Source organism: Miniopterus natalensis, chromosome 11, assembly GCF_054644295.1.
Source record: "Miniopterus natalensis isolate mMinNat1 chromosome 11, mMinNat1.hap1, whole genome shotgun sequence".
Taxonomy (NCBI): domain Eukaryota; kingdom Metazoa; phylum Chordata; class Mammalia; order Chiroptera; family Miniopteridae; genus Miniopterus; species Miniopterus natalensis.
In genome coordinates, this window is record NC_142091.1 from 71,851,511 (window position 1) to 71,963,943 (window position 112,433).

At 51.8% G+C, this 112,433-nt stretch overlaps 9 protein-coding genes and 9 non-coding genes across 23 annotated transcripts; 3 read left to right on the plus strand and 15 right to left on the minus strand.

Annotated features, from left to right (window-relative positions):
- Positions 1-1,699: 1,699 nt before the first annotated feature.
- On the plus strand, positions 1,700-12,965 carry TAF6L (TATA-box binding protein associated factor 6 like). 2 transcript variants are annotated; one of them, XM_087821927.1, is made up of 12 exons: positions 1,700-1,958; positions 2,482-2,541; positions 4,341-4,500; positions 4,928-5,014; positions 5,665-5,815; positions 5,971-6,021; positions 6,476-6,570; positions 7,962-8,036; positions 8,178-8,398; positions 8,750-8,882; positions 11,965-12,093; positions 12,198-12,965. In XM_087821927.1, exons 2-12 carry the CDS (start codon positions 2,534-2,536, stop codon positions 12,963-12,965), a joined length of 1,878 nt encoding a protein of 625 aa, XP_087678053.1. In that variant the 5' UTR covers positions 1,700-1,958; positions 2,482-2,533. The 2 variants fall into 2 exon arrangements, with proteins under 2 accessions (XP_087678053.1, XP_016071825.2); XM_016216339.2 differs by lacking the exon at positions 1,700-1,958 and having other exon boundaries at positions 2,127-2,541.
- A 75-nt stretch (positions 12,966-13,040) lies between these two features.
- On the plus strand, positions 13,041-15,902 carry TMEM179B (transmembrane protein 179B). The gene is made up of 5 exons (XM_087821929.1): positions 13,041-13,194; positions 14,040-14,227; positions 14,312-14,446; positions 14,617-14,695; positions 14,898-15,902. Exons 1-5 carry the CDS (start codon positions 13,099-13,101, stop codon positions 15,057-15,059), a joined length of 660 nt encoding a protein of 219 aa, XP_087678055.1. The 5' UTR covers positions 13,041-13,098; the 3' UTR covers positions 15,060-15,902.
- TMEM223 (transmembrane protein 223) lies at positions 14,174-17,108 on the minus strand. The gene is made up of 2 exons (XM_016216376.2): positions 16,614-17,108; positions 14,174-16,168 (listed from the first exon to the last, which is right to left on the minus strand). Exons 1-2 carry the CDS (start codon positions 16,927-16,929, stop codon positions 15,876-15,878), a joined length of 609 nt encoding a protein of 202 aa, XP_016071862.2. The 5' UTR covers positions 16,930-17,108; the 3' UTR covers positions 14,174-15,875.
- An 81-nt stretch (positions 17,109-17,189) lies between these two features.
- On the minus strand, positions 17,190-26,925 carry NXF1 (nuclear RNA export factor 1). 2 transcript variants are annotated; one of them, XM_087821928.1, is made up of 21 exons: positions 26,772-26,925; positions 25,041-25,224; positions 24,672-24,825; positions 24,221-24,304; positions 24,028-24,132; positions 23,831-23,911; positions 23,643-23,712; positions 23,427-23,515; positions 23,219-23,326; positions 22,933-23,042; positions 21,087-21,123; positions 20,729-20,797; positions 20,593-20,648; positions 20,356-20,463; positions 20,182-20,240; positions 19,968-20,083; positions 19,810-19,852; positions 19,345-19,417; positions 18,612-18,794; positions 17,651-17,711; positions 17,190-17,542 (listed from the first exon to the last, which is right to left on the minus strand). In XM_087821928.1, the coding sequence occupies exons 1-21, from the start codon at positions 26,797-26,799 to the stop codon at positions 17,504-17,506; spliced, it is 1,857 nt and encodes a 618-aa protein (XP_087678054.1). In that variant the 5' UTR covers positions 26,800-26,925; the 3' UTR covers positions 17,190-17,503. The 2 variants fall into 2 exon arrangements, with proteins under 2 accessions (XP_087678054.1, XP_016071861.2); XM_016216375.2 differs by lacking the exon at positions 26,772-26,925 and having other exon boundaries at positions 25,041-26,052.
- A 1,425-nt stretch (positions 26,926-28,350) lies between these two features.
- On the minus strand, positions 28,351-43,474 carry STX5 (syntaxin 5). Its single transcript, XM_016216377.2, has 10 exons — positions 42,908-43,474; positions 41,812-41,882; positions 41,588-41,643; positions 41,399-41,469; positions 38,009-38,125; positions 37,868-37,924; positions 37,605-37,686; positions 37,035-37,141; positions 36,756-36,877; positions 28,351-29,094 (listed from the first exon to the last, which is right to left on the minus strand). Exons 1-10 carry the CDS (start codon positions 43,130-43,132, stop codon positions 28,935-28,937), a joined length of 1,068 nt encoding a protein of 355 aa, XP_016071863.1. The 5' UTR covers positions 43,133-43,474; the 3' UTR covers positions 28,351-28,934.
- Positions 43,475-44,238: 764 nt separating this feature from the next.
- Positions 44,239-44,638, minus strand: TEX54 (testis expressed 54). The gene is made up of 2 exons (XM_087821932.1): positions 44,560-44,638; positions 44,239-44,444 (listed from the first exon to the last, which is right to left on the minus strand). Exons 1-2 carry the CDS (start codon positions 44,636-44,638, stop codon positions 44,239-44,241), a joined length of 285 nt encoding a protein of 94 aa, XP_087678058.1.
- A 125-nt stretch (positions 44,639-44,763) lies between these two features.
- WDR74 (WD repeat domain 74) lies at positions 44,764-51,516 on the minus strand. 3 transcript variants are annotated; one of them, XM_016216343.2, is made up of 12 exons: positions 49,840-51,516; positions 49,580-49,731; positions 49,392-49,498; positions 49,190-49,311; positions 47,644-47,719; positions 47,359-47,505; positions 47,090-47,191; positions 46,053-46,153; positions 45,911-45,966; positions 45,478-45,623; positions 45,333-45,389; positions 44,764-45,004 (listed from the first exon to the last, which is right to left on the minus strand). In XM_016216343.2, exons 2-12 carry the CDS (start codon positions 49,641-49,643, stop codon positions 44,825-44,827), a joined length of 1,158 nt encoding a protein of 385 aa, XP_016071829.2. In that variant the 5' UTR covers positions 49,644-49,731; positions 49,840-51,516; the 3' UTR covers positions 44,764-44,824. The 3 variants fall into 3 exon arrangements, with proteins under 3 accessions (XP_016071829.2, XP_087678056.1, XP_087678057.1); XM_087821930.1 differs by having other exon boundaries at positions 44,765-45,004; positions 49,280-49,311; XM_087821931.1 differs by lacking the exons at positions 49,190-49,311; positions 49,392-49,498; positions 49,580-49,731; positions 49,840-51,516 and having other exon boundaries at positions 44,766-45,004; positions 47,594-48,254.
- LOC148092094 (U2 spliceosomal RNA) lies at positions 51,042-51,232 on the minus strand. Its single transcript, XR_015715368.1, has one exon. It is a non-coding gene; the product is annotated as a U2 spliceosomal RNA (small nuclear RNA).
- Positions 51,517-55,772: 4,256 nt separating the features above from the next.
- LOC148092095 (small nucleolar RNA SNORD22) lies at positions 55,773-55,898 on the minus strand. Its single transcript, XR_015715373.1, has one exon. It is a non-coding gene; the product is annotated as a small nucleolar RNA SNORD22 (small nucleolar RNA).
- Positions 55,899-56,186: 288 nt separating this feature from the next.
- LOC148092096 (small nucleolar RNA SNORD31) lies at positions 56,187-56,255 on the minus strand. The gene has a single exon (XR_015715371.1). It is a non-coding gene; the product is annotated as a small nucleolar RNA SNORD31 (small nucleolar RNA).
- Positions 56,256-56,442: 187 nt separating this feature from the next.
- On the minus strand, positions 56,443-56,512 carry LOC148092097 (small nucleolar RNA SNORD30). The gene has a single exon (XR_015715376.1). It is a non-coding gene; the product is annotated as a small nucleolar RNA SNORD30 (small nucleolar RNA).
- A 174-nt stretch (positions 56,513-56,686) lies between these two features.
- LOC148092098 (small nucleolar RNA SNORD29) lies at positions 56,687-56,753 on the minus strand. The gene has a single exon (XR_015715380.1). It is a non-coding gene; the product is annotated as a small nucleolar RNA SNORD29 (small nucleolar RNA).
- A 200-nt stretch (positions 56,754-56,953) lies between these two features.
- On the minus strand, positions 56,954-57,081 carry LOC148092099 (small nucleolar RNA SNORD22). The gene has a single exon (XR_015715375.1). It is a non-coding gene; the product is annotated as a small nucleolar RNA SNORD22 (small nucleolar RNA).
- A 366-nt stretch (positions 57,082-57,447) lies between these two features.
- Positions 57,448-57,522, minus strand: LOC148092100 (small nucleolar RNA SNORD28). The gene has a single exon (XR_015715381.1). It is a non-coding gene; the product is annotated as a small nucleolar RNA SNORD28 (small nucleolar RNA).
- Positions 57,523-57,822: 300 nt separating this feature from the next.
- LOC148092101 (small nucleolar RNA SNORD27) lies at positions 57,823-57,894 on the minus strand. Its single transcript, XR_015715372.1, has one exon. It is a non-coding gene; the product is annotated as a small nucleolar RNA SNORD27 (small nucleolar RNA).
- Positions 57,895-58,185: 291 nt separating this feature from the next.
- LOC148092102 (small nucleolar RNA SNORD26) lies at positions 58,186-58,255 on the minus strand. Its single transcript, XR_015715377.1, has one exon. It is a non-coding gene; the product is annotated as a small nucleolar RNA SNORD26 (small nucleolar RNA).
- Positions 58,256-59,071: 816 nt separating this feature from the next.
- SLC3A2 (solute carrier family 3 member 2) lies at positions 59,072-72,535 on the plus strand. 2 transcript variants are annotated; one of them, XM_087821934.1, is made up of 10 exons: positions 59,072-59,296; positions 66,918-67,352; positions 67,717-67,890; positions 68,467-68,561; positions 70,069-70,137; positions 70,232-70,290; positions 70,447-70,627; positions 70,737-70,880; positions 71,830-71,913; positions 72,028-72,535. In XM_087821934.1, exons 1-10 carry the CDS (start codon positions 59,122-59,124, stop codon positions 72,388-72,390), a joined length of 1,779 nt encoding a protein of 592 aa, XP_087678060.1. In that variant the 5' UTR covers positions 59,072-59,121; the 3' UTR covers positions 72,391-72,535. The 2 variants fall into 2 exon arrangements, with proteins under 2 accessions (XP_087678060.1, XP_087678061.1); XM_087821935.1 differs by having other exon boundaries at positions 59,072-59,233.
- A 16,127-nt stretch (positions 72,536-88,662) lies between these two features.
- On the minus strand, positions 88,663-90,091 carry CHRM1 (cholinergic receptor muscarinic 1). Its single transcript, XM_016216351.2, has one exon. The coding sequence runs from the start codon at positions 90,043-90,045 to the stop codon at positions 88,663-88,665; it is 1,383 nt and encodes a 460-aa protein (XP_016071837.1). The 5' UTR covers positions 90,046-90,091.
- Between the last annotated feature and the right edge of the window lie 22,342 nt (positions 90,092-112,433).

The window sequence follows — 112,433 nt, forward strand, 5'->3', positions numbered from 1 at the left end:
TAACAGGCCTTAGGTCACACAGCTAGTGAGTAGTGCAGTTTCCTATAACTACTGCTTTCCCTGGCCCCTGCCTCCACTCAGGTTGAGGGCAAGTGAGCCCCAGACAGCTTGCATAGAGTTTCACAACATCCCACAGGACCCTGGGCCTTCCTCCTTTGATTGTCTCATGCCTCCAAGGTTGCCAATGGCTGTCCAGACCAATGATATCTTAGCAAGGACATGTGCCAGCAGCCCAGATTCCGCTGGGCTGAGATCAGACTCAGGACCTCAGTCCTTCCCTTTGTGCATAGGTGGACACACACTCCAGTGTTCAAGCACAGTCCTGAAACTATTTCAAGTGCCTTTCTGAATATGACAGGAGGAAACAGCAGGGTCACAGTCTCCTTAGGTGGTGTTGCCATAGCAACCCCACTCACATCCATCTGGCCTTCCCACCTCTGATCTCAGAGGATCTTTCCTAGAGGCAGGAGCATCTACCCTGAGAGGAAGGAAGACTGAGGATGTTCCTCATGTGTGCTGCCCTGCGGAAAGCTCCGCTGTATAAAGTTGCCCAGGCAAATTACTGCATCTGGATGAACATAAAGGAATTAATTTAATGTCTGCCTCATGATGTGTGAGTGAAAGAAGGTTCAACCACCAACTCTGCAAAGTGCTTTCACAAACATCTCACTTAATCTAGAGTAACTCTGAGCGGGTATTATTATCCATTTTGTAGATGGGGGGGAAGTGTGATTAAGTAATTTGCCCAAAAGCAGTGTTAGAATTTGAACCCAGGCTGGTCTGACTCCAAATACCATCATTTATTCAAGAAGCCCACTTGCTTCTCAATTGAAAATTGCCCAAGTTTGGGGAAATGTGTGCGTGGAACGCGGTCCAGGTCTGAGAGGTAGGTGAGGGCTTACATTTGGCTTATTCGATGGGAATGGGGAAGATTCGAGGCACGGTGCCAGGATGAGCACAGCCCTGGAGTCTGGAGCTTGCACGTGGGTTTGGCCCAGTCAGGTGACCCTTCTGGCCTCAGAGAATACCTACCGGGAGCCTCATCTATTGGTTCAGGAAGGGTAAGTGGCAGGCGACGCTGGAGAGGTAAGTTGAGCTCCACCAAGCGGGCAGGAAAACTAAGCCAGACACCAGTCTAAAGCTTTGCTACAGTCGCATAAATGCAAGTGCTTGGAAACTCAGAAGCAGACAAGGACAAGGGAATGGGGACGCTTTCCTTGAGAACGTGCTTATTAAAATGTACACCAGCCCGGCAGGGGCTCAGCGGTTGAGCGTCACCTAGGATCCAGGAGATCGCGGTTGGATTCCCCGTAGGGGCCCACGCCCAGGTTTCCAGCTGGATCCTCGGTCCGGGGGTGCAGCAGGCAGCCAATCACTAATGACTCTCATCATTTATGTTCCAACTCACTTTCCCCCCTCTCCCTTCCTCTCTGAAATCAATAAAGATATATTTAAAAACAAACAACCGTATACAAAACCCTACACACCTACTCCCCAAACTCCGAAGAGCTGTTGCTTTAAGAAAGGAGACTCTTTAGCGTCACGTGACCCCCCTGCGCCGGTGTTTCACAGTGACCAATCACAGTGCTGGAAGGCTCCTGGAGGGCGGGAACTTCGCAAGGTGCTCGCCCATAGGCTGTGCTCGTGGAGTGCGGGCCGATAGCTGAGAGAGGGAATAAGTGGAGCGGGCTGAGAGGGAGCCGCTGCTGTCGCTGTCGCCGCCGTCACCTTCGCCTGCCGGAGCCCTCAGGTGAGCAGGCCCTTCAGGGCCCAAGGACTCCCGGGCCTGAGCACTCGAACCCGCCTGAGAGCCCGCCTCGCTGGGGCCCGCCTCTCGCTGACCACGTGACTCAAGTTCGGTAACCCTTGACCTCCTGCACCGCACCGCACCCCGCCGCCTGAGGATCTGTGATGCGCAGAGCTGGGTGGCAGGATGCGCCGCGCCGAGGCCGGTAGAGGTCAGTTCCCACGCCTCCCCACCTGTCTGGCTAGCGGCTGAGGATGCTGAGGGGAGGTTGAGGAGCCAGGGATCTTGGTCCGAGGCCCGACTTTGTGGGTCTTGATGTGGGCACATAATAGGGAAACCCCCTCCGCGCCTTCTCGGGCAGGCTTCATGCTCCCATTGTACAGGTGGGGAAACCAACTTGACCGTCCATTGGTGGGCTTCCAACGCCAGGTCTTGGCGCTGGGAATCCAGGCCTTGTTTCCCACACAGCCGGCCACTCCTGATGATTGGGAGCAAGAGTTTAAGTCCGCGCTCCGTACGCGGTGCTCGCTGGGTGATCTTGGACAAGTCATTTAACATTTACCTCTCTGAGCTGAGCTTTGATTTCCTGGGCTGTGGCATAGACACGATACTTACATAATACCCATCTCATTGTTAACGGGGGTAAATGAGGCATAAGCCTATAAACACTTAGCTCAGTGCCTCAGGCATGGCATGTGCTTAGAAGAATAGCTATTCTTTATTCACTTTTTCAGCGAGTGTTTATTGAGGGCGTATTATGTGCTGACACCGTGCTCGACGCTGGGGATGCAAAGGTGAGCAAACAAGCATGATCCTTGCTGGCACGGAGCTTACAATCTAGTGGGGAGGTAGGTGTTAATCAAAAAGTTACACAACTACTTTGAAGGCAAAGTACTGGGACATTGTGGGGGTCTGAGAAGACTTCCCTGAGCTAGTGACATTTGAATTGCGATCTGAAGTAGCTAGGCATTACTAGACAAAGGGATGGGGAAGTGGCCAGAGGAGGTGGAGGAGAGCCTTTCAAAGGGGAAACAGTGTGTGGTCATCCTAAAATAAGGTGTTTTTGAGGAAACTAAGAGGCCATGGGCAGGAATACAGAACATGAGAGAGAGTGGGAAGAGGTGTAGCCGAAGTAGGTGCACATGCAGGGCCTTGGAGCCATGGTATAGGTTTGTTATTTGTTCCAAAGGCAATGGGGAGCCATTGGAAGAAATGTTGTGGGGAGGCCAGGTAGGGTGCCCATTGGATTTAGGGACCTGGAGGCCATGCTGACCCAGTGAATTTTACCAGAGAGAAGAAGCGGGGCAGTACCTGGGTGGGTCTCCATGGAACTCAGCATTGCTTCCCGTGGGGCTGATGCCTCACTTTGGTCCATGGGCACCTTACTTCTAATCGTGTTGTGTATTGTTGGAGTCAGTCACAGCTGCTGGTTTTTTTGTTGTTTTTTTTAAAAAATATATCTTTATTGATTTCAGAGAGAGGAAGGGAGAGGGAGAGAGAGATAGAAACATCAATGTTGAGAGAGTCATTGATCGGCTGCCTCCTGCACGCCCCCAGCTGGGGATCGAGCCCGCAACCTGGGCATGTGCCCTGACTGGGAATCAAACCTTGATCTCCTGGATCCTAGGTCGATGCTCAACCGCTGAGCCACGCCGGCGGGGCCCAGCTGCAGTTTTTTTGTTGAGTTCTCATTTTACTATATCCTGTGAATGGAGGAGCAGGTTTGTACTTTTAGGCCTCACAGCCAAATTGAGGAAGACCAGACACATGGGCAGAAACCTAACTATAAAAAGCCTGACAGTCCCAGATGGCATATGGGGCAGGAAGACCTCAAAGGAGAGTCTGGATTTACCTTAGCAAAGAGGAAGGTGTAGGGGCTTTGGAGTAGACGGGGCGACAGACCAGCCTGGGCACTGGTGATGGGACATAGGCAGGCTGGAAGATACCAGGCCTGACTTTACTGGGAGGAGGGATCAGCTTGAACTGGGGCGATTCGGGACCAAAAGCAGAATGTAACGTTGGGGAGTTTGGGCTGTCCTTTTATAAGCAGTGGGGAAGTATTAAAGACTTGAGCAAGGGAATGTCAGGTAAAGTAGTGTTTTCATCAAGATTTAGTAGATAGTGCTTGTAGCAAGAATCAGAAGGAAGAAGGCAGGAAGTTTTTGTTTGTAATGAACAGTGGTAATGTCTTCCATTTGTGTAGTGTACTGGTTCCTGACTTTCTCATACATCATCTCATTCTATTCTCATAGCAACCCTGTGGGTTGAGGAGGGCAAGGATTATTACCTTGATTTACAATTTAGGACACCAGCTGTTTAGACTGATGAAGGTCTTGGCCAAATTCATGTAGGAAGTGGTAGGGCAGGGCTGGGACCCAGTTCTGTGGATCCCAAGGCCAGGCACTGGCTCAGGCATCACTGTTGTCTGCCTTCTGGCCCAGCGGAAGTCTTGTTCTAAGTCTCACAGTTTCCTCACCCGTATGCTGGGGATTCTGGAGCAGGAGCTGCAAGGCTGGTTGAGAGGGGCTTGAGTCAGGCTCCTGGGCTCTCAGGGGGTTAGGTGGCTTTTTAAACCTTCCCTCCCCACTCCCAGCTCTACCGGGGCCATGTCAGAACGAGAAGAGCGGCGGTTTGTGGAGATCCCTCGGGAGTCAGTCCGACTTATGGCAGAGAGCACGGGCCTGGAGCTGAGCGATGAGGTGGCGGCCCTGCTCGCAGAGGATGTGTGCTACCGTCTCAGAGAGGCCACCCAGGTACGAACCCTCGCTCCCAGTGTCCCCCAGCTTTCCTTGGCTACCCCTTCCCACAGGGGTTTATTCACCAGACGTATCAGGCACCTACTCCGTGCTTTGAGGGAATACAGTGGAGGTGGTGCTGGGGCTTCGCTTCTAACCAACTAGGCTTCTGGCACACAAAGCACTTGCTGGCCATCTTCTCATGTGTTCCTCACAACAGCCCCACCGGGAGCCCAGGTGGGTTCACATTCACATCCTGTGTGTGAGAAACCAAGGCCCAGAGAGGGACTGTGACATTGGGTGTTGTCTGCGTAAGAGCGGAGCTGGAATGCAGGTGTTCTGATTGCTGGTCTGGTGTCACTTGTGCCTCCTCCCCAGGCTGCCTCTCACTGGGGGCCCTGCACACCCTGCCCCCTGTCCCCTGACTCTGTTTCTTCCCTCCCAGAATAGCTCTCAGTTCATGAAACACACCAAAAGGCGGAAGCTGACTGTGGAAGATTTCAACAGGGCCCTCAGATGGAGCAGCGTGGAGGTGAGTGGGGTGCAGGTTGCAGAGGGCTCAGCTGGCATGACCCAACCTCCGTGCCAAGCTCAGGGCTAGCTAGCAGTGCAGCAAGACATGAAGACAACGGCACACACGAGGAAAGCTCGCACAACCACAGGGTAGGGGCTGGGCTCAGGCCCCTAAGGTCTATGAGTTCAGAAAAGAGGGAGAGGGGACCACGGGGGGCAGGAGGTCAGGGAGGGCTTCTTGGAAGTAACGGGACTTGAACTGGGCCTTGAAGGAAGGCTGGGTTAGACTATGCTGGGGGGAAAGAGAGGGCATCCTGGGCGAGGGAGGAGCCTGAGAGCAGCATCGGTGTTAGAATGTCCTGCATAGTTGTTCTGGGCCAGGTCATGTTTAGTAGTGTTTTCAAAGTTAGGTGAGTGTGAGGAGGATCACCCAGTAGCCTATGGGGTGGGACTCAGAGCCCCTATGGATCTGGGAGGAAGAACATGTTCTGCATCTTGACCCAGTGAAACTGGATGCTTCAGCCAAGTTCCCAGCTGTGGGCCTAAAGCCCCAGGCATCCCCCCTTTTCTCAGGGCTTCTGGACTTCCCACAGATGAAGCTCCCTGCCCTGGTTGGGAGGGCACCCCCCCCCCCGGATTCAGCTGGCTCTCCAATCTCTCTTTGCTCAGGCTGTGTGTGGTTATGGATCCCAGGAGGTGCTGCCTCTGCGCCCCGCCAGGGAGGGTGAGCTCTACTTTCCTGAAGACCGAGAGGTGAACCTGGTGGAGCTGGCCCTGGCCACCAACATCCCCAAAGGCTGTCCCGAGACGGCTGTGAGAGGTAAATGCTGGAGTCCATCATAGGGTGGGGACAAAAGCTAGGTTGTCAGAGGAGTGGTGATGGGCTGGCTGGTGGATGGGGCACAACTCAGAGGGGTGTGTGGTGCGACAAGGGGCAAAACCCCAGGCTAAGCCGTCTCTTTGCTCTGGTTCTAGTTCATGTCTCCTACCTAGATGGCAAAGGGAACCTGGCACCTCAAGGATCGGGTAAGGCGTACTGTGGGGAACGGGCCCCCTGGTTGAAGCTTCCTTCCTTAGCAGCTGGTGCCTCTACACCCGAGCCTTCATCCAACGAGTATATCAACACCCTGTTCTGAGTGGGCACTGGTCCCTGCCCAGAGGGCTCATAACTGGAGATAGGAGCACAGACCTCAAACAAATCATGATGCCATGTGTTGGATGTTGGCTCGGAAGTCTGGGCAGCCTGCTGGGGTCCCTGAGGGGGTGTGCCTTACTCCCAGGGTCTGGTAGAGGACCGGTGGGAGGCAGCGTACAAGCACAGAGGTGTGGAGAGCTTGCAAGGTCAGGCCGCTCAGAGGGCTGGTGGCTCTGTGCTCTGGAAGTCCTGCCTGAACAGGCTCCTTGGGGGCGTGTGGGGATGGTGGTTGTCGGGGAGGGCTGGGCTCTCTACCCTGCCCACCTCCTGCCCATTGTCTCACAGTGCCCAGCGCTGTGTCTTCACTGACCGATGACCTTCTCAAGTACTACCAGCAAGTGACTCGGGCTGTACTGGGGGACGATCCACAGCTGATGAAGGTGAGTGACTGGGCCCCAATTTGGGACACAAAAGTCCAGCTTTCAAATTCTCACGAGATTCTTTCAGGTGCTACTTCCTGTCCTCTCCACACTGTTCTCGGGGGCGGGGGGTGTGCGCTCTGAGGCTGGTCTTCCTCCAGTGCTGACTCCCCTTCCTGCTCAGGCAGAAACCCTGCTTCCCAGGGAGATGCGCAGCTCAGCAGGGCCCTTTGGGAGCCCCCCACACCTCAGTTCCAGAGCCCACTCTCGGAGTGTCTGTTGGCCTGGGGCTAAGAGGAGCATCGACATTGCAACTTCCCTTTGCCTGGACTTGATGTGGGGAGAAGAGGAAGTAGAGGGAGCCAGGTTGGCGTGGGCAGGCCTGCTTGAGACCTGCTTTCTGGTTCTTGAGTCCCCAGGCCTCATTCCAGTGCCTGCTGCTTTAGCCTCTGGGGCTCCCAAGGCCCTGCTGAGAAGTGCCCTTGCCAGTCCTCTTCTGTCTAGTCAGATGAGGGCTAGTTTGGTGGTCTGCTCAACCATGTGGCCTCTGTTTTAGGGTTTTACAGCCTCCACGTCTTCACATGTCTAGCTGCTGTTGTTTTTCCCTTGAAAATTAAGGATGTTGCTACCATACATTCCTGCCTTAGAAGCTTGGCTCCTGTTCCCCGGGCACAGGGCAGGGGCTGGCTGGGGTCCTGGGAGCTGAGTGCCTTCCTCACTAGCCTGTTGTCTGCTTTCACAGAGGTTAAGCTTTGGGTCTTTATCCAGAGGCGTTTGGAGGGCCCAGGTGGCGGAGGTGCTGGGCTAAGATGATTTTACTCATGTACTTACTCTAATATATTTTTTCTGCTTACAAAAGTAATGCCAGCATGTTTATTACAGAAGTACTGTAATATAAAAACGTGCAAAGTAGAAAGCCTCCTATAGAACCACCCTCACCCTTTTTTCTATGAATAAGCAATTATTGCTCTAGTATAAACCAAAGTGGTATTAGCAAAACACCTGGTTTTAGAATAACTGCTTTTCTCAGTTAAAAATATATTAGATTTGATTTTGGGTGGTGGGCACACAATGGATCATAGATGATATATCATAGGATTATACACTTGAAACCTATATAATTTTTATTAACCAGTGTCACCCCAATTAATTTAATTGAAATGAAATGAAAAAATTATGTTAGGCATTTAGGTTGTGTTCAACTTTTTATTATTACATACAGTGCTGTGTGTGGGTATGTGTGTGAGTGGGTATCTTTTATAGTGGGTTAAATTTATAGAAGTTGAATTGCTGAATCAAAGAGTAAGACATGTAAAAGTTGAATACACAAGTGCTAAACTGTACTTTAAAAAAACAGTCGATGTCTACCTGGGGCTGGTGGATCCAGTGCAGTGTGGCCCCTTCCTTTTCAGATTGCTCTCCAGGACCTGCAGACCAACTCCAAGATCGCAGCACTCCTGCCTTACTTTGTTTATGTGGTCAGTGGGGTAAGTGACCAGGCTTAGGCAGGGGAGAATGTTTTGTGTGGAGGAGACCCAACAGCACGTAGGGCTCATGGAAAGTGCCATCAGAATGGCAGGCTCCTGTGCACCCTTGTGTCCCCCTAAGGTACCCTCTTCTACCAACAGGTGAAATCTGTAAGCCATGATTTGGAGCAGCTGCATCGGCTCTTGCAAGTGGCACGGAGCCTGGTTCGGAACCCACACCTCTGCCTGGGGCCCTATGTCCGCTCTCTGGTGGGCAGTGTCCTCTACTGCGTCCTGGAGCCCCTGGCTGCCTCCATCAACCCCCTGAATGACCACTGGACTCTGCGGGATGGTGCTGCCCTCCTTCTCAGCCACATCTTTTGGTAGCCACATCTTCTGGGGCCTAGAGCTGAACAAAGGGTGGGGCAGCTGCAGAGCTGAGTGGGTTGGGTGGGGAAGGGAGATGGGGTTAAAATTCTGGCTTCGAGGCCATATCTTGAGAGGTCGGAAGCCTCTTCCCTTAGAGCTTCCCAGTCAGTGTACTGGGATGCTACAGATGGATGACAAATAACACCAAGGGTTTGGTCTCCAACCTTCATGTCCCGGGCCAGTCACCCCTAGCCACCTCATGCACTTACCCCGGTGCCATACCAGTGGTATTTGCTGTGTGCTGACTTGAATCATATTGGGCAGCACTGTGCCTCGTCCCCTCTCACTGCATGTTGCTCCCACAGGACTCATGGGGACCTTGTAAGTGGCCTCTACCAGCAGATCCTGCTCTCGCTTCAGAAGGTCTTGGCAGACCCTGTGCGGCCTCTCTGCTCTCACTATGGGGCTGTGGTGGGGCTTCATGCCCTTGGCTGGAAGGTGAGGACCCTGGCCTGGCTCACAGAGCCATTAAGAGCTCCCATTTGTAATCAGGACAATAGTATATGTGTGTCTTACCATAAAAATGGCATATGCTTGCTGCTGCTGTGTACTGAGTTCTTGCCTTAGGCCAGTCTCAGTGATAGCCTTTTTCTTTCTTTTTTATGCTTATGTCCCAGTTTATTAGATACTTCTATTTTTTTCCTATTTGTAAGTTTTTTTTTCAATACATTTTTAAAAAATCCTCACTTGAGGGCATTTTCGTTGATTTTTAGAGAGAGGGGAAGGGAGAGAGAGAAACATTGATTGGTTGCCTCCCGTACACTCCCTGACTGGGGATTGAGCCTGGAACCTAGGTATACGCTCTGACTGGGAATTGAACCCATGGCCTTTCCATGTACAGGACAACATTCCAACCAACTGAGCCACACTGGTGGGCTAGGGCTTATTTATTTATTTATGAATTTATTGGGGTGATATTGGTTAATTGACTTGCTGTATATAAAGTCTTATCCTTTCAAAAGTCCAGCATGGCAGATATTAATATACCATTTCATAAATTCCTGCCCATTCTTTTTTATCATGTTAAGGAACTGTCCAATTCCTCTTGTACTGAGTATATTTTAAACAGGAATAGATAATCGAGGTTGTCAATACCTTTTTAGCATCTGTAGAGAGTATCAAATGATTATTCACCTTCGTTCTGATAATTAGACAGGTTATATGAATGAGTTTTTCTGATGAACCACTGTTGCCTACCTGGAATAAATTCTTTTTGCTGCTATTGAGATTTTTACTGGAATTACACTGAATCTGTTAGATCGATCAGCTTTGGAGAGAATTGACATCATTAATGGTATTAATTCCTTCTGTCCACAAATATGTCACATCTCCCTTTTTTAGGTCTTTCATTCTTTCAAGATCCTTTTATAATTTTCCCTGAAGAGAACTTATATATACTTTGTTCAATTTAGTCCTAGATTCCTGCTATTTTTTTTTTTTTCTTAATATGTCTTTATTGATTTCAGAGAGGGGAAGGGAGAGGGGGAGAGAGATAGAAACATCAATGATGAGAGAGTTATTGATTGCCTGCCTCCTGCATGCCCCCAACTGGGGATTGAGTCCACAACCCGGGCATGTGCCCTGACCGGGAATCAAACCATGATCTCCTGGATCCTAGGTCGATGCTCAGTCGCTGAGCCACACCAGCCAGGCCTTGCTATTCTTTGATGCTATTGTAATGGTGTCTTCTTTTCATGGTATTTCTTATTGGTGTGTAGAAACAATTGACTTGTGTATTGATTCAGCTACTTTACTAAACTATTTGTCTGTGGGTTCTTTGGGGTTTTGAATGTAGATCGTATGTGCAAATAATGAGAGCTTTATTTCATCTTTTCTAAACCTAATGCCTTTAATTTCTTTTATTATTTCATTGCTAGGACCACTACTACCATTTTACCAAAGATAATGGGCAACTTTGTCTCATTTCCAGTTTTAAAATAAGTGCTAATAACCTTTCCAATTTAGGCTGATGTTTACTTTGTGTGTTTATAGACAACCTTTCTTAGATTAAGAAAGTTATATTCTTATTTTTATCATTAATTGGGTTTTCTGCTTTATCTTAATGTGATTAATTGTAGATAGAGGTGTGACCTCCCCCATTTTAAAATTTTACTTGCATATTTAAAAATTGTGCATTCCAATAATTAAAATCATTTGAACAACAACAAAAAGGCACTCTGAGTAAACTGCATTTTATAGCCTGCAGGACACCTTGGACCAGCTTGGTTTTACTCTAAATTTCACTGTCGTCTTATCCAGCTTCTTCCTTCACCAACATGCAAGTTCTTTTCCTTCCCTGCCAGCCAGACAGGCAGATGGGAGAGGCAGGTGCAGCCTTTGTTGTCAGTAGTTCTTTTCTTTTGAAAGCAGTGGATTTTTCTCTTGCATTTGTCTTCAATTTCCACTTAATCGAATTTCTCAATCTCAGCCATGTCGGGTTTGTCAGACACGGTTGCAGTGCCCACATGAGAGGAGTCCAATCTGCTCAGTGGCTGCCATGGAGTGCCAGGCGGGGCTGAGATTTTCTAATAGTAAACCATCTTTACGTTTCTAGGATAAACTCACTGTGGTCATGGTATAGTCTTTAAAAAGGTCCAAAAGTTTATTGAAATGTAATGCATTTTCTATATACTGATGTGTTTACTAAAATTTTAAAGGACTTATTTATATTCATGAGTGAAATTAATCATGTTTTCTCTCATATGCTGTCCTTGTTTGGTTTTAGGGTCAGGTTATATTGGCTTTATAGCATGGGGGCAGTGTTTCTTTTTTATTTTTGGTTTAATAAAATTGAGGTGCTCTTCCTTGAATGTCTGTAGACTTTGTAAATTTTGGCATGGTGTTTTATTTGTGGTTAGATTTTTAACTACCATAGTTATAGAATTATTTAAGCTTTCATGTATCTTGAGTCTACAGCAAGTCGTATTTTTCTAGGAACTTGTCAGTTTTGTCAGCATTTTCAAATCCTCAGGCTATGGATAACTAACCAAAGGCTCTTATCCATCAAAGTCCAACAAAAACCTAACCTCCTCTGTGAAGTCTTAATTGCTTTCCCCAAATTAACCCCAGGATTTAAAATTATATTAACAGAGTCCAGGGCTCTGATCTATTGTTTTTGTCATTTGAACTTGAACCGAGTCCCGGTTTATATCTAGGTGAGGACAGTCCTTGCCTATTGATTGTGCAGGGTAGCAGTTGGCAAAGTAAACTGTTGTTAGCATTGAGCATCACTTCTACCGTCTTAGCCCTTACCTCAGTGATACGGCACATGCCACTTACAGTGGGTCACTTTCTATTATTTGTCTGTCTTTGTCCCCATCTGTATTCCCAGTGCTTAGTGAAGGCCTGGGCATACAATAGATTCCAAATAAATGTTGGCTGAATGTGCCAAGCAGGGAATTTAGCAGGATTGAGCCCTATCCAGTATCAGAGAGAAAAGTAGGCCTTTCATGGGAAAGGGTACTTGAGAGACAGTAAGCAATAAAGAGGCCCTCACTGCATCCCTTTCTCTCCCTTCCAGGCAGTAGAACGAGTCCTGTACCCACACCTGTCCACCTACTGGACAAATCTGCAAGCTGTGCTGGATGACTACTCAGTATCTAATGCCCAGGTTAAGGCGGATGGGCACAAAGTCTATGGAGCCATTCTGGTGAGTGCCGCCCCTCCATGCACGAGCTCAGCAGGCTTACTTGGGAATACTTGGTGGGCCAGGTTCCTCCTCGCTCTTGTATCCTGATCCGTGCGCTCCTACAGGTGGCTGTGGAGCGGCTGCTGAAGATGAAGGCCCAGGCGGCAGAGCCCAAGGGTGGCCCGGGCGGCAGGGGCTGCCGGCGCTCGGATGACCTGCCCTGGGACAGCCTCGTCCTGCAGGAGTCTCCTTCCGCGGGCAGCGCGGAGCCCGGCTTCGGGGCTGGCCTCCCGTTGCCGCCAGGAGGCGCGGGGCCGTCGGAACCTTCCCCTTCGGTGACCCTAGCGGACGTCTACCGGGAGCTCTACGCCTTCTTCGGTGACAGCTTGGCCACCCGCTTCGGCACGGGTCAGCCCGCGCCCACGACGCCCCGGCCGCCCGGGGACAAGAAGGAGCCGGCCGCGGCCCCAGACTCGGTGCGGAAGATGCCGCAGCTGACGGCCAACGCCATGGTCAGCCCGCAGGGCGACGAGAGCCCCCGGGGCAGCGGCCCCCCATCGGCCTCCGCGCCCGCCGCCGCCGACAACAGGCCGCTGCCGCGCATGCACCGGGCGCGGGGGACGCCCCGGCAGCAGGGCCCGGGCGCCGGCACCCGCGACGTCTTCCAGAAGAGCCGTTTCGCCCCGCGCGGCGCCCCGCACTTCCGTTTCATCATCGCCGGGCGGCAGGCCGGGAGGCGGTGCCGCGGGCGCCTCTTCCAGACCGCCTTCCCCGCGCCCTACGGGCCCAGCCCGGCCTCCCGCTACGTGCAGAAGCTGCCCATGATCGGCCGCACCGGCCGCCCGGCCCGCCGCTGGGCGCTCTCGGACTACTCGCTGTACCTGCCGCTCTGAGGCGGCGCGCCCCCCCTTAAATAAACCCCGCACCCGCGCCCCGCACGGACGTCTCCGCGCTCGTGGTCGCGCCGGATGAGGCGGGGCTTGGGCGGTTGCTCCCGCGGCCGCGCTTCCTGGAGGCCGGGGAGCCATGGCGCTGCCCTGCCTGCAGCGCGTCGAGCTCGTGCTGTTCGCCGCCGCCTTTCTGTGCGGGGCCTTGGCGGCCGCGACGCTGACCCGGACCCAGGTGCGGCTGCGGGGCGGGCCGCCGTGGGGTCGGCCGGGTAGGCGGGGGGCGGGCCGCTCCCAGCTCGGAGCCGGCTGCTGAAGTCGGCCCGGCGCCGCTGCTCGGGCGGGGCTGGCGCGGCGGGCGCGGGGCTGAGGCGGCGGCGGCGATGTATCGGCGCTAAACGCACTCTGCGACTCCTCCCAGATCAGTTATTCTTTCGTTGGAGGGACACGTCTCCAGGAGCGTCTTGCAGCACCAGACAGCCCGACCTGGTGGCTCCTGCTGCATAACCTTGCCCTGGTTCTGAAACAAGTCTCCAAGGCCCTGCCGCCCTCCTCAAATCAGACCCGATTGTGCTGAGCTAGTGGAGTAGTGGAGCATAGAGTCGTGGAATGAACGAGTTACCACATGATTGCAAACACTGTGTGGTAAATGACACGTGATGTAGGAAATGCTTACGTAAAACAGAAGCCAGTGGTTTACACTGAGTGTTTACCCCAGCCTCGTTAACAAACAGGCTCATTTAACCCCTAAAAAGTAGGCACTAGTTTCAAGTTAGAAAACTTCAGAGATAGTTTTAGATCACACAAGTTCTGGTTTTACTCTAGGATTTCTGCACAGAGGGGAGACCAGAACTTGTGAGGTATCTCTTAAGTTCAGTTTTATAACCACTGCCTATTTCCGATCTTTCTAGCCATGCAGGTTTGATTTCCCCAGCAGGCCCTCTAGTGGTCCAGAAGCAGGAACTGACTGCAGATAACTTCCTAATGTGCCCCTGGCCTAGATTATCCCTAACACCTGCCGTGAACCCGCATCCACAGGCACTAACCTAAAATCTAGGACTGAGCAGCTTCTCTCCACAGGGCTCCTTCAGTGGCAGCTGTCCCCTGTATGGTGTGGCCGCCCTGAATCGCTCCTCCCTGGCCTTATCCCGAGGCTCAGCCCCCTCCCTCTGCTACTTTGTGGCTGGGGCCTCTGGCCTCCTGGCCCTCTACTGTCTCCTGCTTCTGCTCTTCTGGGTCTACAGCAGCTGCATCGAGGACTCCCAAAGGTGACTGCCCCATTCCAAGGGTTAGGGGCCAAGGTGGGAGGAGTCCCACGGCAATCACAAGGCTTGTTTTCTCCCTCCTCATAGAGGCCGGATAGGGCTCCGCATTGCACTGGCTATCTCAGGTATAGCCATCTTCCTGGTCTTAGTGTCCGCCTGTGTCCTTCGATTTGGCACCAGTTCTCTCTGCAACTCCATCATCTCTCAGAACACTACAATTAGGTAATGGGAAAGGGTGGAACCCTGACCCCACAGGGCTAACTTCCCCCTGCAGATGGGGACCAATAACTCCTTTTATCCCCATCAATTGTTTTCATCTCAAAGGGCACTCAGGCACAAGAGTGTTTGGGTTACATCACCCCTTTCTCACAACTGTCTTTTTGACCTCACAGCTGCTCTGAAGCTCAGAAAATTCCATGGACACCCCCTGGAACCGCTTTGCATTTTTACTCCAATCTACACAATGCTGAAGTGAGGCCCTGGGATATGAAAGTCTGAGTGGAGATCCAGGAATACAGATTCATAGAAACATCTGTAGTTTTAAGGGTACTGGCCAGCGAGAGGCTGAGAGGAGCTGAAGGGCTTGTCAGCCTGTAGCAAAGTTGAGTGGTGTGCGGGTGGAACTGGATTGAGATGACTGCACTCCTCACACTCCTGTTCCTGTCTCCCACAGAATTCTTCTTGGGTCAATCTGGTATTGTGGTGTGTGGTCCTGGTGCTTCAGGTTGTGCAGTTGAAGTCTGAAGCCACCCCATACCGGCTTCTGGAGAGGGGAGACCCTGAATGGAGCTCTGAAACAGATGTTCTAGTTGGGCCACGCCTTTCCCATTCTTGAAGAGTAACCAGAGTGCTTCCTGCAGCCAGTGACTCCCTGCCCAAGTGCCTCTAACCCTCTTGCCGCCACTCAGCCTGTTTATGCTGAGAGCCTGTTCTCCCTCCAAGAGGGAAACATGACAGGCACCCTCCACCTCTCTTCTTACAGCTTTTTGTACCAAAATATTACATTACTTTCTTCCTTCATCTTGGTACTGAGTTCTTAGTGTTAGGTGGGTGGGAGGAGAGAGTAAAGGCTAAATAATAGATCAAAATGTAGCCTGGCTGGGCGTGGCTTAGTACAGAAGTTGAGCATTGACCTAGGATCCAGGAGATTGTGGTTGGATTCCCGGTCAGGGCACATGCTCGGGTTGTGGGCTTAACCACTAGTCAGGCATGCAGGAGGCAGCCAGTAAATAATGACCCATCCTTGATGTTTCAATTCTCTCTCCCTCAAAAAAAAAAAAGTAGAGGTCATTCAGGTGCCTGTCCTTGGAATGACTGCTTTTATTTGCTGTCATGAATCTTGGGCCCCCTTATATTACTCTGGTTGTCACCCCATCCCTAAGATCAGTTTTGCTTTTTAATTCTCACCTGAGGATGTTTTTATTGATTTTAGAAAGGGTGAGGAAGAGATACATCAGTTGCCTCCGGTATTCACCCCAATGGGGGATGGAACCGAGCCCACTGCCTGTTCATGTGTCCTGACTGGGAATGGAGCCTGCGACCTTCTGGAGTACAGGACAACGCTCCAACCAACTGGGCCACACTGGCCAAGGGCCTTAAGGTTCAATTTTTATTCCCCTCTGGGAGGGGTGAGTGTCCAGAGGTGGTTTTTTTACAAGCTACGGTAGGCACCCACAGTGTTGTCAAAGAGTTTTGTGTTGGGGAAATGTCCAGCCTTGTCCAAGAGGAAGTAGAAACGTCGGCCTTTGACTTTTAGAGGCAGCATGGCAGGGACTTCACCCCGGTGGGCCATGCAGGATACTTGGTTCAAGGGAACAGTGAATTGAGCACCCAAGCCAAAGGGGGCATGAGTGGTGAGGGTCACCTGCTTCCCTCCAGCCTGTAGCATCACTGAACGCACAGAACGGAGGGAGAAAAGAAGACCAGCAGCAAGTACCAGGGTACCTGCAGGGAAGAGCAGATTGGGGTGAGGGGTTTTCACTGGCGAGCTAAGCAGCACCCTCCTAGTGCCCCCTGAATAAAAGAAATGATTGTGATGGTAGTGACATTTACTGAGCTGCTCTTACACCCCAGATCCTTGTTACTCATTCTTCCCAGCAACCTTAAAAGATGTCCGACCCCACTCTAATGACGAGAAAACAGGCCCAGGGCTGAAGTAACTTGCTCAAGGTCGCACAGTGAGTGGCAGACAGCCTAGGCCCGTCAGAGGGCTTGGAGCTTGGGACTTCCATCTCCAGTGTCCCTCACTTCGGGGGGGGGGGGGAGGGCGGGGGGCTGCCCACCCCTCCTGCTCACCCTGGCAGGGGCCCGTCACTCTCTTGGCCTAAGCAGGGGGGGTCGCGCCCAGCCACCACAAATCCCCTTGGTGGGAAGACAGCCCACGCCTTACCGATGGCGCCGCAGCCGACCGCCAGGCCGTAGCGCCAGAGCGCAGCGCGCACGTCCAAGCGGCGGCGGTCAGGGACCTCTGCATCCGTAGGCTGCACGGGGACCGGGGGTAGGGCCAAGGCTGCCACGGCCAGGGAGGCCCAGAAGACGCCCTGGCCAGCGCAGAACAGCCCAAGAACTGTGAAAAAGCGGCCCCGCTCGTGCTCGAAGAGCAGCACGTCCCGCGGCGGGGTCACCTGGTGCAGGGCTCGGCGCACCGGAAGGTCCCGCAGGGCCACCAGCAGCCGCGCCAGCCACAGTCGCCTGGGTGCCGCCATGGAAGCAGAAAGCGCAGCGTCACTTCCGGGGCGGGACTTCCTGTCGGCGGGCGGCCTCCAGTCTCTCCAATGGGTGTCAAGAGACCGCAGCCTGTCCCACGCCGCTTTCCCGCCTCACCTAACCTAACCAACTGAACCTAACCTAACCAGTCTAACCTAACGTAACCAACCGAACCTAACCTAACCAGTCTAACCTAACCTAACCAATCTAACCTAACTGTGGAGACCGGGCCAAACAATGCAGCACACAGGACACAAAATACAGTATCACTCTTTATCTTAAAAAGTAGGGGGACCGGGGATCCTGGGGGTAAGTACACAAAGCACCTCAGTCCTTCGAGTAGTTTAGTGTCAGTTCTACAGAGGAACCTTTGGCTTCCTGGCACCAGTGAGGCTCAATCTTCTGAAAAGTCTTCCAGAAGGCAGGTGAGGAGAGGGATCCAGCAGCCTCCCTCCTCCGTCACAGTCACAGGGTGGCCTCAGGCCAGGCCGGAGAGGAAGAGACGGCTACCATGGCAAGACATCAATATCCGGGGGCTATTTACAGGGGGCTGCTTCTGGGACTGACTAGGGATCACTTCATGAACGCCACCTCTGGGATTTCACCCTTGGCCTGAGAGAAAAATGAAAGGTCATTAGAGCCAGGTTCCCCCTACCCATTACTCAACCCTCTTGAAGGCCCAAAGATATGTCTTTTTGCCATTGTGTTCTCAAACTTTACCTTCAGATGAGTAAAGGCCTGGGCAGATCTGGTGTAGTCCCAGTTGTTGTCCTGAAGGCACCTGGAGTGGGGAAGAACAGGCACGTCCATTAGAACCAGTCACACTGATCACTAAATACCACTTCAAAACCCATTCTATACACACACTTGCCCAAGTCCCCAACAATTATATACATTTTTGCACAATTAATACAAATGAAAAATTAGTAAAAATCCACATTTACTGTCGGCCTATCGAACACAAAGGAATACGTATTAAATAGCTATCAAGAAGACTACACCCTGGCTGGTGTGGCTCGGCTGGTTGGAGCATCATCCTGTACACCGAAGGATGGCGAGTTCAATTCCCAGTCAGGGCACATACCCGGGATTTGGGCTCGATCCCCCACTGGGGCACGTACAGGAGGCAACTGATCCATATCTCTCTCTCACATCGATGTTTGTCTCTCTGAAATCAATTAAAAAAAGATGACTAAGGTGACTTATAGGAGAAGATGTTCATGGGGTAAGTAAAAAAAGTAAGTTGCAGAACAGTATATATAAAGGAACTTCATTTTGGCTTTAAATTTTGTTACACTAATTTAAAGACTTTTTATTGATTTTTAGAGAGAGGAAGGGAGGGAGGAAGAGAGAAACATTGATAAGAGAGAAACATCAACAAATTAGCTGCCTCCTGCACGCCCCCACTGGGGATCAAGGCCGCAACCCAGGCATGTGACCTGATTGGGAATCGAACCGGGATCTCCTGGATCATAGGTCAATGCTCAACAGCTAAGCCACGCTGGCTGGGCAAACCAGCAACCTCTTGGTGCATGGGACAATGCTCACCAACTGAGCCACACTGGCCAGGGCTTTTTTTTAAGCGATAAAAATACTTTGGGTTTTAAAATTTCAGGAGCTCTCTCATTCACTACCAGCCCTACTTCAGTTTACCCCATTGGTACACATGACCAGCACTCACTTCTGGGACCACTCGAGGTTCATGCCAGACTGCGTAGAGAATGCCTGCAGCATTTCCTGCTGCTCTGGGGAGAGGGTGGGCACTGGGCTGGAGGAGGGTGTGGGCGCAGGCATGGCGAAAGCTCTTTGGATCTCCTCAGGGCTGGCATTCCGCACAAACAGCTCGTCATTTACAATGCACAGCCTTGGGGACAAAAAGTACTTTAGATAGTTGAACAAACACAGATAATCTCATCCTCCCAACATCATTCCTATTCTCATTGACACTTCACTCTGGATCTACAATACCTATAAGGTCCCCTCCCACTCTAAGTTATTACCTTTTTTTTTTTTAGGTATTACCTTTTATCGTTTTATTGACATAGACTTTCCCATGGACTCCACAGATGGAATCGTCTACCAAACACAACAGAATTGTACCTTCTGCCCTGAACCACAGACAGTTCTTATCTCCCATTTATCTTCACAACCGATTCAGGAAGTGAATAGTTACACCAATGTTCAGATGAGGAAACTGGCCCTTAGCAGAGTGGTAGAGCTAGACTGAAAAACCCAGCCAGTCCAACTCTGGAGCCAAGCTGCTCACCACTATGTGAGCTGCCTCCTTTGATTCCCCCTTACCTTCCTGAAATTCTGAAAATACCCTGAGGACTAACTCCACCCCCACCCTCCCCAATTCCCACAGCACTGGCCATGGACGGACTAGAAGCCCATGTGACAAACCAAACACTTACCCTGAATTGCTGGCTGGAACAGCGACAAACGTCCGCGTGAAGGCTCGCAAAGAATCCCGAGACTTTCCATCCACTGCAGTGATAACAATGGTGATGACCCCTGAGAGCCGCTCATACTCTATAAGTCACTCCACAGCACCACTAGGAGATGGCTGTTACTAACCCCCTTTTGCACATAAGGAATCTGAGGCTCAGAAGTAATGTAAATTGCCCACAGATACAGAGGACCAAGGTTGGGATAGAAGCCCAGACCTGCCTCACTCCAAAGGCTGTGTCCTAATCCTCAGGCTTTTCCCATATCCCAGCCAGGAAAGATAGGTGGAGAGGATGGGCCAAATGAAGATGGCTTGGGGGCAGAACACAAGGTCAGGGAAAAGGAAGAGAGGTAGCTGGGAAGCTGGGAGAGCTCCGAAAGACTAGCTGGGGAAAGAACTGCTCTGCAAACGGGACTCCAAAGACACTCACCTTCCTTGAAGACTCCATTGACAGAAAAACACAGCAATGTGTTCTGAAAGAGAAGCAGCACAGTGACCATGCAGGCTCCCAGCCAGAGCCCGAGTCCCCCTGGCCCTGAACTGCCCCTTCCCCAAGTCCAGGCTGTCAGGGAAGAAAAAAGTGCTTACTGTTTGGGCACTTATGTCGACCACGAAGGAATTGATGTCGTGCTGAGTCTTGGGCAGCTCATTGAGGAAGGCGACGACATTGAGCCGTGTGTGCTTCAGCAGCCGGAACCGCAGGGCTGTGGGTGGAGCAGAAGCCAAGGTTAGGAGCTGCCCTGTGCTCCCGAGCCTCGTGGCCGACTCCTTCCCATCCTGTTCTGGTCTACCACACACTTACTGGGGTCTTTAAGTTTCTTCACGTTCCTGCTGTCTTTGAAGTACTCGCCTAAGTTGCTTCTGGGGAATAAGAGGGAAAGGAGATGGTGGTCAGAGCCACGGGGACGCTAAGCAGTGCCGGCCGGTACCTGCTGAGCAGCCCTGGTCGTGGGCAGGTCTGGGCTGTGATGCTCACCGGGCGGGGTTCTGGGGGGTGAAAGGGATGCTCAGGGAGCAGCAGGCTCCATCGTGGTATGCGTCCAGGAGCCGCTGCCGGTTTCCAGAGTCATAAATTGCATAGTACCTGTGGGGAAAACAAAAGGGAAGGTCTGTGCTCCTCAGTCCGGATCCACAAAGGGACCCAGTAGCTCTCAAGAGTGAGCTGTGCTGGGGCTGCCTGCCTCTCCCCCGCCTCAGGGCCCTGGCTACTTACTGCTGCAAGAAGTGCAGGACCAGGTGCTTCAGGGTCTCTGTTCCAAAGTAGCTTCCCTAGCATCAAACAGCTATTAGGACCATGTGACCAAGACTCTCCTCCCAACACAAGTCCTAACTCTGTCCCCCTTTCTCACCTTGCAGGGCGGTAACGTTGTGGGGGTTTCAACATCAAAGGCAATTGGTGGGGGTAACTCATGGCCATCCTGCCGAAAGGAAGTGACAGTTGATAGTGTAAAATAGAGAAAGGCTGGATGAGTAATAAAATGCAAAAACTAAGCGTAGGGGGACAGAGGTCAAGTGTGAAAGAGACACAGATCCTGACAGATGCCACTTTGTCAAGAGGCATTTTTCCCAGAAGGAGGATTATAGTCTTTGCTGGATTTTCAAGGGGCTCCATGCCCCCAAATTAATGGTCACACAAACACATGTTAGGCAAAACCTTGGTAAGATGCTACGCTTGTTAGAAGAGCATGAAGAAAGTCATGAACTTACCAAGCGTAATAATTTGGGAAATCGTTCACGAATGGCGCTGTCAAGAACGGGACAGAAGTGAGTGATGCTTCAGAGCCACCGTGCCTCCTCACTGCTCTAGGAGCAAATACACCAACACCCGAGGGACAGCCCATCCCACCTTAGTCATTCTCTCCCTCCTCCCAGCCTCTGAGCTCCGAGAAGCATGGCCCCTCCCCACCTCACCTGGGCACCCAGCAATGACTACCTTGAAGGCTGACTCTCTTCTCTGCCTGACCCCCAGCGCCACAGAGCAGCACTCTCAGCCCAGGCTTTAAGCCCAGGCCCTCCTTTCCCTCCCTGCCCCCCTTACCTTCTACCTACTCACCTGTGCAGCCCCGGGAGGAGGGAATGGGGTGGGAGCCCAGAGGCTCTGCTGCCTCAACAGGTATCCATCAGTTCTGCCAGGTCTGGCTGTGGCCAAGACCAGAACACACCACAGGGATGGCACAGGATGTTGGGGCAGGGAGATGAGCAAGGCGGGAATCAGGAAGAGGGGAGGCCAAGAAAGGAGCGAGGGAAAGAAAAGGAGAAGGGAAAGAGAGAAAGGCAGGATGGAGCAGGGCCAGGGGAAAGGGGGACAGAGGAGTAGAGAGGAGGAGGAAAGAGAAAGCGGAAGGACTACAAGGCAAGGAAGCATTCAGAAAAAAGGGTGAGCAAAGGGAAGAAGGCGGTACCCTGACACAGCCCTTTCCTTCAGCTGCCCTTTCCCTGTGGTCCAAGGTAGAAATGGGACACAAATCCTTGTTACAGCAAGAGGGCAGCTGCTGTTAGCCAGGTCTGTCTGCTACCTGGGTCCCGATCTGAGCTGGGCGTGGGAAGCAAAGCAGCCATGGGGGCAGGAGACCTCCCTCTGAAGGGGTGAGGGTTCAGGCCCCTGCAAAGTTGGGGGGGTGAGGGTCTGTGCCCCACCTCTGTTGGCCCCCAAGTTCTCTCCTGATGGCCCCTCTGCGACTGTGCCTGTCTTAGGTTGTTCCTTCCCTGAGGAATCTTACCCGTCTCTGGCTAACCAGCCATCCTCCGGGGCCAAGCAGGGTGATGTGAGGTGTGCGAGTGAGGAAGGGGCACACCCTCCGCAAGAGGTTCAGTTCTGTCTCCTGAGTAGCCTATGCCCCCGTGGCCTCCACGCCCAGCACCCGCCTTGGGATCCCCTCGCCTGCTGGCGGGGCCCCGGCTCTGGTCACATGTCTTGGGGAACCCAGGTTTCTTCTCCAGGGAGGGCCCAGCTCACACCACTGGGCGAGAGACAGATCCATGGCACTGGCCACCACGAGGCCTCAACCTCAGCATGAGCAGAAAGCCCAGGCAACAGCTGTGGGCAAATGGATTGTGAGAGGACGGTCGGTCCCTCTTGGCAAAAGGGCAAGAGGGGCTAATATAGCACAAAGGAGGACTGGCCTAACAGCATGTAGTCCCAGGGAGAGGGCTTTCTCAGCCCAGTATGTCAGGCTCTTGGCACAAGACAACTCCATGTATGGGGCACATACAAGACACCCCCAGTCATGGTAGAAAAGGGGGGGTGCCCTTCCTGGAACAATAGGGTAGGGAGATTCTAGAAAAGGCTGTGTTCAGGAAAGAAGGAGAAAAGCCACAGAACCAGTGAGCAAGTAGTCAGGTTAAAAAAAAAAAAAAAAAAAAGGAAAGGCGACATGGGGCAAAGCTAGGACATATGGAAAGATGAAGGGAGGCACATGTGATCCTCCCCAAGGACAGGTGGTTCCAGCTCAGGGCTGCACATCTCCTGCAGACGGGCACTGGTCAGGGTGCACTAACTCAGCCTCCCAGGGGGTGAAGGTCCCCAGGAGGGGAGACAGAGACTACAACTGACCTGATGTAGGTGGATTGGTCTCGGAAGGTGTCGCACAGGGGGTTTTCTTCGAGCCATAGCTCTTCTAGCTTCAGCCCCTTTACCTTGTCCAATTCCCGCTCAGATTTCAACTGCAAAGGAGAAAAGGAAGGAAAAGAGACCCCAATAAAGAGAGCCAGCTAGATGCCCACACCTCAACCCTGAACCTCATCTCTGAAACTCCTTCCTTTGCCTCTTGCCACCACTGGCAAGTCCTCTTCACCCTCTGTCCACCCCAACCACAGCACATTCAGGTCTCAGTCCTCACCTCGTTTCTGGAGAGGTTTAGGATCTTTAGGTTGGGTGCTTTCTGCACAATGCTGGACATGTCATCCAGTCTATACAGCTTGTTACTGCTCAAATTCAAGGACAACAGCTGTGGGGAGAGGAAGCATCAGCAGGGAGGGGATCAGAGACAAATCCGCCTCCCAACGCCATCCTATCTGTCTCACCCAACAACGGGGCGATGGCCTCACCTCAGGAATGTTGTCCTCAATGATTTGTAGGGTAGCTGCCATACAGCTTCTACGATTCAGGACGACATCAATGTTTTGGGCCACCAAATCTTCAGGAAGAAAAGGGAAGTGTGAGAGGGTCTGCCTAGGCCAGCATTAGTACCAAACCATTCTTGAACCTCCCCGCCTGAAAGATCCTGCTGTCGCCACCTATCTGTGAATTGCTGCCAACAATACCTGGGTCTAAACGGAGGCCTTTGAGGTCAAGTGCTTGTTGGGAGCCATCGTATCGTTTGCTCATGATCAGCTACAGAGGAAGAAAAAGGCTTTAGTGGTTACTGGGGTTGTGTATTTGAGGGGAGGGGCGTGGGGATATGAGAGCTGCTAGGACTGGGGTGGAAACACGTGACTTGAGCCTGCCTCACCTTTAGTTGCTCTACTTGCTCTGGCTTCAGTTCATTCTGTACAGTAAGGGGTGGAGGAGAGGAGTTGATGATGATAGATATCTGCAGAGCAGAAATAAAGAAGGGTGAACTCTAGGGAAGCCTAAGCCCCAGGACCAAGACCCAGGTCCCTGAGTACCAGTCCCTGCCTCCAGCCAAGCCAGGCCCTTTATACACACCCTTCGGTTCTCTTGATCCAAAATCTTATAGTTGACAGCCTTCAATGCAGAGGCAGTACTGGCATCCTCAACAAAAAACTGGGCCCGTGTGTTTTCATAGTGAAACTGCAGGAGAAAACAAGAGCAGTAGACTTCGAACCCAGAGCCCCTGGCCCATCTGGCCCCTCTGCCAGCCATTCAGGCCTTATCTTACCTCAATGGGGGTGAAAGGGACACTGCATTTGCTCTGAATCATACTCAGGAGCCATGACTTGTCATATTTCCTGCCATAAGGAATCTACATGAGAGAAACAGAAGAGAACAGCATGTAACTAAGGCAAAACAGCAGATACAACCTAGTGCTCTTTCATATAGTCTGCCAAGCTTTAAAAGATTCTAAAGAAAACACCAGTTTCCACTTCCCAACCAGGTATCACGTTTCCCTTTAAATGACCTCTCCTTTCCTCCCAATCCTACAGGTTCCTTCTACTTCTTCTCTGAACCTGCCCTCAGGTGTTCTAAGATATTGATCCTTAGGAGAAAGGATGGATACCTGACTGTGGCATAAACAGCTGAGAAGACTGATTTATGGTTGAAGAGTAAACACCTTCACTCTGAACCCAGCCCCCCACTCCTCCTGCACCATCTACTTCCAAGATACTCACTGTAATCTTAAACCAGTTCTTCGAGGTCCCGTCCTGGCTGGTGCCAGCCCCTCCTCTCTGTGGAGGAACTCTGTCTCTCCGCACAGTAACATGAATTCGGTCTCGATCATGCCAATTATCACCCCGACGGTTGGGTCGCGCAGCATAGGGGTTGCTGAGGAGAAGCAGAGAATGATACATCCATAGATGCTAGGGATGTCTTCTCAAAGACCTTGCTGCACTCTTATCTGGGCTACAACGAAAACTGTTCAACCATTAAGTGGGTCCTGGCATTTCTCTCTGGTAGGCAAGAAGAGAAATGCCATGGAGTAAGAGGGCTATATAAATGAATACGTCACTGAAGTCAAACCAGAACAACCAGATACTTACTATCGAACTCGGGGAACGTCCTGGGCATCACTCATTGCCACATCTCTGTCATCATCCTCAAGGCGGGAAGACCGAATGCCAGTACCTCCTCTGCCAGACCTACGGTTCCCCTCACCACACTTCCACCGGAAAGGACCCCGGCCTTTCTTTCTCCTTTGAGGGAAACTAACTCGATCATCATGCTCTGGAGTTGGAAACAGAATACAAATTAGAAGGCACATCGCTGGTCTAACTGCTTCTGCTGTGACAGTCTCCCGCCAGCACCCTGCTGGATGAGGTACACACTAACTACATCGGCCACACTCCATGCAAACTCCTCCGCCTGTCCAGAGAAAGAGCCCTCTCTGTGGGATGGCAGCATCAGGGGAAAACCACTGGGAAACTGCAGGGCTTTTGAAAAATTAAACAGAAACTGGAGTCCCAGAGAAGAGAAACAGAATGTGGAAGTGAGTGATCCAAAAGTGGAACTGGACACAACTCAGACCCTCTGAAGGTTACCTGAAATCTGCTTTCACGCAGCCTCCCAAATCTACTTAACCCACTCAATACTTGGGATGATGACCTCTCCCCCATCCCCTCAAACCAACCAATCACAATGATTACAAGAGCCTTCCGTAAATTGCTTCTTGTGCCTATACAGCACAAATGTCAGTTACAAATATGATCAATTTAAGGACTTTAAAGGCCTTTTAAGGACTTTAAACTGCCACTCTGAAGCTTTGAGGGTGAGCTCTTTGTTTCTTTGGCCAGAAATGTCTTCTAACTCAGAAGACAAATCCTAGATTCAGGATCTAGTGGCAGCTAGGGTGCTAACCAAGGGTCCTCAAATACTCTCCAGGAACATGACCCTCTGAATCCTGGTGTGTAGGAACGGCTTCCTAAAAAAAAGGTCCATGACTCCCAAAAAAGGGTCTGTCTAACGCAAACAATGGATTTCAAGAAATGACCCTAGAAAAAAAGAATACATGAACAGAAGGCATAGCTAACTTTCACTGAGAACTTTCTCCAGTGCCAGGCACTATGATACTCCACGCACTTTCTATGAATGATCTCATTTTCTCACACACACACACACACACACACACACACACACACACACACACACAAACACACACACACACAGGACGCAAACTTAGGAGGTAGATACTGTTTCTACCTGCACTAAGAGGGTGGAAAATGAGGCCTGAGAGCTTAACTCACTCAAGCTTGGTGTAGCCAACACAGGATTTAAACCTCGGCTGTCGTGTGCTCCAAACCACTACCCTGGACCCAGCGCAGTGTTTGGTCTGGCATCGAGTTGGCGTAAGTCTAAAACATTTACCAAAGTCAAAGCCGCAGGAAGTGGGGCAAGACCGACTGGACGCGACAGATAATAGGGCACAGGTAGCCCATGAGCAGGGCACTGACTCACATTAAAAAGAGTCTGGCCGCCACACTGAAATGACAGGGATCCGCCACCCACAAAGTTCAAAGGCATCTCGTCGCCCCGCCGCCGAGCCACCCGCTGCGAAGCGCAGCTCCTCGCAACGCCAGAACCCCGCAGTCAACAACTCGGGCGCCCACCCTCGAGTGCGGCGGGGCCGCCCGGGCCGCCTCGCCCCGGCCCGCGCCGCCACCGTTCCCCGCGGACGTGGGCTCCTCGCGGCCTCCCGCCCCGGGGCTGCGGCCTAGGCCGGCGCCGCCCACCCGGCCCCAGATCGCCCCGCTCCCCGGCCCGGGGCCAGCACTTACCGTTGTAGGACTTCCCCCCGTCCGCCATGGCACAGCGAGAAGCGGGACGGGCTCAGGCGCGGGCCGCAACGCCACCAAACGTCAGAATGCCCGGCTCCTCCAGGTCGCAGCGCTCCTACGCCCGGCGCCGCCGCATTTATGAGGCCGGGCGCGCGGCGCGCGGTCGACGTCCCCAGGTGGTGGGTGGTGCGCCAGGAGGGCCCGGCCCACTGCGCGTGCGCGCAGGCCGGCGGCGGGGCGGGGCGGGGGCGGGGCTCTGCGCTGCCGCCGGCCCGAGGCTGCCGAGCGCGCGCCGCGCCGCTCTGCGCGCCGCCTGCTTCCCTCCGCCCGCGGCGGCGCCGGCACCTCCCGGGGGATCGCTGGAGCAGAGGGAAGGCTACAGTAGCCCAGGACTCCGAAAGGAACGGGAAGTGGGGCCCATACGAAGGGCTCCCTAGGAATGGGAGACCCAGGCGTCGGAGCGGGAGCGACCGCTTCCAGACCCCTAGAGGGAAGCAGCCAGTTTTTGTTTCAGCTCAGCCCTCTCAGCTGCAGATTTGGATCTATGTTTAGCTTTTCCCCATAAAATGAATTGCCAAGAAATAGAGAACTAGTCGTAAGCTCTCAGAGAGAGCAGGGACCTTAACCAATTCATGGCTTGTTTCTTTAGCACCTGGCTCAGTACCATGCTTGGCACATAGCAGGAACTCAACAAATATTTGTGAAATAAGCAAATTTCTTGTCTATGCATCCCCGCCACGAAGCCTTGCAGTCAAACGACTGACTTGTCAGGCTTTAGTGAGCACCTGTCTTCAGACACCCACCCACCACAGATGTGCTGTGCTAGGCCCACATGGTGTGTCAACTGGGTAGTGAAGATTCCAGCAAGACCACTTGCTGAACAGAGGCCCAGGGGAAAGGAAATATGGAAGTGCCAGGGCTAGAAAAGACCTGGGCTCTCCTAGGCCCTGCAGAGTATTAGGGCCAAGCCAGCGCATGGTGATTGTTTCTATAGCTTGAGCTTCCTTTTTGTTGACATGGGAGGACTTCAGTGACCTCACAATGATGTGGTTGTGGGTCCCGGTCGGGAGTGACAAAGAATATTCACCTCCCTGGAGGGTGGGTATTCCAGGCAGGTCTCTCACTTTCCTGTGACTGGCTTGGAGTTAGTTGGTAAGGGGCTTGGAGGGACCAAGACCCTCAGCTGGAGCTGGGGACAAATTCTTCACTTCACTTTTGACTCCTGGCAGCAGACAGAGCTCCTGCTTCATCCAGCTCAAGGAAAAATTGGGACCAACCAGTTAGAGGATGCAGATGAAACAGGTCCAAATACTGCTGGAGATGGTCCTGGAAGTTGCCACCAATCAGGGATGCACTCTGAGGTCCTGCTGGCCCCTTTGAAGGGAAGTTGCCATGCTAATGAAGTGCTGCTGCCCTTGGTTGTCCTGCCTAGGAGGCCACTGTGCACAGAGCCCAAAGCCTGGCCCCTCAGAGCCATTGGCCCAACCCTTTCAGTTCTTGAACTGGACAATGGGCTCACTCCACTTGTTGCCTAGGCCCTTCGACGCTCCCACCCAGAAATGACAACATGGCTAGTGAGGCTGACAGTCTTGCTGTAATTGGGAGAAAAAGGCTGCAGCGCATTTGGCAGACTGAGTCACCAGCAGCCAAAATTGGGGTTGTACAGGCCGCCGAGGTGCTCAGGGCCCCTGCCTCACATAGTGAGGAGGAAGAATAAAGAGGTCAAGTTCTAACCCAGATGGGAAAGTTGGTCCCTGGGGCAGTTTCACTTCCTCTCCTCTCAGGATGTGAGGAAGGGCATCATCTCCCCTTGCTGCCGAAGTTTCTTTGGGAAGAGGCTGGGAAGGGTTTATAAAAATCTCCTAGTGGAGACAACCTCCCCCACCTACCCCCCAGGTGGCTGCTGCTCCTTTCCAGCCACTTCACAGCAGTGTCCAGATCCAGAACCGTGTGTGTTTCATGGGCCTGAGGGTGGTGAGGGGAGGACAGGGTGGCCAGCCAGAGGCAAAGGGTGGGGGATCAGGGGCAGTGGCCATTCTTAGCAGTTCCAGGAAAACAGGGCCTTTCTCTCAAGCACCCTGCACAGGCTCAATGGCAGCACTGGCCACCTGCCCTCCCAGGTAGGTTCTAAACCCCCACGGAGTGCCTCAGAGTGGAGAGGGTTCAGGCAAGGAAGACCACAAAGATGATGAAGAAGACAATGAGGATGAGGAAGATTTTGACCATGAGCCACCGGTTGGAGGTAACCGACTGAAAGTACTTGAGGATCTCTGAATGGGCGGCCTCAACATCCAGCTGGGCTCCCATCACGTTCTCATCGATCCTGGGGATAGGCAGGGAGGAGAGGAAACAGGACACTGGATTAGAAAGAATGCAACTGAAGCATATTTACTGACATGGGCAGAACGTCACAGTCGTGCTAGTAAAAGTGTTTAGGTGTGTCTTTCCCTTCCCCCCTCTCCCCGCCCCCAGGCACATTACCTCTGCCTTTCTCTCTCCTAAGCTCCAAGGGTCCTTCTGCCTTATAACTTGTTTCCTGAGCCTACGCAGCTCAGCTGGCTCACATCTACTACCTCTGTAACTTTCTAAATAAACTTTCTCCTATAATTTGAAACAAACAAACAAAGTATTTATATACAATATGATCCCATTCTTGTGTGTATATATTTGTGTATAGAAAAAGCTCTAGAAGGGTAATATAAACAAGTCTTGGTTCTTGTTAGAAAAATCAGTTCTGCAACTTATTAGCTGATGACCCTAAGCCAGTCATTTAACCTCAAATCTCATTTTCTTCAACTGAAAAGGAAAAATGAGGGATAACACAAAACTACCTCTCTGGTTGTCAGTCTTACCTGAGTTAACAAACATAAAGTGCTCAACCTGTACTAAGAACCCCCAAATATTAACTGTTATAATATTTCCTCATCAGTAATTTAAAAAAAATTTTTTTGAATTTATTGGAGTGACACTGGTTAATAAAATTATGTAAGTTTCAGGTGTACAATTCTATAATACATCATCTGTATCTTGTATTGTGTGTTCACCAGCCAAAGTTAAGTCAGTATTTATTGAATTTTGTCTAATAAATATGTATTGCATTTGTAATGGGGGAAAAGTTCACAGACCATTCCAGTCAGGAAATCCTGTATTTGCAGTCCTAAAAAACAAATACAAACCTGGGTCTTTGCAAAGGTAGTCCCTGGGAGCAGAGACTTTTCCAAGCTGTGAGGATAGAAAAGTTGGTGGAGCCAGGCAATCCAGCTAGAAAGTGAGAGGAAAGGCTAGGCAGTGGCTGCAAGCCCGAGGTCCTGCGTCATGAGGACTGTGAGCCAATCTCTGTCCAAGTGCGGGAGCCTGGACTGTACCTGATTCCCTATTTATGTTGCAGAAGCTAAAGTATCAGGTTTCCTAGCTTTTGACTGTAATGACATTTCTCAGTGTGGGTGCATTTGTCACCTCCTAGCCAGTAAAGCTCACACTGGCTTTGCTTAACAAAAATGGAAAAATAATAAATGCAATCTAGCATATAAAAGATTTTAAGTGAGAGTTCATGCATGAAAGTAATAGAAGGGAACACGGGTGGTGAAAAAACTACAAATCACTGGGATACTGAGAGGAACGAGCGAGTAGGGGAGTTAGGAAACGAAAATGAAAGGGGCAGAAAACAATGGCTTGAGAAGGAGAGGGCTGGCAGAAAGGGAAAAGGGAAAAGTCTACGTGAGGGGCACAGAAGCACGTCACAGAGAGAGAGCTGTAGGGCAGGGAGTCAAGCACTAGGAAGCCTGAGTCTCGCTAACAAAGGATAAATGACGAAACTGTTGAGGGAGGCACGGAGCCCAGAGGACTGGAAGGGGAGTGAAGTCGGGAACAACGAAAAACAGGAGGTTGAACCGAGAAAGACAGGGAGCCGAGAACTGGAAGGGTTATGGGACCGTGATGAGATGTGGGATTTTAGTTTTCAAGTTTGTTTCCTCAAAACTTGACACTGACTGAGGGTAACTGGGTTATGTTCAAGAGGGTACAAAAACTGCCCTTATGCTGCTGGTATGGCCAAACTCAGTAATAAAGAGTATCGATGGTAATGGAGTATAACACACTGAATATAAAAAAGAAATTACTATTATCCATAGTGATTTTAGAGAGAGAAAGCTCCTCGCCCTGGCCTCGTAGCTCAGTTGGTTAGGGCGTTGTCCCGATACACCAAGGTTGTGGGTTTCATCCCTGGTAGGTTACATATAAGAATTAACCAATGATGCATGAATAAGTGGAACAACGGACCTGGCCGGTGTGGCTCAGTTGGTTGGGGAGTCATCCTGTATACCAAATGGTGGTGGGCTCCATTCCCGGTCAGGGCACATAACTAGGTTTCGGGTTCAAGCCCTGGTCAGGGAGCACGTGGGAGGCAGCTAATCAATGTTTCTCTCACTCTCTCTCCCCTCCTCTCTCTAAAAAATTAAACACAATAAATGGAACAACAAATCGATGTTTCTCTCCCCTCTTCCATTCCTCTCTCTCTCTCAAATCACTTTAAAAAAAATAAAGAGACAGCTCCTTCTTTCCAGAAGAATGCCAGCTAATAAATACAGAACTAAGAGAAATAAAAAATTACCATTTGCTGTACACAATCTCACATGAGTCACGCAAGGAACAAACATCATAGGGCTGAGAAACTGGACATTTGCATGGACTCAAAGTATCACTCCACGGATGACTTAGTCTGACTGTCATCACCTTAAACAAGTGACCAAACCTGCCATAACCAATAAGCGGATAAGCTCATCAAGTGCTGATGGATATGATTGCCTATATATAGCCAGCCAAAAATATTTAACCTAAATCTAATCAAGAGGAAACACTGGACAAGTACATATGCAGGACTTTCTACAAGAGACACGGGCCTCTTAAAAAAAAAAGTCAATGACACAAAAAACAAAGCAGAAGGAAAACTAAAGAGACATAAATGCAATGTGTGAATGTTGCCCGGGCCTTAAAAATTTAGAAGAAAAGCTAAAAGCATTTTTAGAACAGTTGGGGAAATCTGAGTATGGACTGAATACTGGATAGTTGGAAAATGGTTAGTTTGCTCAGGTGTGATAACGGTATCGTGGCTGTTCAGGGCAACACCTCTTCTTGGAGGATGGATGCTTTAGTATTTGGGGATAAAATGTCATCATGTTTTCACTTACTTTCAAATGATTCAGAACAAAAGAGAGCAAGAACAAGAGGGATCAAAGGTGATAAAATGTTAACAGTTGGCAGATCCAGGTGAAAGGAATATAGTTGGTTCCTTGTTATCCTCCCAACTTTTCTGTAGCTTGAAATTTTTTATTTACAACTGGGGTGGGGTGGGGGGATGACTAACATTAGATCAGAAATTTGCATACCTTAGAAAAAATAAGAATCACCTGTTGAGCATCTCAAAAATGCAAATTCTTAGGTTTTACCTCTAGAGATTCTAGGGTGGAGCCAAGGAATCTACATACTGAACTTTGGAATCAATCAGTAGTTTCTGAAGACAGTGCACAAATGCAGATCCACGGGCATCCAGAAAACAAACAGAAGAATGTATCTATTTTTTAAATTCATCCTTTCAAAATTTTAATTTCTTGTGCATGTGGCTGCCCACAAGTTTTCTCTCCTTTGTTATTTCCCTTATAGACTTCATTCTACTGTAAAATTCCTTCTGAGCCATTTATCTGAAAGGGATGGCACTATTCCAATCAATCCAGCCTTTAATCAAATGTAACACCTTAGGGTCCTTCACTTGCACTTTTCTCAAGGACATTCCACTCACATCTATGGAATCAGAATCTTCAGGTTCAAGGCCAGGAACCTGTTTTCTATACCTTGCCCAATTAAATAAGTGAGGCTGCTGATGGGTCATGGAGGGAAACCTGCTTTATACAAATGTAGGTGGTTACCCAGTTTCACATGATCATGGTAAAAGTGCTCTGCTAGATACTGTGGGTATGTTAATGATACATAATGTAACCCCTGTAACAAAAAAGCAAAGACATAGAGAGCTAAAATACCAACAGACAAATTTAAATGAAATTCTAAATAAAAATTCAATCGCTCAAAAGACATTAAAGGAGGAACATAGGAACAAATAACAAAAGGGAAAAACAGCAAATAGTAAAATGGTAGGCCTAAATGCAACCTTAATAAAAATTACATTAAATGTTAATGAACTAAACACTCCAATTAAATTTGCAGCTCTCATCTCAGTTGGCCTAAAAGCAAAATCTGTCATAGCTGATCCCTCTTTTTTAATCTCATTTTCTTTTCCTGGCTCCTAGGACACCGTATCCATTTACTTTTTCCTCCTATCTTACCAGCTGTGCTCCTATTCAGTTTCCCCGGGACTAAGACTGAAGTTCAGAGGAGGACTCAGTGCTTGATTCTCCTCTTTACACACACTCCTTACCCAGCCGCACAGTCCAATTCTGCCTACTCTTGGCCAAGACCTGTCTCATAAACTGCATAGCCCAGCCAGGTGTGGCTCAGCGGTTGAGCGTTGAACTAGGATCCAGGAGATTGGGGTTCAATTCCCAGTCAGGGCACGTGCCCGGGTTGCAGACTGCAGCCAATCAATGACTCTCTCATCATTGATGTTTCTATCTCTCTCTCCCTTTCCCTTCCTCTTTCTGAAATCAATAAAGATATATTTTTAAAAAACCAAAAAACCCAAAAAACTGCATATAGCCACCCGCCTGCTCACTCTCTCCACTTAGATATCTAACTACCCGCTTCTTGTTGGAAGTGTCCAACAGTGAGCAATTTATTTTCCTCCTAAAACTTCGAGTAACCAGCCCTATTTCTAGGGAAGGCCATGAATCTCTTTAGTTGCTTGTATCCAAAGCCTGGAGTTATCATGATAAACTTTTTTCTCTCATACCCTACATTTAGTTCATCAAGTAATTGATCCTGTTGGTCCTGTCTTCAAAACACATTCAGCCCTGGCCGGTGTGCCTCAGCCATTACAGCAACGGCCCACACACCAAATGGTCTTGGGTTCGATTCCTGGTCAAGGGCACATACCTAGGTTGTAGGTTTGCTCCCCAGGGGTTTGAGTAGGAGGCAACCAATTGATGTGTCTCTCTCACATCGATGTTTCTCTCCCCCCCCCTAAAAAAATATATATGTATATGTGTATGTATCTATGTATACATATATATGTATGTGTATAATCCAACTATTTATTAGTCACCACCTTGGTCACCTCTTGCTAGATTACTGCAAAAACCTCGTCACCTATCTCCCTGCTTCTATCCTAGGCCTCTACGATCTGTTCTGACTACAGCAACTGAATGATCCTTTTAAAATAGAAATCAGATAATGTAACCTTTAGTCCAAACCCTGCAACAACTCATGTCATTCAGAGTAAAAGCCAAAGCCTCACATGGCTTTAAAAGGCCCCACATGATGTGGCTCCTCATTTCCCCTCTGATCTTACCTGTGTTACTCTCCTCCTCACTTATCCCCAGCTGCAGTGGCCTCTTTGCTGTCCTTTAACTCATCACATATACTTCTGTGAAAACGCCTTCACATCGGTTCTTCCCTCGGCCTGGTATACTTCCCCAGTTATCTTCATGGCAAACTCCCTTACATTCTCCCAATCTTGATTAAATGTCACCTTTTTATTTATTTTTAAAAATATGTCTTTGATCTCAGAGAGAGGAAGGGAGAGAGAATAGAAACATCAATGACGAGTCACTGATCTGCTGCCTCCTGCACATCTCCCACTGGGGATCAAGCTTGCAACCCCGGCAGGTGCCCTGACCAGGAATCGAACTGTGATCTCCTGGATCATAGGTCAATGCTCAACCTCTGAGCCATGCTGGTGGGGCTAAATGACACCTTCTTAATGGGGTCACCCTTAATCATTCTATTTAAAATTACAACTCATGCCTGATCCCGGTAGCTCTGTTGGTTAGGCGTTGTACTGATACACCAAGGTTGCAAGTTTGATCCCTGGTCAGGGTACATACAAGAGTCAACCAATGGCTGTAACTGGTTTGGCTCAGTGGTTAGAGCGTCGGCCTTGGGATTGAAGGGTCCCAGGTTCGATTCCGGCCAAGGGCATGTACCTTGGCTACAGGCATGATCCCTCAGCCTCCGTTGGGCTGTGTGCGGGAGGCAACCAATCACTGTGTCTCTCTCACACTGATGTTTCTTTCTTCTCTCCTTTTTCTCTCCCTCATTCTCTGAAAAGCAATGGAAAAAAATATCCTCAGGTGAGGATTAAAAAAAATCAACCAGTGAATGAACAAATACGTAGAACAAATAGATATCTTTCTCTCCCTCTCAAAAAAAAAAAAATTGCAACTTGCCCCTTTAAAACTAGCACTCCAAATTAGTTTACTAGCACTCCAGATTAGTTTATCTTACTTTTTTTTTTGAGAGGGAGAGAGAAAGGAAGAGGGAGAGAGAAACATCGATGGGCTGCCTCCTGCATGCCCCCTACTGGGGACTGAGCCTGCAATCTGGGCATGTGCCCTGACTAGGAACTAAACTGATGACCTCTTGGTTCATGGAAATGTTCAACCAATTGAGCCACACCAGCCAGGCTATCTTACTCTACTTTTTTTCTCCTCTACTTTTATTTGTAGCATTTATCACTGGGCAAAAATATATACTGGTCCACTTACTTACTACGTGTATTTTTAATAATCGATCTACCCTACTAGGCTATAAGTTCTACAAGGACAGGGATCTTTATCTATTTTGTCCAAGGCTGTATCTGTATCTCTATAACCCAGTCATTTTCAACCTTTTTCATTTTGCAGCACACATAAACCAATACTAAAATTCTGTGGCACAACAAAAAAATCTATTTTTTGCCAATCCGATAAAAAAATAGGTATAATTTTGATTCATTTACAGTGAATGGCTATGTTGTGTTGGCTGTTATTTTTTTATTTGGCAATCTAAGGGAAAAGAGGTCAGTGTCCCTGACTAGTCAGGTATTGCATGTTTTAAAAATTCTTGCAGCACATGGGTTGAAAATTGCTGCCATAACACAATGAATGAATGCTAAGTGCCAAAGAGGAGAGGAGCGGAGCTGATAAAACGCCTCTTACAGCAGCAGGTGGCACCAGAGGAGCAGAGAGGCCTTCCTATGGGTGGGCTGTGCCTACCTCCCTTGGCCTCATTCTGTACCTCTCTGTCTCTGCTCACTACTTCCTAGCCATACTGGTCTTCTTGATTCTTGAATACATCAAAAATGTCCCATCTCAGAGCCTTTGCACTAGCTGTCCACACTGCCTAGAATACTCTCTCTTTTTTGTATGGTTGGATCCCTCTTGTCATTCACGTCTCTGCTTCAATCAACATCATGGTCTTCCTCACCTATAGTAAGTCACTTTCTTTGTTTTTTTAAAATATGTCTTTTATTGACGTCAGAGAGAGGAAAGTAGAGGGAGAGAAAGAGAGAGAAACATCAGTGATGAGAGAGTCATTGATCGGCTGCCTCCTACACACCCCCTACTGGGGATCGAGCCCACAATCCGGGCATGTGCCCTGACCGGGAATCGAACCACCATCTCCTGGATCATAGGTCAGTGCTCAACTGCTGAGCCACACTGGCCAGGCTAGTCAGTCACTTTCTTTTTTTAAGTCAGTCACTTTCTTAACACATCATTCTACTGTAACTCTCTATATAGTCCTTTCACTGCCTAAAAATTTGTCAATTCTTTTTAACAGAATATGCATATGAATTCCATATATGTATTACAGACCTTAAGCTCTGTGACATAGAGACTTTGCTGTTCTACTCATTTCTTCTACCCAGGACCTAGAACAGTGCCTGACATGGAACAGGTGCTCAATAAACACATGTTGAATTCATGAAGGCAGGTGAACTGGGCCCTGTGGGTGGGCAGGATTCACTGTACTCTTCCAAAGGGCTGTTCCTGGGGACCTTTAGAATGCCAACCACCTACAAGGAAGAGAAAGCTCCTCTGAAGTGAGAAAGAGTCTCACCTCTGAATGGTTTCTTCCTGTTCCTTAACCATGTGTGCCAACTGCTGGAAGATGGAGCCCAGTTCAACAATTGTGGACTCGATGTTCTGCATGGTGTCTGCCCGGCTCTGGATGTAGGAATCCTTCAGAGGAGAGAGAGTGCATATGAGCACTGGGAGCTGTTTTAGGGTATGGTCTGCCTCTTTAGGATCCTCCTAGCTTGCCATTTCACCCATGGCACATTCCAAACACTTGGTTGTGGCCCACAGAGAACAGAGGGGCAGCTTAGAACCTGGGTACCTGCTCGTCAATGAGCTGTAGCTGCTGGCTGGTCCGAGAGTCCATCATGTCGATAGCTACATCCCCAGAGGCACGGGACTCTGCCCCCAAAACTACAGCACCACCCCCTGGAGAAAGAAAGAAGACATGGCACTTTTTTATTGGTTAAAAGTAGCTTCAAAACCCACAGGCTTTGGATTTGAATCCCACTTACTAGCCTTGTGACCCTGGGCAAGTCATTTAACCCCTTTTGAGCCTCAGATTCCTCACCTGTAAAACAGGGGATAATAATAGTTTTCTCAACAGGTGGTTGTGAAAATTATATAAGAGAATGTGAATAAAGTGAGTGCACAAAAAATATTAGTAACTGTTATTCTTCTGAACATGACTGAATTCATCCCCAGCAGTGAGAATGTGGGAGACTAACGGTGGATCCTGAATGCCAGCAACCAGGCTGACCTTTGAGAGATAAAGCCTAGCAGCTTCCTTGCCCCTTCATTCTCCGACCGAACCCCTGCCCTTAAAATATGCCATCACATCCAGAGTAACTAAGCCTTACCCCTCAGGACTCCTATGTGGCCTGTGACTTACCCAGGTGGTTGGGGGCAAGGGGCAGGGCCGACACGGGTGCTCGGGAGAACTGCTCCCGCCGGCTCCTTTGCTGCTTCAGGTTCTGGGGTTGGGGAAGAAATGCAAAGGTCCTGAGGCCTCTGAAAAGCAGGCATGTTAAAAAGATCCCTCCTGTCAGCCCATGACCCTATGCCCTCCCCTTACCCTTCTACCAGTCTCTTTTCCATTACTCTCTTGGACCCTCACCCCCAGATTCCTATCCCTCCTACACAGATTCTACTCACCTCTGTCCTCACTTCTAAAACTGACTTGAAGTCATTGGACATGGAGGCCAGCTTTGACTAGAAGAAAAAGAGAGAGGGTCAGCAAAGGAAGACAATACCTTATTCCCTTTTATCTCCCCGTCTCCCACACCCAGGTCCCACCTGCAGGGAGACCACAATGGTGTTGGAATGGGTTTGCAGGTGCCGGCCACTCTGGCTGCCCTTGGCCTTCACAAAATCTTGAAGCTGGGCAATTTGTTTGTTGAGGCTATTAATGTCCTGGTGAAAGAGCCAACAGAAAAACAGTATCAGCCAAGGAGTCCTCAGCCAGCATCTCTCCCACATGCACATCTCTGGCAGGGAGGGCAGAGTGGGAGTTACTAGCGGTTACTACTCAGACCAAAAGGGCCTGCTGGGATTTTCCGAGCTCTACAGTTTGCTCAGGTTCTGTCCCTGCAGAGGAGAAACAAAGAGATGAGACATGGCCTCATCCATTTGTAAATAAATGACTTGTTTACCTCCTCCACCCTACTGCCCTACTCCACACCAGGAGGCTAAGTTCATGGTCACAGGACAACTTAAAAGGCCGAAATCTTGAACCCAGAACATGTTGACCAACAAAGCACCTGGTGCAGGCAACATGGTTTTCCAGAAGCACCAATGAATTCCTTTTGAAAATAATCACCATGCCCTGGCCGGGTAGCTCAGTTGGTTAGAGCATCATCCTGATATGCCAAGGTTGTGGGTTTGATCCCCAGTCAGGGCACATACAAGCATCAACCAATGAATGCAAAAATAAGCGGAACAACAAATCGATGTTTCTCCCTTCCTCTAAAATTAAAAACACACACTATTACTGAAAGAATGAAAGTTCTGACTTGTTCAAGGTCACACACAATGAGTAGCATAGCCAGGCTTTCTACACTAGACCAATGCCTCATCCACTCCCCAACCCAGCCTGCCAAGGGCCACACTAGACAAAGGAGCTGAAGGAGGCTGCCAGAGAACAGCAGAGAAAAAGAGTGGCTTAGGGCAGCCAGCCAGGGAGGAATCAGAGGAAGAGGAAAAGGGGGAAGGGAAAGAGGCCTAGAATAGTGAGTTTAATAAATAGGTAGCCCGGCTCAGCGGTTGAGCATCAACCTAGGATCAAGGAGATCGAAGGGCACATGCCTGGGTTTCGGGCTCGATCCCCAGTGGGGGGAGTGCAGGAGGCAGCCAATCAATGACTCATCATTGATGTTTCTACCTCTCCCTCTCACTTCCTCTCTCTGAAATCAATAAAGATATATACATTAAAAAAAAAAAAAAAAAAAAGGCTTTGCGAAAAACTAGATTAGACAACTAGATTCTATCACTCCTATAGTCTCCCCAGTTAGTATGCCCCCTAATAGTATCCCAGCCCCAACCATTCTCTTGAGACTCCTGGACGATTTCCACTAAAAACTGGTCTGTCCTTTTGGAAAGTCGATGCGGCCCTCCTTACAGTTATGTGTCCAAAACTACATAGCAGGTTTTTTCCCCATAATATCTCCTCTCCCAGAGCTTTGGGTATAAGGTAAAGGAACTTTTTGTTCTAAATCCTCACCCAAGGATATTTTTTCCATTGCTTTTCAGAAAGAGTGGAAAGGGGAGGGGGAGAGAGAGAAACATAGATGTAAGAGACACACATCGATTGGTTGCCTCCTGCAGGCGCCCCAACTGGGGCAGGGGACCAAGCCTGCAGCTGATGTGCCCTTGGTGAGAATTGAACCTGGGACCCTTCAGTCCAAGGGCCGAAGATTCAACCACTGAGCTAAACCAGCAAGGGCCACAATGATCTTTACAACCAGCCACCAATCTACCTTTAAAGCCTCATCTCCTGTCAATTACTCGTTCAGTCAACAAGTATCGAGTACCTACCAAATACCAGACACTGTTACAGGCATTTGGGATACATCTGTGAACAAGCAGAAAGAAAGAAAAATTCTCTGCTCTTGGGGAACTTACTTTTCTTTTCATTTTTGAGGGGGAATGAGGAAGGTGGGAGGGAACAGAGGCAAACAATAAACACAATAAGTTAATTATACAAAACGTTAGAATGTATCAAGTGAGATAAAAATAAACAGCCCTGGCCTACGGGTAGCTCAGTTGCTTAGTGCACCATCCTGATACTCCAAGGTGTGGGCTTGATCCCCGGTCAGAGCACACACAAGATTGAACCAATGATGCACAAGTAAGGGGGACAATGCGCTGTTTCTCTCTCTCTCCTCCCTCCTCCTTCCCCTCTAAAATCAATCAAATTTAAAAAAAAATTTTTTTATAAATGTTTTTATTAATTTTTTGGAGAAGGGTAGAGAGATAGAAATGTTGACAAGAGAGAAATGTTATCAATCGGCCGCCTCTTGCACGCCCCCCCCCCCCCCCCCCCCCCCCCCCCGGGGATGAGCCTGAAACCTGGGCATGTGCCCTGGCCAGGAATCAAACCGGTTGACCTCTTGGTTCCTGGGTCGATGCTCAACCACTGAGCAACACCAGCTGGGCAATAAAAAAATTTTTTAAAACCACAAACAACAGAGCAAGTTAAGGGAGGTCAGTTTTGGTGTCTGGATTTATTAAACAGTACAGTCAGGTTAGGTCTCCATGAGCAGCTGACATCTAAGCAAAGACTTGAGCTTTCCCTTTTAGAAGTCATACCTCTGCACGGACTGTTTTCTCTGTCTGGAATGTTCCTGTTCCTCAAGGGCTCTCTACAAGCCTTGAAACCAGCTCAGATTTGACCTCCTCTAAAAAATCTTTCCCAGTGTTCTGGACTATCTCATTCATCTTTTTTTAAAAAATTTTTTGATTGATTGATTGATTTCAGAGAGAGGAAGGGAGAGGGAGAGCTAGAAACATCAATGATGAGACAGAAACATCGATTGGCTGCCCCTGCATGTCCCCCAGTGGGGATTGAGCCCACAACCCGTGCACATGCCCTGACTAGAATTGAACCATGACCTCCAGGCTCATGGGTCGAGCTCAACCACTGAGCCATACCGGCCAGGCTTTTTGTTGTTAATCCCACTCAAGGATATTTTTTTCATTGATTTTTTAGAGAGAGAGTGGGAGAGGAGAAACACTGATGTGAAAGACACATCGATGGTTGCCTCCTGCATGCACCCCGACCGGGGACAGGCATCAAGCCTGCAACAGAGGTAGGTGTCCCTGACTAGAATTGAACCTGAGACCCTTCAGTCCACTGGCCAATGCTCTAACCACTGAGCCAAACCAGCCAGGGCTCATTCATCTTTTTGTAGTATCTTTTCTGTACATTCACCTCCTACTCATGTTACGGGGCTGGATACCTCTTCTAGACAATGAACTCTTGAAGGCAAAATCTTGCCTCATGTTTGTGAGACAAGTGCTCGGCACAGTGCTTTGTACACAGCTGATCAATCAATATCTAATGTCTCAATAGATGAGCAAGATATTTGGGGCTGACTCCAGAAACTTGCTCTGGGCCTCCATGGGAATGGGAAATGATGAAAGTGATCTGACTGGAAATCTGGGCTCTCTTGATAGCTAGTAGCTCACCTGTTTGATGATATAAGTTAGCTCCTCAATTTCCACTGCTTTGTCGTCAAAGAGGGACTTGCGCTTTGCCACTGCAGAGATAAACAAGAAGCCATGACGGGTTACATCAAAGACAAGGCTCAGGGAGAACAGTTCCTCCACCCTCTTTGGTTCACGGACCCATTTCTGAAACACCCCAAGAACACTCACAGATTGTCAGCTTCTCCAGCTTGGCAAATGTGTTGCTGAGGTCCTTCCCAATGTGCCTGCAAGCAAGCATTAGTGAGAACACTGTGGGAAAGAGCAGGAGACAGCCTATTCCCACATTAGCTCCAGCAAAATCCATTCCAGCCATCACAGCCAAGGCCACCAAAGGCAAGCCTACTTCTCCTCAGACACTGTATCAGCCCACCACATAACTTCTCTCAACTCACTTGGCCATGAGGGTGAATTCACTGCGCTGCCGAACAGCACGAAGAGCAGGTTTATTTGCCTGTATTCCATTCTGAAAAGCAATGTTGAAAGAGGTGAAACTCTAGTTCCCCCCTCATTACCAGCTTTCACTGTTCTCAAGTGCCCACTAAACTCTCTTTTTAGTACTGATGGTGTTCCCCATCAGAGGCTCTAATTTTACTAGTAGTAGCAGCCGTAGTAGTAGTAGCAGTTTAGAACACAGGTTTGAAGACAAGTAGACCTGGGTTCAAATCTTGATTCCATCACTTAGTAGCTGGGGTGTATAGGGCAAGTTATTTAAACCATTCTGAATCTCTATTTACTCTTCTATAAAATGAAGACAATCCACACACCTCCTTATTGTTGTTGCTAAGATTAGATGACATAAAGGTTATAAAGTATTTCAGCCAAATAGCTGGTATACTGTAAAAGGCTAAATAAATAGCTTGTATTCTATTTTTCCAATCAGGGAATCAAAGAGGATAACTGGAAAGCTCTTGGAGATCGTATAGAAGAGCAGTTGTTAACAAGTGCTGAGCAGTAGAAATATTTGAAATTACAGTCACTCAGGCCTCACTAAGGTTCAAGTCTGGGTCAAGACAAGGGAATGCAGTTTTTAAAAAAGTATTCCAAATTGATTTTGATAAAAATTAATTATCTAGAAAACTTCCTTCATTTTACAAAGTTATAAAAACTGAGGCCCAGCTAACTTCCCTGTGGTCACAGAGCAAGCTTGGGTAGAACTATATCAGAACTAAAATTTAAAGTGGTTGTCTATGGGCTAAAGTCTCTTTCCAGAACCTGTTCCTTACCCAAACCAAATATATCACCGTCACCTCTTACCCTGACATATTCCTTCAGGAATAGCAGCAACCCTACCCTCCAGGCTCCTCGCCCAAAAAAAGTTTGCTTCTAGGTAGCTAGCTCATCTCTTAATAGATCCTACCGCCCCCTCCAAGCCTGATCGAGAACTGATCAGGTTCCCCACAAGAATTACTTCAATCAACAGTGCTGGAACACAGCCTCTCCCAGATCTGAGTAACGCCCGCCCCTGCCTTTCCCACTCCTGGTCCTTACCTGACGGCTCTGCAGGGATTTGCAGGCAGACAGGAACTCCTGGGTCCGATCCCGGCAGGACATGGTGTCGGGAGGGGGAGGGACCAGGGCCACTGGGGGGGGCAGAGGGGCGATGTCGCTGCTGCTGCTGCCAGCAGTTGCAGGGGACAGGACCTGTGTCTTTGAGAGACCCAGGTAGACACCCTGATCCGTGTTCTTAGACCCGTAGCGTTTCCGCGGGATCATTGAGACGCATAACCTCGGACTGTTGTGGAGGGGAGAGTGTCATTCTCCAGGCCTCTTCCCCACAGATTCCCCCCAACCAGCGAATTCTTGGGCCCCAAAGCCACCCGCAGATCCTGGGGCCGGCCAGCAGCGGGCAGGGCCCCACTCCCTCTCCGGCCTAAGCCGTTCCTCTCCTCACTCTTCTAACTTGGCTCGGGCAGCCAGAGCGCGCGGGTCGGGGGCCCTGAAGCAGAGACAGGGCCAAAGGCAGGTCCCGTGGCCCCGAAGCTCCAGCCTGGCCTGTGCAACTGCCCCAGGCCCCAACTGGGCCCTCCTGGATCCACGGCTTCCTTCCACTCCTCAGGGAGAAATGGTAACGGACCTTCCGAGGGGGGACACACTTCGGTGGGCGGAGGGGGGGGGGGGGATACCTCTGGGTGTTTATTTGAAACAGGAAGTCCCACCCCCTCTCAAGCCCCGCCTTCCATGGGACTGCAACTACTGATTAGCTAATGCCGACGTCTTTCTCACTAGAGGCTTTCCTGATTGGACACCGAGGTATTCGTTCACCGCGAGCCGGGCCAGCAGGACTTGTTCGCTCGCCCCTGGTTCCCTTCCCCCCCGCCCGTCGTCGCCCCCGGAAAGCCGCTGCCCCAAGCTGACACGGCGGCCAGACCACTCTCAGAGCAAGTCCTACCTCCTCTCCGCCGCCTGCCGCCGCCGCCACCGCCACAATCTTCTGGGTCGTCACCGCCTACTCCCCGGGCGCGGAAGCCTCCGAAACCGGACTAAAGACTAGAAGCCGCCACGTCACCCACACGTAACCCCACCCCCGGTGGCTAAGGGCGGTGCCACGCCTTTTGGAGCCCGGCAACCCGAGGGACACGCCCCCTCACCCAAATACGGGAACGACTCCGCTCTTCCATTGGCTAGGACGCTGCCGTGACCCCGCCCCCTAGGAGCTAGAGCCCGGGCCCAGCCGGCTGGGCCAGCCTCTGGGGAGGAGCCTTAAAGAGACCGCGGCCCGGGTGGTGCGGGCCGAGGGGCAGAAGTACAAGCGCTCCGGCTAGTACACGTTAGAAACTTTATTCTCTGGAGGCTGGGGAGGACTGAGAGCAGGGCTGGGGTCATCCCTTCTCTGGCTCCTCCATGATTTCATCCGGGCTGTTCTCCTGGAACGTACACCCATGTTTATGGACAGATTGCCTCTTGGCTGACCTCGAGCCCCGACGGCTGAACAAGGATAGCCGCCGCCACAGCACTGTGATCAAGAGGCTTTCGGTAGACTTGCGATTCCGGCGGTCTGGCGAGTCCACATCGACCTCTTCGGTGTCTGCCAGGATGATGCGGCCGCTGAACTCCGCTCCCCCCTCCCCCCTCCCCCCCAACCTCATCGGCTCTTTCCCTCTCCCATTCCCTGGGCACCCCGGCTGTGTTTCTGTTCCCACCTTCCTGGACTTCCTCCGACACGGCCTCCTTGACCTGTACACTGGTGGTGTTCAAGTCCTTGTCTTGGCAGCAGCCCATGGCCCGCGTGGCCCGGCACTCAGTGCCACCCACTCCAGCCCACCGGGCTCCCACCAGGCTTTTGTGACGTCAGATATCCCGCCGCCCCAGCTCAGACAGCAGCCACCCCTTTCGTGTCTCCCATCACAAAAGGCTCAGGGTCGTGATGGGTGTCAGCTGTTTATTTACAAAGTGAGCTCAGGCCCTTCAGGGGCTGGTAGAGCCAGGCCGCTTCTTCTTTCTCCGTCTGGTTTGGAAAGCCCCTGGGGTCTGCTCCAAATCCGGGAGCTTCCGCTTGGCAGCTGCCTCCAAAGAGGCCCAAAGTTCATCTACCTCTGTGTCTTCTGGGGACGACTTATTGGGCACTTGAGGCTCTTGCGGCTCATCCTGGTGAGTGGAGAAAAGCTTAGGAGCCAGGAGCACAGTAACAGACCCACAGAGGAGTTGCTCACTGGGAAATAATCTTTCCAGGTACCACCACTTTTCTTTTACATCCTGCTCCGGTAAACAATTCCCATACATGGTCCTATGTCACTCTTGGCAGTAACTCTGTCAGGACTATAACTATTAACACTCCTCACAAAAATTAAGTAATGTGGCGGGGAGATGGACAGCGCCAAGTCTGTGTTCCAGTTGCTTCCTTTTTCTCCCCACATGGAAATAAATTCTCATATCTATGCCCTTGGTTCCCACCTTCCCAGACCCAACTGCTTACCTCCCAGTTATCCCTGCCTGACAGAAGAAGGCAGTTCAGTTGAGACTTGAGATAAACCTGCAAGAGATGAGGGGTCTTAAGGAGCCAAACACAGTGAAATATACAGAAACATGAACGGGGGGCACAGGAGACAACAGGCTCTCACCTTATGCTCCAGGCCCCGTGGATTCCGGATCCTATGTACCCTCAAGATTCTGTCCAAGCCACAGGAAGCTAGTAGAGGCTTTGAAGGGTGGCACTGCAACCCTCGGACACTGCCGGCCAGCCCCTTCAGACAGCCCAGTAGACGCCCTAGGGAAAGGAGGAGGCATTGCCAACAGCCAGTACTGAGTGTTTACTGTTCAAATCACTTTTCATTTCAATATTTAATCCTCAGATAGGGGTTACCATTATATCTCCATTTTACGGGTGAAGGACCTAAGGCACAGGGAGTTGACGTAATTTGTCCAAGGCCATATAGCTTTTGAAACCAGAATATGAACCCAAACTGACAACTAAAAGAGGCTTCAACAGCTCCACTGTGCTGCCTCAGAAGGAATCCTGCCCTTCTCTTCCCCCAGGGCTCCCCAGTCCACTACCTTGCCGAAGGTCAATTTCTGCCAGCTGCCCATGAGTGTTCCCCACAATCACCGAACTGAGGAGGAGACCAGAGGCATGTGAGGTCAGCAGGAGCTTCCTGGAGTCCTTCCTGACCCCACTCTTTGCCCTCTAAACACTCACTTGCCCCCCGGAGTGAGAGTCATAGCTGTCAGTGGGTACTCTCCATAGGTGGTCTCTAGTACTGGCCGGCGCTGGGGGGAGGCTGGATCATAGACACGGACCTGGAGGAAAACTTAAGTATCACAAGGATATCCTTGCCCCACATACACCCCATGGCTTCCCCACATCTTCACTCCCTCCTTCATACACTTCTTTCCTGTTTATGACCTACTCTTAGAGAAACTTTCTTATTTGAAATGTACCCGTCTTCTCTCAGTATTGGGGGTTGGGGGAGAGCTGCTTAGCAGCATAAATGGGCATGGCTGAAGGGAGCAGTCCCCCAGGTTGGGAAGTGGCAGCATTCCCATGGTCTGCATGTGAAACCATTACATCCCTCCATACTCTCATCTTGCGATGGAAAAGCAAGTCAGTTAAATTGTCAGAGGATGCTGAATTTTAAGCAGAGGTTTAGCCTGAGCAAGGGAGAGGAGAGGAAGCCCCCATGTGTGTTTTAAGCAGAAGCATATCCCCAAGATCAGACTTCAATATGCAGGAGCAAAGGAAACAGCAAATACAGTAACCCAGTTCTGCCTGGGTCAGGGCTATAAAGATCCCAGGTGGGCCCTTCTTATAGAGCTGAGGAGATGAGGAGCTGAGGCCAGAGAGGAAAGAGTAAAGCCTGGGTCCTGCAGCAAATCAGAGGGCTGCATCAGGACCAGAAAACCCAGTTCTTTTGGCCTGCAGCCCAATGTTCTCTTAGGACACCTGCACCCTCTAAATCTACTGTGAAAGAAATACTCTCTCCTCCTCTTCCCTCTTCTAGATAGGAGGAAAAAGAAGAGTCATAGTTCAGGAAACTCCATCCTAGAATACAGTAAGAGAGGGTTATGAGGCTGCAATGGAAAAGGGAGTGCTCCCTCCTCTGAGAGCTCAGGGATGGAAGAAGGTTGGTGAGAGGAGTGGCGGTGACAAAGGATGGGGGCAGAGCCTATGCAAGGAGGTTGTTTCTCTAGGAGGCTACTTAAGCCCATAGGAGGTAGGGGTGGGTGGTGCTTTACCTGGTGGTACCCTGTACAGGTGACAAGTTTCTGTGACTCAGGGAGGAACTGTATGTCCTGGTCCCAGATGGGAACTCGCAGGTCCAGCCAGTCATTCCGTACCTGGTAGGGCAGGTAAATGGGAGACAAGGTTGTGGGGAGCTCAGTGTGCTCTTTCCTTCAGCCCTCTGTCATCATCCCCTAAAGCCCACCTGGTCTCTAACTCATGGTCAGTGGCCCCCAGCCTCCGGGGACCTCAGACCCAGACCCTCCCTACCCCTGTGACTCACGTTCTTGGCTCTGAACACAGGCTCCTCAGAGCCCTGCAGGTCCCACACCTTCAAAGCATTCTCCTTCCCACCTGTGGCAACTACATGGGGGTGCACTGGGTCTTGGCGCATCCTACACACCCCAGGACCCACCCTCAGTTCCAGGAGCTAAAAAGAATGAGAATGAGAGGGGAAATGAGAGTCAGGTTCCAGAGTTCCTAACCCTCCTCCCCCAAAGCTCTCGTTCAACTCCTACCCTGGCTCCCGCCTTCCCCAACCATCAGGATCAGGGCAGGGGAGCCTCACTGGGTCAGAGGATGTCTCCTTGTCATTGTCACGCCAGACTCGGAGAATCCCAGAATCCACACATGTGATGAGGGTGCTGCAGGCAGGGGAAGGATAGAGTTAGGTTTTTTAAAAAAGTGTGAAAGTATTCTCTAAGCCACAGTCAACCCACTCCCACATTAACTAGACTCCTACCAGCCCTCTTCCTAAGAAAGCCTCCAGGTAACTTGGGCCTGGACAGGGCTTGACAGTTTCCAGCTTCAGTGTCTATTATTTAATTTCCTCAACAGAGTGAGGGTTTGCCAGTGTTATAAGTGGAAGAGACTGAAGCTCTGGTCAATTAAAAGATTTGCCCACTCAGCAAATATCAGAACCAGAAATCGCTGTGATACTCCAAAGCAGAGTGCCATTGTATTCCATAGCCACATCTGGGGCAGCTGGCCCTGCCGGTCTTTCTGAATCTTGAGTTGGTCACCAGGGGTCAGGATCAGTAACTCTGAAATAGGACTGGTCTGGATTTAGGGTTTGGCCAAAGCAAAACACCAGCTTCTCTGGAGTTCCCTGTTCTAGGTTCCAGGTGCTAAATGTCCATCTCTCCTTCAGTGTACTCCTCCCAAGAAGCCCGAGCAAGTCTCCCTAGGAGCTGTACAGCCTGAGCCTATGCTGTTTCTCACATTTGCCCACCCTTCCCATCGTGGTTCGGGGTCTCTATCGCTTGCCTTGGCTGTGGCAATAGTCTCCCAACTCCTCTCTCTCCAATTCATCCTCCACAGCTCTGACCACAGCACTGCCTACTCAAAACCAGTGACTCCCACCACCTACAAAACAAAATCTCTCAGCCTGGCACTTAAAGTCCTTTACAATTAATACCAACCTACTCTGCCCATCTTATATTAAAATGCTTCCTCAGCATCAACCCCCAAATGCTATTTATCTTCCCTGAAAGGTACCTGGTAGTGTAAGACCAATCCTTGGCCTCTGCCCAGGAAGTAGCCTCTTTCTAGAGTGCCCTTACCCCTTTCCCTACCTGTCAAAATTCTACCAATTCTTCAAGGCCTACTTTAAATGTCTCACGCCTCACAGAGCTTCCTAGACCTCATCTGTCAGAATTATCACCACCAAGCCTACACAGCCTGGGCACAACCTCCTCTCTTCATCTTAGGCCAGTAATCTAACCACCAGCACTTTCCTCCTATCCTTTACTCTGGGAGCTTCATCATCTTGTTGTTAGTTGTCAGTCTCCATTTAAAAACATCCTCTTAACTATTAAATGACTTGCACAGGGTCTCAAAAGGTTATAGAGCCGGGAGAAAATTCCTCGAGTATGCAGCCGCTATGAAAGTAGATACTGTGTGTGTCTGGTTCACCTGCATCCCCTTGCATTTCGCTCAATGCCTGCAACTCACTATTCAATAAATGCTTATAGGAATGAACAAAAGAAGACAGGATACAGGTCCCTGTCACCCAGCCCAGGCCCGAGTCACGTACGGGTCGATCGCCATTATTCAGCCGTCCTGCGGGAGCCTCAACGCTCTCCCTAAACGTTCAGCGAGGGGCTCAGTCTTACCCGTCGACCTGGGCGAGACCTCGGAACACGCCCTCCCCGCCGGGGCAGTGGCTCTGGCCCTGGAATCTGCCCTCCTCGGTGCTGAAGTACCTCACTGTCCTGTCGGCACAGCCCACCAGGATCTGCGGGCAGAGGAGGGTAGGATGGCGAGGAGAGCGAGGCTACCGGGCCCCCAGCTCCAGCCCGGCCGGCGACCGCTCACCTGTGTCTCACCGCCCGCGCCCCAGCACAGGGCGCTCACCGCCTCCTCGCGCCGCGGCTGTCCCGCCGCCGTGAAGTTCGCCGCCTGTTTCCGCTGAAGGTTCACTCCTGCGGGACGCGGGCATCAGTCGCACCGAGGTTGCGAGCTGGCGACCTCCCCGCTTCCCGACGCCCCGTCCTGCCACGCACCTTTCAGGATCCCAGTCTCGGAGCCGACCCACACATGGTTCCAGCGAGCCCCTGCTGCGGCCATCCCGGAGCCTGGCAGCCGACAGCCGCACTTCCGGCGCAGCCTTTACGTCACCGGAGCGCGCCCAGCGGGACCCGGACCAACGCGGGTTCTGGGAGCGTAAAGGCCGGAAGAGTATAAGTCACCGGCCTGCTCTTTGGTTTAGCGGCACAAAAACAAAATGTAGAGGTAGCTGTGGGGATCTGAAGAGTAAGCTGACCAGTTTTCACTTGGAGTGGATCTCATCCTAACTGGACCGCGATGCCGGGTCGAGCCAGCCCTAGTCCGTCTCCCTGCTCCGAAGCATCCTGGCATGTTTTTTTCTGTACAAGAGTCCACTTCAGACACGATTCAAACCACTACTGTGGGCCATGGCTTCAAACTCCACTATAAAAGACACAAAACGAAGAAAGACGGGGAAAATGAAACCGACGATCTCAAAACAGGTCTCTGTTTTGGAAAGGTGGAGGTAGGGCGTCATTTTTATTTCCTCACATTGAGGTTTGGTGATGGTAAAAACTAGCTCAGAGTAAAAATCTGCGGATAACAGAAACAATATTCCTCTCAAGGATAAGCTGCAACTGTAAAATGTAACGGCTCTCTTTGAATGCTTGTCTTCTTACTGAAAAACATTGTTCTCGGAAATCATAGACTATCAGAAACTTTGTTCTTTGAAATTATATCAGTAAGAATAGAGCATCCCCAAAGCGGCCTTGATTATCAGCGCAGCTGCAGAGCTGCCAATAAGGATCCTGAGCATAATGTTCCACACTTACTAATTTTTTAAAATATATCTTTATTGCCGTCAGAGAGAGGAAAGGAGAGGGAGAGAGAGAGATAGAAACATCAATGGGAGAGTCATTGATCGGCTGCAGCCCGCAACCCCGGCATGTGCCCTGACCGGGAATCGAACCCTGATCGCCCGGATCCTAGGTCGACGCTCTACCGCTGAGCCACGCCCCGCGGGGCTACACTTATTTTTTAATTATCAAGGAAACGGCACCTTGAGCACACTTCACAGTCCAGACCTGGTGTTGACGTCTTTGCACACAGTTGTACTCTTAATATTGAGCCTATCAGAGAGCACTAAACCTAATACCTAAATAAACTCCGTCTTTTTGTATGTGTGGTTGGGGAACACGCCAGTATGTCTGGGTTCTTAAGGCTGAGAGTTGGGCCCAGACCATAACCGAACCAACCAACCACTCTTCGGTGTGCTAGAAAACTGAAATTTGCCTTGAAGCGATTTACATAGAAAAAAAAACAAAAGCCGAATATCGATCTTTTTAACTACAATAGCAGATAAGAAAAACGTATTAATAATGCTTTAGGAATCTACTCCACGTTTATTCTGAGACAAATCCCCGGAAAAAAAAGAAAAAAGTCGGACAATTCTTATTTTTAACCAATCTTGGGCCCCCGAGGGGGTGTACCGTTCCTGGAGGTACTGCAATACCAGGTCGATACGCGGAGTGGACGGAGCAAGCTCCTATTCCATCTCCTACTTCCAAAAATCCATTTAATATATTGTCCTCGGATAGAGGACGTATCAGATATTAAACTGATAAGAACAGATACTACACTTGATCTTAGCCAAAAGGCCGAGAAGCGATACCGTAGCACCTGCCTCCCCGCCAGGTTTACCGTTACTGTCCCTTTTACATTTGTGGTGACTTTTATGGCCTAACGATTAGATTGTTTCTCAACAAGCAATCTTTTTTAAAGTGAGTTTTATTATTCTTACTTCAAATAGTAGCAGACTATTGAAAAAGACCTTAAACAGAATTATCTACTGCTTTCCTTACGTGCCCACTGCTCGGTGTGTTTTGCATATACCCGCCCCTCCACTTTTTAGCCATCTTGGGATTGGCCCATATACAAGTCGTGATTTCAATGGCTGCTTGGTCTCTTCCCCTAGACGGTGGCTTTAGTCTCGGGTCCCGAAGGCTTTTAGGCGTCCCCTGGGGGCGGCTGGGCGGTGAGCACCGTCTGTGGGTTGAAGGTGCGGCGGGTGGCGGTGTCCCTTCTGCCGAACACGTTTGGAGAGGCCGCGATTCCGGGGCACAGGCTTTGGAGTCCAAATTGCAGAGTTGGGGTCCCTGCTCGACAGCTTCTGACCTAATGACACGAGGCGCGCTGCGTAGGCTCCTGTCTCCTCTTAAATGGGGAAATCATAACGCGCTCAGGGGGTGGCGCTGAGAAGTGAGGACACAGGGAAGGCCTTTAGGGCTGAGTTCTCCTCGCATCCTGGCTCTTTTCTGCGCCTCCCCCTTGACTTGTCACATCCACCCCCACCCTACTTTCGTCTTGCGATGGACCCTTCAGAGGCGAAAACGCCCGGAGAAAGACTTTTCAGAGGTTCCCGACTCGACGGAGGACTCTGCGGTGGGAGAGGGGGGTTTGGGCCAGCAAAGGTCAAATTTAAATGAGCTTTTCTTTTATAGGCTCAAAGCAAAGCGCGGCTTTGTGAAAGGGATTCTATATCCCGCCCAGTCTGAGGAGGGACTTGAGGTCCGGTTTCCTTGGAAACTATGTTAATGTAAATGTGGAATGTTCTGTTGGAAACCTTAGCTGAAACGCTGCTGCTGGGCTGGAAGTAGAGGCCTTGGCTCTGTGCCGACGGTACAGGCAGGGCTGAGATCCTTCAGGCAACAGTAGGTCGTTCTATTCTCACTATTATAATTTCAACTAGCAAGGTTCCTGATAATCCATGATTTTAGAGAACAAGGTCAAGGTTCTCAACACTGTCCTTGATGTCAATTTGTAGCAGAGATGAGAGCAGAAGAGGCACGTTGCAAAGCGCAGTGCTTTCTGTAATCTGTTGTTTTCATGAAACTGATATAACTTGATAAGTAATATTCAAGGCTTATAGCAATCCTCCCCAATTTATACCCCCCTTTTAACTCTTTAAGCTGTTTTTATTTTTAATGATACTTTCCTCCATATTTATAAATTGATTGAACAGTTTTCTACTTCCTATTTTGGGCATTTTGGAGGAAGATGTTATAAACTTAAAAACCAACACAATATGAAACCGGTCAAAGAAATGCCTAGTCAACTTGAAGAGATTTTAGATTTTTATTGTGTCCCCCAACCCTTCTGAGAATCTGTTGGAGGCTTTCCCCAGATAAATGCATATTTGTCTTCCACAATTTTGCGTACAATTTCTGGAGGGATTCTTGGAGTCCCCTGAAACTCATCCACTAATCTACAAGTTTGCAACCATGGCCCTAAAGAGACAGAGAATCTGACTGAAGGTGTCCAAACACCTAAAGAGGGTGAATCAAGTACAGGAGAAGATCTGTTTCCTCCGCCTGGACCCTTCTCCCTCTAGATCTCCCCACTTTCTCCTCTTCAGAGATGCCTTCCCTGACCACCCTTGTTCCATCAGATTCTTCTTTGTCCACATTTATCATATATCTCAGGGTGTCTAAAACTCAGTACTATTGATATTTTGGGCTGGATAATTCATTGCGGAGTAGAAGAGATGAGCTGTCTTTCCTGTGCATTGTAGGGTGTTTAGCAGCCTCTTTGGTCTTTACTCACTAGATGCCAGTAGTATAACCCATACCCTCCAAGTTGGGACAACCAAAAATGTCTGGACATTGCTAAATGTTCCTGGGGGCAAACTCACCCCTGTGCTATTTCAAATAATCTTATTTGCTGGCTGTCTTATTTTGCCCCTCTTTTCTAGAATGTAACCCAAAGGCAAGAGCAAGGCCTTGGCTCTTTGGGTTGAGTACATTGCTCGGTTTGGGATGGAGCAGCTTGCCAGTGCTGCTACCACTTAACTGAAGTGGGGATACTGAGGGAGGAGCAGACATGGACAGGACAGGGAATCAAAGGCCTCAATACCTGAATGGGTATCTGGCGGGGAGGTCAAAGGGTGATTGGGTGCATCTGGAGCTCAGGGAAGAGGTCCAGGGTAGAGACGCTGTAGTCCTGATTCACTAATGTACAGAAGGAATTTGAGGAGCCAGGTCTCAATTGCTCTGGCGCTTTCCCCTATTGCTCTATATTATCCCAGTCTCATTTTTTGTTTTTTTGTTTTTCATTTCTTAGCCCAAGTAGCCATTAACTTGGGCTTTAATTTGAATTCCTCATTTGTCACATGGTGAAAACAGTGTTTGAGGAAGGTGTCATTACCTACCCAACACTTCTAGTGGATCCTGCCTGACCCCCATGTCAGCCTATCTACCTTTGGTTCCATCACCTCCTTGCTGCATTTCCAGGTCTGGGTTAGAGGAACAGTAGCCTCCAGACTCCTACAGCTAATAGCCTGGCCTAATGGTTATGCCCCTGGGGCTTTGACCACTGACCCTCTCCCCACAGAACACTGACCCTGTTCTGTGACAATGGGGAATTTGCTCACCTTTTCCTTGCCTCTATTTCCCCTTCTGGCACATGCCTCCCACGGTTGACGAGGTAATGCACTTAGTGGCTAGTCTGTAGCTAACACTCAACACTCCTGCTTGCAGCTCTTTTATGTTTTTGCAGCTTTGACACACCCTTCACCAGGTGTGCGTGTGGGTTCCCGCCTGGTTTCCAGATCAGCACTCGGGGGGCCTCCCACTGCTGCACTGCCTCTTTCTGGGATTCTCCTCTGCCCTTCCTCCCTTTAAATGCTGGTGCACCGCCACCTGCCCAGGTGCTGGTGTGGGTCTGTTTGATCCTTTCAGAACCAACCCTTCCATTCTTGTGACTGCATTTCTGTTGACTGCTCTCAAATCTGTACGGCTACCCCTTACAGAAAAGCATTTTCTGTTGTCTTATACTGTAGTTCTGACACAAAATGCATAGTTGGCCCTTCATATGTGCTGGTTCCACATACATGTACTAAATGAACTGTAGTTGGAAACTAACAGTACAGAGGGCTTTAACTTTTTTACACTCATGCCATGAATTCATAGGGAGTTCCAGCAGCTCAGGCTCCCTTCTATTGGTTCTGTGCTTCTGAGTGGAACAGGGGGCCGCTTCAGTTGAACCCACATGGGATTTTTTAAAAGCTTCACTGTTGCTGACATGTACCATGTAGTTAGGGTTACAGTAGTTGCCTCTGTACTGACCTTTTTGTCATTCCCTGAACAATACAGTATAACTATTTACACACAGTATCTATATTAGGTATTAAGTAATCTAGAAATGATTTGAAGCAGTTATGCATGCTATATGGAAATACACCATTTTACAAGGGTCTTGGGCATCCTTGATTTTGGTACCCATGGAGATCCTGGAACCAATACTCCAGTATAGAGGCAAGACCTTATCCTAAAATTCACATATGCAAATGTAAAACAGATGGGAATACACAAATTCAGTTTCATATCTATCATCAAATATTGAGAAATAGGTCATTACCTGACAACTTCTATCAAAAATTGCCTCGGTGGGGGTCTGTGTGCATGTTAACCATGCAGATTTGAACCTCCAGGTTTAGAAAACTATGTAACTGCTTTGAAGACTCAGAATTGCTTACCTAACCATACACTTACAACCTCCACCCATGCTGTGTGTCACTGCCCTTCATCCACAAAGCCAAATAAAAAGAGAAAAGACTTGAAAACATTGGGCATGTGTATGGACAGGCAACCCATTTGAGACTAAACTCTCAAGTAGCCATTTGCATATGCTCAGATGTAATGGTATATAGAGATCAAGATGGATGGTTCAAGGCCAATAGTATCATTCAACCCATGATCATCTGAATACCCCCATCCCTACCAGATGCTATAGAAGTCACACCCTATTTAGGTAAACCAGACCCACTCAAACACAGCAATCACAGCAAAGGATAAAAAACCCTTTTATTTTTAAAGACTGAAATGATTATATGCAAAATTGAACAGCTAGATTGTACAAGAAATTGCTTGAAAATTCCTTTTTCATGTCTTCAAAGAGTTGGATTCCTGCAGAGAAAAAGTGAGTTTTCTTACTGGATGGGAAAGAATATGCACAATGAACTTATAAGGGGCTAACCTTTAAACCAAACACCCCCCCCCATAGGTTTTGTTTAAGTTACGTACTTTACATGAGCAGATACTTACCATTATACATGCTTTGTTCTTTTTTTAGACCTGGAAAAAAAATTAAAAAATACATGATTTTTCAACAAGTGATTCACTCTTTTCTTTCCCATGTTTAAAAGTCCATATGATCCCTCAGACAGTTCCTTCTGGAACAAACTTTCCTCTTCTCCCCCAGCCAGCCCCAGTGGGTTCACCTTTACAGGCTCTGGGACTAGGACAGGAGGTAAGACATGTGAATGTTTCTTCACTGGGAAATTATAGCTTGGCTTCCACTTTGCACCTGAATTACTCACCTCTAACTGCAAACTGAAGCTGAGCAGAAATACAGCTTACGTTTCTCCTGCAAAAGAATGATTGGGAACTAAGTTTCTCAACCAGCCCCAAGAATGAATCCCCATTGCCTGGAGGAAAGGTACACCTGTATAGGCTATGTATGCTCCAACACACACACACACTTTATAGGAACTAGGTAATCCAAAGAACTTTCTATATTGGCTGTACTATTTACTTTCCATTGTCACTTTTTGCTCCAAGGCAAGCTCACAGCTCAGAAAATACCTTTCAGTCACAGTGATCAGACTGGGGCGGTATCAAACTCATCACTGGTGAGTGATCCAAAGTGCTACACACAAAATTGCAGCAATTTTTATATAGTAGCCTTACATTAAAAGTGTTGCAAAGGCATTTACCTTAAGTCATTCTTTGAACTCCAGAAGGTGCTGGACCTGAAACAAACGAGTAAATCAGAAACACTTACTTTCTGCATTAAAAGTTATTCCTGCCTCAGCCATTTCCTAGAATATCAGATTTCCGAGTCTCAACAGCAAGTCATCAGCCGAACGAGATTCCAAGTAAGTCATCACATACATATAGGCCTAAAAAGGCACCTTCCTATCAAGCATGTTGTACGCACCAAAACATATGGAAACCACTCACCTCTGAGTAAACAGCAGGTTACTGGTTACAGTACCTAAGGAAAGACAAAGCTGTGGTTGATAAAAATTCCTCAACTTAGCATCCCCTCCACTACTGTCTTCTCCAGTTTCTCAGGTGTTCGAATGTTTTCATTACATAAGTCATAGTGAGCTAGTTTGCTTCATCATAGAAACTGACTACTTGGTAGCATAGGCCTGACATTCGTAAACTAACCTTTCAACTCTGGAGGCTTTTCAGTAGTATACAGGACTCAGCTGCTCCTAAATAAGACCAAATAATTAGCAAAATATCTAAAACAGTCAAAGCTATTTTAACCATAGCTAATGGATAGATCAAGAAAGACTAAGCAAATGCTCCTTTTAAGTATTTGTTACACCTCAGACAGTTCCTTATGGAACAAGTTCTCATCCTCTCTCCCAGTTAGCCCCAGTGGGTTCACCATTACTGGCTCTGGGGCTAGAACAGGGGTTAAGACAGGATGTTTGCTCTCCTCACTGGCACCGGACTCTGGAGCAAGCTACAACAAAATTACAAATACTCACCACCTCCAAGTCTTTCCACGAGATCAACCCTGGGTAGATCAATGGGGATCTAGGAGAGGCAAGAGGCCAAGAAACATCACTACAAGGAACAAGAGAAACCAGAAAGCTATATGGGTCAATCAAAGCTCTGGTAACAAAAAAATCCCATATTGCTAAGTTATCCGTTGGATAACGGATTCACGCGTTACTTCACGACAGTATTGGGAGAAGCTGCTTACCATTAAGATAGATGAATATATCGTCACCAGGACAACCTGTAAACGAGGAGCAAATGATTACTTAGAAATAGTAGAATGGAATAAGGTTTCCTCATTTAACAGAAACTGCCATCAGAACTCTAACATGCTATTACCTGTCACACCTCACAGAGCATCAGTGTAACAATTCAAATCATCTGACAGTGGCACATGAGTAAAGGAAAAAAATCACACCCTCAACTCTACTACTGGATTGTTCTCTCCGTTCCCAGGAAAATTATTCCAAGAGAAACAAGCTGGAGGAGCATTTACCATTTGCTCTCCTGGTTGTGGGGAACACTGGAGAGATGACATCTCAATCCCCCATTTAAACAATTACCTGTAGTCACCCTGGGAGGCAGTTGACTTCCTCAGGATTGGTAGTGAGATGCTGGGGACAGAAAAAGGAGGCATTACATATACCCAATAATAGCCATTCAAGACCCTTGAATACTCTTAGCCCACTTCTCAGCAGTAAGATGACATCACTTTTAAGTTCAGTCATATGCTTGTCATTTTATGTTCATCACGGAGTGGCCAGCCCAACTGGATGCCCATCGAGACACTGCGCCCCTACCCCTAACTGCATAAGAATTGTACACCCACCGGGGCATCACTGCAATGATTCATTTGCACAGGGACAGGCCTTGTCCCATCCTCCAACCTGTAAGCTCTTTTGAACGGAACCATACCTGAAAAAAAAAAAAGGAGATCCTTCACTTAGTTTTATACCTTGCAGCCTGTCTCATGTTAGTGCCTTAATATTTCAGAGCTAAAAAACCCCCTCAAATATGAAAAAAAATCCCAAACATTTGCTGCGGATGGTGCTACTCAGAATTTACGGTTCTCCACTAATCCATCAGAGAGAGAGAGTTCAATTTTTATCATCCCCGTAGCACATCCCACGGGACTTCCACACACAGTGGAGGAACGGCCGTAAGGGCCTCAGGCACTCACTCGAACGAGGGATGTTGCGGTGCTTCAGCGTCCGAACGCGCGCAGACCCTGCAGACAAAGAGGACGTTAGGTCAGCGCTAAGCATTTCGCTAACGCTTTGTTTTCCGGAACGACGACTGCATCGGCTGTGCAAGGCCAGTCTCAGAGTTTCTTATCCTCACGGAATTCAGCACAGGTCTGTGAAAAGCTTCTCATCACAGACGGCCGCCGGCACGGCTCGCCATCGCCATTTTGTCCTTCACAAAGCCCTGCACCAGCTTCGGGGCCGGGAGGCCATGGCTAAAGTCGCCCCTCTCCCCACCCCAACCAAACGGATGCAACACAGACGACAGCCTAAGGCGCGCCACGCTCACGGGGCCACTACGTTTTGAAACGCAAAGCACACTCACCCAGAAGAGCAGAAAAACGAGACCTAGAGCGCCCAGCGAAGCACTTAAATACCACCTCGCAGAGGCCCACGGGATTTGAGGGCGGGACTGTGGCCTGCGCAGGCGCTTGAGGAGAGCGCGTGCGAGCCCGGGGAGTTGTGGGTAGAGATTTCCAGACAAAGGGGATGTGAGTGCGCGCCCCCAAAGGCGCCAAAAGGCGCGCATGCGCCTCCGGGCAGTGCGCAGACGCGCCTCGCTCTGCGGCGGGGTCTCTACTGCCCCCTGCCCGTGGGACTGCGGCATTGAGGCCTGGGGCGGCTTCGCTCAGACACCGCGCCGACGCTACGCCTGGGACACAGCCGCCGGCCCCCAAGCCCTTCCCTGAGCTCCCCTGGCCCACACACACGCCCCTAAACCCGTGTGCGGGGCCCACCTCCATGGATCCCGAACCTCCTGAGCCCTCGGCCGGTGCCGTCTCGGTTACGCGCCAGTCGCCCAGCGCGCAGTGCGGGCCTGGTGCTCAGGACGCCAGCGCCGGAGGCGACGCAGGTACTGAGCCCCGGGCTGGGCCGAGCGCAGACGGAGGCCCCTTGCATGGAGCCATTTCGGGAAGTAAGTCAGGTCATAGGTGCTCCACTCGAGGCTTTTTATTTATTTTATTTTTATTTTTTGTTAACCCTCGCGGAGGATATTTTTTCCATTGATTTTTAGAGAGTAGAAGGGAGGGAGGGGGAGGGAGACACAGAGAGAGACACGTGATGGTTGGTTGCCTCGGGCAGCCCCCCCCCCCCCATTGGGCTGGGGATCGAACCTGCGACCCAGGGACATGCCCTTGACTGGGAGTGGAACCCGCGCCCCTTCGGTGGGCAGGCCAGTGCTCCAGCCACCGAGCAGCACGGGCCGGGGTTCCACTGCAGTCTTCTGACAGGCTCTGTTTTTTCCCGCCTGGTCACCGATGTCCTGCTGTCTGTCTGGTCCGTTTTGGCTTGTACTGCTGATGTTAGGAGCACCGTTTTAAGCACGCTGCATGGATTGATTAGTCCTCCCAAATCCCAAGAGGGAGGTACAATAAGTACCCTCCACCTTTATAGAGGAGGGACCCCTAGGCCGCCTGCGATTCCTGCCCGGTTGCGGAGGGGGTTCCAGTCACCTGTAGGCCCGTTGCTGAGACCCACCAGCCTTAGATCATCCGTCCTTTGTGGTAAACCCCTAACGCACCTGCATGTTTTATAAACGTTTGCAGAGCTCTTTGCATGTGCTCTTCTGTAGGCCTCACTTAATACATAGCCCTAGGAAGAAGGTATTAAGGTTCCGTTATAGCTGAGGAACCGGAGACCTAGAGAGGTTAAGGAACTTGCTTGGTGTTGCCCAGCTAAGAAATATAAGAGCCAACGTCCAAATCTAGGCAGTCTGAGTCCAGAGCCTGCCCTTTTGACCACTGTGCTTTCCTGCTGCCATCATCACACACTGTTCTCAAGGGAGTCCCGGACCAAGCAAATGCACAGGAAGCAAATGAAATGATCCTTGGTACCATTTCTCAGTCCTTTTCATTGTCGTCTCTCCACAGACCCCTTAGGAGGACATTTCCCCTCTAATCTCCCTCCTCCCCATGAAATTTTAACACCATTGATATATTATCTGCTTATGTACTGCGGCCCCTCCCTCCCTCCCTCCCTCCCTCCCTCCCTCCCTCCCTCCCTCCCTCCCTCCCTCCCTCCCTCCCTCCCTCCCTCCCTCCCTTCCTTCCTTCCTTCCTTCCTTCCTTCCTTCCTTCTTTAAATATATCTTTATTGGTTTCAGAGAGAGGCAAGGAGAGAGAGAGAGAAGCATCAATGATGAGAGAGTCATTGATCAGCTGCCTCCTGCACGCCCCTGACGGGATCGAGCCCACAACCCGGGCCTGTGCCCTGACCGGGATTCCAGGCGTGACCACCTGGATCCTAGGGCGATGCTCAAGCACTAAGCAATGCCCGGCTGGGCTGCAGTTAAATCTTTTGACTGTTGCTTTGTGCATATGCAGGAGAGTTTCTCTGGGGTATGAATCTAGGAGTGACATTGCTGGGTACTGGCTGTATTTTCAGTGGTACAGCTGTTGCACTTAGTTTGTATTTTCCTGATTACTAATATGGTTATGTAATCTTTCAAGAGTTCGCTGGCCATTCTTTTGTGTATGCAATTTTGTGACTTGACTGTTTCTGTTCTGTACATGTTTTTTCCTACTGGGTTGCTGTCTTTTCCTTACGGATTTTTAGGTATGCTTTGTACAAGGCTGTTGGGTTTATTAGTTTCAGATATTATATCTTCTAACATTTGTGGCTTGTCTTTTCAGTTTGTTATAGTCTCATGAAGCACAGATTTTTCTCTTTTAATGTTGTAGACTTTATCAGTTCTTTTCTTAATGGTTTGTGCCTTTGTGTCTTGTTTACGAACTCTTTCTTTACCTTGAAGTCAGACAGATATTCTTATTTTCTTACAAAAATTTTAAATATTTGCTTTTTGTATTTAGGTCCTTTAATCACTTGGAATATACTTTTGTGTTTGATGTTAAGTAGTGATCTAATTTTATTTATTTTTTTAGCACCATTTTGTGAATAGTTAGTCTTTCTCCCTTGATTATATTACTTCTGCACATATTAAGGTTTCAAATATACATGGGTTACTTTTAGGCTACATATTTTGTTCTGTTGGTCCACTTGTCCATCCCTGTGCCTTTAGCATGCTATGATTATTACTTTAGTAAATTACATGCTTGGTATATGGCAAGATTTGTCTTAAAAAATATCTTTGCTGCCCAGCTGGAGTGGCTCAGTGCACCAAGAGGTCACAGGTGTGATTCGTGGTCAGGGCACATGCCCAGGTTGCTGGCTTGACCCCAGTAGGGGGTGTGCAGGTGCCAGCAGGTGGATGTTTCTGTCTCTCTCTTCCTTCCTCTCTCCCTAAAATCAATAAAAACATATTTTAAAAGAAAAAAAATCTGTACTATTCTTGGCCCCTTTTTCTTGGACGTGAACTATAGTTTCCAAGAACAGATAGTAGGATTTGGATTGGACTGCCATGGATTTATAGATTGTGTTGGGAGCATTCATTTCTTTATGACATCCAGTCTTTCTACTTGTGAATACGCGGCAGCCTCCTTTGGCTCTTTGCACTTGCTTTCCCTCATCTAGAAAGCTCTCCTTTAGAAAGCGCCCTTGCGCCCCTGCCTCCTTGGTCCTCTGCGCTTTACGGCTGTCCCCTCATCAGAAGTGCCTTCCCTGAATAAAGGAGTCTCCATGTCCTATGCCGTCTTTTCATAGCACTTGTAACCATTTGACACATTATATGTTTGAGCATTTTTTTAAAAATATGTTTTTATTGATTTCAGACGAAGGGAGGAAAGACACATCAATGATGAGAGAGAGTCATCCATTGGCTGCCCCCTGCACGCCCCCTGCTGGGGATTGAGTCCACAACCCGGGCATGTGCCCTGACCGGGAATCAAACCGCCATTGCCAGGTTCATGGGTCGGTCGATGCTCAATCGGCCCCCCACGCCGGCCGGGCAAGAAAAAGTTTTCTTAAATAACATTTCCATATTTGAGTGCAGTCCACCAGGGGTCTGTGAGAAGAATCTGCTGTCACTGCCTTTTTACTGCTAACCACGATGATGTTTTCTGTTCAGAATACCTTTGACACCAAATGTGTGGGTTTTCCACACCAAGCGATTCTCCACTTCTGTGCAGACACCAACCGGATGTCCTACAGTTTAATTCAGTTCTGAAACTACCTACCTAGGGTTTGTACAGATCCCAGAGGTTAAGGGCTCGGTCTTACAGACTACCCCCACTTCAGACACCAATCTCAAGTAGCAGTAGGTTACTCACACTTCTGAGTTGGCTACAAATCGGGGTTCCCACAGCCCCCTCCTCAGGTTCGAATTTGTTATAACAGCTCATAGAACTCAGGGTAACACTTTACTTGCTATTACCAGTTTATTATAAAGGATATAAATGAATAGCTAGATAAAGAGTCCATAGGTAGAGGTCTGAGAGAGTTGCAAGCACAGGAGCTCCTGACCCCATGGACTTGGGGTGTATTATCTTTCTGGCGCATAGAAGTGTTCGCCAACCTGGAAGCTCTCCAGACCCTGTTGTTTAGGGCTTTTATGGAGGTGCCTTGAGCAGGCCTGGTCCATGGCCACTGGTGATTAACTCAGCCTTCAGCCCCTCCCCTCTCTGGAGGTCCAGGGGGTGGGGCTGAGAGTTGTAACCTAATCACAGGTAGTTCCTCTGCCAATCAGCCCCTATCCTGGAACTATGTAGGCTTCCCCCCTCACCCCCATCACCTTAACATAGAAAATGACACTCTTACTACACTAGAGATTCCAAGTGTCTTAGAAGCCCTTGTGTCTGGGAAGGGCTAAGACCAAATATTAGAACAAAAGATGCTCCCATCACCTCTGTTGTTCAGGAAATACAAGGGTTTTAGTAGCTCTTGTGCCAGGAAACAGGGATGAACACCAAATGGATGTACAGATGGTCCCCAACTTAGGATGGGTCGTCTTATGATTTTTTTCGACTTTACAGTGGTGTGAAAGCAATAAGAATTTAGTCGAAGGGCTAGGCTAAGCTATGATTCTTGGTAGCTTAGCTGTATTAAATGCATTTTCGACCTGTGATATTTTTCATTTCTTGGGATGTAACCCCATTGCAAGTCAAGGAGCATACGCATTTTCTTACATCACAGCATCACAGTCTGGTGTTGCAGCACCTCTGGGAACATGTGCTTTGGGGAACTCACAGTGGTTAGAAACCTTGTGAAACTGGGCCTGTGATAATCATGTGAGAGTTGTAATTCTTTAGCCGCTATTTTAGTGGTGACTTCATGTTCAGGAAATCCGAGATCCCAAATTCTCCTTGTGTGTCTTTAGGATTGTATTGTTGGAAAGCTCTGGCAGCATTTAGCCATTTTGGGTGCCTGTGTCCAACTTATTTGAGTACCAGATACTTTTCACATGGTGCATTTATTTCTGTTTTCCTGAGATGGCTTTGGTTGCATTTCCTTTACTCTTTCTCGCTTTTACCCTGCCTCACATCCTGCACCCTTCCCTAAGACAATGCTCTTCTTTAGCGGCCAGTGTCCCTCCTGCAGGATTTGTGGTATTCCAGCGTCAGCTCTTCCTGTAACAGCTGCCAGGTCAGTCCCTCTGGTTGGGGTCTGCCCCCTCCTCTGCTTTCATCTCAGCTGCACTTTGACTTCCAAATGCTCAGTTTCTTAACTCCAGCCAACACCTATTTTTCAAATGGCTAAACTGCTCAAGGCTGATGGGTACTTTAGAGGCAGAGCCTGGATGCTTTTTTACTGGGTCTTTGGAATAATAATAATGCCCTGGGCTTTGGCAGAGGTGCAGGGTCTGTTGGACAGAGCACAGACAGTCTCCTAAGTTTCTGCCCTCTGGTCTTTGCTTTCTCTTTGGAAATCCTTTTTCACACTTTGGGGGAAAATAATGTCCTTATCTTTTGGCCAAGATCAAGTGATCCTCATCTGTTGGGAAACATGTGACATGAATTTCTGCAACAGAGAATTATAAAAAACTCTCTGTACACTAGGCCCTCTGCATTTCAGGGCCCTGCCTCCATTTGTCCGCCTGGGTGTGAGGTGCTGAGGACTCGTGGCCTCGTGTGGTCCTGTTGAATCGCTTTTTTTTCTTAGCTTTGTCTCTGTTTCTCTTGAAGGCTACATTCTTTTTCTCAAATTATATACTTTGCATTCCTATGTTAAATATTAAATTTTATATTTATCAACATACATTGTAGGATCTGAGGCTCTAGCTTTTCTGTCTTTCCCGCCCCCAGATTTAATACTTTGTTTTATTTTGGTTGAACAGTTACAAGTCTTTTTTTTCCCCCCTACACAAACAGCTTCATCTTTATAAGGTACAGTACTGTTTAAATTCCTTTTCACTTTTATCTCTTTATCTTCAGGAGCTACTTTTGTTAAATTGTGTCAAAGAAGGGAATTATTTGGGTTTGATTGATGTAGCTCATCCACTCCTTTATCAAAAACAAGCGCCTGCTCTGTGCTACCTCTGAGCAGGCAGGTCCACTGACAAATAGCACAAGATCTCTGCCGCTTGTCTAGAAGTAGAAACACGCTCAGACAAGGAGATGCAATAAACAAGTGGGACATAGATTGTAGCAGAGGTAGGTGCAGTGGATGGAAAGTACTTCTTTTGGGGGATATTAGAAAAGCTGTTGTTTAAGCTAAGTCTTGAATGAATAGGAGCTTATGCGGCAGAGCGGCACAACAGGAAGGGCAAAGCACAGAGGGAATGGCATGAACAAAAAGGTGCAGAGGACTGAAAAAGTCGTGTGTTGTGAGGCTGACGGGCGCCCAGAGGCTGATGTGGCAGAGCGCAGGCCCTTTGGCAGGTGTGGTGGGTGATAAATGGGGAGGTGCTGCGTTAGCTTCTTTATCCCAAGCAGAAGGGATTGGCTTTATCTTCCTGGAGCCATGAGGACTGTGAGTGAGATACTGTGTTCCTGGAGGTGTTATGTTGGACCATCTCAAAGAGAGCTTCTTACCGGTTCAACCTTGAGCTTTCATAATGGGGATAAAGTCTGTGCAGAGCCCCTGGTTGACACTTAACTGCATGCTCAGGGCACCTTGGACTTCTTATCATTGAACACTGGTCTGAACTCCAACCTCTACCCACTTGCCTGCCTCCCTTTAGGAATTGGTTCTGGCTTTCTAGGGTGGGGGTGGGGTATGGCCTTTGGGATGGACAAGGGGATGGCAGAGGATAAGCCTTTTACACCTTTGGCTCTCCTTTGGTACCCTTTCTTGTGTGCAGTTTCTTCAGATCTTGGTTTCTGCTTTCTTCCAAATACACAGCCATCTTGGCTTCCGTCCCAGGTGAGAGAGGGAGAAAGAACTTCCTTCAGCTCCTCTCTGAAAATAACCCAGCTGGCACTGCTCAGGAACGAGAAGTTCCTGAGGGCTGGCACCTCATGATGTTGATGTCCAGCAGTCCCCACTGTGAACTCTGTCTCTGCCCCACGTACCCTCGATTCAAGGACCTCCATGTTGGAAAGTTGGGTGGTCTTCAAGGCCTCTGCAGCACAGCGGCCTCCGAGGCTTCGCATAGGGAAATGATGGGGAGGTAAAGGACCCCTGGCGCCCTGGGGAGATGGGGATAATCTGTGGGAGGACTTTCAAGGTGGGGAAGAGTCTGACCATGGCATCTTCTGATCTGTTGTAGGAAAAAGGTGGATGCCTCTAATTGAGGCCGAGCCCTGGGATGTTTGCCACAGCCCAGAGGTTGCCTGTCAGTCTCTTCTGGATGTCTGATTCCTAGCTGCCCTGCATGACATCCTGGCGCCAGAAACTGGGGGAGGGGTGGGTAAGATGCGCAGTGTCAGCATCTCTCCTGTCCAAACAGAGTCATCCTAAAACATCTTGGAGAAGACTGGACTAGAGTTAATTCAATAAAGTTAATAAAGCAAAGTGCTGTAGTGGGCATTCCATAAATAACTGCTGCCTGATGAATTAACTGAACTCAAGATGAGACTTGAAGGAGTGGGAGCAAGTCCTGCCACGAAGCGGAGGTATCCCCAAGTCCCAGAGCCTAGGAAGACTGGGCCTGGTGGGGCGGTTTAGTTGAGTTTGGTTGGCTCTGAGCCTCAGGTGGCCTAGCGAAGTTGGGAAGACCAGGCAGGCGGTGACTTGAGTCCTGGGCCAGGGGTGAACATGTTGTTGGGGTAGTCGCCGGCCTCCGGTGTGGGCTCTGGGCAGGTGTGGGCCTCGGGACCCCCGCGGTGCTGGATGCCCCTTACGGCGCCCTCTTATGGTGCTTGTAGTGACCTGCGGGGACCAGGGCGGGGAAAAGTCACAGACTCCGCCCACCTAAAGGTGGCTCTGTGCTGAGGTGGCTTCTTAGCGCCGGGCTGGAAGGAGCCGTGGGGTGGACGGGCTGGAGACGTGGCCCTGGACGCGCAGCAGCGGGGAGGCCGGTTCCCGACACTGCTGCCCCTCCCTCGCCCACCCAGCGGCCGGGACGAGCAATCCCCGGGGTTCCCCTTTAAGGGGAAGGCGGGGCGGGCCGGGGCGGGGCTCCCCGTCCAGTTCCCCTAGGTCGCTCCGCCCCGCCCCCCGGCAGACGCGGTCGGGAGCTGCTCCGAGTCACAAGCCGGAGGTTCAGACAGGCGTCCAGCCGCCACCTGATCGCACACTGCGTTGTGTCGCCGGCCCCGCAGGCACCATGAGCCAGGACACCGAGGTGGACATGAAAGAAGTGGAGCTGAACGAGCTGGAGCCCGAGAAGCAGCCGATGAACGCCGCGTCGGGGGCGGCCGTGTCCGCGGTGGCGGCGGGCGGCTCGGAGAAGAACGGCCTGGTGAAGATCAAGGCGGCCGACGACGACGCGGAGGCGGCGGCGGTCAAGTTCACGGGCCTGTCCAAGGAAGAGCTGCTGAAGGTGGCGGGCAGCCCCGGCTGGGTGCGCACGCGCTGGGCGCTGCTGCTGCTCTTCTGGCTCGGCTGGCTGGGCATGCTGGCGGGCGCCGTGGTCATCATCGTGCGCGCCCCGCGCTGCCGCGAGCTGCCCGCGCTGCGCTGGTGGCACAAGGGCGCCCTCTACCGCGTCGGCGACCTGCAGGCGTTCCAGGGCTGCGACGCGGGCGGCCTGGAGGGTGAGTGAGGGGGGGCCCCCTGCCCCCCCCCGCCCGACACCCCCGAGTTCAGCTGGCCCTGGGCTCGGCCCCCCGATCCATCCATCCTCTCGGACCCTTCTCCACCCCGCCCAGGACCCCGCGGCCTCTCCCTGGGACGCAGCGACGCCTAACTTTCTTCGAAGAGCCCCCTCCCCCCACTCCCTGCTCCGCGAGGGCGGTTGACTCAGCGCCTACCCTTCCCCCTGCGGAGCCGGTCGCGGCCGGTTTCTGAGGCAAAGCGCTGGGCTCCTTACATCAGCCCCCCACCCTCCGCGCTCGGCCCCGGAGAGGAGCCTGGGGGACCCTCACGCCGGCCGCGCCTGACCGCTCTTCCCCGTTCCAGGTCTGAAGGGGCGTCTCGATTACCTGAGCACCCTGAAGGTGAAGGGCCTTGTGCTGGGCCCAATTCATAAAACCCAGGAAGATGACCTCCACGGGACCGACCTGGAACAGATCGACCCCACCCTGGGCTCCAAGGAAGATTTTGAGAGCCTCCTGCAGTCGGCCAAGAAAAAGAGTGGGTGCCCCGGCGTTGGCGAGGGAGCAGCTGGGAAGGGCTTGGTCTTCAGGATGGGATTGTTGTCTGGTGTACCCCCCACTGGCTCTGAGTTTTCCTAGGGCAGGTACTAAGGAAGTTTGTTAGGCTTCCGCCTAAACTGGATTTGTCAAGTGGTTCAGAGACGTTTACTTGGCTGTGCAATCGTTTCCCTTCTGGGCTTCAGTGCCCTTATTTTCAAAATGGGCTTTTACAAAATCGGTGATTTTTCAACTTGAAAAGAGTGGGTCCTTTTGGAAAGAAGATCCAGATAAAATCTTGTCTTTCTTTAAAAGGGTTCACTTTGGGGTTGGGAAGCCCAGGGCCCTGTAATCAGCCTTCTCCATTAACACTATTAACCTTCTGCCCTGTTTAGATTTCAAGGCCCTTCCTTGCCCACGTCTCTTTCAATGGACTGAGATTTGCCAGGGTTCAAATCTAAGCTTTTGTAGCAAGTAATACAAAGGAAATAGCCTGCTGACTTGTATTTGTTGATTTCCTCTTTTATCCTGGCCCCAGAGTCTTTCTCAACAACTGCTTTTTGCTCCGTTGTTCTAGGCATCCGGGTCATTCTGGACCTCACTCCCAACTACAGGGGCCAGAACTCGTGGTTCCTCCCCGCTCAGATGAACACTGTGGCCGCCAAGGTGAAGGTGAGTGTGCTGGTGCCCATGGCAGGCGGCGGCTGCGAGCTGGGCCTGTAACCCTAGGCTGCTCCTCCCACACAGGCCAGCAGCGCACCCCTGATTTCACCCCCGATTTCACTCGTTCCTTTTTTGACGGCTCACTTTTCTCATTTTCCTGACTGATGGTGACCTACCGCGCCAGGAAGGGCGCGTCTCAGATGTTAATCTGGATTAGATTTTTCTTCTTTTCGGGAGAGGAAACCCTTTGGTGGGAATCTGTCCAGTTCTTGTTTGATGTGTTTTGGAGTACAGCCCAGTCTGAAATTCTAAGCACTGGCGTCTTCCCCTGTGTCTGAGCCGATGCTAACTATTTCATGTATGTTTTCTAATCCCCTGTGTACCCACGCAAGGTTCCTGTCGTTACCCCCAAACTGTAAAGGAGGACCCTAAGGTTCACAGGGCTCAGTGTAACTGGGATTTGAGGTCCAACTAGCCTTATTTCTCAAATGAGACTTCCCTGAAGGTATAGCCTCAAGCTCTATATCCAAACGGCTGGGAGTGGGGCTTTGAATGTCACCCCAGCTCCTAATGCCTGGGTTCTAGGACACTGACCAGTTCAGAACCAGTAGAACAAAAATGGAGGCCCTGACTCTTGGCTGGCATCCCTGATTCTGGGTTAGATTTTATACTCCCAGCGTTTCCGTAGGACCCTTGGAGTCATCCAGTTCATCAGTTAGCAAATTGCTGGAAGACCCTTTAAAAGTTACTGATAAAGGAAGTTTTCAGAGGTAATGATGTGAAGAGTGGTAGCCTCAGATGAAAATGGAGATGAGAGGAGAGAGCACATGGAGCAGAGAGAAAAAGGGAAAAACGGGGCAGCCTCCCAAATGCTGGGGCTTCAGGCCCGGGCCTGTTCTGCAGAGCTGGCTCTTCTTTTCAGATCTTCATCTACACTGCCCTAGGGGGATGCTTTGAATTTCACTCATTCTTGGCTTTGGTCTGACCGCCCTTTACACAACTCCCAGCCCTCAGGACGGTGTTGGGAGAGGAGTCAGTACATTTGTCTTGGGATCTTTTTTTTTCTTTTTTTTTGTCTTGGGGCCTTGACTAGCTTTTGAGTCCCCTCTCTGCCGTTCTCTGTGCCTTGGGCATGCCTCTTTGCTTCTCTGAGACTATTTCCACATCTCTAAAATGGGTGTGCCACCATTTCACCCATGCTAAGTATTAAGTGAAGTTATGTTTATGAACACTCTCTTGCGCGTTCTCTGTGGTTGTCAAAGATGAAGCTCTGTAATTTGCCTTGGGGAGGAGTGAAATGCTCTATCACTAAGAACCAATGATAGATTAGAATGGGAGGGGACGAAGGGCTAAACCTTTATAATAGAGGTGGGAAAACCAGACTACTCAAGGCTCTCATTCAAGGGACTCCCAAGGTCACGGGGAAGTGCACGGAGGCAGGCTTAGTGTGGGCTGGTTTTGTGAGCCTTTGTGTCAGTGTTGATCCCTCTCCTCTGTTCCTTTGCCCACCCTGTAGGATGCTCTGAGCTTTTGGCTGCAGTCTGGCGTGGAAGGGTTCCAGGTCCGGCATGTGGAAGAACTGCAGGCAAGTTCCCTTTACATGTGAGGGGCGGAGCCCGGATGAGAACAGTGGAACTCGCGGGGCCTGTTAGTAATTGACTCTGCTTTTTGCCTCCTAGGATGCGCCTTTATTCTTGGCTGAGTGGCAGAACATCACCAAGAGCTTCAGCGAAGATAGGTGAGTGCCAGACCCCTTGTCCCCAACTTCACTCCATTGTGGGTACCCCTCAGTGGAGCTAGACCCCGGGGAAGGGTGCGTCCCTAGTCCATATGTCTTCTTCACTCCGTTCTTCTTGTCCTCTCCCAGCCATGACCTCTGCTTTGCTCTCTGCAGGCTCTTCATTGCAGGGACTAATTCCCCCAGCCATCACCAGGTCTTGAGCCTACTTGAATCAACCAAGGACCTGTTGTTGACCAGCTCATACCTGTCAGCCCCCCTTGTCCCTGGGAAGCACGCAGAATTCCTGGTCACCCAGTATTTGAATGCCACTAACGATCACTGGTGCAGCTGGAGTGTGAGTTCCACAGTGGTGGGAGGGGGCAGGTTGTGTTTTGGAGGAAAGGGGTGTTGGGAGACAGAGGCAGCATGGGCTTTGGGGCTCACCAGTGTGTCCATTCCTGCAGCTATCTCAGGCAGGGCTCATGACTTCCTTCGTGCCGGCTCACCTCCTCCGACTCTACCAGCTGTTGCTCTTCACCTTGCCGGGGACCCCGGTTTTCAGCTATGGGGATGAGATTGGCCTGAAGGCAGCTGCCCTTCCTGGACAGGTATTTCATGCTGCCTTCCCAGCACAGTGGAGGAGCTTGTGTTCCTCTGTCACGATGGTTCTGTGGATGTTGGTGGACAGGCATGAACCTTGGGGTGGAACTGTGTTTCATTCCTAGTTGGTCACCTACTCAGTTGCTGTGTGGCCTTGGCAAGCTTTCACTTCTCGTGGTCATCTTTCTGTGTTAACTGCATTTCTTGTAGGGTGGTTATGATTGAATGACGGCTTACTTTAAAATGCAATGTCTGGTCCCTGGTAGGTGTTCAGTACGATAGCCATCACTCACTCCCTCATTCATTCATTGGACAGTGGGTACTCTGCTAGGCTCTGTGCCCTCCAGGAATTCATAGTTCAGTGGGGGAGCCAGACGAGTGAGAGACATACATGGCAGTGAGTGTTGTGATAGGGTTACGACCAGGGAGGCACTCGCTTAGCTCTAGCCACAGGTGTGGAGGTTGACAACTGAGCTTATATTTATAGACCTAGCCATTCTATTATTCCACCAAATTTTTTTGAGTAATTCCTGTGTGCCATGCCTGGAGGATACGGCAGTGCACAAAAGGCCTGGAGGTGGTAAAAGTAGATCATCAGCAGATGGGATAAAGATGCCAGGTGCCAATGAGTGTCGTGCAGAAGGAAGCATGGTAAGGGGCCTGGAGAAGAGCGCCTGGGTTATATTTTATATTGAGTGGCCACAGAAAACCCTGTGAGACAACTGAGTGGAGATGAGGGAAGTGAGGAAGCTAGTTTGTGGCTGCCTGGGAGAAGAGCGCTCTAGGCTGAGGGGCCCGTGTGCAAGGACCTGAGGTGGGAGCCCTCCTTGCTGCTTGCCCAGCAGAACTTGTGTGTGAGTGAGGGAGGATATGCTCAGTAGGGGTGGGGCAAGGGCAGGAGAAGGAGTGGGGGAGTGGGCCAGACCTTCCCCAAGTCCCCTTTTCCCTGCTTTTCAGCCTGTGAAGGCCCCAGTCATGCTGTGGAATGAGTCCTGCTCCCTCAACACCTCAGGACCTATAAGCTCCAACATGACTGTGAAGGTAAGGGTTCTAAATGGGCAGGGCCTGACCAGCAGAGGGGAGCCAGGTGGCTTGTAGGGGTTTGCACCCAGGAGAGTTCTTCATCCCCTCCTGCTATGTCATCTTCGCTTGCAGGGCCAGAGTGAAGTTCCTGGCTCCCTCCTTACCCTGTTCCGGCAGCTGAGTGATCATCGGAGTAAGGAACGCTCCCTGCTGCATGGAGACTTCCATGTACTCTCATCGGGGCTTGACATCTTCTCCTACATCCGCCAATGGGACCAGAATGAGCGTTTCCTGGTAGTGCTCAACTTTGGGAATGTGGGCCAACCTGCCAGCTTACAGGCCTCCAGCCTGCCTGCCAGTGTCAGCCTTCCCACCACAGCTGACCTGGTGCTCAGCACCGAGCCAGGCCGTAAGGAGGGCACCTCTCTTGAGCTGGAGCACCTGAAACTGGAGCCCCATGAGGGGCTGCTGCTCCACTTTCCCTACGTGGCCTGACCAGGACCCATTACCGTTCCCCTCCACTCCCCAGGCCCTTTGGGTTCTGATTTCTCTCCCTTTTTTTTTTACTGTCACAGATTATAGATGAGCCCCCCCATAGGCTATTTCCTGGCTTCAAATAAAAGTCACCTCAGCCTGGTGAGGTCTTGTCTTATTTCCCTCCACCCTTCTGTTATGGCAAGAATCTCTCTCCTCTTCCTGCCTGGACCTTCCCCACAGTGATCAGGGGCCGAGCAAGTGGCGAGCGTTTCATAGATCTGCCCCAGCCCAGAGAGGAGGGGCCTGCCAAGTCAGGGCTCAGAGATGTTGGAGCTAGGGCTGGCATCTGTGCGTCCCCCAGACTGGGCGGGTACTCTCCTGAAGGTCCCAGACCTTGCTGACTCTCCCTCAGCAATGGGTCTCTAGCCAAGTATGGTCAGTTTTCCTGTTTTTGCAGACTTAGCCGTTCAGGGAGATTGAGCGGGTGTGGGTGGCCTGTTTTCTAAAGGATACCAGGGCTATTCAGTAAGGGTTTACTGCACACTCAGCAGGTACCAGGAAGTGTTCTAGGTCCTGGGGTTACAGGAACAAAGTTCAAAAGTCCCTGTCTCCGTGGGGCTTATATTTTGGTGAGGAGACAGGTTAGAAGTAAGATGAATAAATAGAGTGTGGTGGATATGGTGATAATGGCCAGAGGAAAAAGTAAAGCAGAAGAGGTGGATGTTTGGGGGTGAAGGGAATTTGGGGTGGGAGCTAGCGGAGGCCTCACCAAGGAAGTGACATTTGAATAAAGAGTCTGAAATGAGGGAGGGAGTTAACTAGGCAGATATATGGGGAAGGAGCTTGCCAGTGCTCTGGGTTGGGAGCCAGCCTGAGGGGAGGAAGAGGGGAGAGGCAAAGGGTGCCGCCTAGTTGGCAAGATCATGAAGAGCGTGGTAAGGTGGTCACAATCGGGTGCAAAGAGTTTGGAAAACTGCACAGTGAGAGGGCATGGGCCCTCCCAGACTGCCCTTACTTCAGACACCAGCTGCAAGTTCATAACTGTCTTCAATGGGTCATTGTTAGAACAACACATAACCCAGGAAAGCACTGAGATTACAGCTTTATTGTAGCGAAAGGATACACGTTTGAACTAACCCGAGGACCCACACAAGAAGCTTTCCCACTGGAGTCCCGGACCCCATACCTGGTATGTAGCACTGGCCATGCAGGGAAGGTCCCTGAGCCTTTGGTGTCCAGAGTATTTCTTGGGGCTTAATCACATACTGCTCCTGAGGCTGTGGCTGACCTTTAGTCTCTAGCCCCTCCCAGAAGTTCAGGTTAATACCTTTAGTCTTGTTCCTCCAAAGATAGTGAGTCCCAAAGCCCTCACCGTAAATCACAGTGTCGACTGCTGTCTGAAGTCCCCATTCTAGTAGAAACTCCTACCAGTCAGGACATTCCAGGGCCTGGAGATTATCTCCCAGCAGCTGAGGGTGAAGGCTGGACTCCCAGTGGAGATGAGTTCTTTAGGCACACAGTCTTAGAGGACCGATGGCAGTTGCAGGGTTCCAAGCAGTGACATAAGCTCACTTGTGTTTTAAAAATATATATATATATATATTGATTTCAGAGAGTAAGGGAGAGGGGGAGAGAGAAACATCAATGAGGAGAGTCATTGATCGGCTGTGTCCTGCACGCCCCCCACTGGGGATGGAGCCCGCAACCCAGGCATGTGCCCTGACCGGGAACTGAAACAAAATCTCCTGGATCCTAGGTTGATGCCCAACTGCTGAGCCATGCCAGTCGTGCCCTGACTTGGGTTTTGACTGGCTCCCGGGCTGTTCGTCCCACAGGGAGGCTGATTGGGATGGTTGTTGCAAGTGTTTGGATCCTGCATTTATTTTGCAGATCGATCCACAGGATTTGCTGTTGGATCCTCTGGTGTCATTGTGCCGATCGGGGTTGTTAGGCCTCCTGGCTTTCTCATGATAAAGGACACTAGCTCCTGTGGCTTGGGCCTGGCCCTCTAAGGGTGTCCTGGTGTAGGGAACATACCAAATTCAGGCCCAGTCCTTGTTTGCTGACTGGTCTGCCTTGCTCCGCATCTGTGCCTGAGGCCTGTGAGGAAGGCAGGAAGGCCTGCGCTCAGCATGTACTCTAGGTGTTCAGCCTAATTCTGGAAAAGACACACCCAGCCAGCCAGCCAGCTGGACCTTGGCTCCCCTCTGCCTAGGATTTCCCTTCTCCTGCCCCTTCTGGCTTTTGTCTAATCCAGGCCTCTTCCTAAGGCTCCCCACCTCTTTCCTCCTCAGGTTCTTTCCCAGGGCCCCAGCTCCAGCCCTCTCCTTTTTCTCTGCCTCCTGGCCTCCCCTCTGACCCACAGTTTGCATCCATGTTGCTACAGGTGGAGCCTCCGCATGACTGTGCTTTGCAGTTTACTATGGACTTTTACTTAAGAAGAAATTATAGTATAACAAAATTTACCATTGTAACCATTTTTAGCTGTACAGTTCAGTGGCATTAAGTACATGACTGTGCAACCATCACCACCATCCACCTCCGGAGCTTTTCCATGACACCAAACAGACTGCACCCACTAAACACAACCACCTCCCATACATATAGATACATATATACATACACACACACACACATACATATATTTAATTCTCACCCAAGGGTATTTTTTCCATTGCTTTTCAGAGAGCGTGGAAGGGAGAGAGAGAAACATTGATGTGAGAGACACGCATCAGTTGGTTGCCTCACGTACCCCTATGGGAGCTGGCGATCGACCCTGCAATCAAGGTAGGGGCCCTTGGCCAGAATCAACATGGGACCCTTCAGTCCCAAGGCTGATGCTCTAACCACTGGGCCAAACTGGCTAGGGCCCCCCATATTTGTTTTTTTAATTTATTTATATATTTTTAAAACATATCTTTATTGATTCCAGAGAGAGGAAGGGAGAGGGAAAGAGAGAAACATCAACGATGAGAGAGTCATTGATCGGCTGCCTCCTGCACGCCCCAGATGGGATCGAGCCCGCAACATGGGCATGTGCCCTGACCGGGAATCGAACCCCGATCGCCTGGATCCTAGGTCAACGCTCAACCGCTGAGCCATGCCCGGCCGGGCTCATATTTGTTTTTAAAGTAGAAAATGAATAAACCAAGAATTAAATGAAGACATCGAGGTTTTCAGCACCGCCGCGTGGGGTCCTGGCCTCTGCGCTGTGGGGGGAAAGATGGGGCCGTCAGCTTGCTGTACCATTACCTGCCTGCCCCTCACTTCCCACGTTGCAGAAGGAAGCAAGCTGAGCCAGACAGTCATAGAGACTGTTTCATTAGCCCCCTAACTGCCCTGTGGAGGAGGAATTCTCACCCTATGTCATGAGGAAAGTGGCCCGAATTCCTGTCCCCAGGGCAACCTGGGCTGATGGCAGGGCTCACCTGAAGCAGGTGGGGCAGAGGGCAGGCTACTTCTACCGGAGAGGCCCCTATGTTGTTTGAACTCACTCAGCATTTTTTGAGTCACTGCTCTGATCCTGGTACCATCCTCAACTTTCTGCATCCCGGGTGAAGAAGACCCTCCCCTCACATGCTTTCCAACCCCTAAAGGACCAGATTCTTGGAATTCTAAGCACTGAAGTCCACCACTTAAGGGTTAAGGACACTTTTAAATGAGATAATCGGGTTAATGAGACACTTTTTCCTCTAAGTCATTGAGGAGGCGGCTGAGGGCCCAGAGAAGTGAAGGGGCCCTCCTGGAGACCCGTGAACTGCCGTTTGTACCCAGGCCCTAGCTCCAAAGTCAAGCTCCCTGTGCTGGACTGGAAAGACTGGACTCGGTCTTTCCCCAGGGCCCCTGGCCAATTACCTGCCTGTGGGCCGGGGAAGGGACTGGCATTCTGCCTGAGTCATTCTTCCAGTGCCAGTCAGTGTGCTACAGTGTTGGGGACAAAAGGGGACTACAACGCTGCCCCTCCTCCACAGTTCCGGGCTTTATTGATCGGGAGGGGTAGCAGGTGTGCCAATAATTGCAGCCCTGAGATCAGGGCTGTGGGGCAGCAGTGAGCCAGGCCCTGGGGCCAGAGAGGAAGCGCCTAATCCTGGAGAGATGGGGGAGCTGTGACTGTGACTTCATCGGCGCTGAGAGTGAGGCGCCAGTAGGCATTTCTGTGATGCGCTTACAGGACAGGGCCACCCAGGCAGAGCGGGCGTTACCTGCAGCCACTCAGCTGAGACCGCACGATGGAAGTGCGGGACCATAGGACACAGTTTGGGACAACTGGGGGCAGTGATGAGAGCCGAGCAGAGGCTGAAGCACAAAGGGCCCAGCAGCCATGCTCACCTTAGCTCCGCGTGGCTCGTGCGTGGTTCCCAGCCTGGCTATTCAGATTGCTCTGCAAAAATCTCTCCCGTCCGCCTTGGCCGGTGTGGCTTGGTTGGCAGGAGCATCGTTCAGTGCACCGAAAGGTGGCAGGTTCAGTTTCCACTCAGGGCACATACCTAGGTTGCAGGTTCCATCCCTGGTCGGGGTGCACATGGGAGAGCACCCAATCGATGTCTCTCTCTCCCTCCCCTCTCTCTAAAATCAGTAAGCCTGTCTTTGGGTGTGTGAGGAATAAAAAAAATCCCTCCCTTCCAACATCTACTAATTTGGAATCTCCAAAGAGGTAAGCCTGGGAGTCTTTTTTTTTCCCTTTTTGAAGGAGAATTTTTTAAATTACTTTTATGTACATAAAATTTGACCGTGTACCCTTAGCCCAGCTTGGTGGTCAGTTCTTCAGCCTTGGCCTTTTCCAGCTTGACAAAGCGAGCCACCAACTTTGGACGAGGGACGTTGCCTCGCCAGTGGTGGCAGATCTCATCGTATCTGTCTATTTTTAATCAGTTTTCCAAAATGATTCTCACAGCAGCTTGGGAACCATTAGGTCAATGTTTCCCAAACCTGCTTTGTTATGCAAGAGAACAGTGGTTAGAAAAGTCCGATTTTTCTCCCAGGTGTTCTGTCCAGAAGGTATGGGGTAGGACCCCCAAATCTATGTAAGCTCAGGTGCGCATGAGAAAGGAACACAGCTCTCCCTGGTGGGGACCCCTGAGACGTGCTTGGAGGGAGAGGCATGGTCAGGTGTGAGTTCCAGAGAGCTCGCTGGGGCTCTGCTGATGTGGAGGAAGAAGTTGACAGCTGAGGCTGGGGGCAGAGAGCCATCTGGGGTAGCCCAGGAAACTCTGGAAGTTAAGGAGGCGGAGGCTGTGGGGCTGGAGGGGAGGCATGGCTTGGAGAGGTCGTCAGGAGAAGCAGCTGCAGGGTTTCATGAGGGCGCAGGAGGGATGGCCTATGAGGCAGGAATGGAGCTGTGTGGTGACTTCAGTCTCTAGCCTGGGTGACTGGGGAGTGGGCTGGGGCCGTGGAGCTGAGTGGGGGAGGCAGGAAGAGAAGCAGCCGTGGGTGGAAGGCGATGGGCCCCACGTACACGCGCTGGGTTTAGTGCACTTGGACTTGCAGGTGTAGTTTTTCAGCAGGGGCGAGGGGGAGCCCTGGGGTAGAGGTGGGGGTACAGACTGCGAGCGTGAATGATGCCTGTGGCTGTGTGGGCTGAGAAGGCTGGAGCCCTGAGGACTGGCAACATTTACAGGACACACAGTGGGAGAGGGACCCACGAGGAAGGAAAAGCAGAAGAGAAGGGAGCCCTGGGGGCTGGGTGATGGGGAGGCAGGAGGCAGAGGCCAGGTCAGTGCCAGGTAGAGCAGAGCTGTCCCAGCTGGCCTTCAGCCTCGCGACCAGGAGATCATCGGGGATGGGCTCCAGAGCACTTCCAGGGCACGGCGGAGAAATGGATTTTTCTGATTTCAAGGGTGGGTGGTACTTGTACAAGTTTCTAGATGGTATCAGTTGGAGTTGTTGGTTTTCTTAAGCAGCCAAAGAATTCACTGAAAGGTCATCAGGAACTGCCAGGAGGAGGCAGGACCAGTTTTGCAGATTGGCCAGGAAGCAAGCGCCAAGCAGCAGGAAGCACAATTGTCTTTTAACTAGAACAGCCTGAGAGGCCGCCCCCTGGGGACACACTGCCCAGGCTGCGTGGTTGGGCACAAAGCCCTTGGCTGCTGGCAGGCTGTGGGTGATGCTGACATTCAGACGAGCTCCACTTGCAATGGCCCCGAGTCCTGGGGCCGTTGCCTTCTCTGATGGGGCGTCTGGCTCTCATTCGCCCAACGGCGCTGACTGGCGTGGGGCGGCCCTAGGGAGAGCAGAGTTAAAATGATTTTAAGGTTTTCGGCCTGAGCAGCTGGAAGATTGGATTTGCCATTTACTGAGATGGGGAAGACTTTCGGGGGACAGGGCTTTAGAAGCGGAAGGGAGCAGCTCAGTGGGGGCTGGGTGACTTTGAGAACCAGTAGACATCTAAGTGGAAATGTCACGATGCACACGCTGCTCGTGAGGAGACCTGGGCTGGAGACGCGGGTCTGAGAGTCGCGCACACAGCTGGCGTTTAGAAGCCTCAGCTGAAGGAGGTGGCCCCGGGAGTCGGAGGAGCAGGGAAGAGAGGGTGACCAAGGGCCAAGGGCGCCCTTCAGAGGTGGGGGGGGAGGAAGGAGCAGTAGGAGCGCCCCGCAGCCAGGGAGGGGGCGGTGGCCCGTTAGGACAGAGGCCGCCGGCGGGGCCTGCACAGAGCTCTTTGGTGACTTGGACGAGAGCAGCTTTGGCTGAGGCTGAGGCTGAGGCAAAGCCCACTGGAGGGGTTCGGAGGCCCGGGGAAGAGGGGGTGGACTTAGTGCCCCGACAGTGCTGCTGTTCAGGCAGGAGAAGAGAGATGGGGCAGCAGCCGGAGCCGGACGAACGGAGCCAAAAGGCTTGTGTGTGTGCGTATTTCACTATTTTTAATTTAATTTCCTTTTTTTACTGAGGTGTAATTTACGTACAACATTATTTTCGTTTCAGGTGTACAGCATACTGATTTGATATTTGTATATATGGCAAAATAGTCACCCCTGTAAGTCTAGTTCACATCCATTGCCACACATAGTTACAGGATTTTTTTTTAAATATATCTTTCTTGATTTCAGAGAGAGGAAAGGAGAGAGAGAGAGAGAGAGAGAGAAACATCAATGGTGAGAGAGTCATTGATCGAGCCTGCAACCCGGGCATGTGCCCTGACCGGGAATCGAACCCCCATCGCCTGGATCCTAGGTCGACGCTCAAGCGCTGAGCCACGCCCGGCCGGGCTGGACTTGTTTATTTTTAATCGAAGTATGGTTGGTATATAATGTTATGTGACTTTCAGGTGAACGGTATAGCGATTTGGCATTTATATATCTTACCGTGTGATCGCCGCGCTAAGTCTGGCACAGAATTTCCTCTTCTTGTGATGGGAGCTTTTAAGATCCACTCGCCTAGCAACTTTCAAAAATGCAAACAGCCCTGGCCAGGTGGCTCCGATGGCTAGAGTGTTGTCCCAATACTCCAAGGTTGTGGGTTTTACCCTTGGTCAGGGCACATACGAGCATCAACCAGTGAGTGCATAAATGAGTGGAGCAAGGAATGGATGTTTCTCTCTCTCTCTGTCTCCCTTCTTCTCTCTCTAAAATCAATAATAAAAAAACCCATAAAACTGCAATACAAGGCTTTATTTTAATTTTATTTATTTATTTTTTAATTGGCAGCAGTACAGCATATTTGCTTCTGTTGGGGGGAAATGCTGGGGAAAGGAGCCTTGCTGGATGGATGGCTTTGAGGCAGGGAGAGGTGGAGGAGGGAGGGCTTTCTGGGAGCTGGGCACAGAGAAGGTGGGTATGTGAGTATAGAGTTGGTGCTTAGATGTGGTGGGGGTTTGTGGAGTCCCACCCACAGGTTGCTTTTATTTTCTCAGTGAAGCAGGAAACAAGGCCATCAGCTGAGAGTGAGGATTGGGGCCTGAAGAGTTTTGGAGGTTTGAGGGGGGAGAAAGTGTATGAACAAACACCCAGGGCCTTCCTCTGCACACACACTGTCTGTTCGGGAGCTAGTAGCAAGCCCATCACCTACCTGTTAGAATCTCAGGCCCAGCCCAGACCCACAGAATCAGAATCTGAGTCTGATTGCAGATCCTGGGTGACTCCTGGGCACACTCAGGCTGGACAGGCCCTGACGTAGGATGGCAGAGCCACTGTTTGAGGGCAAGGTAGATTGATCGACAGGCAGTGTGAACAACCCGCTTCAGACCCGCTTTTGCATTTAATGGAATTTCAGCGCCTGACCTTGGAAACTCTAGCTCCCTCTAACTGGTGGTGGACCCTCCCCCCAAATCAGTGTGATAAAGAGAAAACGTTCCCTCTTTTTCAGAAGTCCCAGAAATAAAAGCAGATTCTTTCTTGCATCACTAAACCATCCTTGCAAATGTTATTTCTTACAAGGGAGTCTTGTCAAGACAATGAAATTAAGAGGCTGTTGATTTGGCTTTTGAAAGTAACCTTTAACTTGTAAAAGGCTAGCAATTCTGATTGCTTGTCTTCCTTAATAATGCGTTGCCCTGGCAATAATACTTAAATTCACATCTCTGTTTTCCAGAAGGTATAAATACCTGTGAGTTTTTTTTTGTTAAGCCAGAAGGGGAGCATTGGTACATCTCTCTTCTTCCACGTGCAGGAGTTAAAATGAACCCAATGATGGCAGGATTTCTTTCTTTTTTTTTAAATCGTCACCCAAGGATATGTTCACTGATCTTAGAGAGAGAGGAACATCGATCGATTGCCTCTCTACACACCCAGGCTGGGGAGCGAACCTGAAACCTATGTATGTATGCGCCCTGACTGGGAACTGAGCCCGCAATCTTTTGGTCCATGGGACAGTGCTCCAACGAACTGGGACACCCAGCCAGAAATCTTCTTTAAGATTTCTTAAAGAATTGGAGAGTCTTATCTCATTTGAATTAAGGCACAGCAGGCAAGGACACCTGCTGCGAGGTGGAGGGTAGGGAGCAGAGGACAGAGGTGAAAGTTGAGAATACCTTTGGGAATTAGGCAAGGAACTGACTGAGGACCCGTAGGGTACAAGGAGAGTGCCATAGCGCCACGAGGCCCGTTGGCTGAGGTCAGGAACTCTACGTCTCTTCTGAAGCCAATCTGTGAGGCAGCGGGATTTTATTTTCCCCCCCGCAGTGCTTGACCCCATGTGTAGGATCAGGGAGGGTGGAGGGATGGTTGATCCAGGGTGGAGGGATGGTTGATCCAGTGGAAGCAAGAGGCCAGGGGGCTGTGGATATGTGTGGTGTGGGTGAGAGACTGCCTGGCTCGGGCTTCTCAGGGAAGGAAGAGCCCTGGCAGGGGAGGGGACTGAAAGGTGAAGGGTAAAAGGGACAGGGCCTGGAGGCAGGTGAGGGAGCCTGGTGCCAGTGGGCAGTGACGACACTGGAGTTTAAGCTCCCGAGGAGAGAGCCATCGAGGATGTGCTGATGTGGGGTAGAGGGGTGTCCCTAGGGCTGGAGAGATCAGGACACTGGCACAGCTAAGGTGAATGAGTCACCAGCCCGGGTGGCAGCCACGGTTAACAGGAGAGCATGGGCTTGGAGATCGTTTGGAGAAGGATCACTTGCCCTGCCCCTCACTAAACCTCTTAAGCTCAGTTTCCTTATCTCTGAGACAGTAGGAACTGTTTTTACTTACGACACTCCTGACACCAAATGTGTGGGTTTTGACTCATATCAGCCGATTCTCGGATACTCTGGACACTGCTGGGCGTCCTGCAATTCAGTTCAGTTCTGACAGCTCAGCATCGGCTCCCACAGGGGAAGGGCTCACTCTGTTGTAGGCGGGGGAGCGGCACTGGGTGTTAGGCCGCGGGGTCAGACCAAACCAGCGCTCAGCAACCTCGGTACTTGGGTTCTGGCAGGGAAAGAGCTCAGAGCCAAGACCCCAACTATAAGAGAACATTTATTTGGTAAAATGACAGAGGTAGAAGTAATTCCTAGAAGAAATGGGCTTAGGAAACAAGTTATAGAGGCAATGGAAGGGCCCTAGGAGCTTGGGACTGAGGAAGCTAATGGTAACCTGCCTGGGGAGGGGAAGGGGAAGGGGAAGGGGAAGGGGGAGGGGGAGGGGAAGGGGGAGGGGGAGGGGAAGGGGGAGGGGGAGGGGGAGGGGGAGGGGAAGGGGGAGGGGAAGGGGAGGGGAAGGGGAAGGGGAGGGGAGAGGGAGGGGAGGGGGAGGGGAGGGGGAGGGAAAGTCACGGGCATACTCCCAGGAGGGAGAGCCCTGGGTCCTCCATCCTAATGGTTTTAAGAGGGAGATTTTAGGGGAGGTCCCAGGAAAAGATCTCATTATAATATTCAGCAGCTTTCCAGGTGTGTCCTTTCAGGATTACGGTCTCCACTGATTCATTGATTGGTTGGTTCCAGGGGGCGGGGCCATCATTCAGTGCAGCTGGACCTGAGGTCAGCTGTGGCTGGTTTGTTGCTTTTCTGGGACTGGAGCGGAAATACTACTGAGGCCTAGATGTTATCTCTAGGGAGGAAAGGTCAGGAGTCCAGAGTGCATGACCAGTGATATGCTAGGGGAAGAAAGGCCACCCTGGGGGTGAGGTCCCACCCTACAATTGTCCTTTGCTTTCCACCCTGATGACCTCCTGTACCTGGTCTATCCTTGCTCTGCTCGTGTCTGTCTAACTGACTATCAATTCCCACAAGACGGTCCCCATTTGAGATGTCTGAGGTTGTCATCTGTACTTCTGACCAATTGGCTGTAAATTCAGGGGGTTCCGCCCAGCTGGTGTGGCTCAGCAGTTGAGAGTTGACACATGAACCAGGAAGTCACATTTGATTCCCGGTCAGGCCAATGCCCAGGTTGCCGGCTTGATCCCCAGTAGGAGGCGTGCAGGAGTCAGCAGATGTTTTATTTCTCTCTCCCTTGCCCTTCCTCTCTCTCTCTAAATCAATAAAAATTAATTAATTAATTAATTAATAATTAAGGAGGTTTCCACAACTCCCTCCTCAGGTTCAATAATTCTCTAGGATGACTCGCAGGACTCAGGAAAGTGCTTTGCTTACTTACTCTTACCAGTTTAGTATAGAGGATACAGCTCAGGGTGGGCCAAACATGGACCTGGCAGCTCTCAGAACTCTGCCCAGTAGGGGTTTTTATGGAGATTCCATTTAGTAGGCATAATGGATGAAATCATTAGCCATTAGTGATTGAACTCAATCTGCAGCCCCCTCCTCTCCCTGGAAGTCAGAGGTGGCGCTGAAAGTTCCAACCCTCTAGTCACCAGCAGTTGGTTCCTCTGACAACCAGCTTCCCACCTGAAGCTATCTAGGCATCCCCCCCCCACACACACCAGGAGTCATCACCTCAGTAGCATATGGTTAAAAGGGGTTTATTGTGCATAAGAAAAGATGCTCCTCTGACCTCCGTCTCACTCAGGAAAGTCTAAGTGTTTTGGAAGTTCTGTGTCAGGAACTGAGACAAAACCCAAATACATATTTCTTATTATATCACAGGGCCAGCAACATCCATCTTGAAGGATTTTCAAGATTCAAAAGGAGAGTTTGTTCACGTGTCAGAAGGGGCAGAATGCTAGTGGGAGTCTCACTGCTTCTGTTGTCCAAGGCGGCAACAATAAAATGATCATTTACTGTCCACTATGCCACAATGCAGCCAGTGCTTTGCTGATCCCGAGGGGCCACAAATGAGGCTGAAGAAGTACGTAGGGCTGAATGGAAGGTTTTTGGAAGCTGAGGAGCTTGCATTTTTATCTCAAGCTATGGACTCGTGGTAAGCAAGGGACTGCCAGCATGAGATCTAGGTTTTGGCAAAACTGCATTGGCTGAAGCATGGAGAATGGGTGGGAGTTAAGGCAGGGGTGGCAGACTGTGGCTGGGGGCCTGGTTTTGTATCCACTGTGAACTAAGAATGGGTTTTGCAGTTTTAAATGTCTGAAAAGGAAATCAAAAGAAGAATCATATTTTGTGACACATGAAAATGATATAAAATTCAAATCTCAGTGAAATTCAAATAAAGTTTTATTGGAACACAGCCAGGTTCATTCACTTATGTATAGTTTATGGCTGCTTTTGGCTATCGTGGCATAGTTGAAGAGCTGCGACAGAGACTATAATACAGAAATACCTACATCACAGAGCCTCAAATATTTACTATTTGCCCCATTACAGAAAAAGGGATGATTTTAGCATTTTAGGCAAGAGGCCGGCACTGGGGTAGTGACAGGGGGATGGAGAACCGTGGATGAATTTGGGAACTATTCAGGAGGTAGATAGACTGACTGCTCACAGACGGTGAAAGGAGAAGGAATCTAAGATGATGCCCAGATTTCTGGGTAGAGAACTGAGTGAATGGGGTATGAGCCAAGCCAGGAATGCCAAGAGGGAGAGTGGAACTAGGGGGCAGGGGAAGTAAGGGGGCCGAGAGAGAAGAGCAAGAATAGTTTTCAGGCCTACTGTGTGTGATAGTCTGATTCCAGGAGTTACGCAGTTTGTGTGTGTTACCAAACATGCTAAACACCTCAGTCAAACTCTTTAGGGCCTGAGGCTGGTGTCTGGCGTGGGGCACCTGGCAGTCACAAGGCTTTGTGCTGTAAAGGCAAGCAGGTACCTGTCTGAATTTCCCAATGGGTCAGCATCGGTTCTGTCAAATCTCAGCCAGGCTCCAAGAAATGAAGCCACGGGTCCCAAAGGCCTGGGGAAGCATCTGAAGACAGTGGAGATGCCCCAGGTGCCAAGTCTCCCCCACCTATCTATTGCCCAGCTGTCTGGTGAGGCTGGCCTACTGGGGAGAGGGAGGGCTGCCTCTGCAGGGTTAGAATAGCGGCCAAGAGAGCTTATCATCTGGGGACCTTGGCTCCTGCCGAGGTGTGGGGCCAGGGGCTGAGGCGGCCAAGACCATCTGCTCTATAGTTGGTGCTGTGGTCCTGTTCTCTGGGCAGCAGCCAGGCCTGGAGGGACTAGTCCCTTGATTCCCCGCAGATGGAGCTAAAGTGATATGCTGTGAATTGGGGCGGGAGGGGGGGGGGAGGGTTGGTGGGGCAGAGGGGAGGAGAGAGGATCCTACCCTGTGCCCCTTCTCTAGGCCTGCTCCAACCTGCCAGGCGAGGGGGTGGCGCTCACACAGCCACCTTACTCTTTCCCAACATCCTCCTCAGGAATGAAAGGCCCTTATTTCTGGAGCCAAGAAGGACTCCTTCAGGGTGGGAGGGGCTGCAGTGTTGGGGTGAACTGATGCTGTGTCCAGCTACCTTCTCAAGTCACCTCCTCCATCTCCCGGCAGCTGGACCTTTAGGATTCTTGCTTCAGGAACTTGCAGGGCACAGGCCATCTCTGGGAAGCATCCTGGACCACAGACCCATCCGCCCCCCAAGCCGTTTCTTCCCCCTGGGCTGGGGTAGGGGGTTAGGGTTCAGGTTGGGGGTGGGACTCTGGACTCTTTATAGGCTGGAGGAGCATTGAAAGGTGTGCATCTGAAACTAGATGGTTTCTGGCCTTTACCTGGGAGCAGCCTGGTCCTGGTGACACGGAGGTTGGAGCCATTGAGCTGCTTTCCCTACGTTCTCCCTTATTTGTCCTAACTCTTCCCGAGGGGCTTGTTCCCCTGCAGAGATGAGGACACTGAAAATGAGACCTGCCTCAGGTTGTGTGGTGAGAAGGCACAGGCAGGTAGGACCTGTGCCTGGGAAAAGGGAAAGTGTGAACTGCCAGCCCCATTCCTGATTCAAACGCCAGCTTTGACCTCCCACTGCTGGTCCCCAGTAGCTGCCAGTTAATGCGATTCCAATGCCTTGCGCCCCCAACACCGCTCAGCTTCCTCAGTGCCTCTGCCCCCCAGAACCATGCCTTCAACACAGGTGGGCATTTAGCTCTGAAAGGGGCTCAAGGATGAGTAGAAGCAGTGACAAGGGAGGGGCCTGCTCAGGGTCTTGAGCTGACAACCCAGGAAGCTGTGCTGGTGGGAAACGGGTTTGTGTCCTAGAGTCACTGTTCACAGTCCCTGACCAGCCTGCTCTGTTCGCCTCTTCAGTGGATGGCCCTGCCCACAGTGCTGGAAGCTCCCTTTTCAAAGGATTCTGGGAGTCCTGACAGCTGTATGGGGATGGATCGCCACTCCCTCTCTCTTGCAAGGGTTTAGCCCCACCCAGGACCTCAGACCTGTGGGCCAGCCTTTCTCAAACACTGGCCTGCATCACAATCACCTGAGGGTTTGTTGAAACACGGCTGGGCTCTACCCCTGGGGTTTCTGAGGCAGTAAATCTGGGAGCTTACAGATCTAACAAGTTCCCAGGTGATACTGATGCTACTGGTTACGGCCACAGTGCACTGAAGGGTTAGCTGAGCAAATCTTGAGTATTCAAACATTCCAAACAAAAGGTTGGCCCTTCCTGGCCCATGGGAGATAACTCCTGAGTCCTCAGAATGTCCTGCCTGGTAAGTGTCTGCTTACCTGGGGACCTTAACGTACTAGATTGTCTAAAGTTTATAGTAGGGCCATGTGGTGTCAGTTTAACCTCTGGAGGGGCTGGCAACTAAGTCACTAAGGTCGGCTGTGCCTACATGGGCAGCCTTCAGTAAAAACCCTGGACATTGAGGCTCGGCTGAGCTATCCGGGCTGGCTCACTGCATGCACGTTGTCACACCTCATTGCTGGGAGAATTGAGTGCTGTCCCATGACGGAAGCTTGCACCTGCACCCTGCTGGACTCAGCTCTATGGTTTTGTGTCTTTTCACTGTAATAAACTATAACCACGAGTGTAGCAGCTGAGCTCTGTGTGTCCTTTCAGTGAATCACTGACCTTAGGCTGGTCTTGAGCACCTCCATCGACAACCACACTTTGGGAACCACTACTGCCTAGAAGCCTGGGGATTGCTTTGTGGAGTAACCCTGAAGAGCCCGCCTGGGTCACTGGGCCTTTGTCTCCCCATCTGCAAATGGGGCTTTGCAGCAGTTTTCCCCTCTCTGGGTAGGGCAGGGTCCTCAGAAGAGCTGCATATGGCAAAGCTGATAGAGAATATGCTGGCCAAGGGACAGGTGCAATTTATTTAGCCTGGCTTTTCTATTTCAGTAGTCAGGTCTGCCCATTACAGCCCTACTCACCTGAGCCAGAGACCCTGGGGTGCTGGGGCCCTCAGGTTTCAGTAGATCCAGCCACTCAGTGCTGCCCCTCCTGGGACCACCATCAGGGCAGCGGTCCACATTCCACGGTACTTGGGCCCTCCCTGCCCCATCCTGCTTTCCTGGCCCAAGAGCAGATCCTTGATCCAACACAGGGAGGAAGGGCCCTTAGCATCCACTGATTATGTGGCTTTATTACTCAGCACTTGCTGAGGATGGAAGAAAAGAATATTTGGGGCCGAGCTGGGCCTGGAGATAAGGATGGCTGGGAGGCCATGCATGGGTGGGGCTGGGGAGTTCACAGGAGAGAACGTGTTGGCTGGGCCAGGCCTGTGGGGGCGGCCCAGAGGCAGGCAGCATGCAGGAGGCCTGGCTAGATCTGCGGGGAGCAGACCTGTCCAGGCGGCGGCTGTGAGCCAGGGAGGGACAGAGGGTTTCTCTGGGGCAGGGGATATAGGTGTGAGGCTGGACAGCAGGCACCTCTGCCCCTCGCTCCCAGGGAAATGACATAGTGGGACAGTCAGGACACCTGGCGTCTGCTGCTGCTGCTGCCTCGGGACTTGCTGCTGGCTAGCCAAGCCGGTCCCCTCTGGTGCCATTGTCCTGCTGATGCTTGGACATTTGCCTTAGGGGTGACCCACATAGGGATGCTCCAAGGACATTGGTAGGGATGCTGGACAATCCTGGAGAGTGTGCCTGGAGCCCAGCAGAGTGGGCTGTGCCTGGGGAGGGAGGGGATCCCCAGCCAGGGCCTGGTCCCTTTGAGCCAAACTTCTCTCAGCGTTTGGTGCCAGTTCCCCGCTGCGGCCACAGGGGGCGCCTTTTCCCACCGCAATCCAGGCCAGCAGCCGGCCAAGGAGACTGCGGTGGGAAACCACCTCGCTCCCGGCCCGCCCTGCTGGCTCCCGGACCAACTTCCTGCCTAAGTGCAAACAAGGGATCCAGAGGCCGGATCCTCCTCCCGGCCTTCTTCCTGGTGAACAGCCCACTCCCGGGCAGCAGGGAACAGAAAAACCAGTTCCCCGGGCTCGTGCCCTGCCTGGGAATAGCAAAGTGTCTCAAGTGGGCAGGGTCTCTCTGGGCTGTCCAGGAAGGCCACCTGGGGGCCCTGGGACGCCTGGTGAGGGCTGAGCAGGGCCCTGGGTCTGAGGTCACAGCCCCTGCCCGCCCTCTCCCGGGCTCGCCCGGGGGCTGGGGTGGAGGGACCAGGGCGAGGGGGCCATCAGCACTGGTGGGAGGGGGTGCGGTGCACAGAGCCGGGGCGCTTGGGGATCTTGCGCCAGCGACGCTTGTCCCAGCGGCAGAGCAGCAGCATGCGGAAGGTGTCCCGGAAGGCCTTGTTGCAGAGCGCGTAGCACATGGGGTTGACCGTGCTGTTGACGTAGCAGAGCCAGTAGCCCAGCTCCCACAGGGTCCCGGGGACGCAGTCCTTGCAGAAGGTGGACACCAGCACCATGATGTTGTACGGTGTCCAGGTGAGGATGAAGGCCAGCAGGATGGCGCTCAGGGTCCGAGCTGCCTTCTTCTCCTTGACCAGCGAGAAGGTCTTCCGCTTGGCCAGCTGGTCCTTCCCGCGCGGCTTCTGGCTCCTGCCCGGCCGATCCCGGCCCTTCCGAGTCGGCCTCTTGACTGTGTTCGGGGAGCTCCGGGGGGGCTGCTTGGAGGGGGCCTGCGCCTCGGGGTCCACCATGGGCATCTTGATCACCACCTCGGAGCCCGGCTCCTCGCCCTCGGAGGACGTGAGCGACTCCATGGAGCCTTCCTCCTCCTCCTCCTCCTCCTTCCAGCTGTAGGCCTGCAGCAGCCTGGGGGCCGGGCAACAGCGACAGCAGCGCCCTGGCGGGGCGTCGGGGGAGCCCTCGGCCCCCGGCTGGGACCGCTCGGAGCTGCTGCTGCTGCCACCCCCCTTCCCGGGGGTCTCGGAGCCTTGCAGGGCCGCCAGCTCCCGGGCCCGGTTCTCTGTCTCCCGGTAGATGCGCCAGTAGAGCGTGCACATGACCGTGACCGGGAGGTAGAAGGCGGCCATGGCGGTGCCGAAGGTGATGATGGGCTGGGAGAGGAACTGGATGTAGCACTGCCCGGCCAGCACCGTCCGCTCCCCCACCAGGTACTGCCAGAAGAGGATGGCCGGGGCCCAGAGGATGAAGGAAACCATCCAGGCCAGGCCGATCATCAGGGCGGCCCGGCGAGGTGTGCGCTTGGCGCGGTAGCTCAGGGGCCGCGTCACGGAGAAGTAGCGGTCGAAGCTGATGAGCAGCAGGTTCATGACGGAGGCGTTGCTGGCCACGTAGTCCAGGGCCAGCCACAGGTCGCAGGCCAGCGTGCCCAGCGCCCAGTGGCCCATGAGCAGGTACGTGGTGTAGAGGTTCATGGAGAAGGTGCCGATGATGAGGTCGGCGCAGGCCAGGCTGAGCAGGAAGTAGTTGTTGACTGTCTTGAGCTCCGTGTTGACCTTGAAGGAGATGAGCACCAGCAAGTTGCCCGTCACTGTGGCCAGCGACAGGAGGCCCGTGGTGATCCCAATGAAGGCCACTTGCCAGGGCCCCTTTCCTGGGGAAAGGACGGTGATGTTGGGGCTGATGGCAGGTGGGGCCGAGGTATTCATGGTGGCCGGGTGGGGCTGAGGGGGCAGCCCCTTCCTCTAGTCACACGGCAGGGCTTCCTCAGGAGGAGGTCATCGCCTGGAAAGAGAGGACATGAGCTTTGGCTGGGCTGCTGGATCCTCCCGTTGCCCGGAGTGGAGGGTACTAGGAACACGGCCTCCGCCCTCCCAGGGCTTCAGGCCAGACAGCATCACCCCGTGGACTGGCTGGTCCCCTCCTGCGCTGGTCCCCACCCGGCGTGTAACGCGCCTTCGCAGCCGTGAATGGGCTTACCAGCAGCACGGGGGAGGGGGCGGCTTCGGAATCCAGAGACCTCAGTCCTCATTCCAGCGTCACCATCCAGACTCAGCCTCAATTTTCTCATTGGGAAATTGCTACTAATTCCTGTGTTGCTTACCTCATGCGGCAGGAGCTGGGAGACGCGCTTTGTAGACAGTACTGCCAAATTTTCAAAGCATTCTACTAAATTTTATTAAAGCTCTCATTTTCTGAGTAGTTACTACGCACCAGACACAATGCTAAGCACTTCATTGAATTATCTAATTTAACCGTCGCGCATCTCTAGGAGGAAGGTCTCTTATGATCCCCAGCTCACTGAGGCAGCAGTGGCCGTAAGGCCTGGTCCTGGTGACACAGGTGGGAGGATTAGAACCCACCTCTCTCTCTCTCTCTGAGCACGTGGAGCTCCTGGGGAATAATTCCATCAAATAAGGAGACACGAGAAGGCAGGCGAGGGCTCCAGAGAAAACAAGGGGAAAGAGATGGGAGCACAGGGGACCTGTGTGTGAATGTGTATCTGTGTGGGAGTGGGGGTGGGGAGACACAGAAAGAGAGAGGGGGGTTTGGGGCTGCTTCTATGAGGGCAGCAGGGAAAGTGTGCTGGGCTGGGACACTCGCCTGGTGGCAAAAGATCTTCAGTAAAAGCAGGCAGCAGGGCCAAGGGACTCCGCTCCCAGATAAGCGGGGTCTAGCCCCAGATGGGGTGTGGGAGGCCCCTCCACCTCCCCACTCTGTTCCCGGGCTCCAGCTGAGTGGGGGCAGCAAGGGGAACAAGAAGATCTCCCAGATTTTTCTCTTTTAAAAAAAAGATTGGGGGGGTGGTTATTTATTGATTTTAGAGAGAGGAAGGGAGAGAGAAAAACACTGATTTGTTTTTCCACTTAGTTGTGCATTCATTGGTTGCTTCCTGTATGTGCCCTGACCTGAAATCAAACCCACAACTTTGGCTCTAACCAACTGAACGACTCAGCCAGGACCCCCCAGATTTTTTTTTCTTTAATCTTCACCAGAGAATATTTTTTCCGTTGCTTTTTCAGAGAGAGTGGAAGGGGGTGGAGAGAAACATCGATGTGAGAGAGACACATCGATTGGTTGCCTCCCACTTGCGCCCCGACCAGGGCCAGGGCCCAAGCCTCCAACCAAGGTATGTGCCCTTGGCTGGAATCAAACCTGGGACTGAGGGCTGACACACTAACCACTGAGCCAAACTGGCTAGGCCCCCAGATTGTTCTTGAAACTGGAGTCTAGCCCAGGCAGTAAGTGTAGGTAAAGGGAAAAGCCAGGACTCTTAGCCACCTCTTGGCCAGGCAGGAGGTCCCCCAGCTCAGCCATGGCCTGGTCCCTTCCTGTTCTGGGCCTCAGGTGTCCATCTGTCCATTGAAGAGACTGGGGTCTCCTCCTACTTGCAGCTGTGGCTTCAGGGACCATATTGTTGGAAAAGTTCCAAGGGAGAGCTTTTGAGCAAGGACTCACCAAGCCCTGGTGCTCCTGGAAACCTGGCCTGGGACAGAAAGACTGGCTGTGATAGTGTGTGACCCGCAGTGTGTGTGGCTGAGGGCAGCTCCGCAGCTCGTGGTGAACTGTCTGTGTGTGATAGGGACTCTAAGCATGGAGAGCTCAGAGTGTGACCTACGAGCAAGAAGGACTGTGGCTGTCAGTGTGTCCGGGACAGTTTGCACATGAGGGGGCACATTTAACATCCTGGTTGAAGGACTCAGGCTCTGGAGCCAGACTGTTTGCCCTGGAATTCAGGCTATTCCACTTACTGGGTTGTGATCTCTGCTAGAGGCATAACTGCTATGTGCCTCACTTTCCTCAGGTGAAAATGGGGATAATACTGGTTTCTAGCTAACAAATCAAGGGATTATTGTGAGGCTTAAAGGAGTCAATAGCTGTAAAGTGCCTAGAACAGCCCTGGCACATAGATTCCTAGTGACTCACAGCCTGTGCAGCGGCGAGGGCTCCCTGCCACCCTGAAGCGTCTGCCTTTTGAATAAGGGTTTCTAACACTCTGACAACAGCAACTAGTAACAATAGTGACCATTGCTGTGACTTAGTGCTCCCTGAGTGCCAGTTTTACATGTGCCTTATTGCTGTTCATCGTAACGGGGAACCTATGACCAAGGCGTTGCTCTTCTCTCCATTTTACAGATGAAGAAACTGAGGCTGAGAAAAGCAAGAGAATTTGCACAAGATACACAAGTAAGGCAGAAACCAGGATTTGAGCCTAAGCAGTGTGTTCCAGTGAAACTTTATAAAATCTGATGGCAGGCCCGGGAGCCAGAATTTGCCAATTTAAAATTTTAAGGTATTACACTGAAATGTTATTATTATTATTTTTTGCTTACTGAGTTTTATTGCATCTTCCTTCCTTAACCAAAGTCAGGTGCTGGGTGGCAGCCTGGGATCAGATGCACCTGATGGGGCTCCCTGGTGACAGGTTGCCTTCTAATCTGGGCTCAGCGCTGTTTAATGCCCATTGCACAGATGGAGCAACTGAGGCCCCTAGAAAAGGAGGAAGAAGGCATTGTGTCGCCCAAGGTCCCCTGGCTCCTACATTGGGTGCTGCCCACCCCCAACTCCCAGGTGCCTCCAAGCATCTCTGTAGCTCCCAGCGGCAACCTGGGCCAAGTCCTGAAGAGGTTTTATTAGAAGAGGAGCCTACTGGTCCAAGAGGCTGTACCTTCTGCAGCTGCAGGAGCTCCTTCAATGGTGCAGACTTCAGTGCCGAGCCAAGCACTCCATCCACCATTGCGCCTGGTCCTTATGCCTCAGCAGGGCTAGGATTAGGGTGAGGCGGGTGAGGCACATGCCTTGGGTGCAACATTTAAGGAGGTGCCCCCAAACTCAGTAATCAAGAAAAGAATAGTTTAATGTAATATTTAAAAAATGGAAATTAATGCAAAAGACTCATAATAAACACAATTTTAAACAAAGGCAGGATCCAACTCTGTACTTGCACAAACACCCCATCACCCGTGCCTTGCCCTCATCCTAGCCCTGGTTCCAATCACCCTTTATTTACAAAAGCAGACGAAGCACCCACCTGTGGGGGGTAGTTTGCTATTTGATTTCTAAAAGTATTACATTACTATAGTATTTATCTTGATTAGGGACGTTTATTTTGTGCCCCCCTTAAATCAGGGTGCCTCACTCGCCTCACCCTAGCATTGTGGACCATAGGCCTGGCTCTAAATCTCAAAGCTGTCCCTTCCTAGCTGTGTGACCATCAGCAATCATGTAACCCTTCCTTTCCCAGCTGCCTGCATCCCCCAGCTGATGGGGATGATGGCATCCAAAGTGCCTGGCTCTGAAATGACACTCAGTTAAAGGCCTCTTCAAGGAGTCGGTTAGGGTTCCTGACTCCTTGTTCTGATGCACCGCCCAGGCCCTCTGGCCCTGGCCCTTCCCCTCCAGACCCCAGGCACAGCCCCTCTCTGGGCCTCACGCTGCTCGTTTGTACAGCGGAGGAGTCAGACCAGCCTGGTGTCTGCAAAGATTTCACAGGATCCTGAAACTAACATCTCAAGACGCTGGACAGAAAGGAGTCAAGTCCGAGAGGTGAGGCTGCCGAGGCTGATGCTTACATGTTCTCTCAGGGGGGCTGGAATGACACCTCGCGGTGGAAGCATGGCATCCACTGCCCATCTTAACCACTGCCAGACGCTTGCTGGGAGCTAGCTAGGGCTTTGATGCATTAAAGAAAGGCTTCAGAATGCGGGCCTGAGAGAAGACATGGTCCTTGGAGGGGAGGAGGCTGGAGTTCCTCTCCTGAGTGGCTGGAAGTCCCTTCCAACACTCTCATTTTCATATTGATAACCACCATAGTTAATCACCTCCTGCATGCCAGGCCCTTGATGTATGATAGCATTTCCCTTAATCCACAGGGGGATTCTTAGCTCAATGGGGGGTTCTTAGCTCTGTTTTATAGATAAAGACACTGGGGGCAGGGGGTAAGTGACTCCCTGATGGTCTCACAGGAAGTGGGAGCTGGGACTCTGCCCTGGCCTGTGGGCTCCAAGGCCTGCATTCTTCCTGCTTGGCTGACCTATGGGCTATGAGGACCAAGGCCTCCCATCTGGGAGGAAGGAGAGGAGTAGAGGTTCTGGGGAACTGAACCCTGATTCTTGCCACCCCCTGGAGCTTCTGAGCTCCTGTCATGCAGCTAAGGGCAGCTGTCACTGGCTCAGCCTGTCCTAACCAGAAGCATCCTCCCCAGCCTCTCTGGGACAGTGATTCGCTCAGAAGGCCTGCTCTGGTCCCTGCTCTATGGCCTTGGGCCAGTCTCCTTAACACCTCGACTGGGGCCACTACTGTTCAGGAAGATGATGGTTGTGAAAGAACCAGGCTTCCTGTGACTGTAGCTGATTCCTGGGGGGTGGGGGTGGTGAGCCCTGGGCTGAGGGTCAGGGTGCCAGGGTTCAGCAGCCCCCAGGATTCCTGCAGAGGAGGGGCTTAGAGCCAGCTGTCTGGTTGAAAAGGAGGCAGGAAGGGAGCATGTGCTGTGAAACATCCACGGGGGACGGAGTTAGTCGATGGGGATGCAGGGGGTGGGGAGGGCTCCCCCAGGAGGTCCTTGGTGCTGCCTCTGCCTAGCTTTGAGCCCTATCTCTGCTCTTGTCTCCCTGTGTGACCTTGGACAAGTCTTGTGCCAACGTGGTAACCCTCTGTAGGTCGAGTGTTCGAATGTGAGGGCAGGTGCATTGCTCAGTAAGAGCAAGAAGTGGTGGGGGTGAGTCTGTGGCTTTGTGGGGAGGGGTTGGGACTCATCCTCTGAGTGTGTCGCATCTGGGGAAGTGGGGAGGGGCTTTTCTGCCCAGGACTGTGGCCTCCTGATGAAGGTTGTTGGGCGCGTTTAATAATATTATTAATACTATTATAGCAACTGGTATTTACAGTCTGCTTACAATATACGAGACATGGCTGTAAGCATTATACACATGATTTAATCAACCTGTTAAACTCCTTGCAAAGTAGGTTCCATTATCCTCAATTTGCAAAAGGAGCCACTGAGGCTGAGAGACCTAAAGGACCTTACAGCTAGTTTATCAGCGCCGCCGCCAGGATCTGGACTCAGGCAGCCTGCCTCTGAGACGAACCTCTGGGACGCCTACTCTAAACGGCTCTGCGGGGATGGGGGCCTCGCTAGCCTCCTTGCCCACCTAGACAAACTTGGCCAAACCCCGGGATGAATCAGTCACTGGTGAGGAGTCAGTCCTTCCTTGAGGATCTGGCTTGTGTGTGTGTGACAGTGCCTGTTGTCTGTCTGTGTGATGTATGATGACAGTGTGGCAGGAAGGGGGAGGTGTAGCTGTAGCTTTCTCAGAGGCAGGGTAGGGGCTGTGCTTGACACACAGTAGTTGCTCAATAAACATTTGTGGAATAGATGCATGAATGTGTACATGGAGCCGTCCTGCCTGGCTTCAGGCTCAGGGGCATGACAATGACCCTGCAGGGGTCAGGACCAGCTCCAGAGCATGGTCCCTCCAGTTCTGTATGTCCTCGCCTGCCAGGTCCCTGTCTCCTGGGTGAGACCCTGTCTGGCTTGAGAGCACAGGAGGAGAACGGCCACGGGCATCCTCACCTGTGGACCAGGAATAGGCCAAGGAAACCCTGCTTCACCTGCGGCCAGGGAATCGGAGCGGGGTGGTGAGACAGGCATGGGCGTGGGTGGCGCCCGGCATGTTGAGGGAGGGAAAAGCCATCCCGGACTCAAAGAGTTAAGGGATGAGGTCAGAGCCTCTAGCAGGGCAGGCCAGCCTCCTGACCGCTGCTGCCCTGGACAGATCCCCAGGGGCTGGGGATCTGGATGGTGAGAGGAAGGGGGAGGGGAGGGGGGGTGGCTGGGAGAGATGCTGGAGGGATTCCTGAACACTAGGGTCTCCGGAATCTTACCGCTGGCTGAGGAGTGGAGAAGGGGGCAGAGAATAAGGGGGTGCTGGCAAAAGATTCAGGAAGGAGGAGTGAAGCCATCTTGGGATTCTGGGCCTGGGAGCCTGCAGAACCCCCGCTGGAGAGCAGGGGCAGTCTTGGGGAGACAGAGGTACGAGGTGGGGGCTGGGCACCTGGGACCACACAGGTGCAGTGAGGGGGGCGCTCCTCTGGCCAGGTCTCCTGACCGGTCCCTTTGGTTGGGGCCTTCACCCAAAGCCAGGCTGTCAGAGGCGGCTCTGTCCCCCAGGTTAACTTTACTCTGAAGGTAGCCCTTGACCCATTAAAGGTGCACGAAGCTGCCACCCTGATGCCTGGCCTCGGGAGGAGGGGGTGAACAGGTACAATCTATCACAGTTTCAGGCTCCACAGTCTCCCCGGATCGCCAGCCGCCCCTCTGGAGGGCAGCAGCCATCGGTTCGCCGCTCCTAGATGCACTGCTGAGCTGGCGGGAGCCCAGCCCTGGAACCACTGCCAGATACCCTCGTGGTGGCTGGACCTTAACCAGGGCCTGGCTTGAGCCGACCCCGCCCCGAGCCTGGCAGTTAGTGGGCTGGGCCCTGGCTGCGTAGGCCCCCTGCTCGCCACTCCTTGAGCTCCTTTCCCATCTCCTTTCCTCCCTCCCTCCCTCCCCCATCCTAGGCATCACCATGGCATCACGGTGGAGAGAAACCCAGGGAGAGACTCACCCACCTCTCCCCACCGCCACCCGCGGAGCCCGAGCTCCTGCCTCCAAAGCTTGCTGCTCCCCCACCTGCCACTGCTCAAGCAGGGAAAGTGCTGAGGGCCAGGGGGATGAGGTCCAAGCCCCAGCCGGGCCCCTAAATGTCCCTTCTGTGACCATGAGCATGTCCCTTCCCCTTTCTCAGCCTCGGTCTCTCCACCTGTACAATGGGGAGGTTCCTTTCTAGGCGTGACGTGACCTCTGCCTAACCCCTTCCTGACACTGCGGAGTCCTCTGCGCTTAGGGGCTCAGCTCTCAGGCCTCCAGGCCCCAGCCCTGGAGCCAGGGGTCACATCTTCCGCAGCCCCTTCCCCGTCTCCTCCCCGGCCTTCTGTATCGCAGTGGCGATCACAGATTGTCTAGTGGCTGAGGTCGGGGGCAGAGGAAAAGCTATCATCTGACAGCTGAGTGAGCAGCTGATTACCCGGGGACAGGACACTGTCCGGCTGCAGGAGACACTCTGACTCCTTCCGGCCAGTTGGCCGGGCCCTGGGTCCGTCTAGGTGGAGCTGCAGGTATGTTTTGTGGGAAGAGGTGGACCCCTGTCTACAGGCACTGAGAACACCTACGCAGCACTGTCTGAAAGACCCAGTGACAGCTGACCACCCCTCCCAGCTGCCAGCCTAGGAGCTGGCAACTCTGCAAGAATCAGAGCTCCTGGCCCCCAGCCTATCCCCACACTGTGGAGTCTGGGGATACTGGGATGGGTACCTGGCATTGGTGCCCATTAGTGTCCATGCATTACCTGGACAGAGGGCTGAGATCTGCCCTGAGGGAGCCCAAGATACTAAGAACATAGGGAGTGCTCTCTGGGTCCCCACACATGTCGGCACCATGTTCCCTGGCCAGCGTGGCCATCCATGTGCCCATTTGTCCCCGGAGAGCCCTGGGGCTTTTGGCCTGGTCTCCTGCTGGCTTCAGGCCCAACACCCACCTTGGCATCCAGCTTGTCCATCTGGCCAGCAGCCTGGTTCAGTCCATCTTGGGGGGGCTGAAGGTGGATGGGGGTGGTGGGATTCAGAATTCCCTGAAGGAGGAGAGGAGGGGTTCTGGGACCGGTACCCTAATTGGGGGCTCAACCTCCCACAGGACGCTGATGACAAGGGCTGCCCCCTGGCCCCCTCCCCTTCCCACTTTGTCCCTGGGGTCCTGGGGGCTGTGCCTGCTACATAGCAGCCTGATCCCTTCTGGGCTCCAGGTCCAGTTTCCTAGGGGGGTTCCATCTCCCCTGCCAGTTGAACCCCAGAAAAACATCAGGTGTATCCACTCAAAGCAAGGGGATAGGGTGTTTGGGGCAGCCAATGTCCAATGCTGTAGAGCACCTTTGATCTCTAGACCCCTCCCTGGTCCCCTCCTCTCTCTGGGGTCCACCCACATAGTCTGGTCCCTACTTTGAACCCAGGACCCTGCTTCTCCAGGCCCCACCTCGGTGGAGCCCCTCCCAAACCCTTCTAAATGTACTTACCATGAGGCTGGAGAGGGGTCTGTAGGGTCCTCAACCCCACTGCCTCCCGGGGGCTGGCGGTGTCTTCAGGGACCCAAACACCTGGCTCCCGGGGGGAGCTGCGTCCTGTGCTGGCAGCCGGAGAGGCACAGCCAGTGATTGGCATGTCCCACCCCCTGGCACGCCAGCCTGGGGTGGGGGGAGGAGGAAGGGAGAGAGAGGGCGGGAAGAAAAGAAGGGAGGGGAGCTGGAGGGAAGCCTCAGGCAACGTCTGGGGTTGGACTGGGTCCTGGAGCATGCCCCCCTCCTCCACCAGGGTCCCCAACTTGAGGCCTGAGACGGAGGGGGTAGGACATGAGGAAAATGAGCCCAGAAAGGCTAAAAGTCCAGAACGGGAGAGAAGGCGGATACAGGGAGACAAACACCCACACCCACTGCACACAGACTCGGCGGCACACACACCCTCACAAAGGCACACTCTGTTTCCTCGGTCCTTCCCCCACCCAACCTTAGAGCCCCCAAGCCACACGCACCATGCCCGACACACGCTCCGGGGTTCACGTGCCTCCTTCCCTCACACGCGCTCTGCCCCCGGCACATGCCCACGCGCCCACCCACCCAGCCGCCCCAAACCCTGCTCTTCCTCCCGGCTGCGAAGGAGCTGTATTCCTTCTGTTTGGAAATGACACATTGGGCCTCATGTGAGAGGCTCCAACTTGGAACAGACCCAGAGGGCTGGCGCACCCGCCCGGGGCTGAGCCGGGCTGAGCAGACGCGCCGCGTGCTGGGCTGTGTGCTTGCGTCTGTCCACGCTGCAGAGCCCGGCGTGAGGGCAAACAGGTGTCTGGTGTTCGGGGATGAGTGTGGGGGCTCTGTGCCTGCTCCACACGATGCTGAGTGCCCAGCACATGTGTGTCCCCGAGTATGCATGTCACCATGCAGCCTTTGGAGGTGCAGGTGTCACCCTGTTGGTCTGGAGCCAGGATGTGTGTGTACACGTGTGTCTGTACTCGGTGTATGTCTGAGTGTTGCCCAACTGTGGAACTTGTTAATTCTGACAAGTGAGGCAGCCTCTATCTCCCTGCCTGCTCCACCTCCAGCTTCCACTTGGAAGACAGACAGACAGGCAGACAGACAGCTCTCCTCCCAGCTTGTCAAACTCTGTCTCCCCTGACTCCCACTCAGGGCTCACAGGTGTGCACCTGGGAAGCGACAAACCTGTGCTTCTCTCCACCTCCCTCAGCCCCCCTGCTTGGCCAGCCACCTCTGCCTTCCCCACCGGTTTGGATTTCTGTGTTGAGTTTCCTCAGAGATAGAACCCCTGGGGGCCCTTTGCCATAGAGACTTGGGTCCCGCACTGCCCTCACCTGGCCCTAGAGACCTCCTGGGGAGCTGACCACAGAGGAGAGATGGGGGGGCTACTCGGGGCTGCTGTGTGCTTTGCCCCACTGGGCCATGCTGAAGCCCGGGGGTGGAAGGTAGGAAGGACCAGGATCACCTGTTATCCCCTTTATGTAGATGAGAAAACCAAAGCGCAGAGGTGTGACTGATAGGTGGTGGGTGAGTGTTTGGACACAGGCCCCTTAGCTCTAAGCCCAGGGCTCTGGAGTCCAGTTGGCCGGGGGTTGGGACATGCCCACTACTTTCCCGCTGCCCATTTCCCCACCAAGCACCCCCTCTCAATTCTGGTGCCTGAGGGTAACCTGGGGCTGGACCGCAGTTACCAGTGGAGCCAGGTGGAGGAGAAACTGGAGTCCCTGGGGCTTGGCCAGCAGCCATGGGATGCCACTGGTAGGCACACGTGGCAGGCACGTGTAGGGGCATCTTTGCTCCTCAAAGCCTGCTGAGGCTAGAGCGAGCGCCAGTCCACTCCCTTCTGAGGTCCAGGAGATCCTGCAGCTTCCAGAGGACTCTGAGCACCCCCTCCCCTCCCTGACCAGCCAGGGGGTCAGGGGTGGGGCAGAGCTCGGCCAGTCCCTGCTCCTGGGCTCGGACTCGGCTGCCCCCTGCTGGGTAGCCCTGGTCTGCGGCGGCGGCTCACGCGCGGTGGGGCTGCGAGCGCTTGTGCGCGTACACGTGGCTGAGTGTGGGGGTGTCAGGCCTCCACGCTCAACATCCATTTCCGAGTCTGAATCAGGCTCTCTCTTCGCCCCCTTCCCCCAGTCTCCTTGGTCTCCCTTTTCTCTTCTCCCACCGCCTCTGCACACGTCCCTGTAGAAATAAAAACACTTATTTTGTAGGCGGGAGGGGAGGGTGTCCAGCTTCCCTTGCCTCCTCTAGAGTGCCCCTCTCCGTCCCGAGCGGTTTCCCCTTCCCGGCGGTGCAGCCCTGGAGGCTGGGGGTGACCCCCCCCCCCGCCCTGCCCCCGCCCCGCCCCTAGCCCAGGTCTCCATGGCTAGGTCCCAAGACCAGATGGGGAAACTGAGGTAGGAAGGGAGAAGGGAGGCAGGGCCGGGAGCAGCTCTCCCACCCAGCTCTCTCACCGCCCCCGCACCCGCGCCTGATTTAGCCTCAGGGAGGCTGGGAACATGGTCTTTATTTTAAGCCGCCGAGTGCCGCACGAATGCTGTTGCTGGCGACAAAGGGCTTCGCAAAGCAGCCGCAGAAGGCGCACGTGGGGGCCCGCTCCCCGCCCCCCCCGCGCGACCCCCAGCCCCCCTCCCCCCCGAAGCGGCCCGGCCTGACCCCAGCCGGTTCTGCCTTCCCTCCGGCCGGGTGGGACCCGGCAGGCGCGGGACACCGGGGGCTCCTCTCCTGCCTGTTGCTATTTTTGGTCGCTTGGTCAAGGATTCGCGATGCACACTCTTCCAGGCCACCGACCCGCGCGGCTGGGCCCCCTCCCAGCCTCCCCACCGCGGAGGGGTGTGTGTGTATGGGGGGGGCCGTGTTTGGGAAGAAGCTGCCCTGGGTGCGAATCCAGCTGTCTCTTCCCAGTTGAACCGCCCCGGGCTAGTTAGTGGCCCTGGCTAGGCCTCTAGGTCTCGGCGTCTTCCTCAGCGTCCTGGGCGTTAGAATCACCTCTCTGACCATTAGTTTCGCGCGTTGACCGTGGCACTGACGTTTGCTACACGTGCCAGCGGGTATTGTTGTTATTTATAACCGGCACTGAGCACTTACTATGCGCCAGGCGCTGCTAAGCACTCTGAATTCATGAGCTGGTTTTTTCCTTCTCACAGCTCTCTGAGGGAGGCTCTATTATTCCCATTTTACAGATAAGTACATTTACAGACAGAGCCAGGGAGGGAGGCCCCTTCCCCCACTGCTTTAGGCCCTCCGCCTGCTTCCCCTCGCCCCACCCTGACGGCGGGACCCGGGAGAGGCTGTGAAACAGGGCACTAAAGCCCAGGAGGGGCACGGTTACAGCAGGCCTAGTGCGGCTTCGGAGTCGCCACCGACGCAGGGCCAGGGCGAAAGCGGCTGCCACAAAGGCATCCATCATCTTGGGACAGGAAATCGCATTTTCTGAGTCTGGTTCCGAAGCGAGGCCAGGTAGAAACACGTCCCTTCCACGTACCCGGCGCTTTACCTCTGCTAGGAGCCTGGGGGCAGGAGGAGGGCCCGCTCCTCCACCTCGAAGAAAGCGGGGTTTAGGGCGGCCTGGGGTTCGGCCCCTCGCGGGGCCTGGCCCAGGGCGCAGCGCTCCGCGCCGGGGTTCTTCCAGCGGGGACCAGCGCCTGGGCTGAGTGCCAGGGCGCCCGGGCTGGGGGTGGGGTGAAGGCTGGGAACAGACCCCGCATCCCCGACGGCGGGACGAGCCGCCGCGCAGAGCTGCGTCCGCCGGCGGAGCCCCTGAGCGCTCACGGCCTCGCCTGTGAGGGCGGGACCTCGGAGTCCAGCTGCCGCCCGCCGCCTAGGAGCTGGACGCACCGTGGCCTTGGGACCCGGGCGCTTTCCTCGGTGCTGCGGAGGCAGGTGCTTCCCGCCCAGATCTCTGTGGCCAAAAACATGAACGTCTTCGTGGCCGACTTCGCCTCGCCAAGTCACTGGACATAGCCCCCCCCCCCCCCCCCCCCCAGTTTTCTGCCACAGGATCAAAGCGCCCCGGGCCCAGGACTAGGCCCGACGCGAGGCCGCTGGAGAGAAGTCAGGGGCGTGGAGGGAGCTTCGCGTGGGAACTTCACGCGGGACCGGGGAGCTGAGGTCAGGATCCCAAGGCTTCTCCCGCACTCCATCTCCATACCGGAGTCTGCGCTCCCAGGCAGTGACCCGAGCGGGCAGGACCGATTTCGGGGGTCCCCTGACTCCGGACCCGCTCATGTCGCTTGCTTGCCTCGTAACGCTCCTTCCCCCGGCTCCCGTGCGCGCCTACGCCTTGTGCTCGAGTCCCCACCTAGGTGGCGACCCAAGCTCCAAGTCCACGAGGGCGAGGAGCGGGACCGGGCCAGGAGAGTGGATCGTAAGGCACCCTCCCCCCGCCAGGCGCAGAGTCCGTGGGTGCCCCTCACCCCTCCGCACTGCGACGTGGAGACCACCGGGGCCTCTGCCCTCCAGCGGGACCCCCCCTCCGCACCGGCCGCGGCGCCCCCTAGCGGCCGCCCAGCTCAGCGCCCACAGGGGCCTGGGCGCGGGAGTGCGGTGCCAAGCGCCCCTTTCCCTTCGCGGATACCCCCCCTTCAGGCCCCGCAGTGCAGGCCTTTCGCGGGCAGAGGTGGGCCGGGGACAGTGCGGAGGGAACTTTCAGGCGGCACGGGGGTTGGCCGCGCTCCACTGAGCGCCTCCTGCTGGCTGCCGCGTTCATAAGCACTGTACGCGCAGTTTCTCACTGAATCCCCGCGAGGGCTCCGCGATGCAGGGACGGCTAGGATGTCCATTTTACAGATGGAACACTGAGGCCCATAGGGTTAGGCCCGGCCCTCTTGACCCCTTCACACTCTGTAGATTTTGCCCGCAGGCTGGAGCCTAACTACCTGAGAACCTCTGGGCCGTTGCTGAGAGGAGGGGTATCCTGGGAATTTGCTAGGCCAGCGTCTGCTGTCCCCTTTATTTAACAAGCACATAGCCCAACCGTGTGTCGGCAGTGTTCTCAGTGTTTTACCTAATGTAATTTTTGTGATAACCCGATGAAGTAGGGAGAATTAGTAACCCTATTTTGTAAATGAGGAAACTGAGGCCCTGAGAGGTTTAGTAATCTATCCAAGGTGGCACCGCTAGCAGGTGCCAGAGCCAGGCCAGTTGACTCCTGAAGGTCCCTATCTAACGGTCCCCCAAATATCAACATCAGTGTATTCACATCGCCCCCACCCCCAAACGCTGGGCTGTGGTGGCTAATCAGCCTTTCTGCTGGGTCTAAGGCCCCACACCGCGGCCCCCTTGGCGCCTCCTGCCAGCCTGACCAGGGCAGGGACTGATGAGTTGGAGTGAACCTCCAGAGGCCGCCTGTTTGCTCTGCCCGCAGGCACTCGATTTATTAACTGCACAATCGAGTTAGGGCCGGAGCTCCGTGGCTGAGGCAGGGAAGGGGAGGCGCCGCGCCTGCCCGCTAGAGCTGCCTCTCCCTGGGCATCAGAGAGAGAGGAAGGGAGAGGGAGAGAGAGGTAGAAACATCAATGATGAGAGTCATTGATCAGCTGCCTCCTGCTCCCCCTACTGCGGGTCGAGCCCACAACCCTGGCATGTGCCCTGACTGGGAGTTGAACGGTGACCTCCTGGTTCATGGGTCAATGCTCAACCACTGAGCCACACGGGCGGGGGGCGCAAAGTTACTTTTATTGGGTGAGTCTGGCTTGGAGTGGGGACCCTGGGGGAACCACAGGTCCAGTAGAGGTGCCTCCTGTCCCCTGGCTGCCATTTCCCCCTCCCTGCTTAGTGTGGCTATCCAGGACACTATTTCAGTAGGTCTCCTATTTCTACCCTTTGCCCTGGCCCTCTAGCTGCAGCCTATTCTGTACAAAGAAGCCAAAATAATCTTTTAAAACCATAACTCAGATCATATCACGCTGTGCTTAAAACCATCCAGTGATGTCTCACTGTACTGGAATAAAATCCGGCTTCCTTATAAATCCCTGTATAATTGGTCCCTGCCTGCCTCACTTGATATCTTGGGCCCCATCCCTTTGTTTTCTCAGTAAGGCCTTCAGACTTAAATTGCTTACCCTTGCTCTTCATTGAGGAGGCCTACCTGATGACCTGGAGCATCTTATCTGAAGTCGCTACTCAGCCTCTTTGTTGCATTTTTTTTAATGTCAGGTGCAGAGGGTTGAGTGAATTATAACCCTCAGTTCATGATCCTCTCTTATCACTTGTCCTTGCAAAGCAACCTTATGCCCCTGAACTTCTGCAGGTTACATGGGGAGGGTGAGCACCTTTATAATAGCTCACTCTAAACAGGAGTGTGGGGTGTCTCTCCACTTACTAGGATAATCTTCATGATCTTAAAAGAGTTTCCAAAACCGTTTCCATGGAAGTCTTGGATGTTCTTTGTTAATTCCCTAATAAGATCTAGCTGTTGGTGTTATTTTGAATGGTGTTTTAATTTTCAAAGATGTTCTAGGTTATTTCTCTATATTATTGCTTCTAGGTTATTGCTATTGCTATTTTGGTAATTTGATTTTGTATCTAGCATCCTCAAGGAACTCTCCTATTAGTGTCAATTGTTTATTGATTTTTATTGGTTTATCCAGGTAAACGATCATATTTTCTCCAGGAAGGGATGTGCCATTCATCAAATGGGTTTGGTTCAATGAGCTAACCTAGAAAAAAATAGGCTCTCACTTCCTACCTTATGTTTAACTATATTTCATACAGATTATCATAAAATATAAAAGCCTAAACAAACCTGAACATGCTTGAAGAGAATCCAGGGCAACCACCTTATACTCAGGAGGAGGGTAACCTAGATGCAATCTGAGTCAGAGAAGCGGAATTAAAAAAAAAAGGGTAGTCTGTAAAAAGAAAAAATGGGCAAGGGATATGAACCAGAAGTTAACAAAAAATTATAACTAGATCCAAACCATGTGAAGAAAATGTTCAGCTCCCTCCAGAATCAAATAAATGTGCACCGAAAACAAGATGCTATTTTCTGCTTCTCAGAGTGATAGCACCCAGTGGTCATGAGGGCCGCTCAGAAACATTGTTTTATTGATTTTTTTTTTTTTTTTAGAGAGAGAAGAAGGGAGAGGGAGAGAGAGAAAGATCGATGTGAGAGCAAAACGTCAATCGGCTGCCTCCTGCACGCCCCCCACTGGGGATCGAGCCCACAGCCCGTGCATGTGCCCAGGCCAGGAAATGAACCTGAAACCTCTTGGTGCACAGACCACGGCCAACCAACTGAGCCACACCGGCCAGTGCTTGAGGGTCACGTTTGTAAAGTATTTCTTTACTGGAGAGTAGTTTTGTGTGCGGATAGAGCTGACTCTATTTTAGAACTAATGCCCCTGAACCCTTAAACCCTTCCCATTTTCTCCCTGCCTGGACTCTGGAATGTGCAGAGGCTGTGAATTAATCACAAATGACCATTAATCCTTCCTCCTTTGGCCCTTCCTCTGGGGCAAGGAGACCTCAGTGTTATTGATCTTTTAGCTTGCCCTGGCCCGGAGCCCCTGGCTTCTGGCCCCTTTGTTCCCCTGGACCATCCTGCATTTACCTCCTGGGAGGAGGTAAATCATGAGAGTGCAGGGGCCGCCATGGAGGCCTACATTTAGTGATATGGAAAGATGTCTATGAAATATTAAGAACAAATGGCTATTTCTGTTGCATTTTTTGTAACTATAGGTGATATAAATTACTGTGTGTTTGTGTGTTTTGGGTATGTGAAAACATTAGAAGTCTGGATGAACATATACCAGTATGTTAATGGTGATTATTTCTGAAATATAGGATTAGAAAATCATTAAACTTCTTTGTTTCCTTACCCTCACTGCCTAGTTACTTTATACACATGGGTTACCTGCAGGTAAGTTTTCCTGCAGAGGTGTTATAGAAATATGAAAATTGAGTGAGATCATGGCTGTACCTTTGTCAGGTGCAAATGACCCCGTTGCCAGGGACACATTGCGCAGTATTTGGGAAGACGTGTGGCAAACAGACTCCTGGATGGCCTCCTGCTAGCAGGCCCACTCGAAAGACTCTCCTGCTGGCACGATGAAGTAGGCAGCCATTGGGAAAGTGAGGAACCCAGGGTAGTCTCCAGAAGCTCAGGGCCACCTCCAGCCGACAGCCAGCAAGAAGCTGGGGCCCTCAGCCCTACATCTACAAAGAAATGAATTCAGGCAGCAACCTGGGTGAGCTTAGAAGTGGATTCTTCCCAAGTCAAGCCTTCAAGTGTAGCTCACCTGACACTTTGTTTTCAACCTTGTGAGGCCCTAAGTAGAGGACTCAGGTAGCTCTATGTGGAGCTGAGGTCTGAATTTGTCCACTGAACCCCTGTGATTCAGGAGTCTCCATGAGCCCAACCCTCCCAGGGCCCCTCTCACTCAGTGTCAGGGAGCCGTTGATGATGCCACTCATGGCCACGCTTGAAAGGAAGCGGCGGGCACAGTAGGCCGTGAAGTTGGGTGTGAAGGTAGTGCGTGCAGGTCCCTGACACTGCTACCTTCAGGTAGCTCCAGATCAGTGCCTTCCAGTGGCCCCCCCGGGGGGGGGAGGGGAACCTGGGTTCAAAGGGCACATTGCTTCCTCCCTGCCAGCGTCCTTGGCTGTCTCGCCCTTGGTGCCCTGGGCAATCTAACAGGTTTTTTCGAGGCTGCCCACATGTGACCATGAGGTTGGCGGTAGGTGCTGCGTTGGAAGGTGTGGACTAATAAGGTGAGGGCTGGCGTCTGGGGCCCTGGGGGCAGGCAGAGCCTCGGGTTGCCGCTGTCCAGGGTCCTGACACTTTGGTGGAGGGCCCCAAACTCTCATCAGAATCACAGGGGGGTGTTGAAACAAGTCAGATACCCGAATTCCACTCCAGGCCTGTTGACTCTCTGGAAGGTAAGCTAGAAACATGATTTTGTCCAGCTCTCCCATGGACACACAATTCCTGGTAGAGTTGAGACTCGCTCCTCGCTCTCACTGCTTCTTAGGTCTATGTTTTTGTCTGTGACACTTGTGTCACATACAAGGCATAAGTGGTGGAAAGCGACTTCTTTAGGATGTCAGAAAATCTGGATTCTTGTTATGCTTTTGCCACTTATTAGTTGTGTGACTGTAATTTAAAAAACAACAACACTGTTTACTTTTTAAAATTATAAAGGTAGTGAATTATTATAAAAGTTCAAACATAAGTAATGAAAAGTTCTCTTCTTTCCAATTTCACTCCTCAGAATTAACAAGTGATAACTTTTATTGGGTCCCTTCTGGACAAGTTATTTAACATCCTTGAACCTCAGTGTCCTCAGTGGTGAAATGCAGATAATATAGTACCACTCACGCCGGCGCCACAGAGTGCTGTGAGGAGTAACTGAAATGAAGCGAGGCCTGGAAGGTGTGGATGGGCTATTGCGTGATCCCTATAGACCTTCCAGATGTGATAGGGCTTGAGTGGATCAGTCGTGTCCCTCCCTGGATTTTGGGCGATGCCAGCCTCCCCTCCGTGTCCAGCCTAGAGGGCCCATGCCTTTGCTCCCTGACCCAGCCTTGTCCACCACTGACATGCCTGTCGAGGTCCTAAACATCAAGGCTCCAACCAGCCTGCCTGCCATGGAAATGAACTGACTCAGCCGGGGCAAATGCCGGTGAGAATTAATGCTAACGGTGCTTTGATGGAGATATGTGAATGAAATAAGACTGTGGGGATGTATGTGGGAAACACTGAGGTGGGTGGGTTAAGGATATTGTAGGCGGGAACGGAGGAGCGAAAGCTGGGAAGCAAGGGGGTGCTGGGAAGAGGCAAGGCGTCAGAGGAGTGCAAAGAGAACGTCTGTGCCGTCTCACGATGGAACCTGCATAGAGTCCGGGTCAGAAATGGATCAATGAGTACAGAATACTCAAGTCTCCTTGCCCGTGGTCTGCTCTAAGGTCCTGTCATCTGCAAGAGCAAAGGTTGCATGGGGCTTATACCACCGTGTTCTTCTTTTTTTAAATTCTCACCTGAGGACATGCTGAGAGAAAGAGAGGGAGAGAGAGAGAGAAAGAGAGAGGAACATCGATCGGTTGCCTTCCATACGCTCCCCAGCTGGGGGATCAAACGCACTACCCCACGCTGGCCAGGCCAGGATTTTTTGTTAATTCAGAAGAAACCAAGGAGAAGAGCTCAGGCAGGGTTTTTATTATAACCCGTAGCCAGACTGTTTTTTTCTAGTTATAGTTATTCCTTGCTTTGCATTCAGAGTGCTGAGGTATCCCTCTGGGATTTCGGGCTATTTTCCTTCCAAGGGGCAAGCTGGGACTTGCCTTCCTCAGGTGCCCTGTGCTGTTGGGCCTGCCAGGTACAGCCAGGCGGCCTGGGTGGCGGGTCTTCATTGCGATTAAGCTTCTTGCCGAAGCAGCCTCCGTTAACTCGTGAGCTGTTTCGTTTGCTTTACAACTCAGAAGCCCAGCTTCACAGTGGGTTATGCGTGGAAGCTGCCTATCGTCCTAATGAAATGTTCTCTGGTGCAGCCACAGGCTTTGGCATTACGGGCCCAAGGAAGAGGTTTCCTGGCTGCGCTTATGAAATAGACCTTTTAGCATCCCGTGCCCGTGGGTGGTGGCGGATGATCCTATGATGGTCCCTTCCACAGTGCCTCCTGGGAGAGGACTGGGTTATTTTCGGCATCGCTGTACATCTCAGGGAATGAAATAACTATGCATCTGGCCTTCTCAGTCATTGAAACAAAAAATGACGAGGAGATTATTACCAAGTTTTTATTTAGAAGGAAATCCAAAGTGTGTGCTTACCCAGATTCTTTGCTCTAGATGGCAAGGAATCTGAGCTCTGGGGTCAAGCTTTGCCTGCTGTTTGAACAGAAGAGCAATAGCCAGGTTGACAGTTCCTGGAATATTGTTGACCTTGGAAAGCAGAGTATAAAGTTTCAAGAAGGGAAACGGGGAAGCAGATTTGGAAGGACTGACAACATTCATATTAAGGTGGGTGGGTGCAGATGTCTCAGAACTTGGGTTGAGGCTGGAAAGCAGTGAAGCAAGTCCCCAACACTGGGCATGGAGGGGACGGCACTTGACAACTGCCTCAGAGGGAGAAAGACTGACCATACTTGGTCACCTTCCGCCTCTCTCTGGGGTTTCTCTGGTGAAAGCGCAGCCTGAGTTTGGTCAGACAGATGCCGCATCAGGCAAGTCTGGGGACAGCCCGTGACCACAGCCCCTCCTCAGGGCATCTTCTCTGCACAGCCCTGACTAATGAGCGAGGGCCACATGACCCCACTTGACTGCCCCTTGGCGTGACCATTAGATGAAGTGTGGACGTCTGAGCCAGCTGAGGGAGGGGATGAACTCATCAATGAGTCGTGCTGAGCCAATCAGAGGCTTTTCTAAGAATTTGATTTAAGACGCACAGAAACATTCTGGCTGCTGGTGGGCCTTACATCTGAGCTGGGGCTGGTGGTCCTCTGGTAAGGGGAGCACACAGACGAAACGGGTCGAGAGGAGACAGGAAAGGAGTAAGTCCACAGAGATGCCTCTTGTGTTCAGTTTCTGGTTCCAGTTCCCACAAGGCCTGGATACACTCATTTCCTGTCCTTGGATTCCCGAAACCTCCGTATCTCTGCAGTAACACTCCTGTTTCCCATGAGCTGAGCTGAGCTGAGAGACCTTCTCTTTCTTGCAACCAAAAGACCATTGACTAGAACAGATGTTAAGAACATGATTAATGTGACAGCTACAAAGTGCAGAATTCAGCTGGATGAGCCACTCAGCAGGCCGGGGTGACTCTACAAATGGGTGTGTGTGTGTTTGGGGGAGGGGTGTTCAATGACTAGAGATGAAAGGACCCCCACAACCTTGCTCTCTTTCCCATTTTTTTCCCTTGGCTGCTCGCCATCTCCTGGCCCCAGCTGCCGAGAGCTATTTCTAGATGAAGTCAGGAAACAGTTTTTGTCTCTAGGACTCTGAGCCCAGAATACCCTGCTCAGGAATGTCCCTTAGCCCCCAGCCACCTGCAAGGACTTCCATGTCTTCTACCAAGAAGCCCTCCACTCCAGCTATTGTTCTCTTATATTTTGGGCAAAGCTCTTCGTAGCTCCAGGGTTTTCCCGCATTCAGACAAACTCAGGTCAGGGTCACATGGTCTGGTCTGTGTCTGGGGATGGTAAGGTGGGAATTCGAGGGGGGAGGGTTGGAAGGGGGGGCAGGAGCCCCAGGCAGCCTCACCTTGGTCATGGCAGTGGAAGGGAAGGTGCTGTTGTCGTAGATCCAGCCATCGGGGCAGGGCTCTGTGGCCTCTGTGCCGTTGGCCTCAGTGCCATTGGGGAAGGGTGGTCCCCGTTGCAAGGAGGTGAAGCGGAGGCAGGACTCGGGCCGCCCCCGCCTGTCCCGGGGCAGCCAGGCCTCCAGCTCCCCGTCCTTGCTGAGGTTGGCGCTGGCCGGCGGGCGGCAGTGGTGGGCGGGGATGGCGGTGAAGTTCTGTGGGGTGATGTGGGGGGCCATCAGCAGCAGGGGGAGGAGCAGCAAAGTTATCTGATCTGCTGGAAGGGGCCGATGTCCCCCAGCTGCTGCAGGAGGTCATTGAAGGCCATGGTGCAGGACACAGCAGGAGCACTGGAGCCGTGGCCTCCTGCTCCCACAAACTGTCCCTGTGTTTTGGTGCAGGGGGAGGCGAAGGACCACCCTTTGTCTCTCTAACTCATCAGTTCCTGGGTCTGTGGTAGCCCTGGGCCTCCTGATGGCCAGTGGTGGCTTTTATAAGTTCTTTCTAAAGGAATCAAGTTGAACTGTGACTTGAGAGTAACACATTCAGTTGTTAGAATCCCTGGGTTAATGGTTTGTTCAAGGGGCCCTAAAGGGCAGTTCAAGTGGAACTGGGTGGAATGAACTTCCTTCCTGTGCGGAGGGACACGCACGTGCCCCAGTGTTTGGCAGCTTGAGTGTCCTCACGAGGTCAGAAGAGGACATGCTTCCGGTTACAGATGGCTGTTTCAGCCACCGGTCTGTCATATTTTGTTTCGGCAGCTCAGACAGACTAATATAGCCCTCAAGGGTGTCACTTATATCCATTGTGTGACACAATTCCAGCCGAGAAATGTGGCAGAAAGCCCGTGTGGGGGAGGCGACTTCTGGGAAAGGTAGTCCTGCTCTGCAGAAGGGAGGCCTGAAGAGCAACTGCCCTTCTGTGCCTGCGGGTGCTGCCGCGTGAGGAGGTGACACCTGGAATCCTTTTGTCATCATGGGGGCAGTAGGTGACCTGCTGAGGAGGGGAGGGGAGAGGGTTGGGAGGAGCTTAGATCCACGGTGATGTTGGGAGCCTGAGTCATAGAAGCCTGTTTAAGTCCTATTTTTTGCAACGTGACCTTGTGTCTTAGTCAGCTTGGGCTGCTGTAACAAAATACCATTAGTGGGGTGACTTCTCCGTAACAGAAATGTGTTTCTCACAGTTCCGGAGGCCGCAAGTCTGAGATCCTGGTGCCAGTCTGGCCAGGTTTTGGTGAGAACCAAGTTCCCATTACAGACGGCTCACTGCTTCTTTTGTTTTGTTTCGATTTATTGATTTGAGAGAAAGAGAGAGGAGGGGAGAGAGAGGACGGGGAGAGAGGAAGGGGAGAGAGAGGTAGAGACTTGTCCCACTTATCTATGCACCGCTGGGTGATTCTTGTCTGTGCCCTGACCCAGTGTTGAGCCCACGACCTTGTCGTGTGGGGATGAAGCTCTAACCGCTCCCCAGCCAGAGGCCACCAAAGGCGTTTGAGGAGTGGGGACAGGACCAGAGGGTGCGGTGAGGGGCGGGGTAGAGAATGAGGTGAAGACAGGCAAACATTGGGGCATTTATGTGGATGCAAAAAAGTTTACGGGACCCTTCCACCCAGGGGTCCAAGGGATCTCAGGGTGGCCAGAAGGCCCCACAAAGGGGCTTTGCAGACTCCCTTCTGTCTGTGTAGGGCGCAAGGCAGGCGCTTGCCAGGCCCAGGGCTTAACCTCGGGCTAACACAGCGCTTTGCTGTAGG

Excerpts from the sequence above, each read along its gene's own strand:
- STX5 (XM_016216377.2), bottom strand. The coding sequence starts at position 43,132 with ATGATCCCGCGGAAACGCTACGGGTCTAAGAACACGGATCAGGGTGTC. Across the intron at positions 37,925-38,008 it reads CCATTGTGGTCTCCCTGCAG|TCAAAGCTGGCCTCCATGTC; the intron begins GTGGGACCTGGG and ends TTTTTCTTCTAG. Across the intron at positions 36,878-37,034 it reads TACAGCTCATTGACGAGCAG|GATTCCTACATCCAGAGCCG; the intron begins GTACCCAGGTTC and ends TCTCCTCTGAAG.
- NXF1 (XM_016216375.2), bottom strand. The coding sequence starts at position 25,261 with ATGTGCCTTCTAATTTGTATTCTGTTTCCAACTCCAGAGCATGATGAT. Across the intron at positions 23,043-23,218 it reads TAAACCTCTCCAGAAACGAG|TTGAAATCTGAGCGGGAATT; the intron begins GTGAGGACTGAG and ends TCTCCTTTGCAG. Across the intron at positions 18,795-19,344 it reads GTTCCAGCCAGCAATTCAGG|GCTGTGCATTGTAAATGACG; the intron begins GTAAGTGTTTGG and ends TTTGTCCCCAAG.
- TMEM223 (XM_016216376.2), bottom strand. The coding sequence starts at position 16,929 with ATGGCGGCACCCAGGCGACTGTGGCTGGCGCGGCTGCTGGTGGCCCTG. Across the intron at positions 16,169-16,613 it reads GGTCGGCTGCGGCGCCATCG|GTACCCTGGTACTTGCTGCT; the intron begins GTAAGGCGTGGG and ends TCTTCCCTGCAG.
- CHRM1 (XM_016216351.2), bottom strand. The coding sequence starts at position 90,045 with ATGAATACCTCGGCCCCACCTGCCATCAGCCCCAACATCACCGTCCTT.
- TEX54 (XM_087821932.1), bottom strand. The coding sequence starts at position 44,638 with ATGGGCTGCTGCCAAGACAAGGACTTGAACACCACCAGTGTACAGGTC. Across the intron at positions 44,445-44,559 it reads GTCGGAGGAAGTCCAGGAAG|ACACCGAAGAGGTCGATGTG; the intron begins GTGGGAACAGAA and ends TCATCCTGGCAG.
- SLC3A2 (XM_087821934.1), top strand. The coding sequence starts at position 59,122 with ATGGATCCCGAACCTCCTGAGCCCTCGGCCGGTGCCGTCTCGGTTACG. Across the intron at positions 67,891-68,466 it reads GCAGTCGGCCAAGAAAAAGA|GCATCCGGGTCATTCTGGAC; the intron begins GTGGGTGCCCCG and ends CCGTTGTTCTAG. Across the intron at positions 68,562-70,068 it reads CTGTGGCCGCCAAGGTGAAG|GATGCTCTGAGCTTTTGGCT; the intron begins GTGAGTGTGCTG and ends CCCACCCTGTAG.
- WDR74 (XM_016216343.2), bottom strand. The coding sequence starts at position 49,643 with ATGGCCGCAGCAGGGGCTCGCTGGAACCATGTGTGGGTCGGCTCCGAG. Across the intron at positions 49,499-49,579 it reads CGAGACTGGGATCCTGAAAG|GAGTGAACCTTCAGCGGAAA; the intron begins GTGCGTGGCAGG and ends CGCGTCCCGCAG. Across the intron at positions 45,624-45,910 it reads AGAAATTGACCTTCGGCAAG|GGCGTCTACTGGGCTGTCTG; the intron begins GTAGTGGACTGG and ends TCCTTTCCCTAG.
- TMEM179B (XM_087821929.1), top strand. The coding sequence starts at position 13,099 with ATGGCGCTGCCCTGCCTGCAGCGCGTCGAGCTCGTGCTGTTCGCCGCC. Across the intron at positions 14,447-14,616 it reads TCTCAGAACACTACAATTAG|CTGCTCTGAAGCTCAGAAAA; the intron begins GTAATGGGAAAG and ends TTGACCTCACAG. Across the intron at positions 14,696-14,897 it reads CCAATCTACACAATGCTGAA|AATTCTTCTTGGGTCAATCT; the intron begins GTGAGGCCCTGG and ends TGTCTCCCACAG.
- TAF6L (XM_087821927.1), top strand. Across the intron at positions 5,015-5,664 it reads TCAGATGGAGCAGCGTGGAG|GCTGTGTGTGGTTATGGATC; the intron begins GTGAGTGGGGTG and ends CTCTTTGCTCAG. Across the intron at positions 6,571-7,961 it reads ACGATCCACAGCTGATGAAG|ATTGCTCTCCAGGACCTGCA; the intron begins GTGAGTGACTGG and ends CTTCCTTTTCAG.